Source organism: Dendropsophus ebraccatus, chromosome 12 (genome assembly GCF_027789765.1).
Source record: "Dendropsophus ebraccatus isolate aDenEbr1 chromosome 12, aDenEbr1.pat, whole genome shotgun sequence".
Lineage (NCBI taxonomy): Eukaryota > Metazoa > Chordata > Amphibia > Anura > Hylidae > Dendropsophus > Dendropsophus ebraccatus.
The window spans coordinates 77,625,336-77,763,593 of NC_091465.1; the positions used below are offsets into that span (position 1 = coordinate 77,625,336).

Consider the following 138,258-nt stretch of genomic DNA (forward strand, 5'->3'; position numbering starts at 1 on the left):
TTCAGACCTTGTTACCTGAGTTGAGCAAGGTGTCCAAAGTTATCTGGTTTCCCATGTGCTGTAAGATATAGTACGTAGGCTCTTGGCTGCTTTGCTCTATCTGGATCAGTTCCTCTGCTTTAGGATACTGTCCTGCATTTTTAGAGATGTTCACAGCGTGGGTTGGGGTGATCTCTGACTTGTCCTCTCTTTAGTGGTTTAGCACTGTATTTTAGGTAGAAGTGTTGCTTTGAGAAAGAAAGTCTCTGTGTTCTCCATAAGCATCTGTACACTACAGCTGGTCTGTCCCGGACAGGAAACCTGGCATAGCCAGTTCCCTAGCTAACTCAGCAGCGATGCCTGATCTGTGTATCTTGATTCTCTGAGAAACAGAAGAGAACTGACTAAGTGTGAGTCTACACTTCCCCTCACCATTTGACAACGTCCTACAGGGTGTGTAACAGCTCCTGTGAGTGGTGGAGAAGAAAGAAAGACAGAGCTAGGAAGAAAAGAAGAGCAGCTCTCATTGGTGTGCAGATCTCAAACAAACAATAACCCTTAGTTCACTACAGCTGTGCAACATTCTGTACATATAGAAATACACATAGCACTGACATCTAGTGGCAAAACTTATACATAGCTTCATTACCACTTTGCTTCTGAGTTACAGGCTTTTGCGAGGGGTGATCAAACTAGCAACACCTATGGTGGGACCACTAGAGATCATGGCGCAAAAAATAAGACTCAAAACAGCTAAGTTGAAAATTAAAAGCGCTATGTGTCTTAAAAGGAGAGAAAGGGGAAAAAAGCAAAACTGAAAATTGGCGAGATCCTGGGCCAAATTCCACTGTGTCCTTAAGGAATTAACAACAATACATATTTTTTAATGAAGTTAAATTAAAAACTTATTCATCACTTCCTCTGACAAAAAGTTCTGTAAGTGTATTAGGTATATTTTAAATTATAAAAAATATATTGATTGTTTCGTTTCTATAAGTCACTTGCAGAAGAAAAATGAAATAGCGGCACTCACCCGAACTTCTCTTTACTCTTTATTGTAGTCAAATATACATAAAAGTCCACTCGGACATTAACCCTTTCAGGACCAAGGCAAATTTTATGAATATGACCTGTGTCACTTTATTCATCAATAACTTGGGAATGCTTTTACCAATCCTTCTGATTCCAAGATTGTTTTTTTGTTACTTCAGTATTCTACTTTATGTTAGTGGTAAATTTGAGTTGATAGCTTTAGAATTTTTTTGTGAATAACTCCAAAATGTTGTTAAAAATGTAAAAAAAAAGCGCATTCTCTACATTTGAAAGTATGTACTACATTCATTATTTATTAATTCATATCTATAACATGTCTACTTTATTTTAAAAGCATTTGGTGAACATGCTTTTACTTTTTTAGGATGTTAGAGACCGTAAATGTTTAGTAGCAATTTTCAAAATGTTCGTGAAAATTTCAAACTCAGAAATTCTTTAGGCACCAGTTCAGTTTTGGAGTATATATTAGAGGCCTGTATACTAACCCCCCCCCCCCCCCACAATTCAACCCATTTTGAAATCTTCACTCTTTCAAGTATTTAAATTTACATTCATTCAGTTATTTAACCCTTTCTGCATTTCACAGTAATAACTGCAAAGTAAGAGTGAAAAGTTAAAATTTTTTATTTTCTTTCCAGAGATTCCAATGTAATCCTATGTGTTTTTTACCAAACCAATTACCGTTACTGATCCACCAAAGCCAGCAATTGCCGATGCTGGACCCCCTTTGGGGGTCCAGTGGCAGTTACACTAAACTGTCAGCTGTCTAAACAGTGAGCATCTGAAGCAGGTCAGTAAATGTACTGACTTTTGCTTGAAAGGGTTAATAGGTGAGGGAGGACAAACAATGGTGCACAGAGCTCTGTTCACCATTGTTTGTCCTCCTTCACCTATTCAGCGTCCGAGTGGAATTTAATGTATATTTGACTACAATAAAGAGTAAAGAGAAGATCAGGTGAGTGCCGCTATTTCATTTTTCTCCTGCAAGTGACTTTGGATCTACGAACTGTGATCTTTATGCTGAACACCACCTGCACTCTCAGTTGATAACTCCAGCTTTCCACGATGTTAGTGTGAGCGTACCCCTGACGCAGTGTGTGATTTGAGTAGTGACGGTCCCTGTGCGTTTTTCTACTAGGTGGCTGTTTTCTTTCTATGTTTGTTTGTTTGTTTTTTGTTTCTTACCTTCGTGTTGTTCTCCACCAATACCTCTTCCTTTGCTGGGTGAGTGTAGAAGATCCTTTGTCTATAACCAGCTGCATATTTCTACTTCCTCGGTCCAATTATCATAGTCTTGAATAATCCTGTGCATTTACTAAAAGTCATACGGACTGTCAATGTCAATACAACAGCCTTTAAATTATGTAGGCAAACAATCCACAACTGTAACTGTCATTTCAGGTGATTTTTCAGGATGCACTGTCCTGTGTATGTATACGAGGAGCAGGACTATATCTGGTCATTCTATTACCAGTATATGACATTTCCCCCTGGTTACCCCCCTGCAAGATGCTCCCAGATCAGCACTAAGAAGTCTAAGGGCTCTATTACATGGAGCGATAACTTGCCGAGTTCCGAGGCTGATTCGTCCGATTATCACTCTGTGTAACAGAGAGAACGATCAGTCGATGAAACAATCGGGCGCACAACTCTACGTGTAATAGGGATGTGCGGCCGACGGCTGGTGATTTTAGTGTAAAATAATAAAGTATTAACTTACCTTACCATGTTCCCCGGTGTCCTCGGAGGCCTCTCCCGATCTCTTTAGCTCTGCCTTCTGTTCTGGACTCTGCAATGACAGGCAGCGGTCAGTGATTGGCCAGCGGCCTGTCAGTGTAGAGAACGGCACAGAAGGCAGAGCTGCAGACTCTGGGGAAGGCCTCTGAGGACACCAGGGAAGGTCCAAGGACACCAAGGAACGTGATAAGGTAATACTTTATTATTTTACACTAAAGGCAAAGGCTACACGAACATTGCCGATGATGTCCGTGCAGCCCTTGCTGCCCGATAGTCGACCTGTGTAATTCGTCAGTAAACGAGCGTCGATCTAGCAAATTGCAGCTCGCTAACAGTTTATGATCGGGCCGTGTAATAGGACCCTTAGGGTATGTGCACATTCTAAAATCAGCACATAGAACCTTAAGCGGATTCTGGCGCCCCTGCTTGAAGTACCGCCCGTCCGACATGTCAATTCTTTGGGTGGATGGCAGAATATGCCTGAGCATAGAATGGAGCCTATGAGACGGGCAGAACTTCAAGCAGGGGAGCGTGGTGGCGCTATGGAATCCGCTTGAAGTTCGGACCGCGGCTATTAGCGGGCACTGTCCGATCGCCATGCCCGCTAATTAGGCATTTAAATGCAGCTGTCAACGTTGACAGCTGCATTTAAAGGAAACCTGTCACCTCCTGTGCTGGGGTGACAGGCTCCCGACCCCTGTTAGATCCCCCTATACTTACCTTATTGTGCCGGGTCCCGCTTCCTGAGCCGGTCAGGTGACTGAGACTTCAGCGGCCGAAGCCCGGCGCGCGCGCTCACAGGAGAGTCCGATGCCCATTGAGGATGACGGAGCATCGGACTCTCCATTCATTCTCTATGAGAATCTCTCCTGTGAGCGCAATGAGGTATGTATAGGGGGATCTAATGGGGGGTCGGGAGCCTGTCACCCCGGCACGGGGGTTGACAGGTCCTCTTTAAATGCTTGCTGTCCCCCATCATTGGTGGTCTAGTGAGGGGGTCGCCGCACTCTGATCTCCGCATCTGTACCGGGCCGGGGTCTGCGCCGCAATGGCGCTGATCCCGGCTCGGACTTCTACTATGTGTGCAAAAAAAAAAAAGTTTTTTTATTAAAGTTTGAATCACTGTCCTTTTCCCATTTTATAAAAAAATAAATAAACATGTTTGGTATCGCGCGTGCGTCATCACCTGAACTATTAAATTATCGTATTCCTGATCTTGCATGGTAAACGGCGTAAGCGCAAAAAAAATCCAAAGCAATCAAAAAGTTGCATATGCGCAATCAAGGTACCGATTGAAAGAACACATTGTGGCGCAAACAATGACACCTGACAAAGCCCCATTGACCAAAGGATAAAAGCGCTATAAGCATGGGAATGGAGTGATTTTAAGTAACATATATTTTTTTAAAAGGTTTTAATCTTTTAAAAGCCATCAAATATAATAAAAGTTATACAAGTTACATATCGTCGTAATCGTACGTATATAAGAAGACAGTTTTACCCTAGGGCAAACGGCATTTAAACACCCCTGCCCCCCCCCCCCCAATAAAAAAAAAATTGCGTTTGTTTTTCAATTTCACCACACATATTTTTTTTCCCCTGGTCTTACTGCATATTTTATGCAAAAATTACATCTGCCATTGCAAAGTACAATTAGTGGTGCAGAAAATAAGGGCTCATCTGGGTCTCTAGGTGAAAAAATGCAAGTGCTATGGCCTTATATACACAAGGAAAAAAGGAAAGTGCAAAAATGAAAACTGTCTGTGTCCCCTAAGGGTTAAGGAAGAGCGAATTTAAAGTAGGAACAAAGCTTAGTTTCTATCTGTATTACAATCATCAGGCAGCAGGGCTTTGATGTGCGCTCTGCTCTGTGCTGGGGCTGGGAAAAAGATGGATCCAGTCCCGGGAAACTGGGAGGAGCGGCACAGAGCGGAGCAGACTACAGATAGGAACAGAATACAGATAGGAATGAAGCGCTTCTCTTAGTTCCCACTGTAAATTTACTCATCCCTAGTTGTCATAGATGAACACGTATTGGTAACAGGCAGAGTAGTAAAAACAGTGACACCTAGTGGCCAATTTTATAACTTTTAAATGGTTTTTTAATGGTCACTTTTACTGTAGACAAAAACAGGGTTGACCATGTTTACGTTAACATTAGAGATGAGTGAATACGATTCGATTGAGATGGTATTTGATCGAATATTGAGGTATTCAAAAGATTCAAATTCAATCGAGTAGTGTGGCGAATACGCAGGAAACATTTGAAAGCCCTCCCATCGCACTTAGAGCTTTTTTTAATCCAATCTCCATGCAGGGAGGCCGTGAGGGACCCTGGGAGTACGCACGCAGCGCAAAAACGGCGTCTACCCTCATTGGATGGCTGAACCTTGACCACATGACCTGAAATCTTAAATACTTGGCTCCCGCTTCTCGACCGCAGATGCGCTTTCAACTTAGCCAGGGAAAGATCTTGCAGCAGGGAGAGATAGGTTTTAGTAGCGTTTTGGTTAGGCAGGATTACTACAGAACCCAAAAGTCCTTTTCAGGGCTAAAATACAGCGAAAAAGTCATCTCTGAATCCAAAGCTCTTCTCAGTGCTAAGACATAGATGATAACAACAGCAGCAGCAGCAGCGGCATCAGTAGCATCAGCAGGTGTGTGTACAAGGGACTTATAGTGTCCCTTGTTTAGCCCACTAAGGGCACGTTATACATATTGTTCCAGTAGCCCAGAAAAAGGCACGTGATACATATTGTTCCAGTAGTCCACTAAGGGCACCTGATATATACTGTTCCAGTAGCCCAGAAAAAGGCACGTCATACATACTGTTCCAGTAACGTTCGTACAGCATGACACGTGATACGTGCGAATAACATGACTCTCTACATGTATGTAGAAATACGAACAAAATGTGTGAACATTACCGTAAACGTTCGTAAAGCGTTCGCAAATATTTTTCCTTTGCAACTGCAGAGAGTGGCATTATATTGCGATTTTGGGGTGTTGGGTGCACCCAGGCATGCTCCACCTAATGTCCAAGTGTCATTCTGGAGGTGTTTGCATCGTCTAGGGAGGTTTCATGGGGGACTTGGTGACCTCCAAGTGGTCGAATTTGGATTTCCAAGCAGTGGCGTAGCTACCAGGGTCACAGCGGTCGCTACAAGGGGGGGCCGCGAGGGCTCCCTCCTTAAATTACTCTTGTGACCGCAAGCATTGTTTTGCTTGCAGTCACAAGAGCAGGCTCGTCTGGGCCCCCGGCTGATGCGCGGCTGCCGGGGGGTGTCACGTCCTATCCCCGGCAGCGCCGCGCATCAGTGAGCTCCCTGTGCCGCCTGGGGCCCTGACTTCCGGCACAGGAAGCGTTTGTCAGAGACGCTTCCTGTCCCGGAAGTCCCAGCCCTGGCGTACAGGGAGCTCACTGATGCGCCGCGCTGCCGGGGATAGGACGGGACACCCCCGGCAGCCATGCATCAGCCGGAGCGTGAAGAAGGAGAGGATCGCCAGGGGAGCGGGTTGTCAGGTGAGTTTGTGTGTTTGTTTTTTTTTTTTAATTCTGCTAAGCATAGAGGAAAGGGGGGGGGGCATCTATAAGGGATCTTTTCCATATTCATGTTTCCCAGGGGGCAATGCACCTAGGACTTCACTGCATTGAGCGCTTTCACAGATCAGTGATCTGTTTCTCTTATGGCTCTACCAGGCATTGCTCCCACCTAGCCAGAATCCTGCTCCACACTGATGAGGGGCAACACCCCGAAACAGCTTTGTGGATGGTAACCAGGCCTTGGTTTTTCCCTTGTCATTACATTGACTTATAGGGCCACTTAAAGGACAACTCCCACGGAAAAATTTTTTTGGCTTATTTAACACACATTACAAAGTTATATAACTTTGTAATGTGGTTAAATACCCGGTCTGGCCCCCTTCCCCCACTTTCCGACCCCCCCCCCCCTGGAAGTTAAAGAATGTATACATTACCTATTACGGTCGTCACGGTCCTCTTCTCCCGGGCAGCGTTTGGTGACGACGACGTCAGAGTCGGGGGGGGGCGGTCCGGGTCTTCTTCCTCCTCGGCGTCTTCATTGAAAGTGAATGGGAGAGAAAAGGCTGCTGGAGCGCATCACATGGCTTCCAGCTTGCTCCACCCTGATTGGCTGAGCTTGCTGGATGCCATGTGATGCGCTCCGGCCAATGAAAAGGCTGCCGAGGCAGCCTTTTCTCTCCCATGGACCCGGAAGTAAGAGACATCGCTAGACGGCGAACGCAGGTGATGGTGAAGCGGATGGCGGGCCAATGGAGTGGTGATCGTCACCGGAGGGATGGTGAGTATGGTGTCTGTGTGTTTCTGTGTTGTTTTTTTTTTTTTTGGGGGGGGGGGGTCCCGCCGGAGTTGTCCTTTAATATGGGGGTTTTGGTGGTTTCCTTACAGGAGCCACCCCTTGGCTGGGTCCTTTCCGGGGGGGATATCTGGCTAGTCCTGTGTTTTGAGACTCTTTGATGAGGCTCCACGGGTTCTTCTTTTGCATATTCCTGTTTCCCAGGGGGCAATGCACCTAGGATTTCACTGCATTGAGCGCTTTAACCGGCAGCCGGCAGTGTTATCACTTGGCTGGTCTCCCTGAGATCAGAGATCTGTTTCTCTTATTTAATTGATGTAGCAACTTTGAAAGTGGAAAAACAATGGTCCAAGCTCAACCTCCAAGGACTTCCAGCCTTATTGGAATCTGTCATCAATTACACATTTCAAGGCTTTTTTTCTTAAACAACCTTTATTTGAAAAATAATTATACATGCTTTACAATAACAATTATACCCCCCCCTTCCCCCACCGCCCCTCTTTACAATTATTTATATCCTTGGGTTGAGGTCTCCACCCCATAGGATAATCCCTAAACATCTCCCTCGTCAACTCCTGACTACTCTTACTCTGTATCCTCAAGTTCTGCAACTAAAAACATTTTCCTCTTTCTCTGCCCCATACCTTGGGCATAAGGCAATCAGGCAGTTAACCCATAAAATTGGACAGAACTTTCTCTAATCAGGGTTTGGAGGGGGAAGATATTGTTTGTAATAAAGTAAACTAATTAAAAACCAAATGACAAAAAAACACAAAAAATAAAAATAAATAAATAAAGTAAAATAAAAACATACAAGTTATAAAAGTTGACATCCCACCTATCTCATTTTCCTTCTCATTTTACACAGCAACTCCTGAGCCCAAGAGCAAAAAAGAAAAAAAAGGGGGGTTATAGGAAGGGAATGACAATGATAATATAATAAAAGCCAAAAAAACAAAAACAAACTGATTTATACACCACCACAGCTTACCCCCGACTTGCCAAGTGGTAACGCCTTGCCCTTAGGATGGTCTCCTCCTTAACTACCATCCACAATCACATTTCAAGTCTTTACACAATGGTCCTCTTCGTCAGATTCCATGATTCAAACCATGGCAAACCACTTTTGAAGTCACTGGTGTGCCACATGCTTTGGGATGAGAACTAGGAGTAAGATATGTCTGGCAGCTCCCCATGATTCATTCACAGTGATTTGAGGTTGTTGTGTCATTACATAACCTAAGTATGTGAGAATACACTGAGTATTTTATGTATCTATGTGCTTTTTTCTTCTATTGTTTAGCTACTTGTGTATTGAGCAAATACATTACTATTGGAATCTTTGGCTAAGTTGTCTTTTCAATTTTATTATACTGGCCTTAAAACTAAGAAAAAAAATAATTTTAGAAATCAAAATTTCTGTAACAAAAAAATCATATGAACGTTATCATATGACTTCTACGCATTCATGTGACCTTTGAAGGGCTATAGACCTTTCTGACTTATCTTCTTCCGTAAATGCCTTTTCGATCTTGGCCAGGAACGAGCTACAGACCTTTTCCTTGAAATTTCGACCAATAAAGACGTAGAGGATGGGATTAATACAACTGTTTATGACCATCAGGAAATCGGCAATTATATATCCATAATAAAGTTTATCAAAATCAATATTACGACTATCAAACTCCGAAAGTAAGAAAAACAGATTGCTAGGAAACCAGCAGATAAAGAAGGCAATGATGACGGCCATACTGGTTTTAAGAGGCCGAGAAGATGTAACGATCCTTCTTCTTCTGATGAGCAAGAAGATCACAATATAACATGAGATAATGGTGATGAATGGTAAAAGGAAGAGGAAAACAAATTCCAAAATAGTTGTCGTCATAAAACTTGCGTCATCTATTGTTAAATCACATAGGGTCTTATTATTACCATCAGTCGTGTCTGTGTGTATAATCACGGGTATAGCCACAGCAAATGAAATCATCCAAATGGTCTGGACAATGGTATAAGCCAGTCTTGGCCTCCGCTGGTTTTGACACCATACCGGGAACATGATACAGAGGCATCGATCTACACTGATCACTGTGATCTGGAGGACGCTGATGACCACATTCATATACACAAAAACATTGGTTAGCTTGCACATGATTTTTTTAAAGAGCCCATTTGGTAATAAAATGTATGTGCTGCCCAAAGGGAAGAAGAACGCAAAGAAGAAATCGGCCATGGCCAAGCTGAGGAACCACACCATGTTGACTGTCTTCTTCATCCTGAAGATGCCGAACCAGATGACAAGACCATTTCCGATGATTCCCAGTAAACAAAACGCTGAGTTGACCACCATGATGGATATGACTTCATATAGATTGGGTGTATGATTGTTACCTTGTAGGTTGCTTTCCGTTACTGAATAGGTGTTAGTATGATCTGTATATTGGGTATAATGGGTGGCATTTACCAAGGTATCAAAAACTGTTGTACTCTCCATCAGTTTTTTCTGGGGTGCTGGGGTTATTTTCTGGAAAATAATTAGAACAAAATTAGATTTCCATGTTGTACTTTGTAACTACACACATTTATATGTTAGTATTTTGGACCCTATAGGCTAATGAACTGCGCAAATGGAACTGGGCTATGGCATGGTGCTTAGGGACTGACAGAAATGATAGGTGAACCACATTCTCGGCATTAGGTGTTGCAGTCCTTTTGGATATTACTAGTGGAATTGGGTTATAGCCCAGGTGATACCATGTTGGTCCACAGTGCAGCACTATATACACGATGTGAGCAGCAGGAAGGATCTCCTCCTCACTGTTTGATCTTTGGAAGTGCATAGACTCAACAACAGCCTTGTGGATTCCACATAGAAGAAGAACAGCTTCATCTTCTTTGCCTCCTTCACATGCAAGGGAAAGTGAATGGCATAAATGAGGTTAAATTGAGTTTTTGTATGCATAGTTAGGGGAGGAAACTGATGATAACTAATGATGATGAGGATGAGAATGATGATGAATTGATGATTGCACTGACTATTATTTGTCAGCCTTATGTCTTACCAGGGGGCATCTCTCTGGTCCTGGTTGAGTCACCACTCAATTTCCTTTGCAAATAGATAAAGCAACAACAGCAGAAAATTCAGCTGGCTAAGCATTATATGTTAGAAAAGTTGTTATATCCACTGCTTGAAGTGGAAACATAACAGCAAATGGATAAAAAACTAAAATATAAATTATGTTGCAGGTGCAACAATGTGCACTTAATGTTTACTATGCAATTTTGTGGCATAAAATTAAATTGTTCAGTAATAGATAGATAGATAGATAGATAGATAGATAGATAGATAGATAGATAGATATGTGGTTTCCCACCACGGGTTTTACCACCCCTCGCAAAAGCCTGTACTTCAAAGTAGCAGTGGTGATGAAGTATTACCTAAGTTTTACCAATTAGATGTCACTGGTATGTATATTGTATGCTTAAGTATTTCCCAGCTGTAGGGTAAAGCTGTAAAGGGTTATTGTCTCTGGGATTTGTGCACCAATGAGAGCTCTTTCTCATATCTACCTATCTCTATCCTTCTCTTTCTCTTGCACTCTCTTCAAACCCACTCACAGCCAATATTACATACGCAGTAGGAAGTTGTCACATGGGGAGAGGAAGTGTAGCCACACCTTTAGTGAGTCTTACTCTGGTTTCTGTAGAGGCAAGAACGGTCCCTACAGCGGTCAAGTTGGGCCCTGGCTTGTGCCAGGTCCCCTGTTGGAGGACAGGTCAAGTGTAGTCTGAGGTGTGGTAGTGGACAGGCGCACATGGGAAGCAAGGACACTCTTTTCTTGAAAGCAGCACTTCCGCGCACTATGCAGTGCTAAATACTCTCAGAGAGGACAGAAGTCAAGGATCATCCCAGCCCACACCGTGAACAAGTCTAAAGGTGGAGGACAGTATCATGAAGAAAGAGGAACTGATCAGGATAGAGCAAAGTTGCTAGAAGCCTACAGACTCTATCTCACAGCACGGGTGTCACCAAGGAACCTTGGCCACTCTACTCAGCCCAGGTAACAAGGTCTGGGGCTTGTGTCACCCTCATAGGACGGATCGCCCGATACTAGGGGGGCAATAGGTGGTGCAAAGACCAAAGAGTCAAAACACGGGCAAAAGTATTCTCTCTACTCTCAAGTATTCTACTTATTCTACTTCTCAAGTTCCGGCAGAGCACACTACTACATTAAGTTGGGACTCTCTCAACATCCTCCTCTCTACTTCTCTGAACCTCTTCTACCTCTCAGCACAGCTGTACTCCTTTTCAAACTCTGAGCAAAGATTCTGTTTTTAAAGTCTAAAGTATATTATCAAGTCAGAAGTCTATTGTATACAATTGTATTAGGCAATCCTGCAGTAAAGAAGAAGTTATTTATTTTAACTGGACTCAGTGGTTATTCTCTAAGCACCTACACAGCCATTGCATCTTCCTCTACTTTCTGTGGGTGGCGATACCAATAGTCTGGATGGGTCACAACTCCACTCCACTCCGGACTGTGATAAGCGCCCAAGGGATCCCCAAACAGCCCATCAGGTTACTGACTACAGGGGAAAGGGTATAGCCAGCCTATCTAAATGAAAAGCAAAGCAGGTGTGCCATCATACAGTACCTATGTGCCGAACAGGCACTGGTGTCATGACAACATAACACCTGGCTGAGCTATTCCCCGACCAACCACTACTGTAGTGGAGTCACACCTCACCATCTGGCAAGTGACTGGTTTTCCACCACACTGGTGGAGCACCACAGAATGATAGATAGACAGATAGATAGATAGATAGATAGATAAATAGGAGATAGATAGATAGGATACAGGATAGATAGATAGATAGATAGATAGATAGATAGATAGATAGATATATTTACTGGTTACATACCTAGTGTGTGGAGGGCACCACCATAATGAGAATAACTGATCATAAATCGGTGCATCAAGTGCTTTTGTATAGTATTACAACCAAAAATGACTACAGGAAAATGACTAACAGGAAGGAAGAAGTGCACCCATCTGTATCTGTTTCCCCATCTCCTTACTATGTGTTTTCTCCTCCTCTCTCATTGAACATGATGAACATTTGTCTTAATCCATATTATTTTCTCCATCGTATAACTTAAAAGAGATGAAGATTGGATTTTCTTAAGGTTCGAAACGAAGCATGTAGCCTGGTTTATGCCAGTTACTTATCCATCACCTGTAGCCATAGGCTGGTAAGACTTCTGGGGTAAGCCAAATGTACAATCTTGTCGAATCTTGGAGTTTAGGTAAAAATAGTAACCATCAACCACCGTAATTAAAGCAAAAGAAAGGAAAGAAAACATTCCCATGGAGAAACGTACAATTACTAAAGATGAGCAAAGCTCGTGTCTGCATGTCCGAACCTAAGCATTCAAATACCGGTGGTTGAAGAAGTTGGATGCAGCTTTTTGCAAGGTTTGCACCAGGCTTGACATCAGGGGCATGAAGGGGGAGCACAGCAAGCATAGGAGCCTCAAGGAAACCAGACTAGCACAGGGTACGCTAACTAGTCATTGGGGTAGAGACCAGGCCATGACTAGTCACAGCTCTCTGCCTGGTAGCATGCTCTGCTGGGGTGATTGACACACAAAAAGAGGCTACCACTAGTGTTGAGTGCTCATTTAACCAGGTATCCCCTGCTCAGCACAAAGGAGGGTACCTGGTCAACCTGGAATGTTACAAAGTGAAAGTCTGGCCATTGTGGGGGGGGGGGGGAGTCAATCAGCAACTGAGGTGGGATACCACTGCAGCCACGGATCTGATGGCCATTCCGTGACCTGGCCGGGTTACGGAACTGCCGGTCTCAGAAAAGATCATCCTGGCCGGTACTGCAGTACCGGCCAGATGATCTTTAGCACCGCTGAGTTCTTATGCGGGCGCATCTGTGTGTGCCCGCATCAGAACTTCCCACTGCACACAATGGAGCGAGTGGCCGGAGGCGCCCGCTTCATTTTGGGAACTGACATGTCGGTTTTCCACGGCGCCGCTAGGGATCCTGGACAATACTATGTGTATACACTCCAGCCGGGATTCCCTCAGCCTGCAGCACTACGTAAGTTCCGTAGGAATCACAGCCATTGTAACAACGCCCGGGATTCCTACCCAACTTACGTAGTGTGAACATAGCCTAAGGCAGTGATTATGCATTTTCATAGCCTTAAAGTTTGTTGGAAGGTTGGTCTGTACTTGAGCAGCATGGGGTGTTCGGTTGCGTCATACACTGCCTGTCAATCACCCCAGCAGAGAGCTGATAGTGGGCAAAGAGCCATGAATAGTCATGGCCCGGTCTCCACCCCGATGCCTACATTGTGTACCCGGCATGACGGAATAAAAGTTTTTCTTTTTAACGTTACCATTACCAAAGTAGCCAACGAAGATATGATAAGAATAAGTATTAGCCCAATTATTGGCCACTGCAAATAACTTTATCTGTAATATCGGTGTGATTGGTTCCCTATAAAAGAAAAAAACTCAATACCAGCAAACACCTTATAGGTCAGTGCGCAGCAACACCTAGTAAAAATCTGGGCAGCCTCGGAGCCTGAATCCTCTCCTTACTCCCTTAATGCTTCCATGACTTACCAATACAATGGCTCGTTAATGGGTTCAAGCAAAACATGCAAATAACAGTAATTTAACATCATAACATAACATCAATGCGACATAAATATTCAGGGTCATAAAATATGCAGCAGAAAGGCCTGTACCCCAAGCCTGGTGCCTGAGGGGGGGCGAAAAAGTCACAGATAAGAAGACATCACTTCTATTATTAGCACACAGTAGGCAGGGGGGATCTGGTACACTTTTGACACTGGGGACCAGGATCTGCACTTTAAGCCTCTGATAATATAATAAACCATAAATATAAGAACTATAATCAATAGAGAATAACATAAGTATCTCCTACGATCAGCATTATACTCACTGACGCTCTTCTCTTCTCTTTGTGCTCTTCAGTCCCGTAGACCGAACACTTTGAATTCTCGGTAACTTCTCCTTTCTGTTATTTCCTACCTAATACCTTCGAACTCTATTGCCACATACATTATCTGATCATAACCCAGAGTAGTGAAAACAACATAAAGGTAGCTTCCTTCTTATTGGAGGCTTCCAGCATTGTGTTTGTCAGTTAAATTATCTCGAATTTTGCTCGTCATGCATTAGTCAGAGGAAGGGTCCAGCCCTCAAGACCCACCAACAGGTCATGTTTTATGAATATCCCAAACAACCAACAGCTGTGGCAGTTACTGGTGCACTGATTATAATTATATTACCTGTGAAATCCTCAAAACATGACCTCTTGGTGGGTCTTGAGGACTAGAGTTGAGAAACACTGATCTAACGTATCTGAGATACGTTGTTCTGCAAATGTACGAGCAGGGGAGAGGATAGCTAAAAGGGTTGTCTGGTTTAGAATACAGTGTTAGAATATACTAGATCACTAAGTGTGTGTGTGCGTGGGGGGGGGCTCATCCAGAACCCTTTTCTAGCAGTGCTGTAAGAAAATTGAACATATGTTGTTCAGTGGTGGATTAAATGCACCCTGGGCCCCGGGCTGTCCACCTAACCTGCCCCCCCCCCCCGCCCGGTCAATCCACCCACATTATAATCCACTACTGTCCCCCACCCCCTCAATGCTGTCCCTAATAAACACTGCCTGCCTCCCCTCCCTGCTGGCCCCAATAAACATAATGTTTGGTCCCTTGCTGCACAGAGGATGTCAGGAGAGGAGGGGGCTGGTCTTATAGGGGAGGTCACAGCAGCACAGAGGATGTCAGGAGAGGAGGGTGCTGATCTTATAGGGGAGGTCACAGCAGCACAGAGGATGTCAGGAGAGGAGGGTGCTGATCTTATAGGGGAGGTCACAGCAGCACAGAGGATGTCAGGAGAGGAGGGTGCTGATCTTATAGGAGAGGTCACAGCAGCACAGAGGATGTCAGGAGAGGAGGGTGCTGATCTTATAGGGGAGGACGCAGGGTTCCAGCAACACAGAGGATGTCAGGAGAGGAGGGGGCTGATCTTATAGGGGAGGTCCCAGCGTCCCAGCAGCACAGAGGATGTCAGGAGAGAAGGGTGCTGATCTTATAGTTGAGGTCACAGAAGCACAGAGGATGTCAGGAGAGGAGGGTGCTGATCTTATAGGGAAGGTCACAGCAGCACAGAGGATGTCAGGAGAGGAGGGTGCTGATCTTATAGAAGAGGTCACAGCAACACAGAGGATGTCAGGAGAGGAGGGTGCTAATCCTATAGGAGATGGTCCCCCTCTTCCCCCCTTATAGATGGTCCCCCTCATCCCCCCTTATAGATGGTCCCCCTCTTCCCCCCTTATAGATGGTCCCCCTCATCCCCCCTTATAGATGGTCCCCCTCTCCCCCCCACTTATAGATGGTCCCCCTCTTCCCTCCTTATAGATGGCCCCCCTCTCCCCCCCTTCCCCCTTATAGATGGTCACCCTCCCCCCCCCCTTATAGATGGTCACCCTCTTCCCTCCTTATAGATGGTCCCCCTCTTTCCCTCTTATAGATGGTCCCCTCTTCCCCCCTCATAGATGGTCCCCCTCATAGATTGTCCCCTCCTTCCCCCTTATAGATGGTCCCCCTCTTCCCCCCCTTAAAGATGGTCCCCCCTCTTTCGCTCTTATAGATGGTCCCCCGGCAGCCACACATCAGAGAGTCAGGGGCAGATAATATTGTGGGCGGCGTGGCGTGGCCCCCCCCCCCCCCCCCCAACATCCTGCAACTATTGATCATTGTGGTTTGGCACAAATGCGATGACTGGGACTTACACCTGCCCCTGAGACATTAGTAAAGTGGAAGTAAGCACCAGGGAGCAGAAGGCATGGGGTACAGCGCTGTCCCGTCTTGACTGGTGATTGGCTGTGTGGTTTGTCACTTCAGAGGTCCCCAAGGGGGCTGTGGTGAGCAGTGAACACAGGAACAAGGCTGGACAACACCAAGGGAAGGTAAGTACATCTTTTTATTTTTACATATTGTTACATCAAATTTTACATCAAAGGGCTAATATTAATACAAATTATTATTAGAATAGACATTGCACATGGGGAGCTTTCTGTCAGTTTGTGGTGTTAGTGACACAGGCTGTCTCCCTAATTGTAATGTCCCGCATTTACAGACACAGCCATTGGTGGCAGCAGAGGGGCTGTGTTGCTCCTTAGTGCAACCACTCAATATAAAAATGGCCCTTTAACTGCCCTGGGTGACTTTAAAGAAGTTTTTCAGAACACAACCCCACTACACAGTTCTGTACACATTAAATATTAACACTACAATGATATTTAGCCAAAAGGCTGAAAAGATGATTTTATTTATTAAGCAAATGTATATGTTATGATACATTTATCTACAAGAAAATTAAAAACAATTACATTTTTTTTGTTTGTTTTTTGGACGCCAACATTTGCATCACTGTATAAAATATGAAAATTTTAATGTGTGGTGTTTTTATACTCTATCTGGAGTAGTTGAGGTCAGCTGTTACTCCCCCCCAAAAAAATAAAAAATCTGCATTGTATCCTTACAACCTTTAAAGCGACTCTGTACCCACAATCTGTCCCCCCCCAAACCACTTGTACCTTCAGATAGCTGTTTTTAATCCAAGATCTGTCCTGCGGTCCATTAGGCAGGGGATGCAGTTATTGTCCTAAAAAAAAACTTTTAGCCCTGTGCCAAACTGCTGTGGCCTAAAGTATCTGTGCCCTAACCTTGCACCACCCCTCCGTCCCTCCTCCCCACCTCCATCATTAGGAATGCCACTGGCAGGTATTCTCCTATTCCTCTGCAGTGAATACTGCACAGGTGCCTTAATGATCCAGTCCATGTGCCGTGTTAACACAGCTGATAAGTAGGAAAAAACTTTCCTGGAGCATTCCTAATGGGGAAGAGGGCGGGAGGAGGGACAGAGAGATTGTGCCAGCCTAATGCATACACAATCTAGGCCATGGCCGTCTGACACAGGGCTGCAAGTTTAAAAGTTGTGTTTTAGAACAATAACTGCATCACCTGCCGAACGGACCCCAGGACAGATCTTGGATTAAAAGCAGCTATCCGAAGGTACAAGTGGTTTGGGAGGGACAGATTTTGGATACAGAGTCACTTTAAAGCCTATACACACTAAGACACTCCTTGTGGCCGCTTTGGAGTTACTGACAAAGAAGCCTAATCCAATGCAATTTGCTACTGGATGGGGATAATCTGTGTAGGGATCCACTCTACAGACGAAGGGCATTGTTAGTCAGCAAGATAGTGGGAAATGTGCACAATACTCATGAAAAAGCATGGTGGAGGAAACAAATAACGGGGGATTAATTCGTCTTTTATGGGACCCCATCTCTTCTATGTACTGTATGCGGTGAGGAATGCCGGCCACTGCAGGCTTTAGGACCATAGGAGGTCCCGGCTTGTGTAGGGCGCAGGTGTCCAAAAACCACAGATTGGGGTGGTTATTTCATGGAGGGAGTATTTAGTAAAAGCACAACGACGCGTTTCGGCCGCCAAATATGTACTGTATGCCACAGCTCTACACCTACGCCACTGATCCTCCCCTATAAAATTTTACCCCTCTTCTTCTTGTACTGGGTGGCACCCTGGGAGGTTGCCAATCCCATTGCCTGCCTCTGGCCATAGAAGGGAACCAGACTCTTTGATAAGATTGGTAAATCTATTAAATCGATATATCCTAGTGGTTTCATATATGGTCCCATGGTTTCAATGGATAACATGTAATTGGTAATTATTATCTAGACTATTTTTTCCAAATCTTGACAACTGATGACCAAAAATTTCAGCTAGGGCCCCATTCACACCACATTTTCTGTCTTCCATTAAGCTATATATCAGTAGGCATGCCAACATATAGTGCAACATGTACCTAGTCTCTCATTGACTTTATTGGGCTAAACCAAGTCGAATAGTGACTACGGATGGTGCATTCTAGATCACGTTATTAAGTCCTTCACCAAAACAAAATATGTTTCAGAAATTAACCAAATGTATAAGACTAAGTTTGACCCAATAACCCCAGTGGGCAACTGAGTATATGTCGGACAATATGTTAGCATTTCTAAGAGGGTTGTTCAAAAGATCACAAAGTATGAAACACTTGGGTTGCTTATTACACACTGGTATCCACTTCATTAGTTCTGTTATTTATGTTATTTTCATCGCTTCCATCGTTGAAGTCACCAGAACTGCTCAGGATCATTTCTACTCTTTTAGGGCGGGTTTACACTGAGGAATTCTCGCGGAAAATGTCAGCGGAATTCTGTCAGCTGTCCGCCCGCACATCTGGGCACCTTTCTGCCGGCTCCATAGACACCATTATATGGGCCGGCGTATTCCGCTATACGCTGAAAGAAGTGTCATGTCACTTCTTTCAGCGGATCGCGGAATACGCCGGCCCATAGAATGGTGTCTATGGAGCCGGCGGAAAGGCGCATGCCCGTGCGGGCGGACAGCTGACAGAATTCCGCGGATATTTCCCGCGAGAATTCCTCAGTCTGAACCCACCCTTAGGGATAGATTTCACAAAGTTTTTCCGAAAGCCTTTGCTCATAAAAACATAAAGTATGGGATTGATAGCGCAGTTGAAATATGCAAAAATAGTGCAAATTTCACTCACGATTAGGCCAGTTTCTCAACTGTGATGTCCAAGGGATGGTAAGGAATCCAACAAACAAAGAAACTTATCAAAATTGCAGCTATGATCAGGAAAGGTTAGGGGGAATGAAGTCTACGGGTCCTCAGCTTAAAAACATTCAGTCCATAGGACACAAAAATAGTGAGAAACGGTATGGCGAAGATGCCGATGTTCTGTAAGTTTACTGCGATGTTCTGTAAGTTTACTGCGACTTTGTAACGTGTCCAAAATCAGAAAACATTCTGTGATACTTAAAAATTCAACATTCAAAACCAACTGCAACATAAAGATAATGATATTTATTAGCCACATGACTCCTGAGATGTTCCAGGCTAATCTTTTGGTCCAGTGTATTTTGGCCCATAAAGGCCACATGACCGATACACAATGATCAAGACTTATGAGGATTAAGAAATGGACGCTTGTTACCATGTTGGTGAATAGTGCCGTCAGACTAATACTGCACATGTAAAAGTGATAGATGGAATGAAACTCTAGAATCCTTTGTATGATCCGGAAAATAAGAAAGATGCCGGCTATAAAGTCAACGATGGCCAAGTTGAGGAACCATACAGCACTGACGGTCTTCATCTTGTATCCAGAATTCCAGATGACTAGACCATTCTCAGCCAATCCCAACAGAATGGTGATACTGTAGCAAGTAATAGAGATGATCTGGATTATAGAATAGATCTTGGTGTATGATTTTAGCCCAATGTCAATATAATCACCAGAGATATAGTGCTCATAATATTCTGTTGAGTTCTCCATGATGTGCCAAGATTTTATTGATGATGAGGATGAGGTTAGCTGGCAATGAAGTTGAAAAAATATATATAAAATTTACAGTCAACATTAATTGGTAGAAAACACAAAGAATCAAAATTTAGATGCTATCTGATATAAAAGTAAGCAACAAATCACAATCCATCCAATGAACCCCAATTTTAGAATCAGTTACAATAAATTGGCCAGTGTACAGACTGTACCTACAAAACTACTGCCCTACAGGTTACCTGGGGTTCCTCAGAAGATATCAGTAGGATGTTCTTCTAGAGCTGTAGCTTTGTTTCCCGTCACGTGGAAGAAATTTTACAGAAAGATATTTTACACAAAGCTCACATAAACGTTTAAATGTAAAGACAAAGAAGAGTCAATCCCTGTCCCAACTAAAATTCTAGCACAAAGAGAGGTCACAACGTAGTCAGAGAGTTACAGATAAAGCATGGATATGTTTATTCCTTGCTTTATACTGTGGCTAGACTGTGACCTCTCTTTGTGATACCAAAGCTATTATATATGTCAGAAGTTGTGCTCTATGGTATCCGGCTACTGAGAATCTAACTTGCTCATAGCTCCTTAGTGGGCACAGGGTGCTGAGGATGAAGGTATGTCTTACTTTCATCCTGAGTGCTATTCCCGTCATGTTTATTCCGAAATCCTTTTCCCGGTAAGCCGTGAGGAGCACTAGGGTTGGAGTTACCGCCCCCCGAGCATTGATCTGGCCCACCCCCGGCTGGCTCCCTCCGTTGTTAATCATTAGAAGGGGTGGGCCGGCGGGTGCAGTAGCCCCCCCCCCAATACTCCTACTGCTGGGTAGCCCCCCCAGCCCCGTGCTCCTATAGGCTTACTGGGCAGGGGATTTCACAGCTATCAACATGGAAACGGCACAGAGGATGAAGGTAACAGACAAACCTTTATCCTCAGCACCCTATGCCCATTAGGGAGCTATCAGCAGGTTGGATTTGTCTAACCTGCTGATAATTCCCCATTACTGTATTTTAAGCCTTACTCTCACATACATAAAGCTTCTTCAAAGATGAAATTGGAGCAAGAATTATCTAAAACCTTTAAGTGATCAACATCGTAATCTGTCCAGAAACTGAACAAGGAGGGGATACTAGACAATTTTAGCTCTGAAGTTTTCAGAATTATAGTATGGGCTGTAACAGAATGACAACAACATAAATAATACAAGCTGCTTACACTGGTTATACCAAATCTATATAAACCCTGAGCATGCAATGTCAGCAACATCAATGTAAATAATCAGTAAAAATACCGTACCTATATTTGTAGAGTGTGTGTCATGTCTCCAATGTCTTAGCTCTTCTCTCTGTTATGCCTTTGTGTTGTTGGAGTCCTTCACAGAGACGTTAGAAATGCAGAATCTGATCTCTCTGTAATATGTAGCACTGATAATGGGACGAGTCATAAGACGATTGGAATATGAGATTCTAGTCTAGTATGTTCTGGTTTTGTTACTTTATGTGTTATAGAGACCATATATAGCTGCAGTTTATAAAAGAGAAGTAAAAAGTAGGGAAATGTCAAGTGTACGAAGAGATAGGGAGCCTCTATAGAGGACCAGTTCCTAACATGATATAGGGGAATTATCTACATTTTGAGAAAAAAAAAAAGGTTCCTCATCAACACTACACTTTCCTTCCGTAGGCACAAGATTTTTCTTAAAGGGAACCAATCAGCCCAATTGGGCTGATATGGTTCCCTGGAGCACTGTATAAAGCTCCTGTGCAGCGCACGGCACTGGCCATGGCTGCAGCAGAAGCTTTTTACCAGAGAAAATTATGTTATATTCCCCGGGCGTACGGTAGGGAGAGGCGGGCAGGTAGACATCTAAGCGTCTCCCTGCCCGTGTGTAGTCACTGCTCTTTGCCTGTCAGCGGGCTCGGAGGGATGTGTGACAGGGAGAGAGGCCAGTAAGGGGTGTCAGGAATATGCAGTAGCCTGGTGTAAACTAGGCCTGGTTTTTGCTTTTGTGTGACACACCTGATTGCTTCTCACCTTCCGGAAATGCAGGATTACACTGAGCTCTGCTAGACTTGATTGCTGCAGCTGAGCAAGTCTTATTGATTGACATATTCCTCTACCTGTCTGGAACCTTAAGGATCAGAGCGTCTGTCCAATGGGAAAGAAAGCTGAACCAGTCTCTTAGAGCTGGCTATTAAAGTTCATACCCTGATCCCAGCTCCCCCTGTCTATTCCTGCGATCCCCGTTCCTAATTCCTGTGCTCGATTTACCTATTACCTGACCTCCTGCCTGATCTTTGACTATCCGATTTTTTACTGATTTTGTACTGCGTGGCCCATTTGGTTCTGACTTTGGCTTGTTGACTCTCCTTTGTGTTTGTTTGTCCGTCTCATTCTGTGTTACACCTATACCAGAGCAGGGACCATCTTCGCGGTTGTCTGCGGCTGCCTAGGGCCGTCTGAGGCAAGTAGGTAGGGACAGTGGGTGGGCTTAGCCTTAGGGCTCACTGTTGTGTCATATCCGTACCTCCCTGTCCTAACAATGGGCTTCTTTACCTGTCAACCATCCCCTCCGAGCGTGCTGACATAGAGATGTACCTGGTGGTACATTCGCTTTAAATTGATTTGTTTATCTCTACATGCCACTGTCTGTAATATAAACACAACCTGACACATTTACCAGAATAAAATAGACACAAATTACCAGTAAAACTATCTTGGAGTCAAGAAATGATGTGATCCAGAACATGGGGTGAGTGGACAGCTAGATGAGAGGTATGACAGTAACAGACTATGATCTTTACCTCTATTACGCTAGTTGCAACCAGCATGCAGTCAGAGGGTGAAAGTGTATTGAGTAATCACATGCAGAACACTTTTTTAAATTATTTCCTTACCATATTGGTTATTCGGATTTATATTCTTTTTTTTTTTTATAAATTGTCTTTTTATTGAAGTTTTCAATATAAACAATACCAAACAAAGGTACATGAAAGAAACACAGCAAAAATGTGCATGACAACAAACAACATATTGCCATATAACAAGGGCGCAACCACTCAAGCAAAGAAGAAGATGGTTTAGATAATCAGCATTTGAGTCAGGCTGCAGTTGAGCAAGGGCCAACCGCAGCAAAGAAGAAGGCGAGCCTCAGCCATATCGCTGAGATGTCTTCCCAATACCAGGTAAATTTAGCTAAATAAGAAAACACAATGTACAGCCCGGATCTGGGAGAATAAAGGTATCTCGCGGAAGCAAAGGCTCGCCTCTGTCATTGAAAAACAAAAGAGAGAAGAAAGAGAGAAGAATAAGAGAAGTAAGAGAGGAGAGATGGAGAGGAAGTAAAGGAGGAGGGAGAAAGCTAGGGAAGAAGGAAGGGGGGGGGGGGGGTATCTCGGACGCCTGTCCCAGAAAGTGTCCCAAGGGTCCCAGACCGCATTAAATGTTTCAGCTGTGTTGGTCAGGGTTGCCGTGAGTGACTCCATGCTACAGACATCCCTAATTCGAGTCAGCAAATCTAGCGAAGATGGAGGGGAGGTACTCTTCCAGTGGAGGGAGATAAGGCATTTGGCAGCAGTGAGGATATGAAGGAGCATTTTAGCGGTGCGGCTCCCAATGGACCTGGGGGGGACATTAAAGAGAAAGTGAAGGGGAGTCAAAGGAACCTGTATATCCAAGATCTCCTGTATGGTGTTTCGGACTGCCGACCAGTAAGTCGCGATTAAGGGACAGTCCCAGAATATGTGGAAGAGCGAGCCAGGAGCAGCCTGGCATCTCCAACAGGTGTTGGGATAGGCAGGATTGAATTTGTGAAGGAGGGAAGGGGTATGGTACCAGCACATCAGTAACTTGTATTGTGTTTCCCTATATTGGGTACATAGAGAGGATTTGGCTGCCTTACTCTATATTATCTGCCACGTAGGGTGCGATATCGTAATACCCAAGTCTTGTTCCCACTTGTGCATGTAACCATGTCCTGGGGGGTCTGCCGGAAAGAGCAACATACATATCAGTAAGGAAAGGTTCTAAAGGCGAGGAGGAAGCTGATAGGCCGTATTTAGTATGACACTGGGACCATATACCCCCTATAAAAGCCATTGGGGCCAGAAGTGCGGAATCAGGTAGGGCACGTTTTGACGCCCAAAGAAGGGCACAGGGGTGGACAGGGGCTATCCAAAGCTTTTCAATCTCTACAAATTTCTTAAAAGAAGCGAAGGGACACCCAGGAGGGAATAGTATGTAGGTGTGCCGTCAGATAATATCTAGATATATCTGGGAATGCCAAACCGCCCCTATGTAAAGGTGAGGTAAGGACAGAGAGGGGTATCCTGTGGCGTCCCTGCCTCCAAAGAAATTTGAGAAACAGAGCCTTAATTCCCCGGAGGGTGGGCCTAGGGACCGCTACGGGGAGGGTTTCAAAGAGATAGAGGAATTTAGGGAGAATCGCCATTTTATCGTATTAATTAGACCTATAAGGGAGATAGGGAGGTGAGACCAAGAGTTAAGTAGTTGAGAGACCTCCTTGATCAGTGAAGAAAAGTTGTCTTGAAATAGGTGGGAATAAGAAGAGGTAATTTTGACCCCCAAATCGATAAGTGAGGAGGACTGCCAGGTATATGTGTATGAATTCTGTAGGGAAGTTAGAAGGGGATCAGGGATGTTTATAGGGAGGGCGTCTGTCTTGGAGGTGTTTATTTTATAACCGGATAGTTTGCCAAATGATGAGATAAGTTTGTGCAAGGAGGGTAGGGAGAGTAATGGTTGAGTGATAGTGAGGAGGACGTCGCCCGCATAGACGGCTATTTTAAATTCACTGTCGTGCAGGCGTACACCGTGGATGTCCGGATGAGCCCGAATAGCGGCCGCCAAGGGTTCAATACATAGGGCGAAAATTAAGGGAGACAACAGACATCCCTGGCGCGTACCATTACGTACCGGGAAGGGAGGGGAGGTGGCGTGCGGGAGTCGAACTGCGGATGTTGGTGTGGAATATAGCGCATGAAGGTCAGTGACAAGTTCCCCCCGGAATCCCAGGTGTTCCAAAGTGGAGAATAAGAAGGGCCATGAAAGGCGATCAAACGCCTTCTCGGCGTCGAGGCTCAGGAGGAGCATGGAGGAGTGCTGCTTATTGACCACATCAACCAAGTCAATTGTCCGGCGGGTATTGTCCCCCGCTTGGCGAAATGGGACAAAACCGACCTGATCGTGATGAATCAGCTGGGGAAGCCAAATGTTAAGGCGAGTGGCCAACAATTTAGCAAAGATTTTCAGGTCGGAGTTGAGGAGAGTGATGGGTCTATAATTTGAACATGCCGAACTGTCCTTCCCCGGTTTAGGAACCACCACAATGTGTGAATACAGCATAGTGTTCGGGATGGGTTCCCCTTGAAGGAAAGAAGTAAATAGTTTCAGGAGATGAGGGTTAAGAACATCTCCAAACGTCTTGTTGTATAAGTATGGGAACCCATCCGCCCCTGGGGATTTACCGTTCGGCAGAGCTTTAATGACCTCCTCCAGCTCCTCCGGAGTGATGGGAGCATTTAGATGGTCCAAGGCCTCCGGGGGGAGTTTGGGGAGGGTGGAGAGGAAAGAAGAGATAAGGGAGTGGCGGACTACAGGATCATCGGGCAAGGATTAAGATACAGAGTAAAGAGAGGTGTAGTATTCACGAAACATATTTGCTATCCTCTCTGGGTCTTACACAGGAACTCCAGCTGGAGAACGAATACAGAAGGGCATTGTTTGAGCTTGACGGTCCCACAGTTGCTTTGCTAAGAGGGTGTGGGCTTTGTTGCTTCGCTCATAATAGAGGCGCCTAGAATAATGCATGAGTTTCTCGACCTGCGCCATGGCTAGGTCCTTAAGCTTTGCCCGTGCCTCCACAATTTTACGCAACGTAGGGACTGTGGGGCGTTGAAGCATTCGGGATTCCAGGGTAGTAGGACGGGCCCTCCAGTGCGCTATTTGTTCTAGTCTATTTTTTTTTAGATGGGATGCTAGCGAAATGCAGTGGCCACGCATCACAGCCTTATGGGTCTCCGAAAGCGTGGCATTAGAAGAGACCGAAGGGCATTAAGGGAGAAGTATGAGGATAAGTGTTGTTTCAGGACGTCCCTGTGCTCCGGGACCTTAAGAAGACTCTCATTAAGCCTCCAGTGGCATCTACGGGGTGCACAGCGAGAAAGGGCCAGGTCCAAGAGCACAGGCGCGTGATCCGACCACGTGATGGGTTCTGTGTAGGCGGATCAGATTTATATTCATGTGTCTCATTATTAAGTAGTTTATTTGACTTTTGTGTCATAGAAGAATACAAATGGTATACATAATAAACAAAGTAGATTTACCTATCCTCATGCCCCATGGCACCGCTCCCAGGTCCAGTTCAAAGCTACCTGTGTCCTGCAGCTCTTCTAGCTGCAATATCAAATACCGGCTAAGTGATGACTGCTCAGCCAATCAGTGACTGGGGCGGGACACTGCCCCAGTCACTGACTGGCTGAGCAGGCAATTGCCTAGACACTGCAGCTGGAATAGTCACGTACCTGAATTCCAGCCAAATGACAGTTGGCAGTAGGACCTGGGGGGGGCACTATGGAGGCATGAGGACTGGTGAGGACCTTAGTTATGACATTTTCCCACCCCCCTGCCGATCTGCCTGTTTTAAATTTTGTGGGACTTCTCCTTTAATTTCTTATGTCTTTACAGATATTTTGCCATTGTAACGGAACAAAGAAATGAAAAAAGAGTTAACCTAGCTGAGATGAACTTCACTGACACCTGCCGTTCTGTGACATGGCCGGGTCACAGAACGGCCGGTGTCTCACATAGTGTAAACCCTGCCTTAAGTTGTATAAATGTAGACCCACAGACAGTGCAAACTTTATGTTTTATTTGTGCAATTACTTTACAATGTACAACATCTGTATAAAAGAATTCTCACAAAATACCGCTTAAAAGGCAAGATAGTTATAACACACGTGAGGATTGACAATTCATACCATATTGTGTACTTTTATATCTAAGAATGTAACTATTTCATGAACAAAATCATTTTATATAAGATTAGTGATTAGTGACTATTTACTTGTTTGTATCTATCAGGCAGGATGTCTATCTTTCTGGCAAACAGCTTGCTCGGTGGTTCGCATGGTGGTTGTAGTTCATTGTCTATATCAACTCCCCATTCTTCATTGTACTATTGTCCATTATTTACTGAACATTGTATGACACAAATAAATTTAGGAGCCAACTTCGTTCTAACAAATTTTAAGGAGGGTCTTTTTTCTCTTGTCTGACCTGATAGATAAAAAATGGTGGCACATTATAAAGATATTCTTTCCTAAATATATTGATATGATATAATAAATCTGTGACCTGTTGGAGTCTTTCGAAGACGAGAGCTGAAATTTTTTTCCTTGAAAGTCTTATTTCCTTACACAAACTGGTAGGCAAAATATTGAAGTATGTTGGTACTATGTACATGATAATAAACACAGATTGAGATTCTGAGATCTTTATAGTGCTGAGGAACATCGTTCTCTGGTTCTAAGAGTTGTGCTAGTTATGTCATCACGGTCATGTCGATCATTGTGTTCCGTAACGGCACTTTCTATTCTGCTTCGTAAGGTCTTTGATTTCACTTCTGGACCGAGCAAGACGTAGATGATGGGATTAAGACAACTATTAAAATAAGCCAGATATAAGCATATTTCTTCTTTAAGAACATACTTCCATGGATCTTCGTCAGTTTCATCGATAGCTGGTGTTACTGAAGACAAGTGAAATGGAAACCAACAGATGAAGAAACATAGAACAAGAGCAATGATCACCCGGAATGGTCTTTTGGACTTGTGCCATCTTTTTCTCGCTCTTATTTTGAAGGCCACAACACTATAAGAAACTAAAATGATGGTAAAGGGCAAAACAAACATGAAAATCAATCTGATGATATGTTCATCCTTGGGTATATCCATACCTATAAGATAACGCTTTATGAGACACTCATTCATAATACTATCCAAAAAATGATAAGCCTCATACATGCAACCGCTCACAAGGCAGAAGACCCAAATGATTGCTGAAATAATACGGGCTGGTTTTAGCCTTCTGTGTATCCTGGTCCAAAGCGGCCACATGGTGGACACACATCGGTCAAGACTGATGACCATCAGGAAATAGACACTGGTCAACATGTTTAAAGACAACATAAAAAACCGTATAATGCAGAATATGACACTACGTATTGATAAGGGTGGAAGAACCCATTCTAAAATATAACACAAAAGGAAGAGACAAGATATGAAGTCGGCAACAGCCAGGTTGAGGAACCACACCGCGCTGACGCTCTTCATCTTGAATCCGGTGATCCAGATGACCAAGCCATTACCGATAATTCCCACAATGGCGGTGATGGTAAATAAAACTACACGTGATATATCAAAGTATTTCTGTACTGTGTTTTCTTCCTCCTCCCAAATATCAATTGTGAAGTTGCTATCATATTGAGTTATGTTATCGTCATAGAAGAGATTCATGATTTTTCTCCTGTGAAAAGATGAAATGCCGAAAAAGAGTTTAAAGCCAAAAGCACATAAGGAAATTACTTAAAGGTAAAGCGGTACATGGGCCCTAGTCCGTCAATGAATCCAAAGGTTTGTCTGTTAAGCAGAGAATCATAAGCGGTATATTGTAGGTTAAGGGCTATGCTACAGATCCTACACTGGGCATCAGGGACTTCAAGATACCGTTCTGGTAGGAAAATTAAGATATCTATTATTAGAAAGTTGAAAGGAAACGGTCAGCTAGATAACATATCCTAAACTGCTTACATGGCTTCATAACTATGGGAGAATATGGCTTTTATTGTAGTTGTCCAAGACTGGAATCACCTAATAAAGTGTGTGTTTGTTTTTTTTTTAATTGCTGCTCTATAGTCTCATAGAGGTGTGGTCATGGCACTGAACTTTACTGGCCACACCTCCATGACACTTTAGAGAAGCAATACAATAAATAAACATTTTAAAGGTGATTGCAGCCTTGGAAAATTTCAATAAAGTTATGGGTGGTTTTAACTACTTATGTCGGCATGTAGCTATGTGAAAAGTTTGGGATGTCTTTTTTAGTTGACAGTTTCCCTTTATAAATATATAGGACCCCTGTAGTCTAAATTATGATAAAGAAAACAATAAGCAAGACATGAAAATGTAGGGACTAGGTAACAAACGTGTGAATGGGTAGATACTTGTCTCAGTTAGTGTGGAAGTAAGAAATATTTTATCCTAAGAGGGGATTTTCTTAGGGGAATCCTGGGTGAAATATATATCCCCACTGACTAAGGGCCCCATATATTTTATGCTAAAGTTAGCTGACAGTATGGGGGTGTATGCTGGCCCCCCGAGGCTCCACTGACTGATGATGTAGATAGGAGTCGGGCGTGATGAATTTTCACTGCCTGACTTCTTTTTTCTCAGAGAGCCTTGTTGGTTCCATCCCATTTGTCACTAGTAGGTGAGACCCAGCTTACACCTGGGAGGTCACTCAGAAACAATATACAGTAGTACCTTGGTTTAAGAGTAACTTGGTTTAAGAGCGTTTTGCAAGAAGAGCTCACAGTTTTTCAAAATTGTGACTTGGTTTAAGAGCATTGCTTTGGTTTAAGAGCTCCTGGTATTGGGTGGGAGCGTGAGTGGGGGAGGGGCATGGCCTGCATAGCGGGGTCTGCAGCACAGTACTCTGACCCAGGAAGTCTCTCTCACCTTCCAATTTATAGCAGATCCACTTCAGGCTGGGGCTTGCATCAGGGGACAGGACTGTGGGGGTAATCTCTTTATAGCTTTAACCCCTCTCTCCCCGGACAGAGAGTGCTGCTATACTGTGTCCACATCTGCCCTGCTCATTCCTTCATGCTCCCTGCAGTCTCTATCAGTCCTTGTGTTTCCCATCCTCTCCATTCCTGCTATAATGTGCTTGCAGTCACACTCAGCTATACACACTGCTGCTATAATGTGCTTGCACTCACACTCAGCTATACACACTTCTGCTATAATGATTATAAAATGATTTTTGGGGTGTGGAACCAATTGTCTACATTTCAATGATTTCTTATGGGAAAATTTGCTTTGGTATAAGAGTGGATTTGGATTACAAGCACGGTCCCGGAACTAATTATGCTCGTAATCCAAGGCACTACTGTATAGGCACTTACATCAGAGAAAGATACTCCATCAAAGGAAACATTTTAACGTCTAGCTGCTGATTTAGAGAATGGGGAAATAACTTCAACATGGGGGGGGGGAATACTGGGAGAACACAAATATTTAATAAATAGCGCCAGACTTGTCCACAGGTTGTATATGGTATTGCAGCTCAGCCCCATGCAATTCAATTGACATCTTTATCATAAAAATCAAAGTCTGTCTGTCTGTCTGTCCTTCTGTCTGTCTGTCTGTCCTCTATAGACTTCCAAACGCCTGAACAGTTTGACCCCAAATTTGGCACACAGATACATTGGGTGCCCGGGAAGGTTACTGCGAAGGTCCTGTCCCCGCCAGATGTACAGGAGGGGAGGGGGAGGGGAAGGGGAAAGAGAGGCGCCCCATAGAGATGAATGGGAAAATCTCCTCACTGCACACACAGGTGATATAATTAGCTGCAGCAGATACGGCAGTTGGAGCCTTAGCAACCAATAGGATTACTGCTTTCATTTTCACAGGGAGCAATGGTTGCTAGGGAAGCTGCCTCACAACATCCACAGTAATAACTGGTAGACCCCCTACTCCATCTATACAGTATATGTATACAGGACCCCCTACTCCATCTATACAGTACATGTATATACAGGGCCCCCTACTCCATCTATACATTACATGTATATACAGGACCCCCTACTCCATCCATACAGTACATGTATATACAGGACCCCCTACTCCATCTATACAGTACATGTATATACAGGACCCCCTACTCCATCTATACAGTACATGTATATACAGGGCCCCCTACTCCATCTATACAGTACATGTATATACAGGACCCCCTACTCCATCTATACAGTACATGTATATACAGGACCCCCTACTCCAGCTATACACTACATGTATATACAGGGCCCCCTACTCCATCTATACAGTACATGTATATACAGGGCCCCCTACTCCATCTATACAGGACATGTATATACAGGACCCCCTACTCCATCTATACAGTACATGTATATACAGGACCCCCTACTCCATCTATACAGTACATGTATATACAGGACCCCCTACTCCATCTATACAGTACATGTATATACAGGGCCCCTACTCCATCCATACAGTACATGTATATACAGGGCCCCCTACTCCATCTATACAGTACATGTATATACAGGACCCCCTACTCCATCTATACAGTACATGTATATACAGGGCCCACTACTCCATCTATACAGTACATGTATATACAGGACCCCCTACTCCATCTATACAGTACATGTATATACAGGACCCCCTACTCCATCTATACAGTACATGTATATACAGGGCCCCCTACTCCATCTATACAGTACATGTATATACAGGACCCCCTACTCCATCTATACAGTACATGTATATACAGGACCCCCTACTCCAGCTATACACTACATGTATATACAGGGCCCCCTACTCCATCTATACAGTACATGTATATACAGGGCCCCCTACTCCATCTATACAGGACATGTATATACAGGACCCCCTACTCCATCTATACAGTACATGTATATACAGGACCCCCTACTCCATCTATACAGTACATGTATATACAGGACCCCCTACTCCATCTATACAGTACATGTATATACAGGGCCCCTACTCCATCCATACAGTACATGTATATACAGGGCCCCCTACTCCATCTATACAGTACATGTATATACAGGACCCCCTACTCCATCCATACAGTACATGTATATACAGGACCCCCTACTCCATCTATACAGTACATGTATATACAGGACCCCCTACTCCATCTATACAGTACATGTATATACAGGACCCCCTACTCCATCCATACAGTACATGTATATACAGGACCAGGGCCGGCGTCAGCACCCGGCTTACCCGGGCAAGTGCCGGGGCCCACAGCGCTGATAGGGGCCCAGTCCTGTTTGGTACTAACTTTTTTTTTCTGTTGCTTCGGGCTGTGGCTGTATCAGGGCTGTTTTAGCACCATGAGAGGGACTGCACGGGGCCCCGGTGGCGACTACCAGGGCCATTTCTAGCACCGGGCGGGCGCCTAGGGGCCCCCGCACTCACTAAATTAACAGGGCCTCCTGTCCTGCATCAACAGCGTCCCCCTCCTCCTGAGATGATGTCGGCACTAGCCAGCACCGACCCTCCGTCCATCCTCTCTAGACCAGGGTTTCTGCTTACCGCAATTTGAGGGGGGTAAGGCAAGAGGCATCAGGGACCAAAAGGAGAGGACCTTAAATCAAGCCAGGGCTGAGCAGTTAGAGCACTGTCGGCTCCTGTCACCCGGAACCGACAGTGCAGAGTGTGATTCAACGGCTCTGTGAGATAGCGCTGCAGCTGCCCAACTCACTGCCTGCTGACTTTCTTCTAAACCTGTGCTCTGTGCTCAACGTACATCAGTCGACTGTGTGTGGGAAGGTGTGGCATTATCTGTAGCACAGGCCATGCTTCCCCATCTGTCTGGTGACCTGTAACCTCTGCCTAGCCGTGTGCTTCCTCTGTCCTTCTCCTCCTCCCTGTGCAGCGTCCTCTCCATGCCCATGTGTGCCCCTGCTGGTAAGCCCATGTCCTCTCTCCTGTCTATCTGTCTCCTATCTATCTATCTATCTATCTATCATCTCCTATCTATCTATCTATCTATCTATCTATCTATCGGAAATAATCTCTATCCATTGGAAATAATGTTCATTCTTTTTCCACATTCTTCTTTATGCTTTTTAGTATGTCCTGCATATCTGCAGCAGGATGTATATATTTCCCGATATATATATATATATATATATATATATATATATATATATATAGTATATATATATATATATATATATATATATATATATATAATTTTTTTATTTTAGTGGGTGATTCCCACAGGGTGCCTGCCACAAATAAAAGTTTTGACATGACATAGAACATGTCAAAAGTTTCTGATTGAACTGGGTCTCACTCCTCCTGACACCCAACACCCGACACATGATTTTCTCCACAAAGGGGCCCGTTGAGGCTCTGTCGCCCAAGGGCCCACAAAAACCTGGAGCCGGCCCTGTACAGGACCCCCTACTCCATCTATACAGTACATGTATATACAGGGCCCACTACTCCATCTATACAGTACATGTATATACAGGACCCCCTACTCCATCCATACAGTACATGTATATACAGGACCCCCTACTCCATCTATACAGTACATGTATATACAGGACCCCCTACTCCATCCATACAGTACATGTATATACAGGACCCCCTACTCCATCTATACTGTACATGTATATACAGGGCACAACAGGTATACCAAACTGTGACTGGGTAACACTGCTACACCAGACCTGACCAATACCGCCATACTGTGCTGGATAACACTGTCATACCAGACCTGACCAATACCACCATACTGTGACTGGATAACAGTGCCAGACCTGACCAATACCGCCATACTGTGACTGGATAACACCTCCATACCAGACCTGACCAATACCGCCATACTGTGATTGGGTAACACCGCCACACCAGACCTGACCAATACCGCCATACTGTGACTGGATAACACTGCCACACCAGACCTGACCAATACCGCCATACTGTGACTGGATAACACTGTCATACCAGACCTGACCAATACCGCCATACTGTGAATGGATAACACCGCCACACCAGACCTGACCAATACCGCTATACTATGCTGGATAACACTGTCATACCAGACCTGACCAATACCGCCATACTGTGACTGGATAACACTGCCATACCAGACCTGACCAATACCGTCATACTGTGCTGGATAACACTGTCATACCAGACCTGACCAATACCGCCATACTGTGACTGGATAACACTGCCATACCAGACCTGACCAATACCGGCAAACTGTGACTGGGTAACACCGCCACACCAGTCCTGACCAATATTGCCATACTGTGACTGATAACACCATCATATCAGACCTGACCAATATTGCCATACTGTGACTGGATAACACCGCTATACCAGACCTGACCAATACCACCATACCGTGACTGGATAACACCGCCACACCAGACCTGATCAATACCGCCATACTGTGACTGGATAACACCCCCATACCAGACATGACCAATACCGACACACTGTGACTGAATAACACTGCCATACGGGTAAATACAACCCTGCTGGTATACAGGACACTACAGGTATACAGGACCCCAAAACTATACACTACAAGTGCACGGGACCTCCACAAAACTATATACTACAGGTATACAGGACCCCAAACTTTACACTACAGGTATACAGGACCCCAAAACTATATACTACAGGTATACAGGACCTCCACCAACTATATACTTCAGGTATACAGGACCTCCACCAACTATATACTACAGGTATACAGGACCCCAAACTATACACTACAGGTATATAGGACCCCAAAACTATACACTACAGGTATACAGGAACTCCACCAACTACATACTACAGGTATATAGGACCCCAAACTATACACTACAGGTATACAGGACCTCAAAACCATACACTACAGGTATACAGGACCTACACCAACTCTATAATACAGGTATACAGCACATTCACCAACTCTATACTACAAGTATACAGGACCCCAAATATACTACAGGTATACAGGAACTCCACCAGCTATATACTACAGGTATATAGGACCCCAAACTATACACTACAGGTATACAGGACCTTCACCAACTCTATACTATAGTTATACAGGACCCTCAAACTATTTACTACAGGTATACAGGACCCCCAAACTATATACTACAGGTATACAAGACCTCCACCAATCATACACTGCAGGTATCCAGGACCCTCAAACTATAAACTACAGGTATACAAGATCTCCACCAACTATACATTACAGGTATACAGCACCAACTATATACTACAGGTATACAGGACCCCCAAACTATACAGTACAGGTATACAGGACCTTCACCAACTGTACACTGCAGGTATACAGGACCTCCCTCAACTATACACTATAGGTTTACAGCCCCCCCAACTATGCACTACAGATATGCGAGACCCCTAAAAACTATACATTGTGGGTATACAGAACCCCTCCAACTATGCACTACAGGTATACACTAATTCCACTGATTAACTCAGATGAAACAATACCTTTAGCTTGGCCTCCTGGGCACCTTAGAACAAATCTAATTAACACACTGACACTTTATACCCAGGCAGCGCCGGGTACATTTTCTAGTATACAGTAAAAATGGATTTTCTTAGGTCCCACCCAAGGAGATTATTTGAAGGTCCAACCCCCGTTTACCCCAAAAACAAAGCAGAAACAATTACCAATGTTCCTCAAAGCCCAACAGCAACTTACCGTCAGATGTAAAGTCTTGAAATAAAACAGATGGGAACATAAAAGACCCCCTTGTATCACGTTATGTTTCCTTCTGCTTGTCTTGTTGTAGTGGGAATCGTTCTGCTCTTTGGTTCTTGCAAGACTAAAATGAAAATAATTGTATCCTGTCCTCCTGATGCCGGGATGTTACATGTGATAGATAGATACTGGTTGTGATAGAGAAAAACACGATTGCGAGAACAGATGAGACGGTTAGATAATGTAACTGTACTGACCCCATGCAGCTGGCATTTCACTTGGAAACTAGATAGTCCAGCCTCATAAGTTACCAAATCAGGAACTTTGCTCGTACATTGCGTTATTGATCCTGATATATAGCTGGTCTTTTACTCTAGTCACATCCAGAGCTGCATTCAGAATTCTGCAGGCTGCCCAACTCTAAACAGAGCACATCTGCTATAGGGGAAATGTGACTGGCTCCAAGGCTGTAACCAATACAGATATTACAGCCGGGATTATAAAGGCGGCATGTCTGACACCACTTTTGATTATTGGTATTAACCTTCAAACTGGGGACGGCATTGCTCCTAATGGGTGCCCCAGTGGCCTAATGGTCTTACCAGAACAAACCATGGAACAAACTACTAACTGTACCAGAACGGTGCAGAGGAGGAACATAAGAGACATATCTTCCTCCTTGGCGTCTCCTGTGCAATAGGGTTATATCAGTAGGTTAGATTCATCTAACCTGCTTATAGTTCCCCTTTAAGTTAAATTATTTTATAAACAGTAAATGTCAAAAGTAGAAGTCTATGAAGGGTGGCCTACTGCATGGGGGATATCACATATCACTGAAGGAGAAACCAACCACATTACTCTGTACTATGCTGTGTTATGCTGTGTGCTACATTGAAGGATAAGTATTGTAGTATCACATAATACCACTAGATGTCACTGTTGTAAGACACATGTAGAACTGTTTCCAGGAAGTTAAAGCGTGGCAAAGGCTGCATGGCATGCGGAGACCTCCAGCCCTAAGCTGAGTGACAAGAACTGAGCCAGAGGAGGCATGGAGGAATTGTGTTTTAACAAGGGTTTTGATAAAGCATACCTCAAAACTTTTTGGATGGCCAAAGAGGGACACTTATGGTTCATTCTAGGAAAATTGTACAGACATTTCTATACTTTTCCATTCAAGGATGCATCCACACATACAGGATGCACAGTAGATCCAGTATGTGTGACTGCATCCTTAGGTCCCATTCACACTAAGCAAATACGGCGGAGTTCTGCGGCAGAAAGCTCCGCTGTGCTCAGTGTCCCGCTGTGAGTGAATGAGAGGGTGCATGCTCCTCCGCTGCCGCCGATCTCCGCTCATAGAAGTGACATGGAGAGTGGAGGCTCCGGAGGAGTGTGCTCTCTCCCATTGAGATGATATGACATACTGAGGCAGGCGTAAAAGAGTTCCGCCGCGGAATTACGCCTATATTACTCAGTGTGAACATACCCTAACCCTGTATGTAATAGCGGACACGCAACTACAGACAGGATTACAAATCTGTTTCAGTAACTGTCTGCATTTGCACTTGCAGTGACATGGACTCGCAATGACTTAATCTTTTTTGTGGCACGGATTATTGCCCCAAAACAGATCTGTAACACCTACAGATGTGTGTATGTGGCCATATGATCTGCAAGTGTGGGATACATCGTGCACCACATAATGGAATAATATGGATGTTTGGGTCTATTATACAGTAATAAACCAAAATATGCAAAAGAAGAGCCCGTGGAGCCTCATCAAAGAGTCTCAAAACACAGGACTAGCCAGATATCCCAACAGGAAGGACCCATCCAAGGGGCAGCTCGTGTACGGAAACCACCAAAACCACCATATTAAGTGGCCCTATAAGTCAATGTAATGACAAGGGGAAAACCAAGGCCAGGTTACCATCCACATACAGCTGTTTCAGGGTGTTGCCCCTCATCAGTGTGGAGCAGGATTCTGGCTAGGTGGGAGCAATGCCTAGTAGAGCCATAAGAGAAACAGATTGCTGATCTCAGGGAGACCAGCCAAATGACAACAATGAAAGCGCTCAAAGCAATGAAGTCCTAAACATGAATATGCAAAAGAGAAGCCCGTGGAGCCTCATTGAAGAGTCTCAAAACACAGGACTAGCCAGATAATACACCAGACACTTTCTAGAGCAAAATAAAAAGTTTATTAATGCAAATCTAATTCCTAGGTCAGAAAGAGGGACGTGTAAGGGGCAAAGAGAGACAGAGGGAAGGAGGTCAAAAAGAGGAACTGTTCCTCCAAAAAAGGGACGAGGGCCTTAGAGATGACTGTGTAGTGATGTTCCTGCAGAGAGACATGCTGATGATGATAAAGCAATCATGACCATCACTTCAGTCCAAGTAGGTCAGACCTGAGGTGATGAGAGATGATGCTGCAGGTAGATGACTATTTAGGATCAGCGATCTGCTGTGGCTGCAATAGGCTGGAAAGTGTGTCTGTCATTTGTCATTGCCTGGTATGTATATTGTGTGTGTGTCATGCAGTCAGGGCCGGCTCCAGCTTTTTGTGGGCCCTTGGGCGACAGAGCCTTGGCGGGCCCCTTTGAGGAGCAAATCATGGAGAGACAGGCGAGGAAAGATTTGCAGCAGAAGAAACATGCAGCTGCTGCATATCTTTCTCCTCCTGTATCTCCTGATCTCTGTGGTAGTAAGGACTCTGGAGGAGTCAGACCCAATGACAGGATTATATATATATATATATATATATATATATATATATACAGAGCGGAGCTGTATACAGAACTAGCAGCCCCAGCATGTTATATATATATATATATATATATATATATATATATATATATATTTATTGGGGATGGTCCGAACCTGCCGAGGTTCGGGTTCATGCGAACCCGAACTCTCGGCATCGATTCCCGCTGTCTTCCACAAGATACAGCGGGAGGACCGCCTGGAAAACTGGGATACAGCCATATCCATAGCCAGGCAGATAGCGGGAATCATTTATTTATTTATATATATACAGAGCAGGAGCTGTATACAGGAGTGGTGCTGCTGGTTCTGTATACAGCTCCTGCTCTGTGTATAGATAGATAGATAGATAGATAGATAGAAGGTCCTGCTGATCCGGGGCAGTTAGGAGGTCCCGCTCCCCACCGCAATGCCTCCCGCCCCATAGGCGTACTGTCCTTAGATGTCAGTACGCCTGTGGTGCTGGGGGCAGTGTCGGTCCAGCCCCCGGCTGATACACGCTCTCTGGGGACGTCCCGGGGATTCCCCAGCAGAGCGCGCATCAGTGACCTCAGTGTACGCTGCCGGCCTGCTCTACTGGAAGTTCAGGCCGGCAGCGTACACTGAGGTCACTGATGCGCGCTCTGCTGGGGAATCCCCGGGACGTCCCCAGAGAGCGCGTATCAGCCGAGGGCCGGACCGACAGGAAAAAAGAAGAAGACAGGCACGGCGGGGGAGCGAGGTGCTAGGTGAGTTGTGGGTTGTTCGTTTTTTTGTCTGGGGGCCATCTATAAGGGGAGAAAGCACTGGGGGGCTATATACTCCTGAGGGAAGCTCACAGGGGGGCTATTTACTACAGGGGGAGAGCACAGGGGGCTATATACTACTTGGGGGGCTATATACTACTGGGGGGAGCTCACAGGGGGGCTATATACTACTGGGGGGGCTATATACTACTGGGGGGAGCTCACGGGGCTATATACTACAGGGGGACAGCGCACAGGGGGGCTATATACTACTGGGGGAAGCGCACAGGGGGGCTATATACTACTGGGGGGAGCTCACAGGGGGCTATATACTACAGGGGGAGAGCACAGGGGGGCTATATACTACTGGAAGGACCTCACAGGGGGGGCTATATACTACTTGGGGAGAGCACAGGGGGGCTATATACTACTGGGGGAAGCTCACAGGGGGCTATATACTACAGGGGGAGAGCAAAGGGGGGCTATATACTACTGGGGGGGACCTCGCAGGGGGGGCTATATACTACTTGGGAAGAGCACAGGGGGCTATATACCACTGGGGGAAGCACACAGGGGGGCTATATACTACTGGGGGGAGCTCACAGGGGGCTATATACTACTGGGGGGAGCTCACAGGGGGCTATATACTACTGGGGGGGAGCTCACAGGGGGCTATATACTACAGAGGAAGAGCGCACAGGGGGCTATACACTACTGGGGGAGAGTGCACAGGGGGGCTATATACTACTGGGGGAGCAACAGGGGGCTATATACTACTGGGGGAGAGCTCACAGGGGGTCTATACACTACTGGGGGAGCAACAGGGGGGGTTATATATTACCAGGGCAGTCACCCCCTTTGTACTTAATATCAAAGGCCTGGTGAGAGAGAAAAAATGCCAGTTTTCCCGCTAATAAGCAGCAATTCTGTATGTAAATAGTTGAACGTTTGTGAAAAGCAACAAAACACGTTTCCTACCGATGTTCAGCTCGGACCTTTACCTGACAATAGACCCCGGTAAGTGGAGCTTCACTAAAAGTTGTTGATTACCCCTGCAGTAGACTATTAGTTTACAGAGCCTACCGTTATGCCCTCTATCAGGTCAGGTGTCCGATCACATGACCCATGACATCATCACAGGTCCTTCTTACTCAAAGATCCTTTTCCTACCTACTCGGCTGTAGGGAAGACTTGTGCTGGGAGAAAGGTGCCCGGGGACCCCAGTATGTATCGGCGGGCCCCTAACTGTCACATGCGGCCTCTAGAGGCCCAGTCCCCTCTGTTACTACACATTTTTTTTTTACTAACAAAAAAAAATGTAGTAACAGACGGGAGTGGGCCCCTAGAGGAGCCCCGGCACTTGCCCTAGTCATCCAGGTGCTGACGCCGGCCCTGCATGCAGTTCCTTGGACAAGGCAACTATAGCAATTCTATACGCTGTACATTGGCAGGCCATGCCTTCAATCTAGCAACTACTTTCTTCTATCACACCCTGACCTCAAGAACATAACCCAGTCATAGCTAACAACTGAATTATCACCAAGTACTCTATCTACTGCTACTGGTGCCACTAGACTGCATAATGCAGGCCACATTCTGAGCTTGCAGGCCACTCCGCAACATGCAGGGCTACCAGTCCCCAACAGAATTAGGAGTTCCCCTCAGCTGCCTCTCTGACTAATGAAAGCCTTCCACTTCAGGCCCCCTACAGTTTAGACTATGTTCACATCCAGGTACAAGGCTCAGTATGGGGCTAGATTCCACTTGGTAGCGGTGTGCAGAGCTGGACGGTCACTTTCGCGGGAGCACCAACAGAGCCCAAGAGACCCTACTGACTTTACTGGGTTCTGTCAAGTTCCTCCTATTGTGTCCATTCATCTGAGGATTTGTTTGGACAAAAAATACTGCAAGCAATGTTTTATGTATCTATTTATTTATTTATTTTGTTTGATCATTTGATCCTCCCATATAGATGTGATCTTAGCCTCATCTGTACCAGACTGTCTATAATCCAACAGTCTCAGCCTCAGAACTAGCTACTCACAAGCTTATAATGTACACAAACATACATACATTATATATATATATATATATATATATATATATATATATATATATAGTCCATGCAATGCAATCTCAATAAAATCAACACAAAATACCATTTCCATGTTTAAATACAATTTAAACATATATAATATGACATATACTGACATATAAAAATACTAATATGGTATAAATTGACACAATCAAAATGTAAAATTTAAGTATCAGAATGGAAACTGAACTAAAAGGGTTGTGCAGGAAAAATTAAAGGACAACTCCGGTGGTAGGAAGAAGAAAAAAAAAAGCTAACAGACACAAATCTTATACTCAATCCTAAGTCAATTGCCATTCGAAATTCCTGTTGGCGGGGCTGACGGGGTTCCCGTCAGCCCTGTCCGCATCTTTGGATCACCAGCACTTCCGGGTTCCTCTGGCATGAATGTTAGATAAAAGGCTACTGGTGTGCGTGTGCACTGGCAGCCTTTTCATTGGCTGAATCGCATTATATGGCTTCCAGCAAGCTGGAAGCAATGTGATGCGTTCCAGCCATTTAAAAGGCTGCCGGTGCACACACACACCAGTAGCCTTTTATCTCCTAATCATTCCAGAGGAAAAAGCTGGAGAGGAGGAAGACCAGGCCTGTCCCCCTGCGGCAGGAGAAAAGGACGCTGTTGACAGTGAATGTGTATGTATACCCCTTTTTCATTTCTGGGGGGGTATACTTACCTGTTCCATTCCATTTCATCCCAGGCCGCCTGCAATTCACCACTGCTTTTGTTTACAGAACATCCGATGACATCCTGCGCCCACAGGAAATGGGTGCTTAGTCCATAGTCTTTGCCGAGCAGCCATTTCCGGAGGGAGCGGAGCATCATCAGATGTTATGAAAACACAGGTAGCAGTGCAGAACCAGTAGCCCGTGATCGGGCAGCGACGGGGCAAGTGAGTATACATTACTGACATGTTCCCTGCCACCCTAGCAGCATGGCCAAGTATTAATTTTTCCAGGACAAGCAATAAAAAGTATTAAAAACATGTATAATTGGTAAATTACTGACCCCTTCTCTCTGGCATATGGCAGCAATATCCCCCGCTCACATGATGGGTGGGCTTGGCGAGGCAAAGCGGGGAGGAGGCATGCTTGCAGGCGTAAATCATGGTATAAATCTACACCTGCTCCTGAGCTGTACGGCAGGCGGGTCAGACCGGTCAATGCGTGTGCCGCTTAGGGAATCTGGTGAAGCAATTTTGGGGGCGGGGTTTTATTTAAGACCCCCTCCCTTTGGAATGATCTCTTTGGAGGTCACAGAGTATGCTCAGTAATGTTTTACATTAGTCTCAAGGGGACAGAGTCTGTCTGTTGTTTCCCCGTGTCCTTTAAGCTTGCTGTAAAGCATGTCACTAAATGCTAATAAAAACAGCTCAGGCAAGATGGCAGACCCCATAACAATATATAAAAATAAAAACAATTACAGTCAGAAAAAATATGTTTTAGTATCTGGTGCTAATCAGTAAAAAAAAAACTCTAGGTGATACATTCCCTTTAAAGAGAACCAATCAGCACTATTGTACTGATATGGTGCCCAGCAGTAGAGTATACATTATAACTTTACATTGAGGGAAAAAGATGTTTTATTATGCCACGCGAAGTCGGGAGAAGGGCAGCAACTATTCATCTGGGCGGGGAGCTGCCTGTGACTAGTCACGGCTCTCTGCCTGTCAGGGCCCTATTACACGGAACGATAATTGGTCGAATTGGCCCGATTCGGCCGATTATCGCTCCGTGTAATAAATGCAACGATCAGCCGATGACAACGATCATAGGCTGATCCTTGATATAGGTTAGAACCTATTTTTGTCGGGCGCCGACCGCGCACCGCTGCAAGTAATAGCGGTGCACGGGCGGCGGCTAACGATATACATTACCTAACAAAGCTCCAGGGCTGCTCCTGCCGTCCGCTTCTCCCCGGGTCCCGTGCGCTCTAACTTCTCAGCGGCCTGTCAGCTGATAGGCCGCTAAGCCAATCACAGGCCGCGGCGGTCCCGGCCTGTGATTGGCTGAGCGGCCTATCAGCTGACAGGCCGATGTGAAGCTAGAGCGCGCGCGGGACCCCGGGAGAAGCGGACGGCAGGAGCAGCCCTGGAACGTGGATGGGTAATGTATGCCAGTTTAGCAAGGGCTGCAAGGACATCGGTAACGATGTCCTTGCAGCTCTTGCTAAACAATTATCGGGCTGTGTCATAGGCCCAGTACACGAGCGACGATCTAGCAGATCGGCGCTCATTTACAGGTATTATCGGGCCCCGATCGGCCCGTGTAATACCACCCTCACTGTGCAGTGTGGGGAGGATTAACAGACAGAGAGACCAGTTAGTCAGTCATCCCCGCACTGCATGCTGACAGGCAGAGAGCTGTGACTAGTCACAGGCAGCTCCCCGCCCAGATGAATAGTTGCTGCGCCGGTATAATAAAAAAAATTTTTCTCCGATGTAAAGCTACTGCTGCAGCCGCGGCTGATATGCTCCGCCACCTGCACAGTAGATCTATACTCTGCTGCTGGAAACCATAACAGTACAATCGAGCATGAAGATGCTTGGTTAAACATTCATTTCAGTTATACCTAAGATTATGTTCACACTGAGGAATCCGCATGGATTATGAGGTCGGGCTGATTCTGAAGCCCGTCCAAAGAACGATCAGGTTCATTGTTTGGACGGACGGCGAAATGCGCCCGATCATAGAATGGAGTCTATGTCACGGGCGAAGATGCGGGTGGCCATGAGCAGTGGCGAGCGACGGAATCCACGGGAACTTCTCTGCGCAGATTCCTCAGTGTGAGCATACTATAATACGTTTTTTTCTTTCTAATTTTTGTATTTATATTTCAACCCTTGAAGGGATTTTTAAACAAAATATACAAAATTCTAATGGGAATTTCAGAAAGCTATTATATCTTTAGTTCTAATTTTTGTAGATTTTGTTTAAACATCCCTTCAAAAGGACAAAATATCCAAATATTTGAAAGAAAAAACTGTAATAGGTTAACCAGACACCCTGCACTCTGCCCAGTAGGGGCCCCTGGTTAAATGCTCAAGCACTAAATGCTCTAAAGCGGTGGTGCCATGAAGAAAACTAGGTCTATAGTGATGCGTTATGTTAACATATTTATTCCAAATGTACAAGCATTTCTTAAAATGTACTGTTTGAGAGATATGGAATTACTTATCCCCCCCCCCATGTGCTTCTTAGTTTCATTATCTGTTGCCCTTGGTAACGACCTGCCTAGCATCTTTCTTGGGTCACCCATGCTCAGTTCAATCTCAGTCACATGATCTGACTGATTAGTACTGGCAGTTGGTTTTCAGTGTCTGCACTGTTGCATAGCAACACCAGGGTCATAGTTCAGAGAGGAAACCAGGAAGAAATCAGATGCATGTTTTAGGGATATATATATACAGTGGTGCCTTGGATTACGAGCATAATTGGTTCCAGGACCGTGCTTGTAATCCAAATCCACTCTTAAACCAAAGCAAATTTTCCCATAAGAAATCATAGAAATGCAGACAATTGGTTCCAAACCCCCCAAATAATGATTTATTATTCTGAATAACATGTAAAACTAATGAAACAAACATTCAGAAACAGCAGAATGTGTGATATTATAAGTTACTGTACAGTAATGGAGAGGATGGGAAACACAAGGGCGGACAGAGACTGCAGGGAGTATGAAGGAATGAGAAGGACAGATGTGGGCACATACATGCAGCGCTCTCTGTCCGGGGAGAGAGGGGTTACAGCTATGGAGAGATTACCTCCACCGTCCTGTCCTCTGATGTAAGCCCAAGCCTGAAGTCGATTTGCTATGATTTGGAAGGTGGGGGAGACTTCCTGGGTCAAAATACAGTGCTGTAGACCACGTTATGCAGACCATGCCCCTCCCCCACTCACGCTCCCACCCAGCACAGGGAGCTCTTACACCAAAGCAATGCTCTTAAACCAAGTCATAATTTTGAAAAACTGTGAGCTCTTAAACCAAAACGCTCTTAAACCAAGTTACTCTTAAACCAAGGTACCACTGTGTATATATATATATATATATATATATATATATATATATATATATACACACACACACACACACTGGATAGATAGGTAGATAGATAGATAGATAGATAGATAGACAGATAGATAGGAGATAGATAGATATAGATAGATAGATAGATAGATAGATAGATAGATAGATAGATAGATAGATGATAGATAGGAGATAGATAGATAGATAGATAGATAGATAGATAGATAGATAGATAGACATCTGATTATACCTTCTTCAATTTGGGACACCATGCCTTTGAGTGCTTTGAATGCTTAGACACACTTGATGGTAGTGTGTGACACCACTCCGGTGGTGGTAGGCCGAGATACAGCCGGGCCTGAAGATGTTATGTAGTGATGCCAGTGCCAGTTGGGACATAGGTATGGTGGCACACCAGCTTTTAGTTTAGGAGGCCGGTTGTACCCTTTTCCCATGTGGACAGTGTCCTGCTGGGTTGCTACGGGGTCCTTTGGGATGTGATCACGGTGGGTGAGTGGTGTAGTGACCCTCCCGGGCTATCGGAACAGCCACCCACAGAAAGGGGAAGTGTCCCAAGGTTGTAGTGTACACTGTGTCGGTGTGGGGTAAAAAAAATCACAGAGTCTCTTTATTATAAATAAGCTTGTGCAGCAAGTAAATACAGCTTTCCTTTGACAGTATAGGTTTCTCTTGAGAAAGCACTTAATAATACACTTGATAATACTTGTGGATGAACACTTTGCAATACAACAAACAGATCTGTGATAAGAATGCAGTGGGGAGTACAGTCAAATACAAATGGGGAGTACAGTCAAATACAAATAATCAGAGTAGCAGAGAGGAGAATGTCATGAAAGTCTTAGCCCAAGTAGTACTGTGCTCTGCCAGGATGTTGGAGAATGAGGTAGAAGAATAGAGAATACTTGTACTTGTGTATTGACCTTTGGGTCTTCACACCACCTAATGCCCACCAGTGTCGGGTGACCCGTGCTTTAAGAGTGACACAAGGCCCCAGACCTTGTTACCTGGGATTAGCGGAATGCTGAGCGTTCCCTGCTGACAACCGCGCTGTGAGATAGAGTTCCTAGGCTCTTAGCAACTTTGCTCTATCCGGATCAGTTCCTAGCTTACTGCTGTCTGTGGAGATTGTCCTGCTCTGTGACTCTCCTAGTCCATGGCATTGGTAGAGGTTATCTCTGACTTGTCCTCTCTTGTGGAGGGTTTAACACTGCATAGTGTTTTGTAGAGTGAACTGAGAAGAAACTGTTAGTTGTGTTTTGTCTTTCTTCCTACCTATACAGGGATCTTACTAAGACTGACTCGCTTGAGAGCAGGGGAACTGGCCAGGGTCCAGAAAGGACCACTGTAGAGAGCTGTCTAGCTTCTGTCCTTCCTCTACAATGTCCAACACAAAAGACCTATACACTTCCTCTACCCATGGGACTTCCTTCCTCAGCGTATCTAAGGTGCGCTGTGATTGGGTAAAGAGTACAGTAGAAGTAAAGAGAGAGGTGACAGGATAGAAGATCCATGTGACACACAAAAAAACAATAACCCTTTCCATACTTCAGCCGTGCAGCATCTAAGCACATACATCTAATATAGCGACATCTAGTTGCTAAACTTCATCACTACCTTCATCACCACTTTTGTACAGTAAGTACAGGCTTTTATGAAGGGTGTAACCAATAGCAACAACCGTGGTGGGATACCACAGTGGTAAATACTTTCAATCAAAGTATTTTAGGAGAGATACCTTTATTGGCCAACAAAAAAATGTTAGAATTGGGAGCTTTCAGGATTTAAAAGAATGAATGTCGTACATAATCAGCTCCATAGACTTTAATGGGTGCGGCACCAGATCACCGGACAGGCCGTATATCAGAACACTGCAAGATACGTTCTGACATGCGGCCTGTTTGACGGCACTATTAGTATGCTGGATGCCCCAATGAAATCCCAATGAAATCAATTGGACCAGTTCAAAGATGCGTTTCCATCCGTTGCTTTTCTACTGCATCGGAGGGAAACGCCACGGGATCCCTGGATAAATATAAACTCGACCTTAGATTATGTTTTTTCTATCTCTAATTATTTTTTTGAAATCTGGACAAATAAAAGCGTACAATAAAGGATATATGCAAGCAGTCAATAAGGTTAAGGCCTTGGTGAGGTTTAGTACTTTGTCAGTAAGTGAGTTTGGAAGAGTTTCTCCAATTGAGAATGATGACAGAAAGGAGAAGACGTGATATGGAAGCCAACAAAGGCCAAAGCATGTCTGCATTAAGAAAATTAGCTTTAAGCCTGTTGTATACCTTGAGGAGTTCTTCCTGTGATAAAACAATCCCGTGATGGTGAGACACAAAATGATGACCAGGAAAGGTAGGAAGAAACCAAGAACAAATGCGGTGATCACTAGAGACTGGTACTGGACCTTCTCATTCTCATAGACGCCATAGATACATTTAGTTGTGTTCTTACAATCATATGTCTTTTTATAAAGGAAGTAAGGCACGCTGACCCCGAGAGAGAAGATCCATATGACTATGGCTTGTATAGAAGCCAACTCCTTTGTCCTGTAGGTGGTGTAGCGAAAGGGAAAGAAGACCACAAGGCAATAGTCTACACTTAATAAGGTGAGAAGGAGGCCACTCACAAACATGTAGAGGTAGAATATAGCACTGTTCAGTCTACACAGGAAGGAACCAAAGGGCCAGTGAATGTCCAAGGCAAAGTAGACCATGTCCAGAGGTTGGATCAAAGAGACCATAAAACCTGAGAAGAACAAATGAAGGTTTAGGATTGATCGGTACTTCTTCTCCATCTTGGAGACTTTAATCCAAAGGACAAAGCCATTTATTGTAGGCCCCAGTAGAAATACCAAGGCACAAACAACAGCAGATAAGACTGTGGTAACATGGATGTTGCAGCCATCTTCCTTGTCAGTGATGTTGCAATACTCCATCCAGGCAAGGTTGATGTCAGGACTTGAGTAATTCTCCATTTTCTTGACAAGAATAGATACACTGTAAAGGAAAAATAAAGGTCAACTAAACAATCCAATAAGAGATGACATGACATAGACAGTTTTCAAGGAATACAAAGAATATATCTGCACTGAATGGTGGATGGTAGATCATCGGGCCCATACTAATACTAGAGTGAAAGAAAGCCAGTGCCAACATGAAACTCTGCAAAGTGCTAAAAGTTGGGTGCAGAAAAGTGATGGAACAGTCACATGCCCTTTGTTGTTGCGGTGGAGAGTATGCCCAATGGTAAGTAAGTTATTGCTTATGGCAAAAAAAAGAAGAAAAGATGTCTTTTTTTTTCTGTTCCAGATGGGGGGGAGTGGCTGCCTCTACTTGGTCGTGCACTCCACCCATCCCACCCAAGTGGTGTAATTACTTTTGCTGGTATAAGATGGATCTTCCATGCCCAAGAGCATAGGCGTATTACATGCCATAGAGAGGCCATAGTACAGTGTAGGGTCCACCCCGGCATAGGGCCACCTTATTGTTGGTGAGATGGTTTAGGCTATGTTCACACTACGTAAGCTTCCGGCCGTAGTGCGCTCCGTGAATATGCGGCCGGAAACTTACGTAGTTAGCGTACAATGCAAAGTATACGATCCCGGCTGCACAGTTCTCACTTCGTACGAATGTACGCCCGGATCGTATACGGCGCCGTAAGAAATGAACCAGACCATTGTTTCCGGACGGAAGGCTTGTAACTTACGCCCGTAGCGTATCCCGCGAATCCGTACGAAGTGGTGATTTCTTCATTTTTCCACTCTTCTATGCCGATTCAAAAGGTTCTGTGGTGTGTCCGGGGCTAGGCGAAGATTTCCAAGTAAAAGACCGCTGTCAGATAGCTTCGTAGGGGGCTCGGGAAGAATAAGTAGACTACGGGCGTATGTTCGCAATGCGTACGCATTGCGTACGCATCCGCCCACACATCGATTATTCGCACGCCCGTTGTTTCAGCCGCACATGTACGGCGCCGTACGAAATGCGTACGGATTCCTACGTAGTGTGAACATAGCCTAACACTGTTTGCAAATGGTTACCAAGAGCCTCATTATTTTTGTAGGAATTTTTTTAGCAGTTGGGGGGGCGCTTTTAACTATTTTCATGTCTGTATCTTGCCATTGCAGTAAGCTGTTTCATTTTTCTGTGTTTTTGTGTGTAATGCTTATGGCAGAAGTATTCTTCTGTTTGTGGAACATATCATGGAAGCATAAACAAGAGGAACTTCTCCAGCTCCATAAAAGAATCAATTATTTATTTTAAATCACAGCATAAAACCTCCTTAACCCTTAGATGACCGCGCCAATTTCAATTTTTGCGTTTTCGTTTTTTCCTCCTTGTGCTTAAAAGGCCATAGCACTTGCATTTTTTCACCTAGAAACCCACATGAGCCCTTATTTTTTGCGCCACTCATTGTACTTTGCAATGACAGGCTGAATATTTTCATAAAGTACACTGCAAAACCAGAAAAAAATTCAAAGTGTGGTGAAAACTGGGGTAAAACTTGTTATATATGTTCCTCAAGTCGTTATGATTACAAGGTCATTTTTTCGGCCATGATGTGTTCTTTCTATCGGTACCTTGATTGCGCATATGCGACTTTTTGATCACTTTTTATTACAGTTTTTCTGGATTTGATGCGACCAAAAATGTGCAAGTTTGCACTTTGGGATTTTTTTGCGCTTACGCCATTTACCGTGCGAGATCAGGAATGTGATTAATTAATAGTTTGGTCGATTACGCACGCGGCGATACCAAACATGTTTATTTATTTATTTTTATTTATAACATGGGAAAAGGGGGGTAATTCAAACTTTTATTAGGGGAGGGGGCTTTTTATTAATAATAACACTTTTATTTGTACTTTTACACTTAAACTAGAAGCCCCCCTGGGGTGAGGGTTATTCCCCCTGGGGTTAGGGTTATTCCCCCTGGGCGACTTCTAGTATAAGTGCACTGATCTCTCATACAGATCTATGCTGCATATCTATGCAGCATAGATCAATGAGATAGGCACATCGATTGCTTCCAGCTGCTGCAGCCAGAAGCAATCGAGTGCCGAGCCGGGATCAGCGCAATCGCGCCGCTGACCCCGGCCGGGGTAAGATGTGTGGATAGCTCCTCCGGGACAACGTCCCGGACGAGCGATCCTTCCCTATAGACACCAGGAAACGACTACATCAAGTAATCGGATGCAGCTGTCAACTTTGACAGCTGCATCCGATTACTGTATTAGCGGGCAAGGCGATTGGACGGTGCCAGCTAATAGCCGCGGTCCCTGCCTACGAGCAGCACCTGGGAACGCGGGCGGTTCAGAGCGCGGCTGCCGCGCGGCCCTGCTCTGAAAACATGGAGGCGGCCCTGGACGTACGGATACATCCAGGGTCGCCTAGGGGTTACAGGAGAAGTCCGGCGAAAATTTTTATTAAAGTATTGTATTGCCTCACAAAAGTTGTACAAATCTCCAATATACACTTCTTACGGGAAATACTTATAAAGGGTTTTTTTTTCCTGCACAAACTACTGCATTAAGGCTTAACTTCCTGGATAAAATGGTGATGTCACGACCCGACTCCCAGAGCTGTGCGGGCTGTGGCTGCTGGAGAGGATGATGGCAGGGGGATGCTCAGTGTCCCTCCAGTGCCCTGCGTCCCTTAGTGTCCCCCTGCCATCATCCTCTCCAGCAGCCACAGCCCGCACAGCTCTGGGAATCAAGTCGTGACATCACCATGTTATTCAGAAAGTGACATCACATTGTTATCCAGAAAGTGACATCACCATGTTATCCAGGAAGTGACATCACCATGTTATCCAGGAAATGACATCACCATGTTATCCAGAAAGTGACATCACCATGTTATCCAGAAAGTGACATCACCATGTTATCCAGGAAGTGACATCACCATGTTATCCAGAAAGTGACATCACCATGTTATCCAGAAAGTGACATCACCATGTTATCCAGAAAGTGACATCACCATGTTATCCAGAAAGTGACATCACCATGTTATTCAGGAAGTGACATCACCATGTTATCCAGGAAGTAAAGCCTTGATGCAGTAGTAAGTGCAGGGAAAAAGTACTTTATAAGCATTTCCCGTAATCAGTGTATATTGGTGATTTGTAAAACTTTTGGGGGGCAATACAATACTTTAATAAAAAATTTTGTCGGACTTCTCCTTTAATCGTGGTTCTAGAAAATAAATACCTAACGCAGTAATCCTCTAACATACAATGCCCTCAGGATGCGATGGATTCAAGGTACGATGGCCTCTCACAGCATCGTACCTTGAATCCAGCATCAAGATACTGACTCCTGACACTGTCCAGCAGCTGCAGACAGTGGCGTAGCTATAGGGGTCGCAGGGGTCGCCATGGCGACCGGGCCCCTACACTAGGGGGGCCCGCTAGGCCCCCCCTTGCCACTTCCTCCTGTGCTCCCCCAATCCGGGGGGCTGCGGCAGGGGCGGGCTGGGCCGGGGGGGCATATGCCCCCCGACCCAGTCCCCCCCATGAAGTTAAATGGCCACGGCCGCCGGACCTCTTGTAAGTTCAGTGAGCTTCCGGGATGCCAGCACTGGCCGGTAGATCACTGATGCAGGACCGCGGCGCCCGGACTTCTCCTCGCTCCTCCTCGGCAGCTGACATGTGACGTCATCACGTCACATGTCAGCCGCCGTGCAGTAGAGAGGAGAAGTCCGGGCGCCGTGGTCCTGAATCAGTGAGCTTCCGCCCAGGGCCGGCATCCCAGAAGCTCACTGAACTTAAAGGAGAAGTCCGGCCAAAATTAATTTTTGATATGTTGTTACTTATGAAAAATTATACAAATTTCTAATGTACATTAATTATGGGAAATGCACATATAGAGCTATTTCCCTTAATTTAGTAGATCAGGAAGTGTTAGAATTCCCTTTAGATCGTAACGTCACGACCTAACACCCTGGGTCGTGACGTCACGATCTAAAGGGAATTCTAACACTTCCTGATCTACTAAATTAAGGGAAATAGCTCTATATGTGCATTTCCCATAATTAATGTACATTAGAAATTTGTATAACTTTTCATAAGTAACAACATATCAAAAATTAATTTTGGCCGGACTTCTCCTTTAAAAGAGAATCTGCCAGGCCTGAGGGAGATCAAGGATCCAGGTGAGGTGAGTTTATTTTTATTTTTTTTCCAATTTTTTACATAAATGTTGCAATATGGGTGGCTGCACAAGGGTTTTTTACTATGAGGGGGGGGGGGCTGCACAGGGGGTCTATACAATGGGAGGGGGGCTGCACAGCGGGTCTATACTATGAGGGGGGCTGCACAGGGGGTCTATACTATGAAAGGGGCTGCACAGGGGGTCTATACTAAAAGGGGGGGCTGCACAGGGGGTCTATACTATTGGAGGCGGCTGCACAGAAGGTCTATACTATGAGGGGGCTGCGCAGGGGGTCTATACTATGGGTGGGGGTACACAGGGGGTCTATACTATGAGGAGGGGCTGCACAGGAGGTCTATACTATGAGGAGGGGCTGCACAGGGGGTCTATACTATGAGGGGGGCTGCACAGGGGGTCTATACTATGAGGGGGGCTGCACAGGGGGTCTATACTATGAGGGGGGCTGCACAGGGGTCTATACTATGAGGGGGGGCTGCACAAGGGGTCTATACTATGGGAGGTGGGCTACACAGGGGGTCTATACTATGAGGGGGGTTACACAGGGGGTCTATACTATGAGGGGGGTTACACAGGGGGTCTACACAGGGGGTCTATACTGTCCTGAATCAGTGAGCTTCCGGCCAGGGCCGGCATCCTGGAAGCTCACTGAACTTAAAAGAGAATCTGCCAGGCCTGAGGGAGATCAAGGATCCAGGTGAGGTGAGTTTATTTTTATTTTTTTCCCATTTTTTACATAAATGTTGCAAGGTGGGGGGCTGCACAAGGGGTTTTTACTATGAGGGGGGGCTGCACAGCGGGTCTATACAATGGGGGGGGGGCTGCACAGCGGGTCTATATTATGAGGGGGTCTGCACAGGGGGTCTATACTAAAAGGGGGGGCTGCACAGGGGGTCTATACTATTGGAGGCGGCTGCACAGGAGGTCTATACTATGAGGGGGCTGCGCAGGGGGTCTATACTATGGGTGGGGGTACACAGGGGGTCTATACTATGAGGGGGGCTGCACAGGGGGTCTATACTATGAGGGGGGGCTGCACAGGGGGTCTATACTATGAGGGGGGGCTGCACAAGGAGTCTATACTATGGGAGGTGGGCTACACAGGGGGTCTATACTATGAGGGGGGTTACACAGGGGGTCTATACTGTGGGGGATCTACACAAGGGGGTCTATACTGTGGGGGGCTACACAGGGGGTCTATACTGTGGGGGGCTACACAGGGGGTCTATACTGTGGGGGGGCTACACAGGAGTTCTATACTGTGGGGGGGCTACACAGGGGGTCTTTACTGTGGGGGGCTACACAGGGGGTCTACACTGTGGGGGGGGCTACACATTGGTCTATATCTACATTATCTGTACTCAGAGATATCACTGTGTTATCTGTGCTGTTACATAGGACTGCAGGTGACATCTACATTATCTGTACTCAGAGATATCACTGTGTTGTCTGTGGTGTGACATAGGACTGCAGGTGACTACTACATTATCTGTACTCAGAGATATTACTGTGTTATCTGTGGTGTTACATAGGACTGCAGGTAACATCTACATTATCTGTACTCAGAGAAATCACTGTTATCTGTGGTGTTACATAGGACTGCAGGTGACTACTACATTATTTGTACTCAGAGATATCACTGTGTTATCTGTGGTGATACATAGGACTGCAGGTGACATCAGGTGACTTCTCCAGGTTGCAGAAGTTCAAACTTCATCGTGCCTGCTGATAGTTTATTATGGGAGTTTTGCAGCATGTGGCTCTTCAGGTTGCAGCACTACAACCCCCATCATATCCAACTGGCAGTTCATGATGAGAGTTGTAGTTTTTCAGCTGGAGAGTCAAAGATTGGAATACAATGATTAGATAATGACACAGTACAGTCCATTAATTATAGGGGGCAGTAGTGCAGTGCATGAGGTGGAGGCAGTTACAGGGCATTAGAACATGGTGGCACATTAGAGTAATTGGATATAACGTTAGATGTGACTTTGCCTGATTGGGTGAGATGGGGGGGCCCAAAGCTAACATTTTGCACCAGGGCCCATCAGCCTTTAGCTACGCCCCTGGCTGCAGACTATCAGAAGCAGCAAGGGGCACAGGTCACAGTGATTCTGCCTACAAGTTACATCCCAGCAGCAGTAGTAGTAGAGGTCTGCAGGCTTCCTGTCAGTGTGTGCTGGCTGTCCCAGGATGTTTGTCTCCTCCCCCCTCCCTGTCACGCTGAGGGCAGCACTCCTGTCTCTCTTACTTGTGAGGATCCATCAGACTAAGACTATGTTCACACTACGTATCTTTCCGGCCGTAGTGTGAACCACGAATATTCGCCGTAGTTTTGAGGTTGATGCATTCGCTTGAAAGTATACGATATACGGCCGCACAATGCACACAACGTATGAGCTTACGACCGGATCGTATACGGCGCCGTGAAAAATGAACAAGACCATTGTTTGAGGACGGATTTCCATGCGGTCCTGTACGGAGTACTTATTTCAGCCAAATTGAACTTGATTTTTCGATCCAAAAGGTTCTGTGAGTTTTATTGGGCTGGGCGAAGATTTCCAAGTAAATGACCTGCTTCAGATCGCTTCGAAACAAGCTAGGGAAGCAGAACTCTACTACGGGCGTATGTTCGTGGTTCGCCCGTATGTTCGCAATCCGGCCGCATGTCTATTTTTCCCATGGCCGTACTTTCAGCCGCACATGTACGGCTGCGTACAAAATACGGCCGGACTCATACGTAGTGTGAACATAGCCTAAGGCTGGGTTCACACACAGTATATTTCAGTCAGTAGTCTGGTCCTCATATTGCAACCAAAACCAGGAGTGGATTGAAAACACAGGAAGGCTATGCTCACATAATGTTGAAATTGAGTGGATGGCCGCCATTTAATTTCAAATATTTGCTGTTATTTTAAAACGGGTGTATTGAAATAATGGCAGTTATTTACCGTTATATGGCGGCCATCCACTAAGTAACAGACTCTCCCCTCGCCTGGGCAGCTTCTGTGATAAGATGCTGGGAGCGGGGGAACTGTACAGATATGCGCCGCGCTGTAATGAATCAGCCGCACGGCTCTGTCATTACATCACAATGCATATCTGTACAGTTCCCCCGCTCCCAGCATCTTATCACAGAAGCTGCCCAGGCGAGGGGAGAGTCTGTTACAGGGAGGAACACGGAACGTGGGAATGCAGCCTAAGGAGGGGGATGTCCTGGCTCTTGCTCCCTACACATGCAGTGTAAAGCACAGTGCAGACCTGTGGCTGCCAGCAAGGAAGCATCTGCAAACAGCAGCTTCTGCCCAAGGGACTGTGAGTGTGGGCAGGCTGCTGTGAGTGTGGGCAGGCTGCTGTGAGAGTGCGGGCAGTGAGTGTGTGATGGCAAGACACTGTGGCCTTCAGAAACTGGGAGGCCCTGCATTCAGCCTCTGTGTGCCTGTGCTGTCAAGAAGAAAAAGAAGACCCTGCAATGATCCTTGTCAGGGAGAAAGAAAGGGAGAGCCTTGTGTGCCAGGCTAGATCCCATGAATATGCAAAAGAGGAGCCCGTGGAGTCTCATCAAAGAGTCTCAAAACACAGGACCAGCCAGATATCCCTCCGGTAAGGGCCCAGTCAGGGGATGGCTCCTGTAAGGAAACCACCAAAACCACCATATTAAGTGGCCCTATAAGTGGTTTTCTGTTAATCCCACTGCGAGTATGTATTCTCATAGGGATGCACTGACACTGGATCCGCAGACAAATGCGGTGTGTGTGTAGGCAGCCTAAGTCTATGTTTGTCTGTGAATGTGTGTGAATTGAGGTGATTGTAAAAAAAAACAAAAAAAAAAACAAATTGTATGAATGAGAGTGAGTGGTAATGTGTGTCTGTTGAGAGAGTGTAGATGATTGGACTGTACATGGTTTGGATGATGGGAGTGAGCAGTGGTGGACCCATCATGAACACAATGCAGACTCCCATCATCCACACTCATCTTCCCCACCATACACACTCCCATTATCCACACCATGCACACTCCCATTATCCACACCATGCACACTCCCATTATCCACACCATGCACACTCCCATTATCCACACCATGCACACTCCCATCATCCACACCATGCACACTCCCATCATCCACACCATGCACACTCCCATTATCCACACCATGCACACTCCCATCATCCACACCATGCACACTCCCATGGGAAGGCAGTGTAAGGGTTAAACTTTCAGCAATAAAATACAAGTGATAATAAGGAGAAACTAGAGAATCTGCCCATCCCCCTTCCCACTCCCATCCAGACCCTGACACTGCTGTCTTCCTAGTGATTTCCCCTGCCCAGATCAGCTGTAAGTAGATAAAGGAGAGAGAGAGAGCAGGACTTACACAGGGGCTGTCCTGCTGTGCTCCACTCTCCTCTTTAAATCAGCCACAGGACACAGGATAATCCAGCCAGCTCCCAGGACACAAGAGGGCCCTCCCAGGTGCTGCATGTGGGGGCGCAGTGGAGACTGAGCCACTGCTACTGAGTGAGGTGTGGGAGTGCGCCCCCTAGCTGTCAGCGGCCCACGCAATTCCCCCTCCCGCACGGTGCTAGAAGCGACCCTGCTGTGTATATATATCTATATACAGGTCATGTTACCTCTATAGCTTCATCCAGATTGCATCAGTAGGAGAAGGTGCACTTGTTGCTGCTAAACATCCAGTGAGTGTATATACTGTAAGATCTGCCGACATTCCCATGGCAGGATCCTCTGCTATACGGTTTGTACGGCTGTGAGGATGGCGTAGTCTGATAGCTGAGGGTTGTATCATTGTGTAACAGGAAGTCTGACGTCATCACTCCCACTGCGCTCTCTGTACAAGATGAAACACAGGGTCCTAAGGACTGCCAGCAGCCGGGTATACTTCTACTTATCCAATCAGCTGTTTGTGATCTGCATGCAGTCAGAGTCATAGCGCTTTAAAGTGTCACTGTCGTGAAATTTTTTTTTCAGAAATCAATAGTCCAGGCGATTTTAAGAAACTTTGTAATTGGGTTTATTATCCGAAAAATGCATTTTTAACATGAAAAAGCAGTTTGAAGCTCTCCCCCTGTCTTCATTGTTCTCCTATGGAGAGAGCTAAAGAAAAGACCAAAACAGGACAACAAAGAGTTAATCTACAAATCCCTCACACGTTATCTCCTGTGACAGTCACCAGTGACCTGTCTGAGCTTGGATTACAGCTGTCACCCAGCTCCGTGCCTGTAATCCTCTGTTATCTGCTTTCTGCTGCCGGCTAACTCCCTCCTTCCCCCTCCCCCCTCCCCTCTCCCTAGAGCAGACAGGGTACGTCTCCTGCAACAAGTCACAATTTTCAGATTTTTTGGAGTGGATGAAAAAGAGGAAGGAGGGGGGGGGACCTGGGAAAAGGCTTTTTACATGCAGATAATGGCAGATTTGGCTAATAAACCCAATTACAAAGTTTCTTAAAATCGCCTGGACTATTGATTTCTGCAAAAAAAAAATAATACGACAGTGACTCTTTTAAGTAGCAGAGTTAACACACGCCTGACTGCCTACTCTGCTGCATGTGTATTTGCATAAACGTGTATAAGGGGAACTAATGTATCAGACTAATGCTGCGTTTACACGTAACGATTATCGTGCGAATAACGGTCGAATTCGAACGATAATCGTACATGTAAACACAGCAAACAATCAACGATTGATCTTTCAACAGGTTCATAAATCGTCGTTGATCGTTCGCAAAAAATTTGCAGATCGTTCCGTGTGAACAGTTGTTCGCAGATTTAAGCAATGTGTGGCAAAATGAGTTTCCGTACAATATATCGTACCGTCTAAACGCTGATTGTTATGAAAAAAAAAAATAAACGTTACTCCGACATCGTTAATCGTACGATCGGGCGAATTATCGTTCAGTGTAAACGTAGCATAAGTGTGTGAACTAGATGCCTTCACCTATCAAATCTGACTCTTAAAGGGAAACTCCGAGTGGCGTAGCTAGGATTCATGGGGCCCCATAGCAAAAAATTATACACACAACAATTGTACACACCCCTACACACAACACAAAGCACTGCACACAAATATATATTTATACTCACTCTATGATGTGGCAAAAAAAAAAAAAACCTCTTGTGGCCGGAGGCAGAATCCTTGCTGCAGCTACTGTACAAGAGTGATTGGCAGAGCAGAGCGCCAATGGCTGCTTGCTCTGTCGGTCCACTGTTTTTAACTATAAGGGTCCATTAGGAGCCCTTATGGTTAAATACATAGATGCAGGATCAGACTACCTTCTGCTTAACCGCTTATGTACTGCAGTGTGTTAGTGACCCAATGTTCAGAAGACAAGGAGCTCTCTGCTTTACTGCTGGTGCACTGATAACCCCTAACCTTTGCACAGAGCTCTGTAAGTTTTTCTACTTGATGGTGGCAGCAACAACAGAGGTCAGATAGGTCTAGGGTTATCAGTGCAATGAAGCAGAGATCTCTTTGTCTTCTGCTTGTTAACCCTTCTTTGTACTGCAGCAGGTAAGTAAACATTGGGTCACTAACACACTGCAGTACATAAGGGGTTAAGCAGAAGGTCACAGGATGGCTCTTATCTTCCCTGTGCATCCCCAGGCCCTCCTCCCCCATGGGCCTCATAGCAACTGCCTACCCTGCCTCTATGGTAACTACACCACTGGGAACTCTGGATATTCACTTTTTAAAAATATATTGCTGGGGTTCTTATTACTTTTGTAGTTGTGTCTCCCTGCTTCGCACTCTGATGTGTCTGATGTATTCACAGCTTGTTGTCTAGGTTCTATGCTTGGGCTGTTGACTCCCTGATGACATCAGTCTCCCCTGCAGGCCATCGTATCTGCAGTAACCCATCACACTGACAGCTCCCAGCACTGTGGAGCTGTCAGAGTTGGTGTAGCTGAGCCAAACACAGAACAGCTGAGCCCAGCACAGAACAGCAAAGCACTGACCAGCCGCCATGATACCAGCCCTAGTGGAATAGAACACAGGTAAAGCAGCACGAGTCAGCAATCTCTTGTAAAGTGTTCATTTACTTGTGTGACATTCATTACAACCTTTGTCAAGCATAAATACAAATTACACAAGTGGTCATATACTCTGATTTTACCAATGAGACAACCAGTAATGGATTGTTGGCCCTGCTGTAGCCGGCTTTAGATCAAGTGATATAACAGTCATCTACAACACAGCTATGTCTAACATGGAGTGGCATCTGCCCTCGGTCTGTTATTCGGACACCTAGAAGACTCCACTACTGCCTTGTGAACATAATATAAGCCAATTCATCTTATATCGGCATATATAATTATAATTATTGCTGACATATTGACTAGAGATGAGTTGGATTGTGAGGCATTCGAATACTATTCGCTAAAGAAGTTGAATGCAGCCCTAGGGAGCGCAGGAAAACATGGCTACAGCATAGGCCATAGGCTCTATCATTGTTTTCAAGGAATCCCTAGGGCTGTATCCAACTTCTTTAGTATTCAAATACCATGCGATACAATTTGAGCATGCTCATGATTCAGGCTCGTCTCTAATATTGACAGTAGGAATAAAACTAAGAAATTAGTTCAAAAATAAGCATACCATAAGAATAACCAAAGAAGTATGACATATGCAAGAAGATGTAGGAGACCGTACTTCCGAAAAGAATATCCACTTTTATTCACACCAATGCAACGTTTCGGCTCTATGTGTGTAGCCTTTCTCAAGCAGTGAGAAAGGCTACACACATAGAGCCGAAACGTTGCATTGGTGTGAATAAAAGTGGATATTCTTTTCGGAAGTGCGGTCTCCTACATCTTCTTGGATTTATCATACGAACCCGGGTCCGGTTTGGTGAGACTTGCACCCACCACCTCTTTTTCTTGTGCTGCTGAAAATTAGTTTTTTTGTATTTACAAAGAAGTATGACGTCACTGGATGCTTCTCATCATAATCTTGATGTAAGCGTTACAGCTGTAGAGCTCTTCCCCTTTCCTGTGTCTCAGGCGGTGACTTGTCTTCTATTAATGCTTTCTCCAGCTTAGCCTGGAACTGACCACAGAACTTCTCCTTGAAATCTCGACCAATAAAGACGTAGAGGACGGGGTTAATACAACTACTCACGACTATGGCGAATAAATTAAAGCAATGATCAACATAGGAAAAAATAACAAGAAAGACATTCAAATGACTGGGAAACCAGCAAATGAAGAAGGCAACGATGACGGCCACACTGGTTTTTAGAGGTCGAGAAGATGGAACAATACGTTTTTGTCTAACACGCAAAACAATCACCATGTAACAGGAAAAAAAGAGGATGAAAGGTAGGAGGAAGTAGAAAAATTCCAAGATTGTCTTCCTCTTCACAATAGATGCATCTGTAATTACCGCACATATCATTTTATCCTTAATACCGGCCACTTCTATGTACATTATGGCGGCCATAGCCCCAGCAAGTGATACTATCCAAATGATCAGGACAATGATACAAGCCAATCTTGGCCTCCGGTGGTTGTGACACCATACCGGGAACACCACACAGATGCATCAGTCTATACTGATCACTGTGATCTGGAGAATACTGACGCCTGAGTTAATATACAGTGAGAAATTGATGAACTTGCACATGTTGGTAAATCCCCTATATCCTAATAACATTTGTGTATAATGCAGGACAGACCAATGCAAAGGAGAAATCAGCTACGGCCAAGCTGAGGAACCACAACACGTTGACCGTCTTCTTCATCCTAAAGATACCGAACCAGATGACAAGACCATTTCCGATGATTCCCAGTAAACAACACACTGAGTAGACCGCCATAAAGCCTATGTCTCTATGCATCATGGATGTATGACTGCCGTCTTTTTCATTTACAGAATTGATTTCATCATCTTCCATTATTTTTGTTTCTAGTGTCAAGTATGCCAGACGTATATACTGGAAAATAAAAATATAAGAACATTAGGTTGACTTCTTTCATTGTATAACATACACTAATATTGTCTAATCTTCCTTGAAACAGTTAATGATATTAAGCAAGAGGGAAGAGAGGCGACATAAGAAGAAGTCTTCCTCTGGCTTCTTTAAGAAGTGGAGACACTTTAAGGAGCAGGCTCTTTCAGATATGGAAAGAAAGAAGATTATGGAGGTGTTCAAGTACTGTATATCATTTGGTACTGTAAAGAAGATCTGAGGGGAAATTTGAGGAATTTGAGGGTATGATCATAAAAGCCGAGACAATGCATAGGTGTATAAGTATCTAAATCTATAAATACATAGATGCAGGATCAGACTACCTTCTGCTTAACCGCTTATGTACTGCAGTGTGTTAGTGACCCAATGTTCAGAAGACAAGGAGCTCTCTGCTTTACTGCTGGTGCACTGATAACCCCTAACCTTTGCACAGAGCTCTGTAAGTTTTTCTACTTGGTGGCAGCAACAACAGAGGTCAGATAGGTCTAGGGTTATCAGTGCAATGAAGTAGAGATCTCTTTGTCTTCTGCTTGTTAACCCTTCTTTGTACTGCAGCAGGTAAGTAAACATTGGGTCACTAACACACTGCAGTACATAAGGGGTTAAGCAGAAGGTCACAGGACGGCTCTTATCTTCCCTGTGCATCCCCAGGCCCTCCTCCCCCATGGGCCTCATAGCAACTGCCTACCCTGCCTCTATGGTAACTACACCACTGGGAACTCTGGATATTCACTTTTTAAAAATATATTGCTGGAGTTCTTATTACTTTTGTAGTTGTGTCCCCCTGCTTCGCACTCTGATGTGTCTGATGTATTCACAGCTTGTTGTCTAGGTTCTGTGGCTGGGCTGTTGACTCCCTGATGACATCAGTCTCCCCTGCAGGCCATCGTATCTGCAGTAACCCATCATACTGACAGCTCCCAGCACTGTGGAGCTGTCAGAGTTGGTGTAGCTGAGCCAAACACAGAACAGCTGAGCCCAGCACAGAACAGCAAAGCACTGACCAGCCGCCATGATACCAGCCCTAGTGGAATAGAACACAGGTAAAGCAGCACGGGTCAGCAATCTCTTGTAAAGTGTTCATTTACTTGTGTGACATTCATTACAACCTTTGTCAAGCATAAGTACAAATTACACAAGTGGTCATATACTCTGATTTTACCAATGAGACAACCAGTAATGGATTGTTGGCCCTGCTGTAGCCGGCTTTAGATCAAGTGATATAACAGTCATCTACAACACAGCTATGTCTAACATGGAGTGGCATCTGCCCCCGGTCTGTTATTCGGACACCTAGAAGACTCCACTACTGCCTTGTGAACATAATATAAGCCAATTCATCTTATATCGGCATATATAATTATAATTATTGCTGACATATTGACTAGAGATGAGTTGGATTGTGAGGCATTCGAATACTATTCGCTAAAGAAGTTGAATGCAGCCCTAGGGAGCGCAGGAAAACATGGCTACAGCATAGGCCATAGGCTCTATCATTGTTTTCAAGGAATCCCTAGGGCTGTATCCAACTTCTTTAGTATTCAAATACCATGCGATACAATTTGAGCATGCTCATGATTCAGGCTCGTCTCTAATATTGACAGTAGGAATAAAACTAAGAAATTAGTTCAAAAATAAGCATACCATAAGAATAACCAAAGAAGTATGACATATGCAAGAAGATGTAGGAGACCGCACTTCCGAAAAGAATATCCACTTTTATTCACACCAATGCAACGTTTCGGCTCTATGTGTGTAGCCTTTCTCAAGCAGTGAGAAAGGCTACACACATTGAGCCGAAACGTTGAATTGGTGTGAATAAAAGTGGATATTCTTTTCGGAAGTGCGGTCTCCTACATCTTCTTGGATTTATCATACGAACCCGGGTCCGGTTTGGTGAGACTTGCACCCACCACCTCTTTTTCTTGTGCTGCTGAAAATTAGTTTTTTTGTATTTACTAAGAAGTATGACGTCACTGGATGCTTCTCATCATAATCTTGATGTAAGCGTTACAGCTGTAGAGCTCTTCCCCTTTCCTGTGTCTCAGGCGGTGACTTGTCTTCTATTAATGCTTTCTCCAGTTTAGCCTGGAACTGATCGCAGAACTTCTCCTTGAAATCTCGACCAATAAAGACGTAGAGGACGGGGTTAATACAACTACTCACGACTATGGCGAATAAATAAAAGCAACGATCAACATAGGAATCAAAAACAAAATATCCAAAAATAACAAGAAAGACATTCAAATGACTGGGAAACCAGCAAATGAAGAAGGCAACGATGACGGCCACACTGTTTTTTAGAGGCCGAGAAGATGGAACGATACGTTTTTGTCTAACACGCAAAACAATCACCATGTAACAGGAAAAAAAGAGGATGAAAGGTAGGAGGAAGTAGAAAAATTCCAAGATTGTCTTCCTCTTCACAATAGATGCATCGGTATTTACCGCACATATCATTTTATCCTTAATACCGGCCACTTCTATGTACATTATGGCGGCCATAGCCCCAGCAAGTGATACTATCCAAATGGTCAAGACAATGATATAAGCCAGTCTTGGCCTCCGGTGGTTGTGACACCATACCGGGAACACCACACAGATGCATCGGTCTATACTGATCACTGTGATCTGGAGAATACTGACGCCTGAGTTAATATACAATGAGAAATTGATGAACTTGCACATGTTGTTAAATCCCTTATATCCTAATAACATTTGTGTATAATGCAGGACAGACCAATGCAAAGGAGAAATCAGCTACGGCCAAGCTGAGGAACCACAACACGTTGACCGTCTTCTTCATCCTAAAGATACCGAACCAGATTACAAGACCATTTCCGATGATTCCCAGTAAACAACACACTGAGTAGACCGCCATGAAGCCTATGTCTCTATGCATCATGGATGTATAATTGCTGTCTTTCTTATTTACAGAATTGAATTCATCATCTTCCATTATTTTTGTTTCTAGTGTCAAGTATGCCAGACGTATATACTGGAAAATAAAAATAGAAGAACATTAGGTTGACTTCTTTCATTGTATAACATACACTAATATTGTCTAATCTTCCTTGAAACAGTTAATGATATTAAGCAAGAGGGAAGAGAGGCGACATAAGAAGAAGTCTTCCTCTGGCTTCTTTAAGAAGTGGAGACACTTTAAGGAGCAGGCTCTTTCAGATATGGAAAGAAAGAAGATTATGGAGGTGTTCAAGTACTGTATATCATTTGGTACTGTAAAGAAGATCTGAGGGGAAATTTGAGGAATTTGAGGGTATGATCATAAAAGCCGAGACAATGCATAGGTGTATAAGTATCTAAATCTATATAAGGGGCCTTAAGGTTGGTTCATATGTGACACGTCCTAAGGAGATGCCAGGAGAGGAGGTATGGAGTATGTGGAATATACTGGAGATGAGGAGGAGATACGGAGCCTGACAGGTTAGTATATGATTTATGATGTTTTAACGTTCATCCAGTCTTAACTCCATACATGAAACATTTGTCAACCTCTATACTTTGTGCCCGATATATTGAGACTGTGGGTTTTCTCAGGTTGTTAATGTTACATGATTGTTTTTCCTTTTGGCTTAAGAGTCGATGTCGAGAGTCGAGAGAGAAGATGTTTAAAGGAGGTAAAATTGGAAAGTCTTGCGAGACATTATTCTGTATTCAACTGTATCTTACACATGTATGTTGGGTGATACATTTATATATTGCATACACTATGTTCTACTTTTCTTGGAAGCCTTACAATAAAGTATGTTTAAAAAAATGTCTCATCTTATAAAAGCAAATTGGACGCTGGCCATGCCACAGTAATTTGGGGCTGACATATGAAGTTTTAGTGCACTTGTATTCATATTGAAGTTGTGAGGTTCAGATCATTGTCAAGTAACATTAGGTATTGCAGAAATCTGATTTTACTAATGGGACAACCAGTAACGGAGTGTTAGTCCTGCTGGGATCAGATTTACATCAAGTGATATAACAGTGATCCACAGCACAGCTATGTATAACATGGTGTGAGCAGTAGAGAGGACATCCGCCCCTGTCGGTTCTTCGGACACCTAGAAGACTCCACCACTGCCTTGGGAACACAGTATAACCCCAAGATGCAAAGAATAAAATTATCCAGCTTAAGGGACATATCATGTGCAGATAGAAAAATAGCACCGTTATACTAAAGTTCTAAATGTAGTAAAAGTTTCATTAACACCTTCTGGACACAATGATGTACATGTATGGCATACAGTATGTCTGTTAGAGAAGTATGGGGCAGGTTCAAAAGATGACATTATGGAGTTGGCTTAAAAGAGACCTGTCAACCCCCCAGTGCAGACCCATACCGTATACTGACCGCTCCTGGACCCGCTCCGGCCGCCGAGATATCTCCATGCGAAGCTATGCGTTTGCTCCCAGAGATGAGTCAGATGCCCATAGAGAATTACGGCTCCAGTCTCGGCGGCGGGAGCTGGTCCAAGAGCGGGACTTCTCGGAAACAGTCAGTATATGGGTCTGCACCGGAAGGTCGGCCAGGCTCTGTCCCGGCACGGGGGGTGACAGGTTCCCTTTAAGTAATGTGGTAATTTTCATGTATTTCACGCTATGAATACAGTGGAAGAAAGAAGTTTACAGAAGTAGTCCTCTTTGATTGTGGATTGCGGACTTACACCCAAAGAGAAATATATGGTGGTTTCAGTTTAAATTATTGGACATTTCAAAAAAAGACCAGAACCGATTTGGTTAAAAAATGATCAAAACAAAAATTTGAACCCACCACCGGAAAGGTTTCCTGCGATGCACAGCTATCTGACATGTTCAATCTATTGTCCCTGGTGCTGTATCCAATCATTATGAACCTGCATGAACACTTTCTGTGTTGATAACTTTCGATAGTCAGCAAGACCACCATGTATAGCTGGGTCAGAGTGGTGGTACTCTGTTATAAGTCCAAAGAATAAAAAAAGCAACCCTAAAATAAACCACAAATAAAGTAAAGAGAAGGTAATAACCCTCCCCAGCTGTTACTGTATAAAATCTTCTCTTATTCTGGAGCCACACTCAATAACATAGAAGAAAACCATTTTATGGCACAATCCACTTTCTCTCGCCCTGACAACTCATCAATACCTGTCACCCAAAATGTTTTTTTCACATATCACAGAGATAGAGGGATACGTATGTTTAACCTGGAATACCCCTTTAATAAAAGCCAAAACAAAGTAGATTAATAATAATTCTAGTAAATATCACTTCTGCTGCACTGTTGCTAAAAGTGCAATCTCTATTGCATCCCCATAGAAATGTATGATACAGGATCATTTTATATTATTATATTATAGCATTAGTCGTCTATATACCTACCAGCTTTCCAGCTGTTCCCAATTGTATTGGTGGTTCCTCTGTCTTTGCAAGTTCAGAGAGATTCTGATATCTTATAACACTTTGGTTCAACTTCCTAATTTTGAACACGAACTTCCTTTATATAAAAAAAAAATAAATCTCTAAATCTTATATATTTTCACATGACTGATGGCCCTTTCCAATCTTTCTTATCGCACTTGTAGTGTTACCACTTCCTTATCACGCTTAAACTTTGTTACTGATATCTCACTAATGTGGTAGATGTGTTGGGGAAGGGAGTAAATCCTTATGCCCCTATTACACCGGTCGTTTAGAGGAGCAAACGAGCGCTCTCAGCGCTCGTTTGCCCCTCGTTCCCCGCTCGCTGCCGCTGCTATTCAACGCGGCTGCAGCGAGCGGGTGAGTGCGGGAGGGGCGGCAGGGAGCTGCGGGGGGGCTGCCCGGGTGATCGCTGATCGTCCGGGCAGCCCATAGGATATAGCAGCGTCTGCTGCCGATGCTCCTATTCAACGGAGCGACGGCAGCAGATCGCTGCTATATCAGTCGCTTGTTTTTCAACATGTTGAAAAACAAGCGACTGCAACGATCAGCCGACATGAATGATGTCGGCTGATCGTTGCACTCTATTCCACCGGACGATTATCGCCGATATCGGCCGAATACGAACGATAATCGTTCCGTGGAATAGGGCCTTAAGGTGATGGAGGTGTGGAAGGCATCAGCCAGCAGAGGACACTTGGAGTATTCACAATTGGCTTAAAACTTTGTTCTCGGGAAGGCAATAGACTTACTATAAGTAGAGATGAACAAACTTTTTAAAAGTTTGGTTAGACAGATTTGCTAAACTTTGCCGCAAGGTTCGGGTTTGTCTGAACTGAAGTAAAACAGCTAATTGATTGCAGTTACAATAGTGGGACTATAGGGGCACTTTATCCACAAAAACTGCTTCAAAAACATACTATTTATTCCCATTGATTTCTGCTTCTAGGGAGCTGTGTCTCTACCACGTGTTTCTGCAGGTGCAGGTGCCACCAAGCAAGCTGCCTACCCGGAGTCAGGCCGTTCTCCAATGCTTTTGGCAGGACCTGAGGAGGATATAGTGACAAGGTAAGCGGCACCCTCATCACGACTCTCCAGCTACAGAATGGCTATAAAATCCACCTGGGGTGAGGAGCCAATATAAGACGAAGATCAGAGTACTGGGAACTAACATGGGTCATGGATGCTGAAGTAAGTGACGCCCCATGCAACTGGAGTGTAGTAGTCCCAGTGAGGCCATCAACCTTGTTTAAGCCCCTTCCAAGCACCCTAAATGGCTGAACCTCATTCATAGACCCAGTTGCTGACCCAGATCGGGAGTTTGGAAAAGAGCCACACTGTAGCCCCAAACACTGTCCGAGAGACCAGACACCCTCTCCTGTAGCAATATCTACTACCTCCAGTCCACTTCTGGGCAATGGAAAGGGGAGGGGGCAATGCAAAGATATGTGGAATGGTCAAACCCAGGAGAACAGTGTCCTCAATGAGGACAAGCCGTTGTCCAGGAATTTGATAAAGTTAAATGATACAGTTTTTTGAGGGATCTCCAACGCGACCATATTTTCTTTGTGAGTTGGAACTCTGTGACGAGGGGCTACCCTGAGTACTTGCAAAATATCGTACCCAGTGAGGAGTTAAAGTACACCCCTATGCGGGACAAGGCAGATGTCGGGCTGCTGCAATCACCCATAATAAAGCCATACACTAGTCTGTACCTCCTAAATATAATGCTGCCACATACTACACTCTCGGAATATATCAGACACTATTGTGGGGATATACTATATAATTTATCGTATTGGACAGCGATGTGTGACGCACACCGCTCTCACAGTGCCAGGAACTCCGCATGCTGCTCTTAAAGGGCCAGAAATGCTTCTTGCACGCTTCTATAAATATTAAAGTTGGCCTGCGACTTTGTGCAAGTTTTTTTTCATTTTGGGCCCACTGTGTATTTGATTTTGACACCCCTGGCGTATACTGTCATGTAATGAAACATCACAAAATTTTCAAAACTGCATTCTTTTCCATTGTTGGAAATGTATTGTAGTACATTGTATAATATAATTAAGGTGTCATTACAAAGTGCATTTGGTGCAGCAAAAAAGATGGTAAAATAAAAACATTGTAAAAGTGAGGAGGAAAAAAAAAAAAATGTTTGGACATTAAGGGGTTCTTGGTTCAAGACACATTATTACAAGGGTGCTAGACGTTTTATTTTTAAATTAATTTTATTTATTTATTCATTTTTATGTATTCACTTTTACAGTCACTGACCTGGAGCTGGAGTAACATGGGAGGACACAATCTGCCTGATCCCAGCAACCCCCTGTATGCAGATCACCAGGGCCGCTTCTAGTGGCGGGCGGGCCGGGCGACCGCACAGGGCGCCGACAGCTAGGGGGCGCTGGCCGCCCGGCCGCCCGCCCCATCAGCTGCCCAGATCGCCGCCACCCCGCCCCCCGGGCCGGTCCCTCCAGCCAGCCAGATCTAGTACAGTGAGCTTCCGGCACAGGCAGACTGTCACACACCTGCCCGGAAGCTCACTGCTGTAGCCCCGCAGCGCCCGGACTTCTCTCTTCTGTTTGGCAGTGGCTGCGGGGCTACAGCAGTGAGCTTCCGGGCAGGTGTGTGACAGTCTGCCTGTGCTGGAAGCTCACTGTACTTACAAGATCAGCTGCCAGACAGAGGGAGACGCTGCCGCAGGATCCAGGAGAGGTGAGTGTATTCTTTTTCTTCTCGTAACTGCTAGAATGTGGGGGCTACAATGGGGCCAATAGTATGGAAGGCTACACGGGGGGGGGGGGGGAGGCTACATGGGGGGAGGGCTATACTATGGGGGGCTATTTGGATGGGGGGGCTACTCGGGGGGAGAACTATACTATGGGGGGCTACTCAGGGGGAGGGCTATACTATGGGGGCTACTTGGATATACTTTGGGGGGCTAGGCTATACTTTGGGGGTCTACCCGAGGGGAGGGCATTGCTATGGGGGGCTACACAGTGGGTCTATACCATGGGGGACTACACGGGGGAAGGCTATCCTGTATGGGGCTATTACTATCTGTACTGCACAGGGGGATTAGTACTATAAGGGGGAACACTGGGGGGATTATTACTATAAGGGGGAGCACAGGGGGGATTATTACTATGGGGGGCACTGGGGGATTATTACTATTGGGGGGCAAAGAGGGGATTATTTCTATGGGGGGGCACAGGGGGGATTATAACTATAGGGGGAAGCACAGGGGGGATTATTACTATGGGGATAGAGCACAGGGGAGATTATTACTTGGGGATAGAGCACAGGGGGATTATTACTATTGGGGAGCACAGGTGGGATTATTACTATGGGGATAGAGCACAGGGGGATTTTTACTATGGGGGGAGCACAGGGGGATTATTACTATGGGGATAGAGCACAGGGGGGATTATTACTATGGGGATAGAGCACAGGGGGATTATTACTATGGGGATAGAGCACAGGGGGATTATTACTATGGGGCAGAGCACAGGGAGGGATTATTACTATGGGGGGAAGCACAGGGGGATTATTACTATATGGGGGCACAGCAGGGGATCCTACATACAGGGGGCAACCCACATACCTACTGACTTCACTGCACATGACACAAAAAAGTGGAAGTTGTTGTAAAAGTGCGGAGCCTAAGATGTTTGTCTGGCAGGTTCAGAAGAGTTGAATTGTAGCTGGAAGAAATCATCATGGAGGTCTGGGCCAGAAGGAAAGGAAAAGAGAAGTGACGCCTCAGATCCAAGAATACGTCACCTGTAAGTAACGGAATTACTTTTTTTTGGGGGGGGGGGGGGGGGGCTTTTAGCAAGATTTGCCCTGTAGTCCAAATTACCTAGAAACGGCCCTGCAGATCACAGAATATAGTAATCTAGGACCTGCAGGACAATATAGCACTACAGGCAGTGATCGCTATACAGAGGATTGCTGGAGGCAGATCACACTGTATAGTTATATAAGCCTGCAGGACATTATAGGACTGCTTATAGTGATGTCTATACAGAGGATTGCTGGAGGCAGATCACACTGTATAGTTATACAATGTCTGAGAACTGCTAGTAATGATGTCTATACAGGGATTTTGGGGAAGGTAAGGGAAGGTCATGTCTTCTCTCCTCCTGCCGCTCTTCTCCAGGTCTCTGCTCTCTGGATCTGACAGACTAGCTGACTGCAGGAGAGAAGCCTCCTATATACAGCCAGCACTAGGCACAGGGCTCCTCTCCGGCTCTGTGCTTAGTGATGGATGCGACAGGTGACCATGCTCTCAGGTCCCTGCTCTTTAGGAGGGTCAGCTGACACACTGACAGCCCAGCCTCTATGGCAGGGTGATCGGCCATTACAGCTAGTGTTATATATAAGCTCCCCCACCCCCGGGGCAGCTACCCCTGGTGGTGGTGGTGGGGGAGGGGGAACGGATGCCTCAAGACTGTGTGTGTCATCAGGAAAGAGGGGTTGCCCAGGCAAGACGTTGAGCTTATATCTTGTCCCTGCATCAGGAACGTTCAGGAAAGTAGAGACAGTTAGAGAGCTTTTCTTTTATACATCCTTTGGGCAGTTCTGCCTATTTTTCATACGTCCAATTGGGCAAAGTTTTTAACTTGTGCCATGTTGGCAGCATGGAACATTGAAGAAATGTGCCTGGTTTTTGGACCAAGAAAGTACATTTTTGAGTTTGTGTTGTCTGCAGCCTAGTTCAGTGATTGTTGTAGATTGTTGTAGATTCTAAAGAGTTAAAGGGGTTATCCCATTATCCTTTATACATAAAGAATAGTCCAAGAAGTTGGACCCCCCCACCAATCAACTAGTTATCCCTTATAAATAACTTCTGATTGTGAGATAACCCCTTCAAGCTTGGTCGTCCTCAGAAACAAGATAAGTCCCTTCACAGCTTAAAGGGGTACTCCTGAGAAAAGCTTTTTCCCAGTAAATGAAACACATTACACAGTTATATAACTTTGTAATAAGCTTTAATCACCTATCTGCCCCCCTTTTATATCTTTCCCCCCCTCAACCACCCATCAAGAAGTGAAGTAAACTCATTGTTGCCTAATGACTGTTGACCCCAGGCTTTTCTGTGGCAGCCATTTTGTGACAATGACATCATCAAGATGCAGGCGGGTCTAAGACCTGTTAGGCCAGCCTCCCTTTGTCAGATGACTCAGGTTGCTAAGCTCTGATTGGCTGAGCAAGCTGTAAGCCATCTAACAGTTCTACAGAGTCAGTTAGACATCACAGGAGACAAAGTGCATTATGGGAAAGCCCAAACCAGGAAGTAAAGAAAAATAAAGACACCAACTGGAGCTTCAGGGACCTGCAAAGAGCGGGAAATTCAAACGGAGACAGACTCCAGAGGGATGGTAAATGGGAAAACTATGTTTATGATCCCAGCTCTGGTGAGACTGCACCCTGGAATATTGGGCCTGTCCTTACTGGCCATAGCATCCAATCACAGCACAGCTTTCACTTTTTTCAGTTTGAAAAATGAAAGCTGATCTATAATTGGTTGCTATGGGCAACAGAAAAAGGTAAAACCTTGAAGAACTTTATGGTGCTGTCGTAAAGCTCCTCCGCTGATCTATTACTAGGTGAGATCGGGACACACCTGCAGGAACTTGTTGCGTGGAAATAGCAATATCTGGAAATGTGTGGTATGATTAGATCACTATACAAGACATCAGACAGACATGTTGCTCAGTTTTTTGCGGTGTTGCCTGGCAGCGTTGGCATCCTGGTTACATTTCCTTTGAGATTTTCAATACTGTAACTTTGATTTTTCTGTATTTATCTTACATTCCAGATAGAAGTAGTTTGGTAAGTAGTAGGGATTACCGAAGTGAGTCCACACTCCCCCAGAGTCCTCTGCTGTGTCTCTGATGTCTTCAGCCACCTCCAGCCTATTGACCGAGATGGGACAGCGTCGCGGAAAGTGAGTGACTGAGTGGGCCGTTGTTTTGTCTGGAGAGTGACAGCCTGCTCAACCAATCACTGGCCCCATCTCAGTCACTCACTTATTGGCTGAGTGGGATGTGACTCTGATTTCTACCAGCCAATCACTGACTGACTGACTTGTGGCTCAAGAGTGAAAGCACCGTAGCCAATCACTGGGTGTGGCGCTGTCCCTCAGTCACTGATTGGCTGAACGGGATTTTGGCTGCGGGGGACACCGAAGACCAGAGACGGAGAGAGAGCACTGAACGGTGAGTTAAGAACAGCTAAACCACACCAAAACAGTTAAATATCTACAATTCTTTAGCTGTTTAAGTGCGGTTCATTTAAGGTTTGGTTTGGACAAATCCAAATAATATGCCAAAAAATTGCAAACCTGCTGAACCTAACTTTTGGAAAGTTTGCTCATCTCTAATAAGTAGCTAAGGAGGTATTTAAAAAGATACACACAGTACATTATCTCAGAGACATTTAATTTATAGTCATTGGATGTTATGGCCATTTCTTGACGTCTCTATGATGTCTCTTACTTCCATGGTCATATGTCAAGGAACAGTAATGCCACTATTGAAAGTTTGTTAAACTAGTGATGGTTTGCCAAAAAGTTTTCTAAACCTTTCGCCATATACATTGTATCAACCATGATTTTAAAAATCATCATACCCGTCAATTTGTTGTGTACCATATTGCAATTCAGTCCCATTGAAGTGAAAGTGGGAAAGCTGCCACCCAACCTACAAACTATGGACAGATGAAACGTTAAGTATCCACTTTTTGTAATTTTGTAAAGCCACACTTCACTTGGGTGACAGAAATAAAAAAAAAAAAAATCCAGAAAAATAGAAAAGCAAAAACTACAATGAAAAGAAGTCAACACAACCTGGACAATCATAAAATACTTGTTCTCTTAGATTATGTTTTTCCTAGCTCCAAATACTTTTTCCGTGAGTACAGACTGTATGCAAAAAACTTTTTTGAAATCTGGACAAATAAAAGCGTACAATAAAGGATATATACAAGTAGTCAATAAGGTCAAGGCTTTGGTGAGGTTTAGTCCATTGTCAATAAGTGAATTTGGAAGATTTTCTCCAGTTGGGAATGAAGACAGAAAGGAGAAGACGTGATATGGCAGCCAACAAAGACCAAAGCATGTCTGGATTAAGAAAATCAGCTTTAAGCCTGTTGTATACCTTGAAGGGTTCTTCCTGTGATAAAACAATCCCGTGATGGTGAGAAACAAAATGATGATCAGGAAAGGTAGGAAGAAACCAAGAACAAATGCGGTGATCACTAGAGACTGGTACTGGATCTTCTCATTCTCAAAGACGCCATAGATACATTTAGTTGAGTTCTGACAATCATATGTCTTTTTATAAAGGAAGTAAGGCACGCTGACCCCGAGAGAGAAGATCCATATGACTATGGCTTGTATAGAAGCCAACTCCTTTGTCCTATAGATGGTGTAGCTAAAGGGAAAGAAGACCACGAGGCAATAGTCTACACTTAATAAGGTGAGAAGGAGACCACTCACACACATGTAGAGGTAGAATATAGCACTGTTCAGTCTACACAGGAAGGAACCAAAGGGCCAGTGAATGTCTAAAGCAAAGTAGACCATGTCCAGAGGTTGGATCAAAGAGACCATAAAACCTGAGAAGAACAAATGAAGATATAAGATTGGTCGGTACTTCTTCTCCACCTTGAAGATTTTAATCCACATGATGAAGCCATTTATTGTAGGCCCCAAAAGGAATACCAAGGCACAAACAACAGCAGATAGGACTGTGGTAACATGGACATTGTGGTCATCTTCCTTGTCAGTGATGTTACAATACTCCATCCAGGCAAGGTTGCTGTCAGGACTTGAATAATTCTCCATTTCCTTGATAAGAATGGATACACTGTAGAGGAAATAATAAAGATCAGACATACAATGTTTTATGGGGAATCACTAAAGATCAAATGACATTGACAATTTTTCAAGGAATACAAAGAATATCTTCAAAAGACATGTCACAACTCCTCACTAAATGTTGGATGGTAGCTCATTGGGCCCCCAATATTACTAAAGTGATAAAACGATAGTTTTTGGGGTGTGTAGTACACTCTATGGTCAGAAACGTATTGGTATTGTTAATATATTATAGTAGACCTACCCACTCAAAACAAATAATAGTGGTATATCTAATGTCTATCTAATGAGAGTGTTATATTCTACTATATGTGTGTGTAGTTCATAGGTATCCAATGTGTTAATACTAGATGACCTTAGAGTATGAGCAATCACTGAGCTCAAGGGGATCAGTGGAAAAAAAATCCAACAAAGTACTCACTCAAGAGTCTCCATTGATACATTGCCCCCTATAAATTTAAATATGCAAAAAAAGGGGTCCGTGGAGTCTCAAAACACGGGAATAGCCAGATATCCCTCCAGGGAAAGAAACCTGTTTCCAAGGGGTGTCTCCCAGTGGGGAGATCACCACACCACCCTGATACGTAACCCCTTAAAGTGTCACTGTCATGAAAATTTTTTTGCAGAAATCAATAGTACAGGCGATTTTAAGAAACTTTGTAATTGGGTTTATTATCCGAAAAATGCATTTTTATCATGAAAAAACAGTTTGAAGCTCTCCCCCCTGTCTTCATTGTTCTCCTATGGAGAGAGCTAAACAAAAGACCAAAACAGGTCAACAAAGAGTTAATCTACAAATACCTCACCTGTTATCTCCTGGGACAGTCACCACTGACCTCCCTGACCTCGGATTACAGCTGTCACCCAGCTCTGTGCCTGTAATCCTCTGTTATCTGCTTTCTGCTGCCGGCTAACTCCCTCCTTCCTCCTCCCCCCTCCCTTCTCTATAGGAACAGACTGGGTACGACTCCTGCAACAAGTCACAATTTTCAGATTTTTTGGAGTGGATGAAAAAGAGGAGGGAGGGGGGGACCTGGGAAAAGGCTTTTTACATGCAGATAATGGCAGATTTGGCTAATAAACCCAATTACAAAGTTTCTTAAAATCGCCTGGACTATTGATTTCTGCAAAAAAAAATAAAAAATACGACAGTGACTCTTTAAGTCCCACTCAGTTGCGAGTATTGGAACATAAATAGGGCAATACCAGGGTGGCCCCTTCTGAGTCAAAGTCTATTTCAGTTGCAAGTATTTTGAGACAGCAAGGGATTACCAAAGCCAGGCATCCATCCACAGACAACTGTTTCGGGATATTGCCCCTCATCAGTGTGGATGGATATCTGGCTTTGGTAACCTTTGTCATGTCGTAATACTCACAACAGAGTTAGACTTTGACGCAGAAGGGGCCACCATGGGATTTCCCTATTTATGTTCCAATACTTACAACTGAGTGGGACTTAAGGGGCTATCAGGGTGGTTTGGTGATCTCCCCACTGGGAGGCACCCCCTTGGCAACAGGCTTTCCTTCCCTGGAGGGATATCTGGCTATTCCCATGTTTTTAAACCCACAACTGAGGTTCTATAGGCCTCTTTTTTGAGTGTATTCACATGTTCAGGTTTTTTATATCGATCTTCAATAACAAACCCCGAAATAGATGATAAATGGAGGACACATACAAAGGAAAGATTTGTCTTCTATTTAAAGGGGTTGTCCAGCAAAAATCTTTTTCTTTTTGAAATCAACTGGTGTCAGAAAGTTATATAGATTTGTAATTTACTTCTATTAAAAAATCTCAAGTCTGCCTATACTTATTAGCTGCTGTATGTCCTGTAGGAAATGTTGTTTTATTTTCAGTCTGACACAGTGCTCTCTGCTGACATCTCTGGCCGAGACAGGAACACTATCTCGGTTTTCTATGAATCCCCATAGAAAACCTCTCCTGTCTTTGGCAGTTCCTGTCTCGGCCAGAGATGTCAGCAGAGAGCAGTGTGTCAGACTGAAAATAAACCAACATTTCCTGCAGGACATACAGCAGCTAATAAGTATGGGAAGACTTGAGATTTTTTAAATAGAGGTAAATTACAAATCTATATAACTTTCTGACACCAGTTGATTTGAAAGAAAAAGATTTTCGCTGGGTAACCCCTTTAACTCCATTCCTGGCTGTGTGTTCAGTAATGGCCTGAAGGAACCTGAATGTGTGAACAGACCCTCCCTCTAATATAGTTGCTGCATTCCGCTGAAAAGATGTGTCACATAGGATCAGGTTTCTTCCAGATCTAAGAAGGCTAAAACTTCTCCTTTATTCAGATCTCCCGTTCTTGCTGTCTATGTAAAATGTGTTATCCCAAGTATGAGGTATATGAGGAATCCTTATCCTGTTATCCAAGTGTCCAGAATTTTCCTGATGTATCCGGATCCTAGGACTATGGTTGGAGCCGTGAGATGACTTCTATGGAACTTTGTTTGGAGTTTTTGTGTCTTTTGTTATGTGGATTCTCGTTAAGAATTGTGTAACTAAGTTAATGATCCGTTTCCTGCTGTCACATAGGGATGTGTTGTAATAACAGCTTCTGGTCACAAGTAGTTAGAACTCTGCCCATTATAAGGGATGGGGCCTATCATAACAATATCATGGCATCATGAGTAATAAGTCAACTTGTCTATGACTCTAGATCTACAGGGCCTCTAGTAGCTTAAAGTGAATGTCCACCATTACTACTTTCAAATTCTATGTTGTTAACTCCATTGTGAATAATTATAGCGACTCGAAGACAATGTGTATACAATGGAATGTATTGCTTTGGGCTGCAACTCGATACTTTAAGGGATTATCCGGCAAAATCTCTTTTTTTTCAAGTCAACTGGTGTCAGAAAGTTACATAGATTTGCAATTTACTTCTGGATTTAAAAATGTCACGTCTTCCAGTACTTATCAGCTGCTGCATGTCCTGCAGGAAGTGGTGATTTCTCTTCAGGCTGACACAGTGCTCTCTGCTGCCACCTGTTCGAGACAGGAACTGTCCAGAGCAGCAGCAAATCCCCATAGAAAACCTCTCCAGCTCTGCACAGTTCCTGTCACAGAGAGAAGTGGCAGCAGAGAGCATTGAGTCCAACTGGAAAGAATACACCATTTTCTGCTGGACATACAGCAGCTGATAAGTACTGGAAGACTGGAGATTTTCAAACAGAAGTAGATTGCAAATCTATCTAACTTCCTGACACCAGTTGATTTGAAATGAAGTTTTTCACGGGAGAACCCCTTTAAACTTTGTTACAGCTATTAAAATTCACATTGTAGCTACAAAAAGTCACATTACCTGTTATTAAAAAAAAAGGGAGGGGGTGGGGGATATGCCAAAAGTTTTCATCAGTTAGGGTCTCAATGCTGACACCCTTGTGGGAAGGGGACAAGTAAATTTGAATCAGAGAACCCCTTTAAGATCTTTTAACACTACTTCACTGCTTAGAGTTTGGAGAAATGAATGAAGAATGCAGAAAAGAGAATTTTGGCAGCCAAAAATATATGGATAAAATAAAACATGTGTCTTCTTCTGAGAAAGCTACGGACACTGCTACATCCGCTCCGGCTGTAACTACACTCCTGTCCAACAAATGTAATACAGATAACCAGACAAGCATTAATAATACTATAAAGAATATATCTATATACAGGCCATGTTACCTCTATAGCTTCATCCAGATTGCATCAGTAGGAGAAGGTGCACTTGTTGCTGCTAAACATCCAGTGAGTGTACAGTATAGGAGATCTGCCGACATTCCCATGGCAGGATCCTCTGCTATACGGTTTGTACGGCTGTGAGGATGGCGTAGTCTGATAGCTGAGGGTTGTATCATTGTGTAACGGGAAGTATGATGTCATCACTCCCACTGCTCTCTCTGTAGAAGGTGAAACACAGGGTCCTAAGGACTGCCAGCAGCCGGGTATACTTCTACTTATCCAAACAGCTGTTCGCGAGCTGTATGCAGTCATAAGTGTTAGCACATGTCCGCTGCATGTGTATTTGCACAGACATGCACAAGAGGAACTGATGTAGCAGAGTTAGTGCGTGAACTTGATCCGTCAAGTCTGACTTAACCCCTTGTCTCTTCAGGCTACGTTCACACGCTGTATTAGACTGGCCGTTCCGTGCAGGGGCCTGATCATTATACCATAGCAGTGACACAGCCTCCTCCTGCTGCCTGATCATCATGAGGGACAGCGGGGGGAGGCAGGGAAAGCATGACGTTTGGGAAACATCATGTACCAGGAACTATCTGCATAATATGACGTTTCCCAAACGTCATATTGTGGCAAGGGGTTAAAGTACTGTACCAAAGTCGCTCTTAAATGGAGGGTATAAAGGGTTAAAGTTTCTCTTAAAGGAAAGTCACTGTCTACACAGCCAGTTTTCATTTTTGCGCTTTTGTTTTTTCCTCCTTGTGTATATAAGGCCATAGTGCCTGCATTTTTCCACCTAGAGACCCAGATCAGCCCTTATTTTTTGCGCAACTAATTGTACTTTGATATAGCAGACGTAAAATATGCCGGGAAACCAAAAAAAAAATATATATGTGTGGGGAAATCGGGAAAAAAAAAATGCATTTTTTTTTTATTTGAGGGGGTTTTGTTTTTACGCTGTTCGCCCTAGGGTAAAACTTGTTATGCATGTTCCTCAAGTTGTTACGATTACAACGATATGTAACATGTATAACTTTTATTCTATTTGATGGCTTTAAAAAAATTAAAACCTTTTTAACAAAAATATATGTTCCTTAAAATCGCTCTATTCCCATGCTTATAGCGCATGTGGCACTTGTGTACTGTGTGACGTAGAGCTATGCAATAGGACTCTAAGGGTGCCTTCACACCTAGCGACTCTCAGCATAAATTACGCTGCGAGTCGGGTAGGTCCTGGCAGATCACTTTCACTACATACACGCAGCGGTCTGAACAACCGCTGCGTGTATGTAATTCTGCCAGCCCCTGAACCCCTTCAGCTCCTGCCCGGCTCCCGGTCCCACTCCGCTGTATACATTACCTCTCCTCGCTGCACGGGTCCCGGCGTACTGCACTCCCGCCCGGCCAATCAGTGGCTGCGGCAGGGAAACACACTGATTGGCCGGGCGGGAGAGCAGTATGCCGGGACCCGTGCAGCGAGGAGAGGTAATGTATACAGAGCGGGAACGGAGCAGGAGCCGGGCGGCAGCAGAAGGGGTTAAGCGGCTGGCAGAATTACATACACGCAGCGGTCGTTCAGACCGCTACGTGTATGTAGTGAAAATGATCTGCCAGGACCTACCCGACTCGCAGCGTAATTTACACTGGGAGTCTCTAGGTGTGAAGGCACCCAAAGAGGGAGATTTATCAAACATGGTGTAAAGTGAAACTGGCTCAGTTGCCCCTAGCAACCAATCAGATTCCACCTTTCATTTTCCAAAGAGTCAGTGAGGAATGAAAGGAGGAAACTGATTGGTTGCTAGGGGCAACTGAGCCAGTTTCACTCTACACCATGTTTGATAAATCCCCCCCCTAAGTTGCCAAAGATAAGGTGCCAAGTCTTCCAAAGACAGTCATCACAATGAAAGTGCACAATTCACTGAAATTGCTTTGTGGTTTGCCCAGCAAACCACAATATCCTCTTGAGTCGGAAATAGAAGTAGAGTTGGCCTGGTTTCAACCTCTGAATAACTGTTCAATCAATTTCTTAAGAGTTCTTAAGAAGACCAGCAGTCCTTGCAATGGATCTATCTACCCCATTAGGGTATGTTTACAAATCGGCCACATAAAACGCACAGTGTGAAACCTGCAACAGATTAAGTACATATGAGCGTATCCTTTAAAGAGGACCGACCCCCGCTAGAGCTCCTTATACTCACCTTGTTCCCGAAGTCCCGCTTCTTCAGCTTGTCCGGGGACGGAGATATCACCCTGGGAAGCCCGGCGCGCACTGCTGAGATGATTCCGACACTCATAGAGAATGACGGCTCCATTCATTCTCTATGGGCGTCGGACTCATCTCAGCAGTGCGCGGCCCGAGCTTCCCACGGTGATATCTCCTTCCCCGAACTGGCTGAAGAAGCGGGACTTCGGGAACAAGGTGAGTATAAGGGGCTCTAGCGGGGGGTCGCCCGGCTCTGACCCGGTACAGGGGGTGACAGGTTCCCTTTAAGTCATGGTGGGTGAGCTTGAAGGAACTTGAGGACAATTAATTAGGTGGTTGTTCATTTAGATCCAGGAGTCCTAAATCCAGCAGCTGATGTAATGTTAATTCCTCCCTATAGCAAGCATTATTAAATGGTTGCTGTACGTTTTTTTGTTTTTTCTTTTACCAATACATTCTGAGTCATGATATCTGCTTCCTTTTACTTACAGAGGACCTCATACATGGATGTGATTACCTCAAGGTTCCCGAGTCAGGCCCTCAGCAGAAATCTTACTGATTTTCACGTACCTGGATGATCAACCATGATTCAATATGTACTGTACTAAGCAAAAGTTTTAAGCAAGTGAGGGATAAAATAATGCAAAATGTTATTAGTTTATTTTGTAACAATTAACAGAAAGCAAAGTGAGTGAACAGAAGCAAAGTCTCAATCAAATCAATATTTGGTGTGATTTCCTTTTGTTCTTATAATGATACCTTAGACTTTCAGTATAAACTGAATAATAATATTGTACAGAAACAATAATGTAAATCATGTTATATAAGCACAAGGAAATATAAATATTTCTAAAAGCCTCATTCGATGGCGTGGTCTTCTGAAATCTAGTTGGTAATGAGTTGAACAAGTAAATTAATTTTTGGAAAAATTGGTTGGAAGATTGAAGGCAAAAAAGACCACCTGGTCCATCTAGTCCGACCTTATAATATTTCCCTTATTATTATCTTAGGATATATATAAATTCATTCCAGACAGGTTTAAATCAGATGGTTGTGTTTTCTTTTGTTATATTAGCAACAAAAACAAAGCAAAAAGGCAAAAACATTATGCCAACAAGCAGTAAATATATCGTCATTAAATTCTGTTCATCCCATGACTTTTTTCTTCTAGGTCTTGATCTAAGCTTTGAAGTGTTGTAGACCTTTCTTGTCTCACCGAGCCTGACTTGGTGTCTTCTATAAATGCTTTTTCGAGCATAGCCTGGAAGGAGCCACAGAATTTTTCTTTGAAATCTCGACCAATAAGGACGTAAAGGACGGGGTTAATGCAACTATTCAGGATGACCAGGAGTACAGCAACAAAATATAAGTAATGATCTACATAGGAAACAGACACATTTGTTTCAGATATAAAAGTAAGGAAAAGCAAATGACCGGGAAACCAACAGATAAAGAAGGCAACGACAACAGCTCCAATGGTTTTAAGAGGCCGAGAAGATATAACGATATGTCTCCTTTTAACATACAGAACAATCACAATGTAACAAGAGACAATGATGATAAAAGGTAGAAGGAAAAAGAAAACAAATTGCAAGACTGTCTTTCCGGCAAAGCCTGGTTCATTTGTATTTTCTGCACACACCATTTTATTATTAATCTCAGTCACCCTTGAGTACATTATATTGACCATAGACCAAACAAATCCTATCATCCAAATGGTCAGGACAATGATATAAGCCAATCTTGGCCTCCGTTGGTTGTGACACCATACCGGGAACACCACACAGAGGCATCGATCTATACTGATCACTGTGATCTGGAGGACACTGGCAACCATGTTAATGTAAAGTGAGAAGTCAATTAACTTACACATAATGTTAAATCCCACATTTCCTAAAAATCTTTGTGTAAAATTTAAAGGACTGAATAATGCAAAAGAGAAATCAGCTACGGCCAAGCTGAGGAACCACAACACAGTGACCTTCTTCTTCATTCTGAAGATGGCGAACCAGATGACGAGACCATTTCCGATGACTCCCAGTAAACAAAGAGCTGAGTAGACCGCCATAAATCCAATGTCTCTGTACATCATAGATGTGTGATTGCTGTATTGTACATTGCTTTTAGATACAGAATGCTTTTCATTGTAATAATCTGTATATTCTGGATAGGAGGCATTTTCTAAGGAAACAAAACGTGTTGTAGCCTCCATTATTTTTGTCTTCTGCATCAAATATGCCAGGAATATTTTCTAGAAAATAAAATATAAAAACATTAGATTTATAAGTTGCACTACGCACAACTTACAGTACAAATTATTAGGCCACTTGTGTCTATTGTCCATATACAGTTTATAACAATAATGAAGGATTGAATCACTGGCATACGCTCTGTCCTGACTCTTCTGACAAACTGACCAAATAGTCTATAACCCTGCAACGATGTAGATGAAAGCAGTGGCACTCACCCCATCAGATAAATTTATAAACAACTTTATTTGTCATCCATAGACAAACAGCAGTGGAACAGAATAATGTATGGGATGCTCCAAAAGTAGGCATCTACTAAAAGTGCATTGTTCTGTTCCTGCTGCTGTTTGTCTATGGATGACAAATAAAGTTTGATGGGGTGAGTGCCACTGCTTTTCTCTACATGGTTGCATATATAATTTGTGTTTAGTAACTAAGAGTCACTTTTATATGCTAAAACTGAACACTGGCACAAATCATCGATCCTTGTGGATTCCTAAAATTAACATTGGACATTGCCTCCCTTAGTAATCCCACCTGATTTTATCAATGGGAATGCTTAGTGGAAGTAGTTAACCTCTTAATGGCAATGGATGTAAATGTATGCCATGAAAGTCATGGCCCAGATAACACATGGCATGACAAAGGTGAACAGACCGGAATGTAAAAGATAAAAATTCCAGCTGTTTTGTAAGCTTATACCCGCCATCATTGAAGGGTATCAGAGATCACTCTGATGCTGGTTATTAAGCTTCCTATATGTCATGGTATATAGCAACAATGGCATCTAGTTTGCTATCTGACAAATGTTTGCCCTGCCAGAGACCTTGTCAGTACCTACATTACTATGGTGCTGTTCAGTTATCATGGCAGCCAAGAGCCTTCTGAAGGCCTCCGTGACTGCTGCATAAGATACAGTATTACTGCCTGCCATATTCAAGTAGTAATAGTAGCTGGAATTATATTACACAGCAATACAAAAAATATTGAATTGTACTTTTAAGAGATCAAAAGATGTAGAATGCGGAGCAAAAATAAAACCTTTAAAATAAAATCCTCTCATAATAATAGTTCACATTATTTTGCCCACATGAGCCAAAAAAAATAGCTTTTTTTTTCCTACACTTTTTTCATCTCATTTGTTGGTTAGAATGGGACGGCTGAGATCACACTAAGTTTTTGCAATGCGTTTTTTTCATTCATTTTTGCGAAAAACGGATGGAAAAAAACGGATACATGTGTGTGCATCCGTTTTGATCCGTTTTTCCATTGAATTCAGCTATTAAAGCGACTCTGTACCCACAATCTGACCCCCCAAAACCACTTGTACCTTCGGATAGCTGCTTTTAATCCAAGATCTGTCCTGCAGTCCGCTCGGCAGGTGAGCAGTTATTGTTCTAAAAGACAACTTTTAAACTGGCAGCCCCGTGCCCTATGGGAGTGGCCTATATTGTGTATGTATTAGGCTGGCACACCCTCTCTGTCCCTCCTCCCCACCCTCCTCATCATTAGGAATGCTCCAGGCAGATTGCCTACTATTCATCAGCTGTGAGAGCTCGACACATGGGCTGGATCGTTAAGGCACCTGTGTAAATGTTCAGCATGGAGAAAATGTTCCAGTGGCATTCCTAATGATGAAGAGGGTGGGGAGGAGGGACGGAAGGGTGGTGCAAAGTTAGGGCACAGACACTCCTGTTGGGCACAGGGTTGTAAGTTTAAAAGTTGTTATTAGGACAATAACTGCATCACCTGCCGAACGGAACCCAGGACAGATCTTGGATTAAAAGCAGCTATCCGAAGGTACAAGTGGTTTGGGGGGGGGGGGAGGTCAGATTGTGGGTAGAGAGTCGCTTTAAAAAACGGATCAAAAGGGATCAATTTTTGTTTTTTACGGACACAAAAATGATGTCGACTACTTTTTTGTGTACGTAAAAAAAAAAACGGATCCGTTTTAATCCGTTCTTCTTTTATGGAATTCAAAGGAAAAATAGATCAAAACAGATACACACACATGCATCCGTTTTTTCCATCAGTGTTTCATCCATTTTTGCAAAAAAAACGGATTGCAAAAACGTAGTGTGAACCCAGCCGAAGGGGCCACAAAAGGTCTCTCTCTTTTCTTCTCTACTTCACATCTCCTATGTTGGTTCCTTATAATAATAATAATAATAATAATAATAATAATAATATGAAGACGCACATAAATGTAATGGAGAATACTGTTATCATTGTACACACAGGACATCGAGAAGATCTTCAAAATGGGGTGTCCATTGATAGACAAATGGGGTTCATTATTGTATGAGATCATGGACCCACTGGAGGATCCTCTTGTAAGACAATGGGCCAGTTCTTGCAACTCTGTGTATTAAAATTGATAAAAGCTGCAAAACGTTGTAGAATGCTGTTTTTTACACAGTGTGAACCTAGACTAAAGTAGTAGAAAAAAAGGAGACTAAGGGCCCTATTCCACCGGACGATTATCGTTCAGATTATCGTTAAATCGTTCGAATTTAAACAATAATCATTCGGTTGAAATGCAGTTAACGATTAACGACTGAACGAGAAATCGTTGATCGCTATATAAGACCTGGACCTATTTTTATCGTTGCTCGTTCGCAAAACGTTCGCAAATCGTTCGCATTGAATAAGACATCGTTCGGTCGTTCGCAATAGATGCGAACGCATTAGCGAATAAATAGCGAAGAAAAAACGAGCGCAATTACGATCATAAGTAACGATTATCGTTCCATGGAAATGAGTGAACGTTTTCAGGTCTTTTGCAATAGCGGTCGTTTGAGATCGTTAATCGTTAACGATTATGCAAACGATAATCGTCCGGTGGAATAGGGCCCTAACAGTGATTGTGGTAGTCCTGTTCATCATAGTCCCATTGTGCTATGTGTCCGGTATTTAGCATTTCTATAATAAGTACAATCTTTACTGCAGCCTGTCTCACATAGAAATGTATGATACAGAATCATGATCTATTATTATTCTATTTCATCTATATACTGTATGTCTATATACCTACCAGCTGCTCTGCTGCGTGTGATTGGTATTGGTGGTTCCTCTGTCTCTGTGAGTAATGAGAGATTCTGCTATCTTATATAACGCATCTGATGGCCAGCCTCCTAATTTTTTTATAAGAACTTCCTTTATTAAAGGAGAACTCCAGCTAATTTTTTTTATCTTTCAAATCAACTGATGTCAGAAAGTTATATAGACTTGTGACTTACTTCAATTTAAAAATCTCCAGTCTTCCTGTACTTATCAGCTGCTGTATGTCCTGCAAGAAGTGATGTATTCTTTCCAGTCTGACACAGTGCTCTCTGCTGCCACCTCTGTCCATGTCAGGAACAGTAGTAAATCCCCATAGAAAACCTCTCCTGCTCTGAACAGTTCCTGACATGGACAGAGGTGGCAGCAGAGAGCACTGTGTAAGACTAGAAAGAATACACCACTTCCTACCGTCTGGTAATTTGCAATGTGACTCACACCCCTGTAGACGATAAAAAGCTGTAGCAGGGATTCCACTCTCACTCCTGCACTTCTCACTGTCTCCCCTTCCATCAGAGACATGGGTCACATCGTCCGCCTCTACATTGGGCCGGATTAGCTTTTTACAACCCAGTCCACTTCTGAGATGGAGGACACATGATCCAGTGCAGTTGGCGGGGTTATCACTTAGAACCAGGGAGACAGAGGACATGTGATCCACTGAATCCTCAGTTCATGCCTTACTCCACATCGCCGATCATGCCCACGCACCCTCTTCCTGCTTCTATGTTAGATAGCAGAAGAGTGTTGCATGGTATTCTGGGAGATGTAGTTTCTATGCTGGTACCATCTTCAATATCGGCTTGGATCTACAAAAACTTGAAACGGAGGAATGGAGGCACAGAGGAGAATGGGTGAGGTATTGAAATTTTTGTTGTTTTTTTTTTATTAAAGCGCATCAGTGGAATACCCCTTTAAAAATTACAATATTTTCAATACAAGGTTTTAGGTTGTGGGCATCGGGCTGTTGTCTGACCTCTTTGTCCTGAGACCTCGTAACAAAAATAATGCCTTTTTGATGTCCTATTGGTGAGTGACACAAGGGTTTGGATTCCGTAAGTAATGTAATTCAAAACCAATTGTGACATCTACTGATGGACCGCAGGGTCCACTGAGGGATCTTATGGCACTTTGGTGGGCCAGTCATACACTGTCCTTAAATAAAGGCAGATTAAATGTTATTGTTGTAGCCAGTAAAGATTACTTGTACTAATTTATAATCCCTTTTTGCTGTGGGTCTGCTATTTACCATTGCCGTTAAAAGTACAAACTCTATTGCAGCCTATTTTTCACATACAAGATGTAAAAAACTAAATCTTTATATATACGTATACACTGCTCAAAAAAAAATAAAGGGGTCACTCAAATAACACATCCTAGATCTGAATGAATTAAATATTCTCATTAAATACTTTGTTCTGTACGAAGGTAAATGTGCTGACAACAAAACCACACAAACATCATCAATGGAAATCATATTTATTACCCAATGGAGGCCTGGATTTGGGGTCACACACAAAATAAAAGTGGAAAAACACACTCCAGGCTGATCCAACTTTGATGCAATGTGCTTAAAACAAGTCACAATGAGGCTGAGTATTGTGTGTGGCCTCCTTGTGCCTGTATGACCTCCCTACACACACCAGCCACATGAGGTTTAGCATTGTCCTGCATTAGGATAAACCCAGGGCCAACCGCAACACCATATGGTCACAAGGGGTCTGAGGATCTCATCTCAGTACCTACAGCGTCTCCAGACTCACATGTGCTCAGTGTGAACCCGCATTCATCTATAAAGAGCACAGGGCGTCAGTGGTGAATTTGCCAATCCTGGTGTTCTCTGGTAAATGGCAAGCGTCCTGCACGGTTTTGGGCTGTGAGCACAACCCCCATCTGTGAATGTTGGGCCCTCATACCATCCGCATGGAGTTGGTTTCTAACCGTTTGTGCAGACACATGAACATTTGTGGCCCGCTGGAGGTCATTTTGCTGGGCTCTGGCAGTGCTCCTCCTGTTCCTCCTTGCACAAAGGCGGAGGTAGCGGTCCTGCTGCTGGGTTGTTACCCTCCTACGACCTCCTCCACATCTCCTGGTGTACCGGCCTGTCTCTTGGTAGCACCTCCAGTCTCTGGACACTACGCTGACAGACACAGCAAGCCTTCTTGCCACAGCTCGCATTGATGTGCCATCCTGGATGAGCTGCACTACCTGAGCCACTTGTGTGGGTTGTAGACAGTGTCGGACTGGAGTGCCTTGGCCCACCAGGGGAAATCATTCTTGGGGCCCACCCTTCTGCCACCACACTTATCTATGGTAACATTAATAAAGGTACATTTACACGGCGTGATATGGGGCAGTGTAGGGCTGCAAATGATTGCTAATCAGCAGGGCAGGAATATATAGAGATGTGCAGCCGACAGCAATGATCTTAGCCGCACAAAAGATCAAATCAGCCGACTATGGGGCATTTGCTTGCATGTCAGCCAATCTCTGGCACTTTTACATGGGCCGATCATCGGCTGAATAGACTTCCTAGGAGCACTTGTTACCGATTATTGGCCGGTGTAATCGCGCTATAAGACAATTTTCTTTGCATGATAACACTGTATGCTACCAATAACACCAGTATATAAAGAGCAAATATCCCCACACATATTACCGCTATAAAGTAACTGACCAAATCCTGTATATCAAGACCGATATTACCAATAAACCAGTATACAGGAGGGAAATAGTATCACCATACATATTACCGCTATACTGTTACTGACCAAATCCTGTATACTGAGACCAAAATTACCAGTACACAAGGGGGAAATATTACCGCCACACCACAACCATCACCACCATATTGTTACTGACCAAATCTGGTATACTAAGACCAATGAACACCGCACCAGATTACAAGTAACAAATAATACCCCCACATACTGACTAACACCGCCATTTACTGACTAACACCCCAGCTGCTACTGAATAAAATCCTCTGAACAAAGATCAATATCCCCTCATACAGTCATACAGAGGTAGCCCCAGCTCTACACTATATACGTTACAGTGCACATAGATTTAGTGACTCACAGGGGACGTCTTCTCTGATCGGAGTTCTTCCCTTTTCATCTACTTCTCCATCTGCCCTGGGCCCTTATGAGAACTTCTCCGAGCCACGAATCCACAGAATCTGCCAGAGAAATATATTAGGCTCCTCACTCTGTCACCATCCTCATCTCTCTACAAACTGCACATCTGTATTGGCCTCTTTACACCTTCTCTCAGTGGTTAGCCCTGACTATTGTGTGTGTGTGTGTTCATATATATATATATATATATATATATATATATATATATATATATATATACATATATATATATTGTGCACACACCTTGTAGATGGCCCCTTGTTCAGTCCTCCATATAGATGGCCCTGTGTCCCTGTGTGCCTCTACTATAGTAGAGATCCCCCTCTGTGTAATCCCTTTATAGTAGATGACAACCTCTGTGCATTCCCTATTATCAGGGGTAGGGAACCTTGGCTCTCCAGCTGTTGCAAAACTACAACTCCCTTCATGCCTGCAACAACTGCAACAGCTGGAGATCCAAGGTTCCCTATTCCTGCCCTATAGTATATGGCCCCCTCTGTGTAGTCCCCTTATAGATGACCCCTCTGTGTAGTCCACTAAAGTAGATGCCCCCTATAGCCTATTGTATACACACCGCACCCAGTATAGTTAACCTTATAGATGCCCCCCATTGTTGTCCCCCTCTGTGTAGTGCCCTTTATAGATGCCTCCTCAGTGTTGTCCTCCTTATAAATTGCCCCCATCCAGTGTCCCTTATAGATGTCTCCCTGTGTTATCCCCCTTATAACTGGCCCGCTTGTGTTATCCATCCCCCCATATAGATAGCCCCCTTATGTTGGCCATCCCTACCCCCCATATAGCCCCTTATGTTGTCTATTCCCCCGTATAGCCCCCTTATGTTGTCCTTGCCCCATATAGCCCCCTTAAGTTTTCCTTCCCCTGTATACAGCCCCTTATGTTGTCCTCCCCTGTATACAGCCCCTTATGTTGTCCTCCCCCTGTATACAGCCCCTTATGTTGTCCTCCCCCTGTTTATAGCCCCTTATGTTGTCCTCCCCCTGTATACAGCCCCTTATGTTGTCCTTCCCTGTATATACCCCCCTTATGTTGTCCTTCCCTGTATACAGCCCCCCTTGTGTTGTCCTCCCCCTGTATACAGACCCCCTTATGTTGTCCTCCCCCTGTATATAGCCCCCCTTATGTTGTCCTCCCCCTGTATACAGACCCCCTTATGTTGTCCTCCCCCTGTATATAGCCCCCCTGTATATAGCCCCCCTTATGTTGTCCTTCCCTGTATACAGCCCCCCTTGTGTTGTCCTCCCCCTGTATACAGCCCCCCTTATGTTGTCCTTCCCTGTATACAGCCCCCCTTATGTTGTCCTGCCCCTGTATATACCCCCTTATGTTGTCCTGCCCCTGTATATACCCCCTTATGTTGTTCTCCCCCTGTATACAGCCCCCCTTATGTTGTCCTGCCCCTGTATATAGCCCCTTATGTTGTCCTTCTCCTGTATATAGCCCCCTTATGTTGTCCTCCCCCTGTATATAGCCCCCCTTTTGTTGTCCTTCCCTGTATACAGCCCCCCTTATGTTGTTCTCCCCCTGTATAAAGCCCCTTATGTTGTCCTCCCCTGTATATACCACCCTTATGTTGTCCTGCCCCTGTATATAACCCCTTATGTTGTCCCCCCCCCTGTATACAGACCCCTTTATGTTGTCCTCCCCCTGTATACAGCCCCTTATGTTGTCCTTCCCTGTATATAGCCCCCCTTATATTGTCCTTCCCTGTATACAGCCCCTTATATTGTCCTTCCCTGTATATAGCCCCCCTTATGTTGTCCTTCCCTGTATACAGCCCCCCTTATGTTGTCCTTCCCTGTATACAGCCCCCCTTATGTTGTCCTCCCCCTGTATATAGCCCCCCTCATGTTGTCCTCCCCCTGTATACATACCCCCTTATGTTGTCCTCCCCCTGTATACATACCCCCTTATGTTGTCCTGCCCCTGTATATACCCCCTTATGTTGTCCTCCCCCTGTATATAGCCCCCCTTATGTTGTCCTCCCCCTGTATATAGCCCCCCTTATGTTGTCCTCCCCTGTATACAGCCCCCCTTCTGTTGTCCTCCCCTTGTATACAGCCCCCCTTCTGTTGTCCTCCCCCCTGTATACAGCCCCCCTTATGTTGTCCTCCCCTTGTATACAGCCCCCCTTCTGTTGTCCTCCCCCCTGTATACAGCCCCCCTTATGTTGTCCTCCCCCTGTATACAGCCCCCCTTATGTTGTTCTCCCCCTGTATACAGCCCCCCTTATGTTGTCCTCCCCTGTATACAGCCCCCCTTATGTTGTCCTCCCCTTGTATACAGCCCCCCTTCTGTTGTCCTCCCCTTGTATACAGCCCCCCTTCTGTTGTCCTCCCCCTGTATACAGCCCCCCTTCTGTTGTCCTCCCCTGTATACAGCCCCCCTTCTGTTGTCCTCCCCTTGTATACAGCCCCCCTTCTGTTGTCCTCCCCCCTGTATACAGCCCCCCTTCTGTTGTCCTCCCCTTGTATACAGCCCCCCTTCTGTTGTCCTCCCCCCTGTATACAGCCCCCCTTATGTTGTCCTCCCCTGTATACAGCCCCCCTTATGTTGTCCTCCCCTGTATACAGCCCCTTATGTTGTTCTCCCCCTGTATACAGCCCCCCTATGTTGTCCTCCCCTGTATACAGCCCCCCTTATGTTGTCCTGCCCCTGTATATAGCCCCTTATGTTGTTCTCCCCCTGTATACAGCCCCCCTATGTTGTCCTCCCCTGTATACAGCCCCTCTATGTTGTCCTCCCCTGTATACAGCCCCCCTTCTGTTGTCCTCCCCCTGTATACAGCCCCTTATGTTGTCCTCCCCTGTATACAGCCCCCCTATGTTGTCCTCCCCTGTATACAGCCCCCCTTCTGTTGTCCTCCCCCTGTATACAGCCCCCCTTCTGTTGTCCTCCCCTGTATACAGCCCCCCTTCTGTTGTCCTCCCCTTGTATACAGCCCCCCTTCTGTTGTCCTCCCCCCTGTATACAGCCCCCCTATGTTGTCCTCCCCTGTATACAGCCCCCCTTCTGTTGTCCTCCCCCCTGTATACAGCCCCCCTATGTTGTCCTCCCCTGTATACAGCCCCCCCTTATCTTCCCCCCTCTGATAAAAAATAAAAAAAAAACACAAGACAACTCACCTAACCACACGATCCCCCGTCGGTCGCCGGTGTCCTCTTCTCTGACAGCAGCTCCGATGTGAAGTCCCGCCGGCGCCATCACTGACCTCAGTGTGCGCCGCGGTGGCTGGGACTTCCGGTATGCGCTGCATGAACCGGAAGTCCTAGCCGCCGCGGCGCACACTGAGGTCAGGGATGGCGCCGCCGGGACTTCGCAACGGAGCTTGCGTAACTCTTGTGATCGCAAGCAAATCTCTGCTTGCGGTCACAAGAGTGATTGACAGGGCGGGAAGCCGTAGGCTTCCCGCCCTGTCAATCACAACACTGCTTACATTTAACTGGAAGCGATTGTTGCGATCGCTTCCAGTTAAAAAGGGAGGTGCGGCCCCCGGCCCCCCTAGGAGCAGGGGGCCCACTCCAGCTCGGGGCCCACCGGGGGTTTCCCCGGCCCCCCGGTGGCCCAGTCCGAGCCTGGTTGTAGAGTCCATCTCATGGTACCACAAGTGTGAAAGCCCCACCAACATTCAAAGGTGACCAAAACATCAACCAGAAAGCATAGGTACTAAGAAGTGATCAGCCTATAGTTTTTTGTTTTGTTTTTTTACTTTAATTTTGTGTTTGACTTCAAATCTAGGCCTCCATTGGTTAATACATTTGATTTCCATTGATGATTTTTGTGTTATTTTGTTCTCAGCACATTCAGCTTTGAGCATATTATATTCATTCAGATCTAGGATGTGTTATTTGAGTGTTCCCTTTATTTTTTTAGCAGCGTACTATATCATTAGTCGTCTATATACGTACCAGCTGCTCTGCCGCTTGTGGCTGCGTTGGTGTTTTTTCTGTCTCTGTAAGTGCGGAATGATTCTGCTGTCTCATATAATACATCTGATTGTTGTTAATTGTTCTAGGACTTAATAAGAACTTCCTTTATTCCGAACTATATAACTCACAATATCTTATAAGGGAGGGAACAGGTTTATCAGTTTCAATAAATAAAGTGTTTAAAGGATAGAAGGGACTAAATGTCCCCATACACCTTACATTCGGGTTCCACCATCAATTTAAGGTCTTCGCAAACAACCAACAAAAAATCATGTCGGTGGTGATAGTGTCGGCTGTGATGTAAAATTGACCCCTTTGTATCAGGAAAGCTAAGCCGCTGTGAGAAACAACAGCCACCACTCATCCTGTCAGTGTTTTGGACCCAGAAGCAACAGTAAGGCTCCGTTTACACAGAGCAAAACTGGCAGAATTGGAATCCCGCCAGCCCCCGTGTCATAATGACAGTCTATGGGATGCTCGCGCGCCTCCTCTCTCCACGCTGAAGTATGAACATGAGACAGGAATTCTACCAGTTTTGCTCTGTGTGAACTGAGCCTAATAATAATAATGTATTAACCCAAGTACACAAACAAATGTAACACAATGTACCATAATCATATCCCAGTATAAGAGCTTCCTCTGAGTTAAATTTATTTGGGACCTTACTGTGGTTAACCCTCCTGGCATCAAAGAGTGCATTGACAGACAGACAGGGATGCTGTTTACATGAGAGTCTCTGAAAGGAGGGGGGAGAAGGAGGTCACCAGTTACTTGACCTCAGATTAACAAGACACAGCAATCAGTGAGCTCAAGGAGATCACCGACAAAAAAATAATGTGTAGTACTCTCTCAAGAGTCTCCACTGATACATCGCCCCATATAAAATTAAATATGCAAGTGGAGCCTCAGCTAAGGAGTCCTCAGGACCCTTTTTTGCATATTAAAATTTATATGGGGCAATGTATCAGTGGAGACTCTTGAGTGAGTACTCCACTGTTTTTTTTACCTCCATACTGTGACTGGATAACACTGCCACACCAGACCTGATCAATAGCGTCATACTGTAACTGGATAACACCACCACACCAGACCTGACCAATACCGCCACACTGTGACTGGATAACACTGCCATACCAGACCTGACCAATACCACCACACTGTGACTGGATAACACTGCCATACCAGACCTGACCAATACCGCCACACTGTGACTGGATAACACCACCACACCAGACCTGATCAATACCACCACACTGTGACTGGATAACACTGCCACACCAGACCTGATCAATAGCGTCATACTGTAACTGGATAACACCACCACACCAGACCTGACCAATACCGCCACACTGTGACTGGATAACACTGCCATACCAGACCTGACCAATACCACCACACTGTGACTGGATAACACTGCCATACCAGACCTGACCAATACCACCACACTGTGACTGGATAACACTGCCATACCAGACCTGACCAATACCGCCATACTGTAACTGGATAACACTGCCACACCAGACCTGATGAATAGCGTCATACTGTAACTGGATAACACTGCCACACCAGACCTTACCAATACCGCCATACTGTAACTGGATAACACTGCCACACCAGACCTTACCAATACCGCCATACTGTGACTGGATAACACTGTCATACCAGACCTGACCAATACCCCCATACTGTGACTGGATAACACTGTCATACCAGACCTGACCAATACCACCATACTGTGACTGGATAACACCGTCACCAGACCTGACCAATACCGCCATACTGTGACTGGATAACACTGTCATACCAGACCTGACCAATACCACCATATCCCCCCCTAGTTTTACTAGCTGAATAGGAGGTGGGAAACTAAAAAAATAAATTAAAAAAAAATAAAAATTTGTTTCCTTCCCCCTGCTCCCTGGTGCTGCCCCCCTGCAAGGTAAATACAGCCTTGCCAACGCAGTCATCTTTATATATATGCAAGTAGTGTTTATAGCATTAATCATCTCCTGTTAGGGTGGAGTAGCAGGGTTTTTCCAATATCTAGCCACAATTATTTTAAATATGATGAATATAAATATGATAAATAATACATGCTAAAACTCTATACATTCTCTCCAATATGTGCCAAGATGCAAACATGACCATAAAGTATGAAAAAGGGAACCAACCTGGCCACAATGTCTCCAGCATCCGCTGTCAACTTTGGGGAACATGTTAGCTAAAGATAGGGTAGGAGATTACCATCTCAGTATAGTTTTGATGGCTGATTTAATATGTGAGCTACATTTTAGAGATTTGTAGATAATGCGAATAGCAAATGCCCAATCTGAGATGTTAATATTTATTTGTATTTCCCTCTCCCACATTCTACAAGCATGGGATTTCGAACCTTAGGAGTGATTGTCCAATTATTGATAAAATGGTCTTAGTCCATTTGACCAAGTAGAATAAAGACCCAAGACCATCCCCTCCATATGAAGTTGAATGGGAGATAGTCGATTATATGCCTACTTCATAAATATTTATAAAATTCTCCTTTAGGCAAGGAAAATCGTACTTGAAGATCCTGAAAAGTAAGTAAAGCAGTAACTGTGAGGTGTCCAACTGACTACAATCTTCTAGGAGGAAGCTAGAACCCAGCCCTCCCTTTAGGAACATGTTAGTCAGATACTTACCCTTTCCTGGAAGTCCCACTCCTGTACCCGGTCCAGGGACGGAGATATAGGCGCCCGAAGCTGAGTGTGTGCTGTATGCTAAATACCAGAGATGAGTCTGATGCCCATAGAGAATTACTGGAGCCGTCATTCTCTATGGCCGTCAGACTCATCTCTGGTGAGCGCGCGCACGGCTGCCGACGACAATATCTCCGTCTCGGGACTGGGTCCAAGAGTGGGACTTCCAGGAAAGGATAAGTATCCGGGGCTCCACCGGGGAGTCAGGTGGGCTCTGCGCCGGAATGCCGGGTGACAGGTTCCCTTTAAGGATTTTGTGCCTTCGTTAGGGGGGGGGGGGGGGGGGGGGGGGAATGTTCATCCAACTATTTACAATGTAACCGTGACTTTACTTGTTTTATGTTATCTCAAGGCCCCGTACCTTATACAAGCCAGAAAATATACACACTGGGAGTGCTCCAGTGAAATACTACTACCATAATCCACAAGTCCAACCCAAGAAGCATGGGCAGGAGAAAAGAGCCCAGCCACCATGACTGGCCATGACTGGACAAGGCAATACTACTACTTTTACCAGTATTCCACCCAGAAAACCACCATCCTGCTGTACCTTCTTGTCACATGTTTCCAGGCTGCCACATATACACGTCCTCTTTACACAAGGAGTTGCAAACTGAATAACTGGTATGCAACTTGCATGTTGGGGACTACAGGCTAGTACCCACTTTTTCAGTCTCAAGATACGATCATACGATCAAGTCCTCATGCTGGCATAAAACAAGTGGTGTAGAGCTGGAGTGTGAGCAGTGAGTTGTCAAGATAGAAATCAGAATTTCCTGTGTTAAAAATGATATCCAGAATTAGAAAAACACCGCTATGATCTAGCAAAAATAGCAGCACCCCTGTCCGAGCTGCAAAACCAACAACAACATATTTTTCTTAGCTCAACCTTATGAGTCTTTGCAGAGACTTCTGTGGCCTGGACTTAGGACTGAGATAGAATTACACATAGAATTACAAGCCTCCATTGTTATAGCTACATGTATATATGCAGTAACCTGGTCTGTGGATGCAAATGCAGGTGCGGTGCAAAATAAGCCCCGAGTTCAGCACTTAACAAAGAGAATACTTTACTTGACTGGACAACACAGAAGGCATGACTGGCATGAAGGCATGGCGTGCTTGTGGTGTTTGTAGTAGGTGTTACTTCAGTGGAGGAAGGCTAAAGGGCTGTCTACTAGTGCAGAACTCTGCCGGGGCAATGTGTACTTTGTTTTATTGACCTGCTTGTAGAATCTTGTACTCAAGATTAGGATTGAGAAGAAGAAAGACCAACTTTTGCCTGAAGAGCCCATGGAGTGTCAGGTTGGGTAGTACAAGTCACAGGATTGAACGACTGAGTATAGCTAACCTCTCAAGGTTCCCTGAGCAGGTCAAGAAAGAATCAATGGAGTTCGCTGGCTTGGTTGCACTATGATCCACTGCAGACAAATCCTAGTTTCTTGGATTGTCCTGATTAATACTAGGAACGGTTACTCCTGGCATAGACAAGGTTCTCCGAAGTGACAGTTACCCCACCTTTGGGTCTAGCACTCCATACTTGTCTCTAGAAGTCTCTCACAGAACTATTTTCTCTCTCCAACTCCAGCTTAGACTGCAAACACACAGGGTGGATCCACACGGGATTTCTTGCTGCAGATCCCTGCCCTGAAATGTCTATGGGAAGACATACTCGCAGTGGGATTGACATTCTGCTGCGAGTATGTACCGCCCCATTAACCCCCCGGTCGGGGCATATACATTACCTGCTTTGCAATCTGGCTTGCTTCGGCAGGGCAGCACACTGATTGGCTGAAGTGTTTTCCAACACAGTACTGCCGATGTGATACTCAGATAGAGGATTCCTCCTCCCAAGTGCATTATTTTATTATTTGGAAACATTGAATTTCAATTTCCAATGTTTGGACCACTTATCTAGCAAAGCTAAATCATTTTCCATATTACTGACACCTCCAGAAATATTAACCCTGTTCCAATTTGCTCTAACTTTTCTATCAGTTCTTTATGGAGAACTGTATCAAAAGCTTTGCTGAAGTCCAGATAGGCAATATCCACGGCACCACCTTCATCCAACACTTTTGTGACATAATTAGAGATGAGCGAACCTGGAGCATGCTCGAGTCGATCCGAACCCGAACTTTCAGCATTTGATTAGCGGTGGCTGCTGAACTTGGATAAAGTCCTAAGGCTATCTGGAAGACATGGATATAGTCATTGGCTGTATCCATGTTTTCCAGAGAACCTTAGAGCTTTATCCAAGTTCTTCAGCCCCCGCTAATTAAATACCGAATGTTCGGGTTCGGATCGACTCGAACCCGAACACGGTTCGTTCATCTCTAGACATAATCAAAGAAATCAATGAGATTAGTCTGACATGATCAGCCCAGAGTAAAGCCATGTTGGTTTGGATCCATCAAATTGTTGATTCTTGGGTGATCCATTATTTTCTTCTTTAGAAAATTTTCCATAATTTTCACTACTATAGATGTTAAGCTCACTGGTCTGTAGTTACTGGGCTCTTCTCTGCTCCCCTTCTTGGATGGTTATAACATTGGCTATTCTCCAATCATCAGAGACATCTCCTGTTAGGAAGCATTGGTTATACAGATCTGTCAGGGGGTCAGCAATCATCCAAGCTCTTTAACAACCCTAGGGTGGACACCATCTGGACTCATTGCCTTGTTCACCTTTAAATGGGCAAGTTCCTCTGCAACTTCAGCCTCTGAAAACACTGGAGCCCAATCCATATGCTGGAGCCAATGCTGTGTCCAACCATCCTGTGATTGTGAAGGCCTCCTTCTGAAAACACTGAGCAGATGTTGCTATTTAATAAACATATAAACATACTTATTTTAGTAATGCTGCAGCTATTCTTTTTCTCCTTCCTGCTATTTATATATCTGAAGAAGGTTTTATTCCCCTCCTTAACAGATTTTGCAATTTCTTCCTCCTTTAAGGCTTTAGCAGCATCTGCTTTGCCTCTTTCTGTATAATTTTGTACATATCTCTGTCAGCTACATTTCCAGTCTCTTTATACCTCCAATAGGCTGCCTTTTTTCCTTTACAATAGCCTTAACATCTCTAGTAAACCATAGTGGTTTCCATTTCCTTTGTTATTTTTTGGTGGGAGGAAGTAGTTAGTTCTGGTCTAGTTCTCAGTGCGAGAGGAAGAAGATAGACGAGTCTCTGCTGAAGTTAAGCCAGGGCCTGGCTTTGGCCAGGTCTCCTGTCAGGGACACAGGACAGTGACTTTCTTTATGCAAGTAACTACTTAACTAAACGGTACTAAGCTTTCACCAGGAGAGGGAAGCCAAAAAGGGATTAACTTTGCCCATGCCAGGAACCTCTCTAAAACAAGCAGGGTAGTTATCTGAAAGCTATAGGAACTGACCCCAGTGAGACAAAGCTACAGAATGTCTACGTATACCACTGCGCAGTGCAGGACAACTGGGAAACCTTAGGAGTCTGCTTCTCTTAGATAACAAAGACCTGCTGCTCACACTACCCACCTAAAATGGTAGCCTGCAACTAGGGGACATAAGATGGTCAAGGACTAACAAGTCATCCGAGAGTATGAGTAGTCTCTTTCACTTCTTCTGGTCACTCAATCTGTTCCGGCAGAGCACATTACTGGCAACTCCTCTTCTCTCTCTCTCCCTACTGCAAAGCACCTTTCTATCAAAGCACCAGTATTCTACCTCAGCTTCCAGCACCCACACCTTCTAGAGTGTTCCCCTTATGGCTGTGGAGTGGAATGCACTATAACTCAATGTCTCTTTATATACTCTATGTATTCTAGCCGTATACTGTATACGCTGTATACTAGCCGTATAGAGCTGTATACACTATATCTTAAGTTTTCCTTATGTCAACAGGCCACAGTTAATGGCTTTACAGTTAAATAGGTGTAAGGCTGTATACTAGCCGTATACTCTATATCTTTGTTTTTCTTTATGATGACAGGCCAGAGGCGACTGGTGTTGAATTGTTTTCTATCAGGCAATGAACTCAAACAACTAGCTGCGTGACTGACTGGTTTTCTGTGTCACTGTGATATGCTGAGGAAGCTGTGCTGTGATACGTAATAATATAGTTTTTTATTCTTTTTTTAAAAGCAGACTATTGCGACTATTTAATATCCCAACAGAAGTACACCAATTTTGGCAGAAACAGTAGGTGTTTTAAACTTTTACATACTGAAATAGGCAAAACATGACTATATATATATATATATATATATATATATATATATAAAATTTTTCAATATGTCGCAGCAACAGAATTGTAATCTGCAAGACTGTCTGTGTCACTTTATGAAATGCTGCTAGACAATCTCTCCACTATAATGGAAGCAGCTATTTACTGTGCTGTGAAGTAGCCCTAATAAGGGCTTTAAGCTTTTATCCTGCCTACAATTTTCTAAAATCCTCATTATCAAATAGCGTAGTATTCAATCCAATACCTACTCGATTGAGTGCTACTCGCTCATCTCTAGTAATTATGCTTTTCTATTTAAATTTCAAAAAAAATAAAATAGTAACAGGAGACAATGATGCCTAAAGGTAGGAGGAGTGATAAATAGATTACAAGATTGTCTTCCCCTTCGTGTCGGTTTCATCAGTATTTACTACACATACTACCTTCGATTAATATTATCTTTGAGTATTTTATGGCGACCATAGACCCAGCAAATGAGAGTAATCCAAATGGTCAGGACAATGATATAAGCCAATCTTGGCCTCCGGTGGTTGTGACACCATACCGGGAACACCACACAGATGCATCGGTCTATACTGATCACTGTGGTCCAGAGAATACTGACGGCCATGTTAACATACAGTAAAGTGCAGTTTGGGTGTTGATTTTGCAGCTTGGTTTTATTGAAGTGAATAGGTCTGAATTGTAATACCCTACACAGTAGCTGTGACTTTTCTAATCCTGGGTAACCCCTGTAAATGCACCAGGAAACTAATCTAGAAGGATAAGGGTGGTGGAGCGCCTCTGGTGTAATATCCTCTTGTTCTGTTAAAGGGGTTAGCCAGCGCTACAAACACATGGCCACTTTCTTCCAGAGACAGCCCCACTCTTATCTCCAGCTTGGGCGGGGTTTTGCTGCTCAGTTCCATTGAAGTAAATGGAGCTTAATTGCAAATTGCACCTGAACTGGAGACAAGAGTCGTATTGTCTCTGAAAGGAAGTGTGCAAAACAGGAGTCCATGGAGCCTCGGTTGGGAGTCTTAAAACACGAGATAGGCAGATATCTCTAGCCTGTTGCCACGGGGTGCCTCCATGATAGGGAGAGCACCACACCACCCTGATAAATAGCCCCTTAAGTCCCACTCGGTTGCGAGTATTGGAACATAAATAGGGAAATACCAGAGTGGCCCCTTTTTGTCAATGTCTAACTCAAGGTGCGAGTAGAGCGATCATGACAAGGGCTTGCCAAGGCAGGCTTCCATCCACAGACAGCCGTTTCGGGGTTTTTGCCCCTCGTCAGTGTGGAGTAGGATTCTGGCTAGTTGGGGCAATCGCAAATCGACCAACAAAACACAGTTATCACTCAAAAAATTTTCACTGTTTTCCTTGAGTTCAGTGATAACTGTGCTCTGAAAGGAAGTGGCCATGTTTTTGTAGCACTGGATAACTCCTTTAAGTATAGTAGTGTTAATAGTGAACACATACACTTTCCTTGTGTGGTTGTGCAAATATAGGCACAACACCACAACAGAGCTCCAAGGAATGAAACGTCACCGCTGATTGCCAGGGATCATCATAGTATACTCATTATCGTATGCTTTTTATTAGTGCAAAGGATTCACAGTCAGGTCCAAATTAATTTTAAAATGAATTTTTAACACAATAAAGAAAAAAGGTTTTAGTAAATATATATTTGTTTAAAGCAACCCTGCACCCACAATCAACCCTGCACCCCCCCCCCCCCCCCCTCCCAAAACTGCTTGCACCGTCAGATAGCTGCTTTTAATCCAAGATCTGTCCTGGGGTCCGTTCGGCAGGTGATACAGTTATTGTCCTAAAAAACAACTTTTAAGAGTGTGTTTGCCCAAGCCTTGCACCGCCTCTCCGTCCTTCCTCTCCACCCTCCTCATCATCATTAGAATGCCTTGAGCAGTATTTTTCCTATTCATTACTTGTGTGAACACTGCACATGGGCCTTAACAATCCCGCACATGTGCAATGTTCAGACAGGTGATGAATATGAAAAATACTGCCCAGGGCATGCCCGGCACAATAAATCCAGCAGGTGTTGATTTGTATTATGATTTATGCCAGTAGGCAGGCGTAAATCATGATAGTTGAGGTGTAGGAGGAGGCCACGCCTCCTCCCCACCTTGCCATGTTCCTTACCCGCTGATTAGATATTTAACCCTTTCACGACCTGGGGTCATTGATTCCTCAATGCCCAGGTTGTTTTAGGACATCAGCTTATCATAATGATCCCATAAGCAGCAGGGGAGAGAGGGGAGGGGGCAGAACTCACGGGCGTGCACCTTGCATGCCCAGCCTTCCCTCCTGACCCCCTCCGGCTTCCATGGCTACCATAGGGGCTCTGAGATCACTTCGCAGAGGCCCGATGGACAGCGGACAGAGAATTCTCCCTTTGTAGAGGGAGAATTCTCTGTCTGGAACCCTATAGATGCTGCCGTCGTGCTAACCGCAGTATCTGTAGGGTTAACTTTCAGCACCGAAGCGTGGCCGGTGCTGAGAGTTTTGGCGGAAGAGTTGCGTGGATGAAACAGGCGCAACTCCTGCGCCTGTATCATCCTGGATCGTTAATTAACGTTGCTGCAGCATCGGGCATAGGCTGCAGCGACGTTAATTAACAATGGGGCGGTGGAGAGGGTTAATTTAGTAAGACGTCAGCACGCCGCAGACGTGGATCGCAGGCCCCGGCTGACCTAAGTGGAACACACGACTTTCAATCACGCCCCTGTGGGCGTGATTAAAGCGCTTCCTGCCGCCCGGGACAATGACTAAATCCGCCCACCGTGACTACTTGGCGGAGATTTACATACAGCGCGGGACTTAATCAAAGTACGAATACTGACTAATAGAGGGGATCACGGGGGGTACAGGGGGATGTTTAGGAAGCGTGCTGGCTGATGTACCAGCACGTTTCCTTAGCTTTATGGACGTTTTTTTTCGTGATTGGTTCCCTTTAAGAGAGGATGCTATGCATTACTGCCTAACCCCCTGGGGCCAGACTGCACTCCATCTACAGTTCTGAACAAACTGCACCTACCCTAGCAAGGAAGGAGTTAAGTCACCTAACAACCTTCTTGCTTTGGCACAAGCAGTGTACTCTGCACCGCAAATAAAGCACATTATAGTCCTTAGTTGGTTAAGTGAGGATGTATATCATCCCCACTTAATCCTCTGGGGGACAGAATGTGCCCTGTTTGGAGGGTGGTGGGATTATACTTACCATCCTCGGTTCGGCTCAAGTTCTTTTTTTTTTTTTTTCAAACATATGTTTATTTCAGTTATTTCAAAACTGGCTGAGTGGGATGTTACTCTTGTCTCTAGAGTGACAGCCAGCTCAGCCAATCACTGGACCGCCACTGTCCCGTCAGTGATTGACTAAACAGGCTTATAACTCCAACGAAAGGAGAAGGACACCGGGGGAGTGCAGACAGGTGAGAAAACCCTTGTATTTGTTTGTTTGTTTGTTTGTTTTTATTTGCGGCTGCAATCTCGCCGAACCTGTTCCAAACTTTGCAAAACGTTTGGTTCGTTAATACACCAATTTCTTTGCAAAGTTCAAAATCAACCTCAGTTCAGCAGGTTCTGTTCGCTCATCTCTCCCCCTTGCCATGAACTACAAGTTTTCCCAAATATATTCACCAGTAATAAGTGTAGAGTGGAGAATTTCCTATTTGGACTATGAGTGTAGAGTAGAGAATTTCCTATTTGGACTATGCCTACATCTCCAATAGCAACACTAAAGTGCATAAGACGTATTCAGAGACCTTCTGCCAGTATAACTGCTCACAAAGCAAGTAAGAGGGAATTGTGTCAAATGTCGAAGCATCCATCCGACAAGCCGTAACCTTGCAGCACTATGCACAATATTTCTATAAATATTACCCAGTTACCTGTGTTTCTGAACTGTCTCTATTGCACACACCATCACAGGTGCACTCCATAGACACCTTACCCTTATATACTCAAGAGTCATGGACTTTCTAAAGTTGTGCAGACACCCATTTACAAAAATTGCATTGGTCCACAGAGGCACATACAGAGTTAGGTCATGTTCACTAGGGATGAGAGAACAGTCGGACTTTTGGTCCGAGGGCATCTTCGCTCAATTACTATGCCTGCGATGCCTGTGATCCCGGGTGCATAGTTGCGATCCCGGGAATCTGCGGGCAGGATCTTCCAGGGAATTCAAGATACATTCCCTGGATTTCCAGGGAATGTATCTTGAATTCCCTGGAAGATCCTGCCTGCAGATTTCCAGGAGCGCGACTATGCACCCGAGATCGCAGGCATCGCACTGGAGTGAGCGGCTTTCAGACAGAAAGTCCGAAAGTTCCACTCATCTTTAATGTTCACATAGCGTAAGACACTGGCCATTCTGTGACCCGGCCTGGTCACAGAGCTGCCGGTGTCAGAGAAGATCATGCCAGCTAGTACTGCTGGATGATCTTAAAGGGGTTGGCCACTTTATAGTAAAATAGGTCAGTACAAAGTATTAGTAAGTGTGCTCAATGTATATAGTGACAGCAGCTCCCTGTGTACCTCATAGAGCTAAAATCAGACTCCCCTTCACCAGGCTGTGCTGTCCTGCTCTGTTTTGTTTCAGTCCATAAAATGGCCGACATGGAGGAGCATGTGACCATGCCCTGTACCCTGTGCCCTCCATTGACATATACAGGCTCAGTGGTGGACACTGGGGGGCGGGGCCTGGTCACATGCTCCTCCATGTCAGCAATCTTATGGACCAAAACTCCACAGAGCAGGACAGCCTGGAGGAGGGGAGTCTGATATTAGCTCTATGAGGTACACAGGGAGTTGCTGTCAGTATATACAGTGAGTACACTTACTAATACTGTACACTGAGCAATTTTACTATAAAGTGGCCAACCCCTTTAACTTCTGATGAATTGGGATGAGGGCACATCCGTGTGCGCCCGCATACCAATTCGCCACTGCACACAATGGAGCGTGCGGCTGGAGCTCCATGCTCCATTGTGTGGACTGACAGGTTCTCTGTGGCCACAGAAAACTGACATTTCAGTTTTTTGTGGCATCGCTAGCGATCCTGGACGGAGTGTATACTATGTGTATACACTCCGGCCGAGATTTCCTCAGCTGCAGCACAATGTTCAGTAGTAATCACGGCCGTTGTTGAAAATCTGCAACAACGGCCATGATTACTGCTGAGGTTACATTGTGTGAACATAGCCTTAGGGTACTATTACACAGAACGCTAATCGGCCGAATCGGCCCGATTCGGCCGATTATCGTTCTGTGTAATAAAGACAACGATCAGCCGATGATCGTTATCATCGGCTGATCGTTGATATAGGTTCTGACCTATAATTGTCGGCCGCCGACCTATTACACGTAGCAATGCGCCAGCGACTGACGATATACATTACCTATCCAGGCTGCAGGGCTCCTCTTCCTCTCTGCTTCTCCTTGGGTCTCAGCTGACAGGCCGCTCAGCCAATCACTGGCCTGGACCACCACAGCCAGTGATTGGCTCAGCGGCCTGCCAGCTGAGACAGGCCACTCTGAAGCTGGGCCGCGTGGACCCAGGGAGAAGTATAATGTCCCCTTGGTGTTATGCTATGGTATGCTGAGGGGTTGTGTTGCTAGGTGGTGTAGTGCAACCTTAGGGCCTCAAACATCTCACCAATCCGACAGCAGGCACTAATAAATACAGAGTATATCCTGCTTAGACTTAGGAGGCACGTATTAGTCCTTATGACTGGCTGGAAACAGGTTAGGTGGTGGAAGATAGAGTCTGACAGGATCACTGAGGTGACGTGGGGAGGTTAGGCCCTCCTCTGGCGGAGCCAAAGCTCCAACTGTCACTAAGGAGACCGCACAGCACCTCTGGGTAAAAGGTGGGCGGAGCTAACTTTCCCCTGGCCAATCACCAGAGTGTGATAGGTTGCAGGAGAGGAATACTGATCAAGCTTAACATTTGTCTCATTAAAAATTAATACATATCAACATATTAAATAAATACATGGCAGAAAACCATACTACTATAAGAAAGTTAGGGAAGAGCAGTAAATACATAGGCCCTTAATACCGGCAGTCTAGGGTTGCCAATAGCAACAATACATCTCCAGACGCCTGACAACAAATACTGCTGTGGGCCATTACAGAAGCAGAGAGGAAGAGCCCTGCAGCCTGGATAGGTAATGTATAAAGTTTAAGCAAGGGCTGCAAGGGCATCGGTAACTATGTCCTTGCAGCCCTTGTTAAACGATTATCAGGCCGTGTAATAGGCCCAGTAAACGAGCGCCGATCTAGCAGATCGGCGCTCGTTTACATTTATTATCAGGCCCCCATCGGCCTGTCTAATACCACCCTAAGGGTTAGCCATAAAGCCCTCTGTAACTTCACTAAAGACATTGGTCAAGATACTACTACACTCAGGTGACCAGGACTACTCCCCCACTATACAAATACTCTAGACAGAGCAACAATTCTCACCAGAAGATTTGATTCTGAGGGTCCATGTATACAGAACAGGTATATGTCCCCTTTTAATTTTTGTTGTTATGGTTGTACACACAGGACATAGCACCAAGAAGATCTAATAGGTGAATAGTGATCATTCCATAAATAAAAGTGTCAAGCAATTCTCTCCAAAGTCACCACCAGATGTGACTGAGCGAGCGGGTTCATGAGTGTATCCGACGCTCGGTCCACTGGAGGATCCTTTGGACCAGTCATACACTGTCCTTAAATAAACCAACATTAACCTTGAATGTTCTAGCCAGTAAAGATCACTTGTAGTAATTTATCATGCCTTTTTGCTATCTTTCTGATATTTACCATTGTTAGTTATAATACAATCTCTATTGCAGCCTCTTTTACGCAAAAAAAAAGTATAAAACAAAGTCATGATATATCATTATACATTAGTCGTCTATATACCTACCAGCTTCTCTGCCACTTGTGAATATGTTGGTCGTTCTCTTTCTCTGTAAGTGATATTATATATCAGATACTTATAAGATTTAACAAGAACTTCCTTTGTTATGAGCTACACACCTCACAATTTCATCTAAGGGAGGGAACAGGTTCATCAGATTCAATATGTTAACATGAACAAAGGAATAACTAGTTGATTATTGGGGATCTTAACATCTGGACTCCAACTGGACTCCAACATCAACTAGTTACTCCCTATCTATAATGTTAATTGTGGAATAACCCCTTTAAAGGGAACTTTAAAGGCCCCCGCATACATACCCTCTCCTGCGTGTCCCGTTCCCAGTCCCTCTGCAGAGATCTGCCCGCGGCCCATATGCAAACTCAATATGCAAATGAGTGGAGATGAGTCAGGTGGCCATAGGAAGTCCAGTGCAAGCTGTGCCCAAGGGTGAGGTTGATTGCTTCCCGGGGTAACAGGTTCCCTTTAAGCTTGTTTGTCCTCAGCAACACGATACAATGCTAAAGTCCCTTCTCAGCTCACAGAAAGGTGTTTACGTTGCATCAGGGGCGGATTACTTTCTTGACATCACTCTGTCTATGTTTTGATGTCATATTCCTCAACCAACCAGTATCAATGCTCAGTAAGCTCTCTGGGGACAGCGGCTTCTGACCCAGGGTCACTGCTCAAGAACCAACAGCCACCACTGATCTGGTCAATAACTACACATTGGGGGGAAAAAAAATTAAACTCCCCCTGTGGTCTCCATGTACCATAGTCATATCCTGGTATAAGAGTACCCGGAGGCAAGGTTGGAAGGCCTTGCCCAAATATTAGATGGTGGGGGTGTAGCTCAATGGAAACACAAATGGTACATCTTGAAGAGCTTGGTCTGAAACTGGAAACCTGGCTAAGATGGTTAAGAAAGGGAACCTGTCACACCCTGTGCCAGGACAGAGCCCGGCCGACCCCCTTTGCTGATCCATATACTCACCGCATCCGAGAAGTTCCGAGAAGTCCCGCTTCTGGACCCGCTCCCGCCGCCAAGATATCTCCATTCGAAGCCGTGCGCGTGCTCCCAGAGATGGGTCCGACACCCATAGAGAATGACGGCTCCAGTGGAGCGCACGTACGGCTTCAGACGGAGATATCTCGGCAGCGGGAGCGGGTCCAGGAGTGGGACTTCTCGGAAGCGGTGAGTATATGGGTCTGCACCGGGGGGTCGGCCGGGCTCTATCCTGGCACGGGGGGTGACAGGTTCCCTTTAAGATGTGTTATATGCTGTAAAATGTTTTATACTGTGACAGAGCAGAGTGATCAAGGACCAAGGACCTCAAGCTATGGACTATACCTGGCTTAGTACCCGGGCAGCTAAATATTTTAAGGATCTTTACTTCAGATCCAGGATGTGTCCACTGCACCTTGGAATTGTACAATTAATAAGCTAGAGCCTTCTAGATCTTCAGAAACCTGAAAAATAAGGGAGAGTTATAACTTGGAAAGTTGGGAAAACTGCTCCAGCCTCAGCAAAATCCCACTGAAAGCTTGTTAAAGGATTTATGCCTCCACTGTGAGGAGGAAGTGTTCATCCAACCCACCTTACACCAGCCAGTAAACGTACACACAGGTAATACCTCAGGGGACTATTACTACCATTATTCACAAGTGCAAGACACCAGCCCCCATGACCAGGTCGAAACTCATTTTTTCAACCAATCTCAAGACAAACATCATGTGATCAAGTCCTTTTGCATTAAGCAGGTGGTATAGAGCTGGAGTGAGTTACATTATCAAAAGAAAAATCAGAATTTCCTGTGTTTAAGGGGTTATGTAAAACTAGAAAAAACACAGCTATGTTCTAGCAAAAACAGCACCACCCCAGGTATGTGAGGTATTAAACATTGCTATCTCCACTTCAATAAGTAGGACAAGAGTGGTGCAGTTTCTGGAAGAAGGTGACCATGTTTTTCTTTGCTCAGATAACCTCAGGAGTCTTTGTAAGAGACTAGAGACTAGAGTACTATTGTGCCATGGACTAGGGACTAAGATTTTGCCACACAGAACTGCAAGCCTCCACTATTAGGACCTGGCGACCTGGGGCTGCAAGGTGGTGAATGCAGGAGCTAATATGTTGCGGTACCGGTGCAGCACTCTTCAAAGTGCCTGTGTGGTAGATAGCTCTCCCTTCGTCCCAACATGTCGGTTAAATTGTTCCTGTACGTAATTTAAGCACACAGATTTAAGGATAGTTGCAGAACAAAGATAAAAAAAAAACAAAAGTTGCTGTTCGTAAGGTGCGATTTTAGGTTGAAAATAGATCTGTCAGCGTTTCCATTTAAAGCCAATGTACCACTTGGTACACCACTTTTGTTTTATTTTATATGACCAGACCAGCACTGGTGCAGGGATGTGGTGGCGTAGTCCTTTTTTTGAACTGCTGCCCACTGGAGGCAGGTCTGCCGGCCCCCAGTGTGATGAAAATTCCTATCCTCTGTGATGCGGGTCCATTAGAATTAATGGAACAGTGTCACAGAGAGGAAGTCATCACACTGGGACCAGTGGACCCACCACCAGTGCTCCAGGTCGGCCAGTGCTCGGAAATAGACTGGCGGGAATTGGGCAGCGGTTCAAAAAAAGGACTGCACTGCCGGCATCCCCACACTGGCGCCGGTCTATTTACAGTAGCCGATAGCCATGGGGGTGTTTAGGGTCACTTGGGCACTTGTTACGGTAGCCTGGAGAGGTGTTAGACTACCACAGCACTTAGAGAGAAAGTAACCCAAGTACACAGAGGTGTGTACTGTAGGTGCAGGTGCTTAAAGAGAAAAACAGAGTCCATTGCATTTGGCAAAAATAAAATACTTTACTGAAGATCAACTTGGTGCAAACAGTACATGTAATGACAGTGCAGTGGCTCAGTACAATTTTTACAGAAGACTGAGGTGCAGACAATTGAGAGAAAATCGGTACTTGTAGTGGTAGGTGCTTTGCAGTAGAGAGAGGAGAGAAGTTGCCAGAGGGGCCCGGCCCAATGTGAAAAGTGTGCTCTGCCAGAACATATGGTGTAATAGAAGAGGTGAAAGACAATACTTGTACTCACCGATGACTACTCTAGTCTTCAACCGCCTTATGCCCCCAAATGCGAGCTACCCGTCCTAGGTGGGTAGTAGGAGCCCTAGTTCATGTTTTCTGGGTGAAGCAGACCCCCGAAGTTACCCAGTTGTCCTGCACTGCACTGCACAGTACCTTTGACCTGCTGGGGTCAGTTCCTATAGTTTGAAGGCAACTGTCCTGCACGTTGTAGAGAGGTTCCTGGTGTGAGCAAGGTGGTCCTTGTTTGGCTTCTCTCCCCTAGTGTAACTTAGCACTGCATGGTAGTCTGGAATACCGCTAAAGGAATGCTGTAGCGGAGCTGGTTCTCACACATCCACTCTCCCTGGAAACTAGAGCAGAACTCCTTGCCTCCTCCCGCCAAGATCTAAATCCTCCTGTGAGTAATGGGGCTATGTGTGTGTGTAGAGAGAAAGATTAGGATAGAACGAAAGCATCTGCACCTGTAAGTGGTCAAAAAGGATCACATGGTACATAACATAGTTAACCCTGTTGCTACTTCAGCTGTGCAATAAGTTAGATAGAGACAGTAGTGGCACCTAGTGGGGAAAACAATATACTACATCTCCCACCTGTGTGAGCCTGAGAGAGTCACTTACTCAGATGCCTAGGGACAGCACCCTGTGCTGGGACACTAAACATTCATGTAAAAAAACTAGGTCACCTTGAGATACTTGAGATCACTGCTGTAGCAGGTAGGCTGAGTTTTTAAATAAGAGACAACACAGGCTTCGATTTCAATAACGTAAAAGACAATTTAGTAGATAACAGTCTCTAGGTCTTGTGACTTGGATAGACTTGACTATTGGCGGCAAGAACTACCTAGAGGGGACCTGTCCAGTTTGTGCGGCACTCTGCTTGCTGTAAAGTGGAGCCGAAGAACCTTGGATTCAGTTGTGATTACTAATAAGACTTTTGAAGAAAATCCTGTTCTCACGGTCAATAGAAATCCATCTAGCTGTGATGAGTAGATGAGTAAGTGTTTTTTATACCTTAATTTTTTCCCATATGCTGTACATGTTTGGCAAAAAAGTCTGCCTCCAATGGAATTATAAATCCTGACCCACATAGGCAGTTTTCTATCTGTTAGATTTTTTTTTTTTTTCATAGGATTTTAGGGATATTTATTAAAATCTAAGTTTTAGTAACATCTGTGATTTCTAAAAAAAAAAAAAAAAGGTCTTCATACAGAGTTTTAGTTACGCAAGTACTGAACAAGTAAATTGATTACTTGATTTATTTTGGTATATTGGCAAAAAAAAAGTTTTTTTTATCTGTTAAAGTCTAAAAGTAATGCGGTAAGTATCATCTTGAATACTTTTCATTCTCTGAATGTTTTTTCTTTTAAATTCCGTTCAAGGCCTGTTCCCATTTCCTGTTCCTCAGCCGACGACTTGTCTTCTATAAATGCTTTTTCCAGCCTGGCCTGGATTGAGCCACAAACCTTCTCCTTTAAGTTTTGACCAATAAAGACGTAGAGGATGGGGTTTATACAAGTGTTCATGATAATCAGGAGTGTGGCGAATAAGTACAAGTATTTATATAAGTAGGAATCAAACATCTTTTTTTTAAATATACCAAGAAAGGCATTCAAATGAGTAGGAAACAAGCAGATAAAGAAGGCAATGATGACGGCCACGGTGGTTTTAAGTGGCCGAGAAGATGTGATATTGCTTTTCTTTCTAACATGCATAACAATGACAATGTAACAGAATGTAATGATGACTAAAGGTAGAAGGAAGACAAAAAAAAATTGCAAGATTATCTTCCTCTTTGAGGTGGATTCATTTATATTTGCCACACACATCACCCTATCATTTACAATAATCATCACTGAGTGTATTATGGCAACCATGGACCCAGCAAATGAGATCATCCAAATAATGAGGACAATGATATAAGCCAATCTTGGCCTCCGGTGGTTGTGACACCATACCGGGAACACCACACAGATGTATCGATCTATACTGATCGCTGTGATCTGGAGAATACTGACGCCCAAGTTAATATACAGTAAGAAGTGGATTAACTTGCACATGTTGTCGAATCCCTTATATCCTAAGAACACTTCTGTATAATTCAAAGAAGAGAACAATGCAATGAAGAAATCAGCTATGGCTAAGTTGAGGAACCACAACACATTGACTGTCTTCTTCATCCTAATGACTGCGAACCAGATGACAAGAGCATTTCCGAGGATTCCCAGTAAACAAAACACTGAGGAGACCACCATGATGCCTATTTCTTCATACGTCAACGATTTATGATGACCAGCTTGTTCATTATTTTCATTTTCTGGATTGTGTTTATCAAAATCGGTGTAATTGGAATAGGCGGTACTCTCCAAGGGAACCAAATTTTCCATTATTTTCCTCTTCTCTGTCAAATATGCTGGGAATAATTCTAAAAAATAAAATATAAGAAAATTAGATTTACATATTGCACGGCATAACAATTATTCAATTAAACATCTTTTATTACTATACACTTAACCTCACCAAGATTGACTGTATATATACACGGTGCTTGTGTGACAGTCTATAGTTTGCTGCTATGATGCTAGTGGGGGGGGACCCGTGCCTCTTATAGATAGAGTTCTAAATGTTTGATCATATACATCCAGCGCCTCTATGCAAGCTACAGTAGAACATATGTGTTCCTATATCTAAAGGAAAAAGTTCATAGGACTTTAGGTTCTAGGTAGGGATGAGCGAACCGAACCGTAACGAACCAGATTCGTTACGAACTTTGCAAAAAGTTCGGTTCGTCACCGAACCGAACTTTGAGAAAGTTTGTAACGAATCTAGTTAAAATAACAATAACAAATAAAATCACAGAATAGACCAGGATACAAGGGATTATTACTCCTATAATCCCTTGTATCCTGGTTTTCTATGAATATCAAGATGTGTGACGTCACCCCTTAAGTTAGTCTCCTCAGATATACCTGGGTGCTGCCTAATCAAAAATGTGACATATGACAGCTGTCTGTGAGTATCAACCAAAACATATGAAAACAACTTCAGTGTTCAAGCTGATCTACTTTATTAAGTGAAAATCTCAGTTTATATCTTTACAATAAAGCTTCAAAAAATAATAGGAGAACCCCGTTTAGCCGCAAAAAAAAAAAAAAAAACAGTAAAAAAAAAGTCCCATCACTGTCCCAGAAAAAAAAAGTCCCATCCGCTGTCCCATCACTGCAGAGTGGAAAAATGTTGGCGACTCATTGGGATTATTGGTGTCCAAGACCGTGCACCCCAGTGCTGATGTCTGGTCCTTTAATTATGGGCAAGGGCAGTACATGTCTGTTACTGCCCATTGGGTCAACATCCTCCCAGAAGACCATTAGAAAGTTGGCCAATTCTTGCCACTGTCACCTCCCTGGTGCTTTAGGGGGCCAGTTCTGCCTCCACCACCTTGCAGCCATCCGCCCTTTTGACTGCAGTCAAACCTGCCCCGGTTTCTTACCAATGATGTCAGGCCCAGCACTCTCAGGCTGTCCTCCATTTGGTGAGCCTGGGTGAACCATCAGGGAGGAAATATATGAATAGCTGACCCCATGTCAACTAACTGTGGGAAGTGTTGTAGCCGCCAATGGGAGGAACATTGTCTCTGCAGTGCAGCAGGGAGGGCTGAGTCATAAATCTTGTATGTCACACGTGATAAACCACATAATGCACAGGTTTCTTAGAACATTTCCTGCCAATTGTTGATCCCTTTCGAGGTCTAGACTCTGTTTGTGAGCAGGCATGACTATAGGATCAACAACATCATCCCACTCGTCCGTGTTCTGGAAAGAGCACTGAACAACATCATCAGTGAGGATTCCCAGGCCACCACTCCAAGGCTTAAAGTGTCACTGTCGTGAAATTTTTTTTTGCAGAAATCAATAGTCCAGGCGATTTTAAGAAACTTTGTAATTGGGTTTATTATCCGAAAAATGCATTTTTATCATGAAAAAGCAGTTTGAAGCTCTCCCCCCTGCCTTCATTGTTCTCCTATGGAGAGAGCTAAATAAAAGACCAAAACAGGACAACAAAGAGTTAATCTACAAATCGCTCACGGGATATCTTCTGTGACAGTCACCAGTGACCTGTCTGAGCTCAGATTACAGCTGTCACGCAGCTCTGTGCCTGTAATCCTCTGTTATCTGCTTTCTGCTGCCGGCTAACTCCCTCCTTCCTCCTCCCCCCTCCCCTCTCCCTAGAGCAGACAGGGGACGTCTCCTGCAACAAGTCACAATTTTCAGATTTTTCAGAGTGGATGAAAAAGAGGAAGGAGGGGGGGACCTGGGAAAAGGCTTTTTACATGCAGATAATGGCAGATTTGGCTAATAAACCCAATTACAAATTTTTTTTTAAAATCGCCTGGACTATTGATTTCTGCAAAAAAAAAAAAAATACGACAGTGACTCTTTAACATATTCCTCCTTCGTCAATTGTCTGTTCTCAACCATACTGGCCTGGGTGCAATCAGGTACTGCTGCCTCCTCCTCCTCCTCCTCAAATAGTCTGTTTTCAACCATACTGGCCTGGGTGCAATCAAGTGGTGCAGCCTCCTCCAATAGTCTCTTCTCAACCATACTGAGTCCAATACAGTACTATTACTGCTGCTGGTTCCACTGTCAAATGTCTGTTTTCCACCCTACTAGGTCGAAGGAACTTTGTGTCCTATGTCCCGTGTAATCACTTACACCTTGGCTAATTTTTCTCACTATTTTTGCACTTAGATTTTTTCCACTTTTTTCATTGTAATACCAACTGCAACTAAACGAAACTATACCCTATCAGACTCCCACTATTGTAGCTGCAATTATTCAGCAGTTATAGCAAGGTTCGTTTTAGGGTCGGTTTGTACAAATCCGAACTTCACGAAAGTTCGCCGGATCGAACCGAACCAAACTTTTTAAAAGTTCGCTCATCCCTAGTTCTACGATACTGTTCAAAAGTTTGGGGTCACACAAACAATTTAGTGTTTTCCATGAAAAGTCACACTTATTCACTACCATACGTTGTGAAATGAATAGAAAATAGAGTCAAGACATTGACAAGGTTAGAAATAATGATTTGTATGTGAAATAACATTGTTTTTACATCACACTTTGCTTTCGTCAGAGAATCCACCTTTTGCAGCAATTCCAGCATTGCACACCTTTGGCATTCTAGCTATTAATCTGTTGAGGTAAGCTGGAGAAATTGCCCCCCACGCTTCTAGAAGCAGCTCCCACAAGTTGGATTGGTTGGATGGGCACTTCTGGCGTACCATACGGTCCAGCTGCTCCCACAACAGCTCAATGGGGTGGTGATCTGGTGACTGCGCTGGCCACTCCATTACCTATGATAGAATACCAGCTGCTGCTTCTGCTGGAAATAGTTCTTGCACAATTTGGAGGTGTGTTTAGGGTCATTGTCCTGTTGTAGGATGAAATTGGCTCCAATCAAGCGCTGTCCACTGGGTATGGCATGGCGGTGCAGAGTGATAGCCTTCCTTATTCACAATCCCTCTTACCCTGTACAAATCTCCCACCTTACCAGCACCAAAGCAACCCCAGACCATCCCATGACCTCCACCATGCTTAACAGATGGCGTCAGGCATTCTTCCAGCATCTTTTCATTTGTTCTGCATCTCACAAACGTTCTTCTTTGTGATCCAAACACCTCAAACTTGGATTCATCCGTCCACAACACTTTTTTCCAGTCTTCCTCTGTCCAATGTCTGTGTTCTTTTCCCCATCTTAATCTTTTCTTTTATTGGCCAGTCTCAGATATGGCTTTTTCTTTGCCACTCTGCCCTGAAGCCCAAAATCCTGCAGCCGCCTCTTCACTGTAGATGTTGACACTGGTGCTTTGCGGGTACTATTTAATGAAGATGCCAGTTGGGGACCTGTGAGGCGTCTGTTTCTCAAACTAGAGACTCCAATGTGCTTATCTTCTTGCTTAGTTGTGCAACGCGGCCTCCTACTTCTTTTTCTACTCTGGTTAGAGCCTGTTTGTGCTGTCCTCTGAAGGGAGTAGTACACACCGTTGTAGGAAATCTTCAATTTCTTAGCAATTTCTCACATGGAATAGCCTTCATTTCTAAGAACAAGAATAGACTGTCGAGTTTCAGATGAAAGTTCTCTTTTTCTGGTCATTTTGAGCGTTTAATTGACCCCACAAATGTGATGCTCCAGAAACACAATCTGCTCAAAGGAAGGTCAGTTTTGTAGCTTCTGTAACAAGCTAGACTGTTTTCAGATGTGTGAATATGATTGCACAAGGGTTTTCTAATCATCAATTAGCCTTCTGAGCCAATGAGCAAACACATTGTACCATTAGAACACTGGAGTGATAGTTGCTGGAAATGGGCCTCTATAAACCTATGTAGATATTGCCCCAAAAACCAGACATTTGCAGCTAGAATAGTCATTTACCACATTAGCAATGTATAGAGTGTATTTGTTTAAAGTTAGGACTAGTTTAAAGTCATCTTCATTGAAAAGTACAGTGCTTTTCCTTCAAAAATAAGGACATTTCAATGTGACCCCAAACTTTTGAACGGTAGTGTATATATACTGTATATATATTTATAAACAGTATATATATATAACAACACTCCACCCTATCAAAGACCTTAACTACACCCAGGGACAGAATGTGGTGGGTACCCTGAGCCAAGCTGAATATATTGGATGATCTACGTTTTTGTTCTGGATTTATCTATATATGGATCACTTTCAACTGCCAATTTGACAGCAAATTGGCAAATGGCATCATATCTGTGTTCAACTGGTATATTGGTCTATAAAAATCCAATCCAGTCCTTACCCTATTTCGAAATAATGGAAATTATGGCCTCTCTCATTCAGCCTGACAATGTCCCCATCTTGATCGAAGTTTCCAACACTGTACACACAGCGGTTAATTAAACGCATATGGTAGGCCGCCCATTTCTGGGAACATGTTCCCTTTTATACTCTTCAAAGCGCATGCCAATTCTTGATATTGGGGACTTTACAATACTCCTATTCTCTAATGTCAATGGGCCCTTCATACTATCCAGATATTTTATAATCTCATTTTTTTTCTTCAGATATAACCTTGCGTAAAACCTACATTATCTCCTCCGGATCACTACAAAATTCTCCCTCCACATTTTTAGCTGCTATTATACACCTCTAATACCTTATTGGTTTCTAATTCCATCAGAAATACCATCTCATTTTACTAATGTTCCTGCCAATTGGAACTTAAAAAAAAGGCGCCTGTACAGCAATTGGTGAGCCAAACACAGAATTGGCCAGTCATTCATAATGGACCAATTGGTATTATGCTTATCCCTGGTGTGAGCATCAGGGAGAACCTCTGCCCTACTATCTGTTCTTCTGAAGGGCAGAAGACTCCACCATTGCTTGTGGACCCAATATAGCCCCAAGACTACCAAGAAATATATAAGAAATATGTAAACAGCCTTAGCAGCAAACCTGTACTGATAGAAGTAAAGCAAAGCAGTGCAGGTATTCTCATTCTGTGCAACAATTTTGTACTAAAATATTAGAAGTTGTGGTTATATTAGTTACAGGTAAAAGGATAATGTAATCCTACATCCTACAAAATTATTGTCATTGTGTACTCTTAAAAATTCTACTTAAAAAAAAAGTTATTAACTCCTTCTTCCGTATGATGACACCTTGTGAAAGCCTCCATAGTTTTCATGTAAGATATCTGGTATTACTAAGAGGTTGCCAAAATCACAGTACACTGTAATACAATAAATGTGATTGAAAGATCTCTTGTAAAAAGTTAAAGGGAATCTGTCAGCACCTGGGCTGGTCCCGAGGTGCTGACAGTGTAGTGAAGGTGTATGTCCCTTATTGTGTGTGCTACCTCTCTTGTAGCCATCGGTGCAGTAGACTTTTTACATTCTTGCCCATAACTTTGTATCCAAGTGTCAAAGAGGAGTAGTGGTGAGTCGTTTGTGCCGCACTTCAGCACGCCTCATAACCACTTCCTACTCCCTGTTTGATGCCCGGCCCTCCCTGTTTGATTGCGGCCCGGCCTCCTGCTTCCTGATGATGTTGCTGGCAAGGGCCATGTGGCAACTTGCCAGTTCGTGCATGCGCCCTGGGTGTGTCGGGTCCTGAGTGCTCCTGCGTCCGCAATCACGCATGCGCCGTGGCGTGGATGAACGGCGCAACTGTAGGCACTGGCTTTAGGCCCTCAGCATTTCTATATTGCTCCTCCGCACTACAGAGCATGCACGATTACGAACACAGGAGCGTGCAGGACCCCACAGATCCAGGGCACATGCGCGAACTGGCAAGTCGCCGAGGCCCCTGCCAGCGACGTCATCAGGAATCAAACAGGGAGGGCCGGGCGGCAAAAAAGGAGGAGGAAGTGGTGGTGAGGCAGCACAAACATCTCACCACTACTCCTCTTTGACACCTGAATGCAAAGTTATGGGCAAAAGTGTGAAAAATAGACTGCACCAATGGCTACAAGAAAGGTACCACACACAATAAGGGACATACACCTTCACTACACTGTCAGCACCTCGAGTCGAGCCCAGGTGCTCCCTTTAAAGTATTGTATTGCCCCCCCAACCTGACTCCCAGATCTGTGCGGGCTGTGGCTGCTGGAGAGGATGATGGCAGAGGGATGCTCAGTGTCCCTCCAGTGCCCTGTTTCCCTCAGTGTCCCCCTGACATCATCCTCTCCAGCAGCCACAGCCCGCACAGCTCTGGGAGTCGGGACATCACCATTTTATCTAGGAAGTGACATCACCATGTTATCCGGGAAGTGACATCACCATGTTATTCAGGAAGTGACATCACCATGTTATCCAGGAAGTGATGTCACCATTTTATCCAGGAAGTGAAGCTTTGAAGGGAAAAAAGCACTTAATGTGCATTTCCTGTAATAGGTGTATATTGGGGATTTGTATAACTTTGGGGTGGGGGGGGGGGGCAATACGATACTTTAATAAAAATTTTCGCTGGACTTTAGTACCATGTGCCAGAGAGGTACTAAATTAACATAAACTACAAGATTACTTCATCCTAGATCACATCCTCTGATCAGGCCAGACACAGCTGTTTACTGCATTCTTTCACAATAGGTGTAAAATATGACAGAAAACAGTGACCGTGTTCGACCCAGCACTCCCAGACTTGTAGAATAAAACATTACTGTTAATACATTAGTGCAATTAAAATACCCAAACCAGCCAGTTTCTCGCCGTGACACTTAATCATGGTAACCATAATTAAGCGCCCCTGATACCGGTGTCTCTGGACTGTCTTTATTGCACACACCACCATGGGTACACTCTTCAGACACCTCATCTCACTTCAAGTGCATCCCAGGCTCAAGGACTTCCTATAATTGTGCAGACTCCATTTATAAAAGTTGCATTCAGAATAATAAGGACTGTGTTGAATAAACTGGCCATACCAGCTGTTAAAAGTCCGGACAATTTTAAAACCTGATAGTTGGCAGGGGCAGGGGGGATTTGATGAGTAGAAACTTACCTCTCCCTGTGGCCATGGTGAGTGGCAGGACTGGCCTTGGGTCGCCCACTTTTCCCGAGTTGTGACGTGTGCAGTGCCGAGATCCAAGAGCCCGGCAGGGATCACAAGGCCATTCCCGCCACTCAACGCAGGCATAGGGAGAGTTAAGTTCTTACTCGTTATCAAATTCTCCCTTCCCCGTCGGCTGCTGGATTTTTAAAATGGCCAGACTTCTTCTTTAAGCAACACAACAAATACAGTCCATAACCTTATAGAATGAGATCGTCCAATCTTTTTACTAACACATTAAAATAACTCTACCAACTCTATACCATACGACGAAGGAGGTCCTCAAAGCCCATACTTGCTGGTGGTTCCACCCAGGATTTACCTTCAGATGTTTCTCATAGGCTTGAAGGCACCAGAACTAAACACCTGTATACGCCCCTTTAAAGGCTTAACTATCAATTTGGGACCATAGCAGGATACACTGCAAAAATCCTGCAGGTGGGCAGTCCTTTTTTGACATAATCGGGGACCGGAACTCATAATAATATTACAATATAGTCTATGGCACATCTGGGAATTCCATCCTTTTCCTGAAACATAGGAAGACTGTGCACATGCAGGATTTTTACAGTGTATCCTGGACAATTTAGCTCCAATCAACTGGCCTAAGCTCATATAACCCAGGCAGTTCATTTTCTCAACCCCCAGCCCCAAAACCATGACCAAAAACCTAAAGAATCCAGAACCTCCATGGTTTCCTCCCTATACCTCAATTCCAAAAGAAATTATTTCCAGCCTCAAATACCCCAACTACCTATCTAGCTGCCACAACATTATAGATCACCTAATCTCTTCTTTGTGTTTTATTTTTTTTTCTTTATCGGATATATAACATTAGTCTAAATATACCCAATGCCTAGCCAAGTATCCACACAGCGCCCTTAAAAAAAAAAAAAAAAGGCTTTGCACCAGGAACCCCTAAAATTCAGGTAAACACAAATTAGGATAGGAGGTAAACAAAAATTAGGACGGGTGATTGTTCTAGCCAGTAAAAATCACTCATAGTAGTTTATAGTCCCTTTTTCCTATATGTCTTATATTTATCATTGCTATCAGTAGTACAATCACTATCTTTCACATAGAAATTAGAGATAAGCAAACCTCAAGCACCCACGGGATTGCCTGAACTCCAGCGTGCAGCGATTAATTACCGGTGACTGAAGACGAAGTCAAGCATGCTCGAGGTTTACTCATCTCTAATAGAAATGTACACTATAAAACAAAACCATGATATATTTTTATACTATAGCATTAGACACCTATATACCTACCAGCTGCTCTGCCTCTCTTGTGATTGTATTGGTGGTTTCTCTCTCTGTAAGTCCAGAAAGATTCTGCTATCTTACATAACACATCTGAGGTTCAGGCAGATCTGATTTAATAAGAACTTCCTTAATTTTAAACTATAAAGCTCAAAATTTCTTCTAAAGGAGGGTGTAACGCACTTGTCTACGCCCGTGGCAGTTCCACCCTCGCCTGACATACAAGGTTACGAGGGTAGCCGGCACATGGAGATGCCAATCCGTTCATCCGCATGCTATGCATACTGTCAGGAAACTGAAGTGCCGGGTAAGTCAGATCCAGTTCCAGTCTCCCAGATCTCCTTAACCTCTTTGCGGCCCATGACGTACCTGGTACGTCATGGCGGTGCGAGGGGGGTTCAGAAAGGGGTCCCACCAGGACCCCACGCTGAACGGCGCTGCTCCTGGCTGTTATCTGCAGCCGGGGAGCGCCTCTTTTAGCCAACACGGATCCCGTTGCCAAGCCGGCTAATTAGGCATTTAAATGCAGCTGTCAAACCTGACAGCTGCATTTAAATGGTCTCCTCTTCACGTCCCTGGTGTCTAGTGGGACAAATCTTCCCGAGCAATGTTTGCTATCGCCACATGCGTAATCGCCCTAACTATTAAATTATCCCATTCCTTATCTCGTACCGTAAACGTCATAAGTGCCAAAAAAATTCCAAAGTGCAAAAGTGCACATTTTTGGTCACATCAAATCCAGAAAAATTGCAATAAAAAGTGATAAAAAAAGTTGCATACAGTATGCACAATCAAGATACCGATAGAAAGTACAGATCATAGCGCAGAAAATGACACCTCACACAGCCCCATAGACCGAAAGATAAAAGCATTATAATGATGGTTATAGAGCAATTTTAAACCCATTTAGTTTTTGTTTTGTTTTTTTAGTTTTTAATTTTTTAAAAACTGTCAGATCAAATAAAAGTAATACAAGTTACATATCATTGTAATCATTAGATGAGAATACCACTTTAAGTAATATAGACTTGAAATCCAGTTTCTATTTCAAAGATACAGGTGCCTCAGTCTTACTCTTTAACTATACAAGTTTTCAACCTTCTAAAAAATTGTGACAAAGTCTAAGCCCACTACAATTTCTTTAAGCCCCATGATAACCAAGTGTTCTTTTCTTGTATTAGCAGATGCCCTGATAACCTTACTATGGATGAGGTAATGGTCCCAGATACAGGTCCTGATGTAGAATCCATATTGCACAATGTACCTACCTATAGAATACAGTTTCCACAGAACTTTAGAAACATAAGTCAAACTGGTGAAAAATTCACTGAAACTGCTGTGTGTTGTGTCCTGTAAACCATAGTATCCTTTTAGAATTAATAAGAAGAGCAGCAGCCGTGTGGAAGGGGACTAGGTACGGTGAGAGGGTTGTGATGAAATGTTATGGGGAACCAATGCATTCTGAGAATTCTAGTGCTGAGTAACGGCTCGGCCAGGAAGCAGTGTAACGCCTGGAGTAGTGGATCCACTGGACCGGCACCAGCGATGGCACAAACCTCACCAGGGAGCGGAGTCTAAGGGGCCGCTGGTTTTCACCAGAGCCCGCCGCAAGGCGGGATGGACTTGCTGCGGCAGGCGACCCCCAGGTCGCTACCCCTGGCTTGGTTGCTGGTGACGGCAGGCGAGGCGTGGCAGGAGCAGTAGGCAGGAGATGGCACTGGCAAAGGTCTGCAGGTGAGAGCGCACGTGACAGGCTGAACGCAGGAACAGATGGAGTGACTGGGAAACAGGAACCAGGAACAGGGACTAGGGACCGGGTAACGGATAGGACTCAGGAACAGGGACTGGGACCAGGTAACAGATAGGACTCAGGAACAACAGGGGCTGGGCCAAACGCTATGGGAAGCATGTAGAGGCTCCAACCCTAAGGACAGGGCATGCTGGGATTTATAGGGGAGTGATTGGGTGCAACTACCAATTAGGAGCGCACTGCCCCTTTAAATCTGAGACAGCCGGCGCGCGCGCGCCCGAGGAGGCGGGGACGCGCGCGCCGGCCGGCACAGCGGGAGACAGGAGCGTGGAGAGGTGAGGCGCCCCCCGGGGCCGGGGGGACAGCAGCGCCGGGTCCCCGACTATGGACACCGGCTGCTGCATAGGGCAGGCAGCGGTCGCGGCGGCGGCCCGGGACGCGGGACGCCGCCGCGGCCGTAACAGTACCCCCCCCCTTTGGCCTCCCCCTCTTTCTTGCCTGCAAATGGTACAGGAAGCCACAAAGTCTTTGACATCTTGGGATAGGCTGGGCCACCAGTAGTGGCGAGAGATCCGTTGGCCGGTCTTACGGACTCCCGGGTGCCCGGCCTCCAACGAGGAATGTCCCCAGTTCAAAATACCTCTTCGAAGCGCAGGGTGAACATGAGTCTTTCCGGGGGGTACTCTCTGAAGAGTGGAGGTGACGACTGGTACTAGGCGATCAGGCGGTATAACGTGGCAAGGGACCTTCTGTAAGTTCTTCCGGTGGTGAGAGAACACGACCTTAGTCTTGGGTACGGGGAGAGGGTACACCTCGGCAGAGAAGGCATCCGCCGAGTCTTGGTCTTCTGCCGGTAGGCCGGATAGAGGCTTGGCCGGGACAGGAAATGACATAATACACTTGGTCTGAGGTGACTTGAGACACTGGTGGGAACAGTCCTGACCCCAACTGAGAATCTCCCCGGTTCTCCAGTCCAGCTGAGGGGCATGTTCTTGTAGCCACGGGAGTCCCAGGAGGACCGCGGGGGAAGAATGGGGCAGGACGTAGAAGGATATCTCTTCTTGATGTGAAGGACCCACCTGGAGGACTAAAGATGCGGTCTGGTAGTACACACGGTCGGTAAGAATTTCGCCCGTGACCGAGGAGATAGTCAGGGGCCTGGCTAGTCGGGTCACGGGTAGCCGCCATCTTTGGACCAATGTTGCCGCAATAAAACTGCCTGCTGACCCCGAATCGAGGAAGGCAGTAGTCAGATGATTTTGTCCTGAGGGAGTCCGGATGGAAACTGGCATAGACAGACTTGGAATGGTGGCATTTACACCTAGGGACACCTGTCCCACCGGACCTAGGTGCGAGCATTTTCCGGATGTTTGGGGACGTAGGGGACATCCCAGCCGGAAGTGATCGGAACCACCGCAATAGAGACAGAGATTCTGCTCCAGGCGCCGGATTCTTTCATCAGGCGTCAGGTGAGCCCGTTCCACCTGCATAGGAATCTCAGGAGAGGGTTGGGACATCGAGGTCAGGATTCTGGAAAACTGGCGCCAGCTGGGGATGGCGACGGGAACGGGTTAGTAAATGTTCATGCCGAACCTCCTCCTCCCTCTCCGAAAAACGAGTATCAACTCGGGTGGCCAGTAGAATGAGTTCGTTCAGGGAGGTAGGCAGGTCTCGGGCAGCGAGCACGTCTCTCACTCGACTAGACAGGCCCTTCTTGAAGGTGGCCAACAGGGCGGCCTCGTTCCAGTCCAATTCAGCTGCCAGGGTGCGGAACTGGATGGCGTAGTCACCGACAGAGGAGCTGCCTTGAGAGAGGTTGAGGAGAGCAGTCTCGGCCGAAGAAGCACGGGCAGGTTCCTCAAAGACGGAGCGAAACTCGAATAGGAAGGCCCGGAGATTGGCAGCAACAGGGTCATCACGGTCCCACAGTGGCGTGGCCCAGGCCAGGGCTCTACCCTCTAATAGGCTGATGATGAAAGCCACTTTAGAGCGCTCGGTGGAAAACTGACTACTCAAAAGTTCAATGTGCATGGTGCACTGAGTCAGGAATCCTCTGCACAACTTAGAGTCCCCAGAGTACTTGCTTGGGAGAGCCAGTCGGAGTGAAGAAGCAGCGTCAGGAGATGGTGTGCGCTGGGCAGTAGTCTGCTGCTGTAAGGCGGCAGTGAGTTGCTGGATCTGCTGTGACTGTTTCTGGATTTGTTGAGCCTGTTGCGCGACCACTCTGGCGACGTCACGGAGATCTGGCACCTCGCCGGGATCCATGGTTGGAGCCTACTGTAACGCCTGGAGTAGTGGATCCACTGGACCGGCACCAGCGATGGCACAAACCTCACCAGGGAGCGGAGTCTAAGGGGCCGCTGGTTTTCACCAGAGCCCGCCGCAAGGCGGGATGGACTTGCTGCGGCAGGCGACCCCCAGGTCGCTACCCCTGGCTTGGTTGCTGGTGACGGCAGGCGAGGCGTGGCAGGAGCAGTAGGCAGGAGATGGCACTGGCAAAGGTCTGCAGGTGAGAGCGCACGTGACAGGCTGAACGCAGGAACAGATGGAGTGACTGGGAAACAGGAACCAGGAACAGGGACTAGGGACCGGGTAACGGATAGGACTCAGGAACAGGGACTGGGACCAGGTAACAGATAGGACTCAGGAACAACAGGGGCTGGGCCAAACGCTATGGGAAGCATGTAGAGGCTCCAACCCTAAGGACAGGGCATGCTGGGATTTATAGGGGAGTGATTGGGTGCAACTACCAATTAGGAGCGCACTGCCCCTTTAAATCTGAGACAGCCGGCGCGCGCGCGCCCTAGGAGGCGGGGACGCGCGCGCCGGCCGGCACAGCGGGAGACAGGAGCGTGGAGAGGTGAGGCGCCCCCCGGGGCCGAGGTGACAGCAGCGCCGGGTCCCCGACTATGGACACCGGCTGCTGCATAGGGCAGGCAGCGGTCGCGGCGGCGGCCCGGAACGCGGGACGCCGCCGCGGCCGTAACAAGCAGTGGTTTCTTCCATGCTATGGTAGAGTACTACAGACCCACAAAACAAATGGAGATTATAGACCTGGGGCAGACAGATTAGACAGGTAATACTATAAGTAGACATTCACATACTAAAAGCCATGAAGCCATACCCGTACCATAACACCCAGTTGCGTCATGGTACCGGTAAATTGGTATAATGAGAGCTCACAAAGCGAGCCCTCTCTATACCGGCCAGTTCCCATCTGATATTAGCAGCTGAGGACCGTGGCTAATGAGCAAATTTGTTTCACAACATTTACGAATATTTGCTCGGATTTGCGAATATTGATAAATTCCATGCAAACAAATCTCAATAACACAGCCAAACCATACTAGTCACAATAGTGGGACTTTTAGAGAGTAATGTTTTGTTCGACAGCTACTGTTGTGACAGTGTCAAAAATTGGAAAATGTCAACCTCCTCCTCCTCTTCCTCCTCTTCCTCCTCTTCCTCCTCTTCCTCCTCTTCCTCCTCTTCCTCCTCTTCCTCCTCCTCCGATATAGATAGATAGGAGATAGATAGATAGATAGATAGATAGATAGATAGATAGATAGATAGAAGATAGATAGATAGATAGATAGATAGATAGATAGATAGATAGATAGAAGATAGATAGATAGATATGCAAAAAAGGGGTCCGTGGAGCCTCAGTTACAAGTCTCAAAACACGGGAATAGCCAGATATCCCTCTCTCCAGAGAAGGAAGCCCATTGCCAAGGGGTGCCTCCTAGTGGGGAGAGCACCAAACCACCCTGATACGTAGTCCCTCAGGTCCTCACTCTGTAGCGAGCTTTAGGACCTAAATAGGGAAACACCAGGGTGGCCCCTGTGAGTCAAAGTCTAACTCTGTGGCCAGTATAACGACATAAGACAAGGGTTACCAAGGCTAGGCATCCATCCACAGACTGCAGTTTTGGGGTATTTGCCCCTCGTCAGTGTGGAGCAGGATTCTGGCTACTGGGGCAATGATAAATAGACCAACAAAACACAACAATCACTGAACTCAGGGCTCCACGGACCCCTTTTTTGCATATTCAAATTTTGTATGGGACAATCAATGGAGACTCAAAAATCAGTACTCCATTGGAATTTTTCACTGTTCTCCCTGAGTTCAGTGATTGTTGTGTTTTGTTAGATAGATAGATAGATAGATAGATAGAGAGAGAGAGAGATAGGAGATGGATAGAGAGATAGGAGATAGAGAGAGAGATAGGAGATAGATGGATAGATAGATAGATAGATAGATAGATAGATAGATAGATAGATGACCCAGCAACTCTCCATTCTTATGAAGTTCAAAAAACATGCTTGAAAAAGACAGCGATAGGCGGTTGAAACGTTGCACTTTTAGCATGGAATATATTCACGTTTTTGAACTTCATAAGAACGGAGTGTTGCTGTTTCATCCATTTATATATTACTGTGGACCCGAGTCTAAGGTCTTACCCGCTGGCACCACCTAAAATTTTAAGTAGTGCTGCTCTCATCAAGTAGATAGATGATAGATAGATAGATAGATAGAAGATAGATAGATAGATAGATAGATAGGAGATAGATAGATAGATAATAGATAGATAGATAGATAGATAGAAGATAGATAGATAGATAGATAGATAGATAGATAGATAGATAGATAGATAGATAGATAGAAGATAGATAGATAGATAGATAGATAGATAGATAGATAGAAGATAGATAGATAGATAGATAGATAGATAGATAGATAGATAGGAGATAGATAGATAGATAGATAGATAGATAGATAGATAGATAGGAGATAGCTAGATAGAGATAGATAGATAGATAGATAGATAGATAGATAGATAGATAGATAGATAATAGATAGATAATAGATAGATAATAGATAGATAGATAGATAGATAGATAGATAGATAGATAGATAGGCACAAAAAATCTGCAAAACTCGTAGAAACTGATGAAAGGTGGGTGCCCACTGCGTGCCTTGATCAAGGTATACTCAGCTATAGGTCCAAAAATACAGTAGCACTCCAAAAGTCCAAACATATATGAACGTTTATTTACACACCATGGAAGGGGGGGTGCTACTACCAGGGGACAGAGAGTTTTAGCTGCTATATGGGGGGAGACAGAAAGGTCTTACATGAGGTCTTACATGAGGACACAGAGGTAGCTTATTACTATATGAGGGCACAGAGGTGGTGTATCTACTATATGGGGAAGACAGAGGGGTCTTACTACTATATAAGGGCACAGAGGGGGTGTATCTACTATATAAGGGCACAGAGATGGGGTATCTACTATATGGGGAAGACAGAGGGGTCTTACTACTATATAAGGGCACAGAGGGGGTGTATCTACTATATGGGGAAGACAGAGGGGTCTTACTACTATATAAGGGCACAGAGGGGGTGTATCTACTATATGAGGGCACAGAGGTGGGGTATCTACTATATGAGGGCACAGAGGTGGCTTATCTACTATATGAGGGCACAGAGGGGTCTTACTACTATAAGAGGGCACAGAGGGGGTGTATCTACTGTATGAGGGCACAGAGGTGGTGTATCTACTATTTGAGGGCACAGAGGGGCCTAATTACTATTTGAGGGTCCACAGTAGGCCTAAACACTACAGGGTGGCATAGAGTGAGCACTGTTACAGTGCAGAGCAATATAGATGGGGACTTTGTATAGATTGTGAGGATGGTGCAAAAGCAAAAAGCCTAAAATTTTTATGTGGCAGATTCTGCAGGGACGAGGTATTGCCAGAAGTGGTTTTCATGATGGATTGAAAAAGTGAGCAATTCCGATCAGAGAAGATGCCCCCTGTGAGTCATTGAATATAGCTGTACTGTAATCACGTATGTGGTGTAAAGAGTCTGTGCAGCATTTGTATCTACCTCCATATGGCTCAGTGTAGTGGAGATACTGGTCTTTGTATAGTGGATGTTATGTAGTAATGGTATGGGGGGTATAAGTCACGATGTGGTGATAATATTTGTTTTTTATATAATGGTAATAGGTGAGGTGGATATAAGGGTTTGGCTATGGGGGCGTGGTTATGGGGGAAGGTGTGGCTATAGGGGGCGTGGTGCATTGCCGTGACTGTCCCTCTTTCCTCTCAGCAAAAGTTGGGAGGTATGTATTATGTATAATACCCCACTTTACATATGGCCATGGGACGGTTTCGATTCGAAGTCGTCCTAAAATTCTTGCATTATAATGACAATGCAAGTTGCCCCCCGCGAGATGATCCCTCATATCAGGGCAGTTTCTAGATCATTTTGGAAACAGGGCGAATCTTGATAAAAGCAACCCCCCCCCCCCCCCCCCCTCAGCGACCACACTCAGTTCAGTCCTGGCGAAGGAGGGGGGCTTTTATCAGGATTCGGGTTATTAGGAGAAGCAGTGTGTGTATTACGACATAGAGCTGTGTTGCACCCCTAAGAGCTAATGTTCAACCGAATACAAAATCATCATACAGGGACTCACAGGTGACGTTTTCTTTGATCTGCGGCACCATTTTCCTTTTCCTCTCCAACCGGACCACCATGATGATTTCTTGCAGCTACAATTCGTCTCCTCAGAACCTGCCAGACAGACATCTCAGGCTCCACACTTATCCAGCAACTTCCTTCCCCTTTCCCTCCTATAGGCTCCAAAACTATAGAAATTCTGCTGCTTGGTGCAGTAAAGACTGCATGGTGTGACCTCCATTACACTGACATACAGGATACTGGGAAAGCTGTGTGACCTCCATTACACTGACATACAGGATGCTGGGAGAGCTGGGTGACCTCCATCACACTGACATACAGGATACTGGGAGAGCTGGTTGACCTCCATCACACTGACATACAGGATACTGGGAGAGTTGTGTGATCTCCATCACACTGACATACAGAATGCTGGGAGAGCTGTGTGACCTCCATTACACTGACATACAGGATGCTGGAAAGCTGGATGACCTCCATTATACTGACATAAAGGATGCTGGGAAAGCTGGGTGACGTCCATTACACTGACTTACAGGATGCTGGGAGAGCTGTTTGACCTCCATTACACCGACATACAGGATGCTGGGAAAGCTGTGTGACCTCCATTATACTGACATACAGGATACTGGAAAAGCTGGATGACCTCCATTACACTGACATTCAGGATGCTGGGGAAGCTGGATGACCTCCATTATACTGACATACAAGATACTCTAAGAGCTGGGTGACCTCCATTACACCGACATACAGGATACTGGGAAAGCTGTGTAACCTCCATTATACTGACATACAGGATACTGGGAGAGCTGGGTGACCTCCATCACACTGACATACAGGATGCTGGGAGAGCTGTGTGACCTCCATTACACACTGACATACAGGATACTGGGAAAGCTGGGTGACCTCCATTACACTGACATACAGGATGCTGGGAAAGCTGGGTGACCTCCATTACACTGACATACAGGATGCTGGGAAAGCTGAGTGACCACCCCCTGTAATCCCCCCTGTGCTGTCCCCATTGTAATAATCCCCCCTCTGCTGTCCCCATTGTCATACCCCTCCCTGTGCTGCCCCCCCCCCCAAATAGTAATAATCCCCTCTGCTTCCCCTGCATTGCCAAACACACACACACACACACACACACACAAAAAACATTATACTCACCTTATTCTGGCATAGGGGTCCCTCTCTCCTCTTCTTCTCTTCTTCTCCAGCCTGCGAGGAGCAGGCCGCTGCCGCCCCTGCACACATCTCTCTCCAGCAAACGCAAGAAATAACGTCATTGCGCTGCTGGAGGGAGACGTCTGCAGGTGCAGAGTGCTCGGCTGGGTCGGAGCAGTCCGGGGGCGGAGCTACTGGAGGTCCGGGGGCGGAGCTACGAGCGGTCCGGAGGCGGAGCTACGAGCGGTCCGGAGACGGAGGTCCAGGCAGTCCGGGGGCGGAGCTACGGATAGTCCGGGACGGAGCTACGGACGGTCCGGAGGCAGAGGTCCAGGCGGTCCAGGGGCGGAGCTACGCGAGGTGATTCTTCAGAGGAGCAGGTGATGGGGCAAGCGAGCTAGCAGGTGGCGTCCGGCTTGCCGGCCGGGGCTGCGCGCAGCTGAGTGGAGTCTGGGGGGTGCCACCAGCGCCCCCTAGCTGTCGGCGCCCGGTGCGTCCGCCCGGCCCGTCCGCCTCTAGAAACGGGCCAAATTTACTGAGATGTATATCCCAGAGAAATATATCTCAGTAGATGAGTCCCTCCTGAGCTTCAAAGGAAGACTCCATTTCCGCCAGTACGTTCCCAATAAAAGATCGCTGTATTACGTGAAATTATACAAACTCTGTGAAAGTACCTCAGGGTACACTTACAGATTTAGAGTATATGAGGGTAGGGACACCCAAATCCAGCCCCCAGAATGCCCCCCCTATCCTCGGAGTTAGTGGGAAGATCGTTAGGGAACTGATCTTCCCACTGCTGGATTGCACTTTATTTATAATGAGCACGAGGTTAACATGTTTCGGGAGAAACTCTCCCTTCCTCAGAACAGTGTGCATGCATGTGAGTGAAACAGTCAGGGTTTAAAACAGTAAAAGCCCGCCAATCCCGCCCACCAGGGGGAAGGAGGGGGAGTTAATAACAGAGTGTCAGTAATATAATCAATAAAAAGTAAAACAAGGTATAAAAAAGCACTAAACATTCATTTCATGAGTAAAATTCATATAAAGATAAAGCTATTGGATAAAAAGAATTAACCATTCAGAGAGCACCCCGTCCGTAGGTCCATCTAGCTTTGGCAGCCACTGTTTGCTTTCACCACTTTCTCCAGCCGCAAGGTGCAACGTTTCCAGTACCCCTAAGTAGGGTGATACGCTTCAAGCCCAAGTGGCTACCAGGTAAGCACACTACCTCTCTCACTCTCTCATCCCCCCTCTGGTATCACACTAGGCGCCGGTGCCTTGTCCTTTTTTCTCCTTCAACACTAGAAAAAAAGGGGAGATCCCAAAAGAAGTGCAGAGTGTGGCGTAAAAGGGGGATCAGGAAGGACACCATTTACCAGTGTGACACCTGTCCTGATCACCCTGTCCTCTGCATAAAGAATTGCTTCAAGGCGTACCACAAGTCATTGGAGTTCTAAATTTTCTAAATTTTGTCCCTTATTCCTGTTTCGGGGTCCCCTGATCTGGGGATTATTCTGATCGCCATTATGGAGTTAGGAAGGAATTATTCCCCTGTGATGAGGCTACTGTCATCTGCCTCACAAGGGTTTTTTGCCTTCCTCTGGATCAACACAGGTTAAATTTGATAAACTTCTGTCATTTTCAACCTTATAAACTAATAATTGGCCTAATACCCCCAAATAAATTAGAATTGTCCCTTTTCCCCAGCTAAGTAGGTATGGCCGCCATTCCCATTAGAGGATGCCATGATGCAATTACAAAGCCTCTGTGCGGCCAGGACAGTAGAAACCCCCCACAAGTGACCCCATTCTTGAAACTACACCCGATAAGGAATCTAACAAGGGGGGCAGTGGGGATATGGCCCCCTGGTGACGGCCACATTTGTACCGTGAAAACGGAAAAAAAATATTTTTCATCTTCACAGCACATGTTCTACATATGTGCCCATCACCAGTGGGGTCCATATGCTCCCTGCACCCCTTGTTAGATTACTTATGGGGTGTAGTTTCCAAAATGGGGTCACTTGTGGGGGCTTTCTACTGTCCTGGCAGCACAGGAGCTTTGTAAATTCGACATGGCCTCCATCCTCCATTCCAGCCTCTAAATGGCGCTCTGTCCCTCTGGTGGCTTACCCTGTGCCCATATGGTACATTATGCCCACATGTGGGGTATTTTCGTACTCAGGAGAAATTACCCTACACATATTGCATTTATTTCCTCTTTTAACCCCTTGTGGAAATGAAAAAAATCAAGGCTAGACCAACATTTAGTGTAAAAAAAAAAAAAAAATTACACTAAATCATTGATCTAGTCTTTATTTTTTCATTTTCACAAGGGGTTAAAAGATAAAATAAAACACTAAATGTGTAGCGCAACTTCCCCCAAGTATGTAAATACCCCACATGTGGCCATAAAGCGCCAGGCGGGTGCACGGTAAGCCTCCGCAGGGAGGGAGCGCCATTTGGCTAGAATGGATGGTGAATGCCATGTCGCATTTACAAAGGCCCTGTGTTGCCAAGACAGTGGAAGCCCCCCAAAAGGGACCCCATTCTAAAAAGTGCACCCCTCAAGGAATCTAACAAGTGGTGCAAAGAGGATATGGACCGCTTGATGACAGTCACATTTGTGCTGTGAAAATGAAAAAACTAAATTTTTCACTTTCACGTCACATTGTTCCCCATTTGTGCCCATCACCAGTGGAGTCCATATGCTCACTGCACCCCTTGTTAGATTCCTTGAGGGGTGTAGTTTCCAGAATGGGGTCACTTGTGGGGGTTTATTACTGTCCTGGTAGCATACGGTCTTTGTAAATGCAATATGGCCCTTGAAATACATTCCACCCAAATCCAGCATCCAAAAGCCAACTGGCGCTCCTTCCCTGTAGAGGCCGGTCTTGCGGCCGCATGGCGCTTTATGTCCACTTGTGGGGTATTTTTGTACTCGGGACAAACTGCTGTACACGTTTTGTGTTTTTCTCTTTTAAACCCTTGTGAAAATGAAAAATTCACGGCTCGGCCAATGTTTAAGTGTCTTGACATTTCTCATTTGCACAAGGGGTTAAAAGAGAAGAAACAGAACAAAACATGTAGAGGAAATTTCCCCCGAGTACGTAAATACCCCACATGTGGACTTAAGGCGCTATGCGGCCGCAAGACGAGCCTCCAATGGGAAGGAGCGCCATTTAGCTTTTTGGGGCTGGATTTGGGTAGAATGGATTTCAAGGGTCATGTTGCATTTAAAAACTCCCTGTGTTGCCAAAGCAGTGAAACCCTCCCACAAGTGACCCCATTATGAAAACTACACCCCTCAGGGAATGTAACAAGGGGTGTAGTGAGCATATGGACCCCACTGGTGATGGGCACAAATGTGAAACAATGTGGCGTGGAAATGAAATATTACATTTTTTACACTATAATGTTGGTCTAGCCTTGAATTTATAATTTTCACAAGGGGTTAAAAGAGAAAAAAACACACAAAATGTGTAGAGCAATTTCCCCCCGAGTACGTAAATACCCCACATGTGGACATAAAGCACCATGTGGGTGCAGGGCAAGCCTCCGAAGGGAAGGAGCGCCATTTGGATTTTGGAAGCTGGATTTCACTGGAATGGATTTCATGGGCCATGTCGCATTTACAGAGCCGTAATGCTGCCAAAACACTGGAAACCCCCCACAAGTGACCCCATTCTGGAAACTACACCCCTCAAGGAACCTAACAAGGGGTGCAATGAGGATATGGACCCCTTGATGACGGGCACATTTGTGCCGTGAAAGTGAGAAAATGAATTTTTTCACTTTCACGTCACATTGTTCCACATTTGTGCCCATCACCGGTGGGGTCCATATGCTCACTGCACCCCTTGTTAGATTCCTTGAGGGGTGTAGTTTCCAGAATGGAATCACTTGTGGGGGGTTTCCAGTGTTTTGGCAGCACTAGGGCTCTGTAAATGCGTCATGGCCCATGAAATCCATTCCAGTGAAATCCAGCTTCCAAAAGCCAATTGGCGCTCCTTCCCTTTGGAGGCTCGTCCTGCGCCCGCTTGGCACTTTATGTCCACATGTGGGGTATTTCCGTACTTGGGAGAAACTGCGCTACACGTTTTTGTTTTTTTTTTCCTTGTATCCCTTTGTGAAAATGAAAAATTGAAGGCTAGTACAATGTTTCAGTGTAAAAACATTTTTTTCTTTTTTCACGCCACATTGTTCTGAAAATCTGTGAAACACCTGTGGGGTCCAAATGCTCACCGCATGCCTTGTTAGATTCCTTGAGGGATGTAGTTTCCAGAATGGGGTCACTTGTGGGGGGTTTCCAGTATTTTGGCACCCCAGAGCCTCTGCCAACCTGAAGTGGTACAGTCAAAAATGACCAAATAAAACGGAGGCATTGAAATTCACTAGGCGCTTCTTTATATCTGAGGCTTGTGGTTGCGTCAAATAGCGCAATAGGACCACATATGGGGTATTTCTATAAACTGCTGCACTGGGGAAATCAATATTGGGGTGCATTTCTCTGGTAGTGGGTTTATAATTATGAAAAATATTGGATTACAATAAAATATCTGCACAGAAAATTACAAATTTCTAATTTCTTACACACTTAGCTTTTATTTCTGTGACTCCCCTAAAGGGTTACAAAACTTTCTGTATGTGTTTTTGCAGAGTGTGGGGGGTGCAGTTTCTAAAATGGGGTGCTTTGTGGGGCTTTCTAACATACAGTCCCCTCAAATACACTTTAAACCCGAAAACATGGAAAACACAGCACTTCCTGTTTTCTGATTATTATTGTTTTTCTAAGGCTATGTTCAAACTACGTATATTTCCGCACATAGTGCGAACCGCGAATATACGCACATAGTTTTGAGGTTGATGCGTTCGCTTGAAAGTATACGATATACGGCCGCACGATCGCATTGTATACGCCGCCGTGAAAAATGAACAAGACCATTGTTTGAGGACGGAAATGTTCCAACTCACGGCCGTGAATTTCCATGCGGTCCCATATGAAGTACTTATTTCAGTCAAATTGAACTTGATTTTTCGATCCAAAAGGTTCTCTGAGTTTTATTGGGCTGGGCGAAGATTTCCAAGTAAATGACCTGTTTCAGATCGCTTCGAAACAAGCTAGGGAAGCATAACTGTACTACGGGCGTATGTTCGCAGTGCGTACGCATCAGTCCGCATGTCAAATTTCAGCCGCACATGTACAGTGGCGTAAGAACTGCATACGGATTCGTACGCAGTGTGAACATAGCCTTAAAAAAAAAAAAAAAAGGAAACTGTCAGGAAGGGGAGGTAGGGACGAGACAGTGGGCCCTAAGCCTGAACCCACCCACTGTTTATGGCTTATATATCTTTAACTACTCCTCTAAAGGAAGGACACAGAGCAGGGCGTATTCTGGTGCAGGCCTAGCATGACTTGGTGATGAGTTTAACAAGGAAAGGAGAGTGAGTGGGGTAAAAAAGGGGGTCAGGGACAGGTCAAGAAATGTCTTGGGAGGAGTTTAAATGGAGTTAGGTTGGAGTCTACCAGCACTTTTTACCAAAATGGCCAGCGGGTTAGGGTTCTTTCAGTTCTTCTGTCGTCAAGACAGCTGGTGGTAGGGAGGTAATTCACAATGTGGTCTGTGGAACGGGGAGGCCATAAAAGGGAAGGTACCCCTCACTCATATGCATTGGCTCTACTACCAGTATTGCCCGTCACCACCCCAGATTGCTCGTCACCACCCAAGATTGCCTGTCACCACCCCAGATAGCCAGTAAACGCCCCCAGATTGCCTGTCACCACCCCGGATAGCCAGTTAACACTCAGATTACCCGTAATCAAAATTACTCTATATCACGCTATGTAAAAGTACGGTTGTTGTTGCCATCTGCAACAACGGACGTACTTTGTACGCCTGTGAACACTGCCTATTGATCTATAGGATCCCGGCCGGAGCGTATACACATAGTATATGCTCCAGCTGAGATCCCGCGCGGCACCGCAAATAACTGACATGTCAGTTTTCTGCGGCCGTAGGAAACCCTGTCAGTTCACACAATGAATTGAGCGGCTCCGGCCGGTCGCTTCATAGTGTGCTGTGGGAAAATCTAATGCGGGCGTGCGCTGATGTGCTCGCATCAGAACCCTGCGTCCGGAAAGATCATCCAGCCGGTACTTAAGTACTGGCCGAAATTATCGGGGCAGAGACCGTAATGTGAACATAGCCTAACAGTGTTATGCAGTTGGTGACAGCATTCAGAGATTTGCTTTACAGCAGCTACACGGGTCATAGGAACTCTATTGTGGTCATGCTTTGTGACCTTTGAGAGGGAGAAAGGGGGTTTTGACCATCATTTGTCAGTGGTGGTTCCTGTTTTGTCCATATAAATATATATGGTTTTATTTATTAAAAAAAAAAAAGTGTTACCTACTATTGTAATCTTGTCTTTGATCATAATAGGACGCTTTCTCTACAGAATAGAAAGGTTATTACAAGGCTCTGTGATGAGTGTAAAAACTGCAGGATTTTACAATTCGCAGCAAATTTCACGCTGCAAGTTTGCAGCAAAATCTGCTGCGAATCCTGGTACTGGGATCTTTAACCCCTTAAGGACAGAGCCAATTTCGATTTTTGCGTTTTCGTTTTTTCCTCCTTGTGCATCAAAGGCCATAGCAGTTGCATTTTTCCACCTAGAAACCCACATGAGCCCTTATTTTTTTGCGTCACTAATTTTACTTTGCAATTACAGGCTGAATTTTTGCATAAAGTACACTGCGAACCACCAGGAAAAAATTCAAAGTGTGGTGAAATTGAAAAAAAAAACGCATTTTGTTTATTTGGGGGAAATGTGTTTTTACGCCATTCGCCCTGGGGTAAAACTGACTTGTTATGCACGTTCCTCAAGTCGTTACGATTAAAACGATATGTAACATGTATAACTTATATTGTATCTGATGGCCTGTAAAAAATTCAAACCATTGTCAACAAATATACGTCACTTAAAACCGCTCCATTCCCAGGCTTATAGCGCTTTTATCCTTTGGTCTATGGGGCTGTGTCAGGTGTCATTTTTTGCGCCATGATGTGTTCTTTCTATCGGTACCTTGATTGCGCATATACGACTTTTTGATCGCTTTTTATTACAATTTTTCTGGATTTGATGCGACCAAAAATGCGCAATTTTGCACTTTGGGATTTTTTTGCGCTGACGCCATTTACCATGCGAGATCAGGAATGTGATTAATTAATAGTTCGGGTGATTACGCACGCGGCGATAGCAAACATGTTTGTTTATTTATTTATTTGTTTACTTTTATTTATAACCTGGGAAAAGGGGGGTGATTCACACTTTTATTAGGGGAGGGGGCTTTTTATTGACAACAACACTATATATATTTTTTTTACACATATACTAGAAGCCCCCCTGGGGTTAGGGTTATTCCCCCTGGGGGACTTCTAGTATGTACACTTTGATCTCTCATTGAGATCTCTGCAGCATAGATATGCTGCAGAGATCCATGAGATAGGCACTCGTTTCCTTTCGGCTGCTGCAGCCGGAAGTAAACGAGTGCCGAGCCGGGGACGGCGCCATCTTGGAGCGGACCCCGGCCGGCTTCAGAAACGGAGATCGCTCCTCCGGGATAACATCCCGGAGGAGAGATCTCCGCCACTAGACACCAGGGAGACGCTGGATCCGGTAATCGGATGCAGCTGTCATGTTTGACAGCTGCATCTGGTTACTGTATTAGCGGGCACGGCGATCGGACCATGCCCGCTAATACCTACGGTCCCGGGCTACAAGCGGCACCCAGGACCGCCGCGGTTCAGAGCGGGGTCGCCGTGCGGCCCCGCTCTGAACGCCCTTACCGGCAATAGGGCGTACCTATACGCCCTTTGTCGTTAAGGGGTTAATGGGGTTACATACCAGCAGCGGAATTTTCATTTCGTGGCGAGTATGTAATGCTGGCCCCTTTAACCCCCCCAACGCCCACAGCATACGTTACCTTTGGCGCCACAGTTGCATGTCAGGCTCCCGACTTCAGTCGGTCCCGCTCAGCCAATCATTGCACAGCAGCTCATAGGACCCTGCAGGGGGTGGCACTGGCCGCCCCTGCACAGTAAGTGTTCATGCATATATTATATGCATGACCCCTCACTGACTACAGGAGCAGAGAGCTCAGCCATAGACTGATGTCTCTTCTCCTGTATGCATATTCCGGGCGTGCTACGCTAATAGTGTGCCGCCCACGGAATTTACGTGCAGAAGCAGGGACTCCAGTGTGATGCCGGACTCCATGCTTCTCCACTATAGGAGCGCCCCCTGCTGTCAGCTGTGTCTGTGTCCTTATTAGGAGGCACACACAGCTGACAGGAGGCACAGAGCAGGGAACTATGAGTTCTCTGCTCTGTGCCATTCACTTCTAGGTCGCAGGCTGTGTTAGTGCTGGGATCTAGAAGTGATCTGGAGCAGCCAGTGATGTCTTCCTGGTCAGGCTGCTCCATGAGATCTGTGATCAGCCTGACCAGGAAGCCTCCAGGAGGATACAGCAGCAGCGTG

At 44.9% G+C, this 138,258-nt stretch overlaps 6 protein-coding genes and 2 pseudogenes across 6 annotated transcripts in view; all 8 read right to left on the reverse strand.

Moving 5' to 3' along the window:
* LOC138769770 (chemerin-like receptor 1) overlaps positions 1-2,279 on the reverse strand; it is a 5,699-nt gene extending 3,420 nt beyond the window's left edge. Inside the window, exon 1 of the mRNA XM_069948435.1 lies at positions 2,218-2,279. The gene's annotated coding sequence lies outside the window, so the exon portion shown is untranslated. The remainder of the gene's footprint in view (positions 1-2,217) is intronic.
* A 6,274-nt stretch (positions 2,280-8,553) lies between these two features.
* On the reverse strand, positions 8,554-14,114 carry LOC138768790 (chemerin-like receptor 1). The gene is made up of 2 exons (XM_069946746.1): positions 14,091-14,114; positions 8,554-9,627 (listed from the first exon to the last, which is right to left on the reverse strand). The coding sequence occupies exon 2, from the start codon at positions 9,595-9,597 to the stop codon at positions 8,554-8,556; it is 1,044 nt and encodes a 347-aa protein (XP_069802847.1). The 5' UTR covers positions 9,598-9,627; positions 14,091-14,114.
* Positions 14,115-26,525: 12,411 nt separating this feature from the next.
* On the reverse strand, positions 26,526-56,748 carry LOC138769678 (N-formyl peptide receptor 3-like). Its single transcript, XM_069948287.1, has 3 exons — positions 56,580-56,748; positions 47,069-47,779; positions 26,526-28,135 (listed from the first exon to the last, which is right to left on the reverse strand). Exons 2-3 carry the CDS (start codon positions 47,755-47,757, stop codon positions 27,106-27,108), a joined length of 1,719 nt encoding a protein of 572 aa, XP_069804388.1. The 5' UTR covers positions 47,758-47,779; positions 56,580-56,748; the 3' UTR covers positions 26,526-27,105.
* Positions 56,749-59,925: 3,177 nt separating this feature from the next.
* LOC138768791 (chemerin-like receptor 1) lies at positions 59,926-60,856 on the reverse strand (annotated as a pseudogene).
* Positions 60,857-62,941: 2,085 nt separating this feature from the next.
* Positions 62,942-63,890, reverse strand: LOC138768792 (chemerin-like receptor 1; annotated as a pseudogene).
* Positions 63,891-72,024: 8,134 nt separating this feature from the next.
* LOC138769270 (chemerin-like receptor 1) lies at positions 72,025-78,069 on the reverse strand. The gene is made up of 2 exons (XM_069947628.1): positions 77,914-78,069; positions 72,025-74,217 (listed from the first exon to the last, which is right to left on the reverse strand). The coding sequence occupies exon 2, from the start codon at positions 74,193-74,195 to the stop codon at positions 73,224-73,226; it is 972 nt and encodes a 323-aa protein (XP_069803729.1). The 5' UTR covers positions 74,196-74,217; positions 77,914-78,069; the 3' UTR covers positions 72,025-73,223.
* A 3,179-nt stretch (positions 78,070-81,248) lies between these two features.
* Positions 81,249-82,360, reverse strand: LOC138768793 (chemerin-like receptor 1). Its single transcript, XM_069946748.1, has one exon. The coding sequence runs from the start codon at positions 82,341-82,343 to the stop codon at positions 81,249-81,251; it is 1,095 nt and encodes a 364-aa protein (XP_069802849.1). The 5' UTR covers positions 82,344-82,360.
* A 28,456-nt stretch (positions 82,361-110,816) lies between these two features.
* On the reverse strand, positions 110,817-119,020 carry LOC138768794 (chemerin-like receptor 1). Its single transcript, XM_069946749.1, has 2 exons — positions 119,005-119,020; positions 110,817-111,898 (listed from the first exon to the last, which is right to left on the reverse strand). Exons 1-2 carry the CDS (start codon positions 119,018-119,020, stop codon positions 110,817-110,819), a joined length of 1,098 nt encoding a protein of 365 aa, XP_069802850.1.
* Positions 119,021-138,258: the final 19,238 nt, after the last annotated feature.

What these genes read in the sequence shown, in the direction of transcription:
- LOC138768790 (XM_069946746.1), bottom strand. Translation starts at nt 9,597, where the DNA reads ATGGAGAGTACAACAGTTTTTGATACCTTGGTAAATGCCACCCATTAT.
- LOC138769678 (XM_069948287.1), bottom strand. Translation starts at nt 47,757, where the DNA reads ATGGAGAATTACTCAAGTCCTGACATCAACCTTGCCTGGATGGAGTAT. An exon ending in CACAGGAAGAACTCCTCAAG is followed by an intron (nt 28,136 to 47,068) that starts GTATACAACAGG and finishes ATCTTTTCACAG; the next exon opens with GAGAAAAATCATGAATCTCT.
- LOC138769270 (XM_069947628.1), bottom strand. Translation starts at nt 74,195, where the DNA reads ATGGAGAATTATTCAAGTCCTGACAGCAACCTTGCCTGGATGGAGTAT.
- LOC138768793 (XM_069946748.1), bottom strand. Translation starts at nt 82,343, where the DNA reads ATGCAGAAGACAAAAATAATGGAGGCTACAACACGTTTTGTTTCCTTA.